At 41.2% G+C, this 144,179-nt stretch overlaps 3 protein-coding genes across 4 annotated transcripts; 2 read left to right on the top strand and 1 right to left on the bottom strand.

Annotated features, from left to right (window-relative positions):
• Nucleotides 1–35,443: 35,443 nt before the first annotated feature.
• Nucleotides 35,444–39,284, top strand: LOC146702571 (low-density lipoprotein receptor-related protein 1-like). Of its 2 annotated transcripts, XM_085465492.1 has the most exons (3): nucleotides 35,444–35,525; nucleotides 35,968–36,112; nucleotides 38,981–39,284. In XM_085465492.1, exons 2-3 carry the CDS (start codon nucleotides 35,993–35,995, stop codon nucleotides 39,116–39,118), a joined length of 258 nt encoding a protein of 85 aa, XP_085321618.1. In that variant the 5' UTR covers nucleotides 35,444–35,525; nucleotides 35,968–35,992; the 3' UTR covers nucleotides 39,119–39,284. The 2 variants fall into 2 exon arrangements, with proteins under 2 accessions (XP_085321618.1, XP_085321617.1); XM_085465491.1 differs by lacking the exon at nucleotides 35,444–35,525 and having other exon boundaries at nucleotides 35,537–36,112.
• A 7,728-nt stretch (nucleotides 39,285–47,012) lies between these two features.
• On the top strand, nucleotides 47,013–62,935 carry hs3st3l (heparan sulfate (glucosamine) 3-O-sulfotransferase 3-like). The gene is made up of 3 exons (XM_085465489.1): nucleotides 47,013–47,839; nucleotides 60,665–60,894; nucleotides 61,376–62,935. Exons 1-3 carry the CDS (start codon nucleotides 47,340–47,342, stop codon nucleotides 61,762–61,764), a joined length of 1,119 nt encoding a protein of 372 aa, XP_085321615.1. The 5' UTR covers nucleotides 47,013–47,339; the 3' UTR covers nucleotides 61,765–62,935.
• A 191-nt stretch (nucleotides 62,936–63,126) lies between these two features.
• On the bottom strand, nucleotides 63,127–91,017 carry gsg1l2b (gsg1-like 2b). Its single transcript, XM_085465490.1, has 5 exons — nucleotides 90,507–91,017; nucleotides 89,564–89,611; nucleotides 85,574–85,726; nucleotides 70,078–70,189; nucleotides 63,127–65,945 (listed from the first exon to the last, which is right to left on the bottom strand). Exons 1-5 carry the CDS (start codon nucleotides 90,805–90,807, stop codon nucleotides 65,645–65,647), a joined length of 915 nt encoding a protein of 304 aa, XP_085321616.1. The 5' UTR covers nucleotides 90,808–91,017; the 3' UTR covers nucleotides 63,127–65,644.
• Between the last annotated feature and the right edge of the window lie 53,162 nt (nucleotides 91,018–144,179).

The raw sequence follows: 144,179 nt of genomic DNA, 5'->3' as shown, positions 1-144,179 counted from the left end.
TTTGAAGTCTCAGCAATAACTAGCTAAGCTAATGTGCAGATGCTACATTTAGGTTTAGAAACAGTAGCTGGTGAAAATCTTTGTAAAATGGATTTTTACAGCCTACTTAAAACATGTTTTAACTAACTGCAAACAACTAATTATGTAATCTGTTTGTTCCAAACATTTTAGATAAAAAATAACAGCTGTATAGCCAGATGATTCAGAATATAACATAATGTGTTGATTTATAATTATTTAATTTTTTTTGTCACTTTGTTTTGTTTATACATGCAGTTGCCATTAGGCCTATTATAATTCAGGGGCATTTGCAGGACTTTTTTTTTTTTTTACATTGGCTGGTACCAAGAGAGAAACATTAACATATTAGGGGCCAACAAGAAATGAGAAATAATTACAGAGTGCAACACATTTTACTGCACAAGAGTTTAAACTTTAATCTGTATTCGTTTCAAGTGTGTTTACAATGCAGGTTTTGGTTTAAGTACTCCATAATGCATCGAAGCAAAAAAAACGACTATTTTTTCAAAAGACAGTGAAAAGCAGTAGGACAATTAAAACTACAACGCAGGGTGGCAATTTCAGAATATAAATACACTAAATAGCATCTGCTGAAAAATAAATAAAGCTACACCTATAACCTTCAAAGACTTCAAAGAAAAGATGAATTTACCAACCAACTAACAAACTCTATTTATTGTTTAAACCTGATTGAGCTCTAATAAACATCTGTTTGTGTAATATTTGGTTCCAAATGGAGAATTAAATTCACACAAAGGGGAAGACTTTGGACAGAAGCAACCAGTCATCCTAAGCAAACTACACAGGATTAAACTATTCTTTCAAGGCATTATCACAGCATCACGTCATGTTGATAAGGGATTTCTTTAGTCATAGAAGTCTTCCTAATCCCTCAGTCTTGTTTGGTTTAAAGATTACACATATTTAATCTTAAAGCGAAAGTTTGCCTTAATCTCCCATAAATCCCAGCAAGCGCTACTTCCCACATATCCGTGCACTTCAGAAACAAGTTTCTCACAGACGCATGGTTTTTTGCAAGAATACGGCCAAGCTGCTAGTTACAGATTAGGGATTTTTAATGTTTAATCCTTCGATTTTCTTGCTTTTGAGACAGAAAAGTATTATAATGTTTCTCATGACCCTCAAATCAAGAGGGAGCGCAGATATAATTATGTTACCAGAGAGATTTGAATCAGCATTACAGCTGGCCAGGCGAAAGCCTTCAGTCCTAATCCAGAGTCTTTGTTCTGAAAATAGATTTGGGTTAATTTGACAAGTGCAGTGTTTATGGTTTCTTTTTAAAGTTTAATTGTGACCATCGGTAACAGTTCTCTTAACGATCCCACTCAAAACTAACTGAAGATGTTAATAAAGTTCGAGTGTCTCTATTGATTGTCTGTCTATTATCAGTCAATGTATTGGGTAGTAACTCAATGTTCAATGTCAGACGCTGCCACTGCCTTGGCTTTATTGCTGTCCTTGTAAATAATCTACTCTTTTCGATTGCACGGACAAAAAAATGGACTGTGTTTGTAACCTAAGCCCGTTAGTCTTTATCAGTGTGCAGGGCTCATGAAAAAAGTATTTGAAAAGGTGCTACAGGGGTAAGATTAGAGTAGGAATGGCTGTCTCAAGACTGAAGAGTTCATGCAAGACTGTAAATTAAAAGTTTGAGGAATTTGAAATTAAATTACATATAACAAAGAATTCTTTCAGATTCTATTTCTACTTTTGAACAGATTACTGTTCATGGAAATGATGCAGGAATGATGCTCCTAATTCTAGGCAATCAGAATGTAATTTCTGTCATGATGAGAGGGTAGGGACTTTAAATGTAGGGAATTTGGCTGATAAAAGGTGAGAGCTGGTTGATATGATGAGAAGACGCTGAGATTTTTGTTGGAAGTGACCAGTAGGGACAAGTAACAGAGGTAAGACTGAGAGGGTTTGTGTGCAGAGGAGGGATTGTGGATGCAATGGACAAAGGATGTTGAATAGAGAGCTGCCAGGCAGGAGGAAAAGAAGAAGACCTCAGGGAGTAATCATGGATGTAGTGAGAGAGGACATGCAGAGGGTTGGTGTGGCAGAAGAGGATGTTAGGGATAGGCTGAGATGGAGACAGATGATCCTCTGTGGCGAACCCTCAAAGGACAAGCCAAAAGAAGCGTTGGCGTCTTAGGCCTGTGAATAGGGTCTGAGGTGATAACTGGTTTCTGCAAAAATATCCCTTGTACGGTGGTTCAATTCAATTTCACATCAACAGTCACATAAAGGTGCGTATATTATAAGGATGAGACAAAAGGCACAGTTTTAGAGATCCAGACATTAATAACAGCGTATGGTTAACTGCAGAGTACAAACACAGTGAAGAATCCTCCAGCAGCCTAGACCTATTGCTCCATAACTAAGGGAGGATTCAGGGTCACCTGATCCAGCCTAATGCTTCATCAAAAATAACAGTTTTAAGCCTAATCTTAAAAAGAGAGAGGGGCTGTCTGTTTTCTACAAGCAAACTGAAAACTGGTTTCACAGAAGAGGGTGTTTTATTATCCTAGGAACCACAAGTAGGCCCACAGAGAGTGAAGTGCTCTTTTAGGGTGATATGGTTATATGAGGTCTTTAAGAACAGATGGCGTCTGATTATTCAAGACCTTATATGAAGGATTTTACATTTGTTTCTGGATTCAATCAAGAGAAGCCAATATGGGAGAAATATGCTGTCTTATTCTAGTATTTTGCAGTATTTTGGACTATATGAAGGAGTTTTTAGGACAGCCTGTTAATGAATTACAATAGTCCAACCTAGAAATAATAAATGCAGGAAATAGTTTGTCAGCATCACTTTGAGATACTGAAGTTTAAAAACAGGGGTGCCTCTAGAAATAAATATAATTTAACGCACTGCACAAGTAAAGATTTCACCAAAGCTGCAGTCTGCAACATGATACCAGCATTTATGCACCTCGGCCAACTTGCTGAGCGGCAGCGTATTGGGTTCTGATGAGCCATCCATCTTTGTGCATATTGTATGAGAGCTATGGGAATCTAAATGCAACAATATTGACACTGTGCAATTAGAGTGGGGTCATTAGGGCTGCTTGCTGTTCACAGGGAGAAAAGCAAGAGCTGCATCACAGGAATCCTGTCAGGATGGGAGATGGAAAACACAAACACACACCAAAAAACTTGGACACACACACACACACACACACACACACACACAAACAAACAGTCCTAACTCTACCCGCCCCCACCATCACACACACACATGCACCCTCACCCGCTTGTCCGCTCGTCATCTAAATTAGAGTGGGGTGATGATGGGAGGAGGTGGTGGCTAATGAAACAGAAGGGGCATCGGGCAAGCAGGACTTCTAAAGTCTGTCATCTCTGGATGCTTTGACCCCGGCTCAGCGCTTCATCTTTCCAGCCTCACTGGGCCACCAAAATCTGACCCAGCAAGACATGGAGAGAGCCACAAGCTTTTCAAAGGACCTGATTGGAGAGAGCGGGAGAAAAACAAAAGCTTGTGTGCGTGCTGCAGCGTAGCGATCACCATCCAGAGGATTATATCTATGTTCCTCTTGAATCACTTACAATAACCCTACATAAGCTATGTTAGAGGAGAAGACACACTTGTGCACACACATCCTTACTTTAATTTCAACATGTGGTGTTCGGTCTCAAGCTCTACATGCACTTTAATCCCCCTTTAGTCTGTTGTCATGTGTGCTGTTTTCACATGGTAATCATTTACTATGAAAATCACTCCTTTTCATCAAACACTTAGAAGCCTAGCATACAGCTATCAGCTATAGCTTAATATATATATAAAATACATTTATTAAAAAGGGGAAATCCCTTACAGAGACCTAAACATTTTTATAACAGGCTGAAAGTAAAGCTGGCCATTTTAACTTGAGAATTCATAGAGATACACTCACTTTTGGTGTCGGCCTCAAGGGATCATCCAAGGACTGCAGTTTTTGGGATTTTGCAGTTTCAATTTTTACTATAAAATTAATCCTTCCGCCAGCCTAGTGCAATGCTAGAGCTTAATATTAGCAGTAAAGCAAAATAACATTGTATAACAAGTCGTTACCCCCGTGTTGTTTGAACAGATGAGGACAGGGCTTTATGGCATTAACATATTTGTATTGCCTTTAGCCACATTACATTCCCTCACTGGTCTTTGTTTAAACTTTTCTGGTCTCTTTTTCATTTCCCTTTGCTTTGGTGTTAGCAGAAACTGACAGCCTAAACAGGCCTAAAGGATGGTCAGTCTAGGGGTTGAAAAGAGAGACACTGACAGAAAGAGGGGGACCGGAGTGAAAATAGGGATAATGTGGGAGAAAGAGTGAAGGCATGCATGGATGCAGACAAAAACAGCAGGAAAAATCCTAATTGTCTGTTAAGAAGACTTTTGTTCCGTTATGTGGGGCTGACAGCATTTTCTTTATGTACCCAGTAAAAGGTCCAGTGTGAATGTGTGTGGAGAGAGCGAGAGAGGGTGTGTGTGTGGCTTTTACATGGCTGCTAACAAGTCTCGGATCACTGGTTATGAAAAGAGCTGCTGGTACCCGTTGTGTTTCTGCCGATGGAACTCTACCCCTTGATTGGCTGGCGGGAGCTATGCTGCTGCTGCAGGCAGGAAGGGTTATTTTGAATTAGTGAATGAAGGCCATGCGAGCTGTTGGGTAATCTTTGTGGTGAGCTACTGGGTGCCGGTGGAGCAAAGAACATGACTTTCTTCAGTGTATATGTGTTTCATTACTCTATTATAATTAATATATGTTATCTTAAAATAAATTAATCCAGGTTAAGATGGGGGACAGAGCTTCATTGTAAAATTAGAATACAAACTGCAGTAGATACATTATTGACATTAGGTTCACTAAGTTATATCAGGCATCTTTATGTGCTTCAAGCAAAACTCGTTGACCTGTTGGAGCTAATGTTTGTTGAATAAAGTTACAACAAAGTAAGATGGGTGAACTGACAGATTTGGGATTGAAAGAAAAACAGTGAAAACAAGTAAATGGCAGATGCTACATTAGTGGATTACTGGCTGCTGTGTTAGCATTAGGAGATAGAGTTACAACTTGTTAGAGTACATATTACATTTTCTTTTTAGAGGAAATATCTTTGTGCAAACCATTATGCTGCAATCATATCAGTTTGCATTTTTACTGGTCATGCTGCTGTCAAGCAGAACAATCAGTTGTTTTTCACAGTTAGATTTCTGCTATCAGATCACTATTTGGCTGATCACTGATCAAGACTGATTAACTGATTTCTGTCTCTGACGTACTGATTCGTTCATCTTTTATAAATGTTACTCAACCAAATACATCAAGTCCTGGAAATTTCTTGGTGATAAGGAATTGCCCCCCACAAAAACAACTAATTGCATCTATGCAAAATTAGCAATGATCTTCAAATCAGTTTGGTGTTTAACGTATAACACAACTCACAGATTTACTTCCCTACAAGTTCCTTCAGTTCCCCAAACTCCCACTGGTGGTCAGACACATTGTACATGAGTCAATGTGCATGGCAGAAGCATGAGCACAGGGGACAGAGAAGGACTTGTACTCAATGAAAATTGAACCAAATTTAAATCTCTCTTGTTTGTTTTTGAAGAGGACATTCCTTTTTGAACTTTTTTATTTGATTACACTTTTGTTATGAAACAGGAGAAATCAGAATTCCATTAGATTTTAAAATTCCATTCAAGTGACATCCCTTTAACACATGGATCAAATTACACTAAGCCAGTTTGAAACCTAAAAAGCCTTTGTGGACATTTCAACATAGCAGTGGAAGATGGAAGTGGAAGAACTCATTTCTTTAAATAAAATATATCCATAATTATGATTACAGTCCATAATTATTTTAATATTGTCACATGTGCCCCTATGTCATTTGGGGGCATTGTGGATCTCAGAGAGGAGCCGGTTGCAGAGAGGCAGCAGCACTGAAGATTTTGTCCCTGAAAGACTGTATTGTGGTGTGAGGGATGAAGAGCAAGCCTTTGTCTGCAAGTCTGGGATGGGGTGTAGGTTTAAGGAGAAGAACAGATAGCAAGCTGAAAGATTTTATAGATGTGGGACTTCATTATGCGTTATTGGAAGCAGAGAAGGTGGGGGTGATGGGTTGCCAGGACTTAGTGCGGCTATGAATTCTGACAGCTGAGTTCTGAACATAGTTCAGCACATCCAAGGCTTTGATACTGAGACCAAATAGGAATGCATTTATAGCGGTCAAGTAGGAGGTGATGAGGGCATGCAGGGTGTCCACTGCAGAGTCTGAGGGCACTGGCTAGAATATGTGATGAGAATGAGAGGATGAAAAAGTGTTGCAGATGGGAAATTTTCATGCAAATGATGAAAAGAAGAGGCCCCAGCAGAGATACTTGAGGGACTTCTTGTTTGACTGGAGCAGAGGAAGAACACGAGTCTCAGCAGGTGACAGTGTGTCCTGCCACTAAGGCAAGACTAAGACTGAAAGGACGCTACACCAGTGAGACCAACTTAGTTAGATAAACCCTCAAGAATGATGGAATGAGTGACAAAAGCTGCTGAAAGGTACAAGAGAACAAAAATGCTGACGTGGGAAGAGTCCGCAGCAATGAGGAGGTCATTTGTGCTCTTGATAAGAACATTCCAGGTTCTGTGATGTAGTCTGAAACAAGCTCCGAAAAGTTCATGGATAGACATATGGTGCTGGAGTTGGGCAGCGACTGCTCTTTCCTATTTACTGATGAATGAAAGGTTTTGGTTTTTTGTTTTAGATCTGAGGGTACGAGTCTGATTTCTAAGGCTTTGTTGATGATGTCAACTATGATGGTACACTGGTTAGGTAGGCAAGAACTGATGAAGGTTGCCAGCGTGCGATTCAGAGGACAGCTGGAGATCTTAGCTTTCACTGAGCTTTCACAAGGTGTCCAGTGGAGAGGGAATGAAGTGAAAGCATTCTGAGAATGGCAGAGAGTTTAATGCACTGGTGAACCAGGGCACAAGACAAAGGATGAAACCATAGAGTCAAATCATTGAGACAGCACACTACTGTAATACGCCACTTTGCCATCCGCTTTGTGGTTGGGAGTGTCAGAGGTCAAGTAAATCCCAGTGATGCTGGCTAGATCTGATGTATTAACAGACTTGATGTTCCTGTATGTGATGTATACCTGACACTGCCTGGGAAAGGAGGACAGAAGCAGAGAAAAGAATGATGTGGTAATCAGAGACAGCGATTTTAATACACTGTGGGCCAGTGGGGGTTGTACCAGTGGAAAACACTAAGTCTGGTGCATAACCTTTGACATGAGTGGGGTCTTTTACATGCTGTAGCAGTCTAAGAGTGACATAAATTCTGCAGGACAGGGGCTGTTATAAGGATGGACATTGACGTCCCCAAGGAGGTAACGAAGATAAGCAGCTCAGGCAGCCCAAAACTGAAGACAGTGTAAGCTTCTGGCAGGTGCTAAACCAGAATCACCTACACCTGCTTAAAACCAGCCAATGTAAAAAAAAAAAACTCTTTCAAAAGAGGTGACAGAAGGTACAGACAGCTCTTAAACCACAATGTCAGGATGATATGTAACAGCAAGCTCACCACCACACAGCAGTGTCCAAGCCACACTAGTGTAAGTCCTAAAATTTTGCCATATCTAAGTAAAGAACTTAAAATTAATATTCCTGCCAGTGATGATGTCATGTACAAGTAATGCTTTGTTAACGATAGAATGGTAGTGAAACACGTGGAATTAACAATACCACCAACACAGACCAGTCGCCTCAGGATGCCGGGCAACAATGTGGTTTGTTGTGATGACGCCAGTGCCTGTCACAGAGAAGAGCTGGGGTGGGATGCAGTGTAAACAAACCTCCGTTGGGAACCCCAGTGTACATAACAGTGCAGATGTAGAAGTTGGAGTGACACTGAGTTATTCAGGAGTAAGTTGACAGCAAAGACTCAGATGTTCAGATTTTGAATATTTTAATGGTTTTATGTTGGTAAAGCATGAAAACTGGCAGGTAGTGACTTGGACCACCTTAAACATGCTGTTGAAGGTAATGCAGAGTATCCAAAGGTGACCCACAGTCAAACTGTTATCAGAGAGCTGATACACTTTGAAGCAGTAATGCATCACAGTTAGTTCACAAGAGCACGGTATGACATGAGTATGCAGGAGCAAATGAGTAGTGTATCAGCAAAATGAATAATTTTTATAGTCAAATTTGCAGAAAAATATTTTAAGCATAAATCCAAAAATGAGATTTCCTCACTTTAAACTTTAAATGGGTATTTTCTCTGTTTTGCTTTTGCAGGGCAGTATACACAGTTCAACTGCATAAACACATTACCATTTGATGGATTGAGAATTGTTATCAGTTCTGATGGAGGCCCCACTTTAGTCATTACCACAGGGACATTGGTAGAAGCTTTGCTGGACTCATGGGACTCTGAGGATAGATGGATAGACTGGTAGTTGTGATCTCCTCTGCTCAGCTGAAATAGGCAAACAGCTCTGGTCTCTGTGGGAGTATTAGAGTATGTAGATGATAGCAAGGCTGCTTTGGAGAAGCTTAGATGAGCCTTGGCAGAAAAAAACAACAGCACTTAAAAAAATGGCAATACACAAAGCCATTACAGCATAGATATTTCTAAATATACAGTCTATTAAATGAAGCTTTTATGTCTAAGACAATGCTTCCATTAGAATTCAATGATGTTTACTCTTTCACTCAACAGAGAAGAAGACAGATATTGGCAGACTGGGATTTTAGCCCCTAGCAACATTTCTCTGGGGCTTTGCGGGCAGGAATAATATTGGTTGATGTAAATTATAAATCCAGTTTTATTTGTTAGTCCCAAATCACAACAGCACTCGGCGACCGTGGGAAGGAAAAACTCCCTTTTAACAGGACGAAACTTCCAGCAGGCTCCAGGCTCAGGGAGGGGCAGCAACTAACGGCAAATGCTCCGCAAAAGAAAGCAGAAAAAGTCTGTGAACAAAACAAACTTTTTTCTTATGGAGAAACTGGAGTGAAATATTTCTGAATACTTTTTAATGCAATTTCAGATTATCTCATATGTATTTCTGTATTATAATATTTATATTTCAATATTTATATTGAAGTTAAATGATAGTGTTGGCCAAATGGTGCCAAGTGGAAGGATTCATTTGTTTAGCTATGTCTGAGTGTCAAAAGAAGAAGCTGGTAATATTGTGTATATTAATTTATTTTAAAAAATGTTACACTGTTGTTAATTCTGTGGTTACATTTTTAAGGTCAGAATTTGTTTAGTTGTAACTAATAATTACTAAGAAACACTTGCAGTATGGGTCTTTGCTTTAATGTTAGGTCATGATCTGTACAGTGGTAAATTTATACAAAATGCTGATTGTAATAATATAACAAATTTGTTATATGTGATATTTTGTGAGCAGCCTGTTGAGATTTAATACCCAAGGGCTGCTTCATTCAGTGTCCCATACTGTTGCTCTGCTGTGCTATTTTCTAGACTTCAGCTTTTTTATTTATTATTGATCAAGTTATCTAAATAAGCCATATTTATCGATAATCAGTAGCTGCTTAGCTGCACTGGGAAGATTAAAAATTTGTGCTGCCTGTTAAATTTCCTTGCTTTTTAAATAGAGCACAAAATCACAACAACAGTTGCCTCAAGGCACTTAGTTTTGTAAGGTAAAGAGCCTACAATAACACAGTAAAACCTCATCAGACGACCAACTTTGAGCAAGCACTTGGGGACAGTGGGAAGGAAAAACTCTCTTTTAACATGAAGAAACCTCTGGCATACCGAGGCTAAGGGAGGGGCAGCATCTGCTGCGACTGCTTGGAGGGGAGGGACCAGTCCACTCACCTAGAAGATGATAGAGAACATACAAACAGACATACACTACGGTTATTATACTATGATTCTATAAACCTTACCCTGACAGCAATAATAAACAATCCCCCTCCCCCCGCCAATCATTTAAATACTTGGAATTTAAATTCAAATTTAAAAATTTGTAAACAAAGTGTGGTGTGGAGCGAATATTACATTGAGAGCAGCTGTGGTCCATATATATTTACGGTGTGGTGTCCTCAATAACCTTCTGCCACTGTAGATATTCCTTGATAAAGACAATAGTCTTGTCATCCCAAGAGTCATGCTGTGTGTGTTAGTCTGTTTATTGTGTAAACACAATACAAAGTGATTGTGTGGGCCCATTAGGTAAAAGCGACATATGTCAGAGCTCAGTCACATGGGCTTCTTTCTCTGTGGGAATACAGACAATACACAGCTGGCAATCACAGGACACACAATACCACTCAGATATGTGTGGACAGCACGAGGAAAAGATATGTAAAGCTGGCCTACATGCTTAATCTGGTTGCAAGATGTGATTGTTTTCACTGTATAATTAGGAGTAATAGGATGTTGGGTAGAACCGTTTTTTTTTTAGATACAACAGAAAATAATTTTGTGCTGTTTAGATTCACCATATCCAGCAGAAATACAAATATTCTTAACAACCTCTCTTTATAAAAAATGTGTTTTGATAGAATTTTTTGCATTTGTGTAGAAGATAGATGGAAGCAGCAGAAGATATAAAGACCATAAACCAGCATGTATGTTAAACTTTTCTGGTGAAGATGACTTTTTACCATTTATTTTTAAATGGAGTTTAAAGTTTATAGCTTTTCTCTTTTGCAACTTGCAGCTTTTTCTGAATTCAATCAAACTTTGGGAATGCAGACTCACAAATGGATCTAAAATTGATTGTGTTATTGTTTATGCCTCTATGTACTTTCAATCAACATTTTGGTATTGAAAAATAAATACATTTTGCCATGGTCCTGGGTCAGTGACCCAGTGTTTTGAATTTATTAATAGGCTTTTATTTCATAATTTAGTCTCTAGGTTGTGTTTCTGTGCTCCTCCTATGTTCCATGTTTCCTGTGTGTCCTCAGTCAGTGTCGAGTCTGTGTCCTTGTAGATGTCTTTGGTGTTTTCTTTTTTTACATTGATAGCCTCGTTTTGAGTTTTGCTGTCTGATTAGTCCCAGCTGTGTTTCCACCTGTTCTCCATCCTCTCCTTATCCTGCTTGTGTATTTTAGTCTTCAGTCTTCTCGTTTGTTGTTGTGTCATACTAACACTGCATGTACTGTGTGTTTCCTCTATGCTCTTCGTCACTCTTGCTTCTAGTTTATAGTTTATGGTTTCTCGGTGTCTTAGTTCCTCGTTCTTAGTTTCTAGTTCTCTGGTCTTCGATTTTCGTTTACTGTGTATTTTTTGCTACAGCACAATAAAGTTCAACCTTCTCTTTCCGTAAGTTCTGCTTTTGGGTCCTTCATCCTGCCTGCTATAGCACCAAATCGTGACACATTCCATGCAATAAATTGTTTGTAGATAATGTCACCTTTATAGAGTATCATGTGTAAAATTATACCCATCAACAAACACATTTTTAACAAGCTTAGAACTTGACAATTACTTGAAAGCTAGCTAACTTTACATTTACTTTACATTGAATGGCATATAAGAAGATTAAATCAACCTTATTGAGCATATGGCTGAGTGCAGGGAGAGCAGGCAGACTAGCACCGAAATGTTCTGGTAAAGTTAGCAGCTAGCAACAGTGTTTTACCAGGTAACCAATGTTTTTAAACTCACCTTTAACACTAGAACCAGTGTCATTTTTATCCCTTGGCATTTTAAAAACCACGTAACTCTGTTTAATTAAATGTAGTGCTGTCAGCATTAATCTCGTTAAAATGACGTTAAAGCCATAACCGCATTAATGCGGCAAATCTCTGTTAGCGAGTTAGCGCGTGTTGCCCCAATGTGTTAGCGCCGTTAGCTCCTTAACGTGTTGGCGCCGTGCAGCCCCATGCATGGGGTGATTCGCGCTAACACGCTAACGGAGATTTGCCACGTTAATGAGGTTATGGCGTTAACATCATTTTAACGAGATTAACGCTGACAGCACTAATTAAAACCCATGATCTCATATTTCATGATGTTTTCTAAAATTAGTTTATTTATCATAGAGTGAATTTTGGGGTGAGTTGGCAAAAAAAAAATTAATTACGACAAATATCTAAAACTGCTGAGGACGTCATTTTTTGTAAAACAACATTTGCCCATGCTTGGTTGCCTAGCAACAGTCATTGTTTATACATATTTAGATATTAAGAATACCGTAACATCAGCCAGATGTGACTGATAGATAAATATATACAGGGCTGTAATTAGATCAAAGATGAGCAATTATTGCAGGGCTGAATGGGTTGCAGATGGGAGCTGGAGCTGGGTCAGAGTGTGTGATTGAACTCATGGAGAACCTGGCTGTGTGGAGCAGTGGGAGAGTTGTAGCTGAACTGAGCAGAGGAAAGAGTTTTAATTTGAGCGGACACTCAGTAAAATCAGAAAACAGAGCAGCCAAATCAGAAAGGTTTTGCAGGCAGCGTGGATGATGTCATAAACGTTTGATTTTCTAACCCTACTTAATTTAGCAAAATGAGATTCTTATTTTGCCAGCTGTGTGGTCAGTTCAGCCTATTTCACAGTTAGCCCTTTGTTTTTAATACCTTCTTTATTTTAGCGTAACTATCTTCTTTCATCCATAATTGGTTCTTTTCTTATATTTATAATGTACGCATAATTTATAAATGCAAATTTAACTTCTCTGACACAGTCTTACTTCTACTAAAGACTAAAGTTACGTTGAAACCAAGCACACCATTGTTTTTCTTGTGACATTACTAATAAGTTTGATGTGTCACATGGCCCTCTTCCTATTGAAAAAACAAAAGTTGTATCCCAGATGGCCGACTTCTAAATGGCCACCGTGGTCACCACCCATCTTGAGGAGTTTGCCCCCTCACATATACTAATGTGCCACAAACAGGACTTTAGTATCACCAACCATTCCCATTTTATTACGGTGTATCCATATAAATGGCCCACCCTGTGTGTATATATGTGTGTGTGTATATATATATATATATATATATAAATAATATGGACGGTGCAATTCTATCTATCTATCTATCTATCTATCTATCTATCTATCTATCTATCTATCTATCTATCTATCTATCTATCTATCTATCTATCTATAATATGGACGGTGCAATTCTATCTATCTATCTATCTATCTATCTATCTATCTATCTATCTATCTATCTATCTATCTATCTATCTATCTATCTATCTATCTATCTATCTATCTATCTATCTATCATAATATTCTATAATCATTGCATTATTATTTGTGCTAGCTCTTGTGTCGCTTGTTGAATGTGAGATGTATTTCTACTATTAAATCTGTATCAGGTTTCTGGCCAGTTCTGTACAAACATTTTCTTTTTTTTCAGGCTCACATAATTTCACTGCCTGCATTTGCTATCCAAGCTAGATTTTTAGATATTCAGACCCGAATAAACAAACTTGACCAATCAGACCACTGCATTCATGATACAGCTTCAACTCCTTCAGTAAGAATTCGTGAGGATTGAATAAACCCAGGTCATCCATTCTTTCCTTTTCTTTGTTAGAAAGACGAGCTCATCATTGGTTGGTGCTGATTTCGTTTCGCTCACAGTGCATTTTTGAGGACAAATCTTCAGTGAATGAATGTATGTACGTTACACGGCATGTTTGGATCCAGGAAATTCAGTAATGGCCTTTATTCTTAATTAAATACATAGACACATACACACTCACACAAACACACTGGGGCCTTGATCTTATTGGAACTTGCCAATGAGATGGAGGCCCCCAAGGAACCAACTAAATGAACAAGGTAATCAGTCCACGGCTAGTTGCTGCCTTCAGGACCAGACTTGGGGGAAGGAAGCGGGGGAAGGGATGGACAGTATTTGTATGTAAGTATGGAAATGGGGATGACATTGAATGGGTACTATTGAGTATTGAATAATGCCTGAAGCTATAATGACATTTGAAAACCAGAACATTAAACTCAGGAAGCTGACGCTGGTGAAAAGTAACTTAGCTGTCAAACTGCGACAAATCTGAGACAAGCACCTGCTTTGTCCTACAAATTAATCATCTGATATCTGGTCATGATTGCAAAGTTTCTGTGAATCAACACTTAAACTGACGAAAGGCTGGTAACTACACTAAGCATCTAATCCCGATTGAAATCAGAGGTTAAAGGTAGCACTAATCTAGTGGTATGAAATGCAAGAGGGAAAAAGTTAATCCCTTTTTCAGCCGTGCATGATTACTTTTTCCTCAACATACCCTGCTTTGGTGATCCAGCACTTAAATAGGGATATATATATATATATATATATATATATATATATATATATATATATATATATATATATATACAGCACCTTCCATTTATTGTATGAGAAAAACACTGTCAGATGGATAGCTAATGGGTCAAATAAACAAATGATAATGAATATGAATAAAAAGCCCTATTGTTTAAATTGGACACAATCCTGAAACGGTGCAAAACTGCAAATCACTTTATAGCCATGAAAATGTTCTTTCTTATTGTAATCAAGCAAAAGCCTGAAGTTGGACAGAATGCATAATTATTCGGGCAAATCCATATGAGCAATGCTTTGGATTCATTTTCTTTCATTGTAAGCCGTGGAATGAAAAAACGAAACAGCTTTCACAACAATGATTCGTCCATTAGTTGCAGAGGCCGTCTCTGAGCCTCAAAATGAGCTTGTAAATCATATAAAAACACACTTGCGGAAACAATTTTGTGAAGAGAAGTCCTTTTGATGACAGCAGGTTTTATAAAAGGTGAAAGAGAAAACTGGATGGGATTACTCTCATATTGCTATGCTTTCTCTCTGTCTTTAATCCCCTTGCAGAGAGTATCCCTGCACAAACCCTGGATAACAGATTTATCTGGGATAACGTCCATGTCGTTACACTGTCTCCCCTCCTCTCAGAGGCAAAGGGGAGCAATAATCCGTCTCTCTTTACAATGGGATGTTAAACAATGCTAGCAGATGTGTCTGAAAGCCTGCGGAAATGAGGACAGGCTTTCCAGGTAGTCTTAATCTCTTTTTTCTCCCCGTATCTGTCTCTCTCTTACGCACTCGTACACTTTATCTCTGCACTCAGCCCCGCTGAGTGCCGGGACATTAACCTGTTGTCTCTAGCGGTTAGAGTCAGGTGGTTTGGCTGAGTGAGGTTGGATCCTGTCAATGTGTGTTATGAGTATTCATCCGTGGCCTATGTAATAATACATTTTAATGGCAGAAAACTGCGAGAAAAATACATCACACCACTGGTTCTCCTTGTAAAAGGCAAATCAATATGGAATGCAAGGTCTTCATGCTTCAGCGCAGACGGGTCAATACTAAAAATGCATCAAGACCCAGAGAGAGGCTCTTTGCAATTACAATTCATTATTATTCCATTAGGATCCATAAAGGAACACTTCTGTCGATACACACAGAGTCTTGCAGCACCTGTGGGCTCATTCCAGCTTCTGAACTAACTCTAAATGTTGTCCGTCCCTCCATGTGGAAAAACCTTCATCCCTTCAGCTGTGCTAATCTTTTAACTTAGGGCTTAAAGGGTGTGGCTCTGCTGATTAGCCTGACTGTGAGGACACGTGGCTATGCTGATAGCCATGTTGGCACCTGAATCAGGGCATTAGGGCAGATTAAGGCTGGCCTAGCAAGCCCATTATACCCCCCTCCCCCCCAGAGAAGTTCTTGAGATCTAGAGAAGTCACAACCTAACCCAACTGCTGAACAAGACTTTAGTCAGGTAAGACACTGAAAGCAAAATATATCAGTGTAAATACCCCATTTACATCTAATATGACCCAACAAGTCCTCACTTTTACCTCTTACAACTTTAAACACAAGTTCACGCTCCCAGTTCTGTCCTGTATAAAGGTTAGTAAATGTTGGTAAACTAACACATAGTTCACAAGCACTTTCTAGCACAGCTACTAAAGGGCCAATGAGTTTAAAATGTGAATAAAAGGTAATTGTAATCAGAATCATCAGAATCAGAATACTTTATTGATCCGTAGGGGAAATTATTTTGGTTACAGTGCTCCAGATTACAGTAAGGAAAAAAAAGAATAAGTAAGGAAAGTAAGGAAACAAGGACAAACAAGGTTGTTGTTCTGGGAAAAGGTAGTGTCTGTGTTGTGTCTACGTTATGATCTGTAGATTATTTGGATAATGACTGCAGTAATGCATGAACTAATCTTGTAACCACATATTTTAATCAAGTTAATGCCACAATTTGACTTTTACACATCTACCTCTTCCATAAAGCCTTAAAAGATGAACTGAGATTAATTTAGCTAAAGCTAATGTACTCTTCTTTTCTAAAGTGGTTTCTCCTGTAGTTTAAATGCTTCATTAACATGCAGAGCAGTGTTTATATTTTTTTAAAATCTTATTTTAACCAGGAAGTGAAATGCCTAAGATTAAGACTCTTTTGTGAGAATGAACTTGGCATCAACAGGCAGCAAGGTTTTTCAATGGCAGGAAAAACCAACGCTCCTGGAGAACACGCTCAAACACTGGGAGAACATTCAGTGCAGAAGAGCCCCAGGAAGCTTTGCAACTTTGAAATTTTCAAATTTCAACCACAGATGCTTTTCCTTATGAACTTGATCACCACAATTTATTTAGAAAGATGCACAATACGTCACCACTTAGGTTGTTTAGACTGCTGTAAAGCCTTAGAGCCTCATGTTTGACACCTCTGCTTTCTGCAAACCATGTCGTATAATGATGGTTGTATAATACATAATGCATATAACTGCATAATCGTATAATGACAACTTGAATAAGTATTGACGTGATAAATAATAATACAGCATGACTGTGTCACATATATAAAAGATAAAAACACTTAACCTTGGAGTGTTTTATTATTTAATGCTGAACACGAGAAAAAAGCTCCTAGTTGTCACTCAAAGGTGACCATAAATAACATTCAACCTTAACGGTTAGTAATGTGTAATAATTATTTTTGCTGTAAAATGATGTATTTTACATGGAAGTCTTTGGGACTGACTCATCTTTGGAAGCATTTGAGGAGGTGAATGTCATTATAATTATGGACAACGCTTTACATCATTGTGATCACTTCACAAATCAAACTGCAAACAGCAAGTGTGGCCTTGATGATCTAGTCAGTCCTGTGTTCTACACTTGTTACATGTAACAGTGTGTGTTATCATTTATCCAGACATGTTATTAAGAAACAAATCAGATCTTAATATAATAATAATTCTTTATTTAAAAGGGACAGTGCAGTTTAATATAGTCCAAATATAAAACATGATATTGATGTACTGCACATAGCTATTGCTAATTTAATATTTAAATGTTGGCTAAAACAAGGGCTTTGTCCTGTCCTCGCTTTTCAGTCTTTGTGATCTGCAGCCTCAGGGTTGAGATGCGCCACTGGGACAAAGGGAAGGGTTACAATAGGGAGGGGACTATAAGTGACGAATAAGTGGTTTAGGGTCTCTTCCAACCGCTCCGGATCAACGCGTCCGCTCGCAGGAAAGGCTGGTTTCGGAGATCTGTGAGTAGGCATGGAGAGGGGGGGTGAGAGACAGGGGGACACACATGTTAGACGACCAAGAGGTCAATCTGGACATTTGCTTCTGTTTACATCTCAATTTCTTAAGAGTGTTTTTAAGCAAGAAGAGCAGAGGATGTACACTCAGTTCTCACTTTATTAGGTACACCTAATTTATATCAGTTGATCCCTCATTTCTGTAAATGAGGTTAAGCTAAAAAAAGAAAAGCAAATAGGAACACCTTACTGTATAATGCAGTACATGAAAACAGCACCACAAACACTTCCTCTTTTTTACAATAAAGATGAAACTATGAAAAGTTGCCTTTATTGCAGGACTGTTGTTAGTCTGCATTAGTTTGAGCTCCCTAATAAACTGACAACTGAGTGTTTATTGTTATAATTTTCAAATCCAGAAAATCTGGAAACACTTGTGCAGTTAAAACTTTGGGTTAAAGCTGAAATTGTCCATAAGAGCTACAAAATTAGCAAATGTGGCAGGAATGCCACATTCCCATAGCCTTGTATTTCAACTGCTAGAAGTTGTGCTTCAAAACGGAGAAATTCAAGGCTTTGAGACGGTGATTTTGGCAAATCAGTAACACTAAACAATGAGGACGTTACAAAGTAACCACTCTGGTTACGATACAGTGGTCAACAAGCTCTTGAGTTTGCAGATTACCAAACAGGATGGCTGTCACAGAGGAAACAAAAGTGTGGATACAGACTGTGTTCACGTAAGTTTGATTCTGGTTTCTTGTAGAGCCTGTTGACCAAATAGCTGTTGAGCACACCGCAGGTGACATTTAGCACAGACAAACATGGCGGACGCTGCCGACTGGTGAGAGGTAAATAAACAATGGACAACATGCAACACGTAACAGGAAGGGGTGAGGATGCCATGGGTTACCGGTCCGTTGCCATGGTAACCGGTCCGTTGCCATGGGTTACCTGTCCGTTGCCATGCGTTTACATGCGTTGTTATGGGTTAACTGTCCGTTGCCATGCGTTTACATGCGTTGTTATGGGTTAACTGTCCGTTGCCATGCGTTTACATGTGTTGTTATGGGTTAACTGTCCGTTGCCATGGGTTACCGGTCCGTTGCCATGGTAACCGGTCCGTTTCCATGGTAACCGGTCCGTTGCCATGGGTTACCTGACCGTTGCCATGGGTTAACTGTCCGTTGCCATGCGTTAACTGTCCGTTGCCATGCGTTTACATGTGTTGTTATGGGTTAACTGTCCGTTGCCATGCGTTTACATGCGTTGTTATGGGTTAACTGTCCGTTGCCATGGGTTATATGACCGTTGCCATGGGTTAACTGTCCATTGCCATGCGTTAACTGTCCGTTGCCATGCGTTTACATGCGTTGTTATGGGTTAACTGTCCGTTGCCATGGGTTACCGGTCCGTTGCCATATAAACCGGTCCGTTGCCATGGGTTACCGGTCCGTTGCCATGGTAACCGGTCCGTTGCCATGGGTTACCTGACCGTTGCCATGGGTTAACTGTCCGTTGCCATGCGTTAACTGTCCGTTGCCATGCGTTTACATGTGTTGTTATGGGTTAACTGTCCGTTGCCATGCGTTTACATGCGTTGTTATGGGTTAACTGTCCGTTGCCATGCGTTAACTGTCCGTTGCCATGCGTTTACATGCGTTGTTATGTTTTAACTGTCCGTTGCCATGGTAACCGGTCCGTTGCCATGGTAACCGGTCCGTTGCCATGGGTTACCTGACCGTTGCCATGGGTTAACTGTCCGTTGCCATGGGTTAACTGTCCGTTGCCATGCGTTTACATGTGTTGTTATGGGTTAACTGTCCGTTGCCATGCGTTTACATGCGTTGTTATGGGTTAACTGTCCGCTGCCATGCGTTAACTGTCCGTTGCCATGCGTTTACATGCGTTGTTATGTTTTAACTGTCCGTTGCCATGGGTTACCGGTCCGTTGCCATGGTAACCGGTCCGTTGCCATGGTAACCGGTCCGTTGCCATGGGTTACCTGTCCGTTGCCATGGGTTAACTGTCCGTTGCCATGCGTTTACATGTGTTGCCATGGGTTAACTGTCCGTTGCCATGCGTTTACATGCGTTGTTATGGGTTAACTGTCCGTTGCCATGCGTTAACTGTCCGTTGCCATGCGTTTACATGCGTTGTTATGGGTTAACTGTCCGTTGCCATGGGTTATCTGTCCGTTGCCATGCGTTTACATGCGTTGTTATGGGTTAACTGTCCGTTGCCATGCGTTTACATGCGTTGTTATGGGTTAACTGTCCGTTGCCATGGGTTATATGACCGTTGCCATGGGTTAACTGTCCGTTGCCATGCGTTAACTGTCCGTTGCCATGCGTTTACATGCGTTGTTATGGGTTAACTGTCCGTTGCCATGGGTTAACTGTCCGTTGCCATGCGTTTACATGCGTTGTTATGTTTTAACTGTCCGTTGCCATGGGTTACCGGTCCGTTGCCATGGTAACCGGTCAGTTGCCATGGTAACCGGTCCGTTGCCATGGGTTACCTGACCGTTGCCATGGGTTAACTGTCCGTTGCCATGCGTTTACATGTGTTGTTATGGGTTAACTGTCCGTTGCCATGCGTTTACATGCGTTGTTATGGGTTAACTGTCCGTTGCCATGCGTTAACTGTCCGTTGCCATGCGTTTACATGCGTTGTTATGGGTTAACTGTCCGTTGCCATGGGTTATCTGTCCGTTGCCATGCGTTTACATGCGTTGTTATGGGTTAACTGTCCGTTGCCATGCGTTTACATGCGTTGTTATGGGTTAACTGTCCGTTGCCATGGGTTATATGACCGTTGCCATGGGTTAACTGTCCGTTGCCATGCGTTAACTGTCCGTTGCCATGCGTTTACATGCGTTGTTATGGGTTAACTGTCCGTTGCCATGGGTTACCGGTCCGTTGCCATGGTAACCGGTCCGTTGCCATGGGTTACCGGTCCGTTGCCATGGTAACCGGTCCGTTGCCATGGTAACCGGTCCGTTGCCATGGGTTACCTGTCCGTTGCCATGGGTTAACTGTCCGTTGCCATGCGTTTACATGTGTTGCCATGGGTTAACTGTCCGTTGCCATGCGTTTACATGCGTTGTTATGGGTTAACTGTCCGTTGCCATGGGTTAACTGTCCGTTGCCATGCGTTAACTGTCCGTTGCCATGCGTTTACATGCGTTGTTATGGGTTAACTGTCCGTTGCCATGGGTTATCTGTCCGTTGCCATGCGTTTACATGCGTTGTTATGGGTTAACTGTCCGTTGCCATGCGTTAACTGTCCGTTGCCATGCGTTTACATGCGTTGTTATGTTTTAACTGTCCGTTGCCATGGGTTACCGGTCCGTTGCCATGGTAACCGGTCCGTTGCCATGGTAACCGGTCCGTTGCCATGGGTTACCTGACCGTTGCCATGGGTTAACTGTCCGTTGCCATGCGTTTACATGTGTTGTTATGGGTTAACTGTCCGTTGCCATGCGTTTACATGCGTTGTTATGGGTTAACTGTCCGTTGCCATGGGTTAACTGTCCGTTGCCATGCGTTTACATGCGTTGTTATGGGTTAACTGTCCGTTGCCATGCGTTTACATGCGTTGTTATGGGTTAACTGTCCGTTGCCATGCGTTTACATGCGTTGTTATGTTTTAACTGTCCGTTGCCATGGGTTACCGGTCCGTTGCCATGGTAACCGGTCCATTGCCATGGTAACCGGTCCGTTGCCATGGGTTACCTGACCGTTGCCATGGGTTAACTGTCCGTTGCCATGGGTTAACTGTCCGTTGCCATGCGTTTACATGCGTTGTTATGGGTTAACTGTCCGCTGCCATGCGTTAACTGTCCGTTGCCATGCGTTTACATGCGTTGTTATGTTTTAACTGTCCGTTGCCATGGGTTACCGGTCCGTTGCCATGGTAACCGGTCCGTTGCCATGGTAACCGGTCCGTTGCCATGGGTTACCTGTCCGTTGCCATGGGTTAACTGTCCGTTGCCATGCGTTTACATGTGTTGCCATGGGTTAACTGTCCGTTGCCATGCGTTTACATGCGTTGTTATGGGTTAACTGTCCGTTGCCATGGGTTAACTGTCCGTTGCCATGCGTTAACTGTCCGTTGCCATGCGTTTACATGCGTTGTTATGGGTTAACTGTCCGTTGCCATGCGTTAACTGTCCGTTGCCATGCGTTTACATGCGTTGTTATGTTTTAACTGTCCGTTGCCATGGGTTACCGGTCCGTTGCCATGGTAACCGGTCAGTTGCCATGGTAACCGGTCCGTTGCCATGGGTTACCTGACCGTTGCCATGGGTTAACTGTCCGTTGCCATGCGTTTACATGTGTTGTTATGGGTTAACTGTCCGTTGCCATGCGTTTACATGCGTTGTTATGGGTTAACTGTCCGTTGCCATGCGTTAACTGTCCGTTGCCATGCGTTTACATGCGTTGTTATGGGTTAACTGTCCGTTGCCATGGGTTACCGGTCCGTTGCCATGGTAACCGGTCCGTTGCCATGGTAACCGGTCCGTTGCCATGGGTTACCTGTCCGTTGCCATGGGTTAACTGTCCGTTGCCATGCGTTTACATGTGTTGCCATGGGTTAACTGTCCGTTGCCATGCGTTTACATGCGTTGTTATGGGTTAACTGTCCGTTGCCATGGGTTAACTGTCCGTTGCCATGCGTTAACTGTCCGTTGCCATGCGTTTACATGCGTTGTTATGGGTTAACTGTCCGTTGCCATGGGTTATCTGTCCGTTGCCATGCGTTTACATGCGTTGTTATGGGTTAACTGTCCGTTGCCATGCGTTAACTGTCCGTTGCCATGCGTTTACATGCGTTGTTATGTTTTAACTGTCCGTTGCCATGGGTTACCGGTCCGTTGCCATGGTAACCGGTCCGTTGCCATGGTAACCGGTCCGTTGCCATGGGTTACCTGACCGTTGCCATGGGTTAACTGTCCGTTGCCATGCGTTTACATGTGTTGTTATGGGGTAACTGTCCGTTGCCATGCGTTTACATGCGTTGTTATGGGTTAACTGTCCGTTGCCATGGGTTAACTGTCCGTTGCCATGCGTTTACATGTGTTGTTATGGGTTAACTGTCCGTTGCCATGCGTTTACATGCGTTGTTATGTTTTAACTGTCCGTTGCCATGGGTTACCGGTCCGTTGCCATGGTAACCGGTCCATTGCCATGGTAACCGGTCCGTTGCCATGGGTTACCTGACCGTTGCCATGGGTTAACTGTCCGTTGCCATGGGTTAACTGTCCGTTGCCATGCGTTTACATGTGTTGTTATGGGTTAACTGTCCGTTGCCATGCGTTTACATGCATTGTTATGGGTTAACTGTCCGTTGCCATGGGTTAACTGTCCGTTGCCATGCGTTAACTGTCCGTTGCCATGCGTTTACATGCGTTGTTATGGGTTAACTGTCCGTTGCCATGGGTTAACTGTCCGTTGCCATGCGTTTACATGCGTTGTTATGTTTTAACTGTCCGTTGCCATGCGTTTACATGCGTTGTTATGGGTTAACTGTCCGTTGCCATGCGTTTACATGCGTTGTTATGGGTTAACTGTCCGTTGCCATGCGTTAACTGTCCGTTGCCATGCGTTTACATGCGTTGTTATGTTTTAACTGTCCGTTGCCATGGGTTACCGGTCCGTTGCCATGGTAACCGGTCCGTTGCCATGGTAACCGGTCCGTTGCCATGGTAACCGGTCCGTTGCCATGGTAACCGGTCCGTTGCCATGGGTTACCTGACCGTTGCCATGGGTTAACTGTCCGTTGCCATGCGTTTACATGTGTTGTTATGGGTTAACTGTCCGTTGCCATGCGTTTACATGCATTGTTATGGGTTAACTGTCCGTTGCCATGGGTTAACTGTCCGTTGCCATGCGTTAACTGTCCGTTGCCATGCGTTTACATGCGTTGTTATGGGTTAACTGTCCGTTGCCATGGGTTAACTGTCCGTTGCCATGCGTTTACATGCGTTGTTATGTTTTAACTGTCCGTTGCCATGCGTTTACATGCGTTGTTATGGGTTAACTGTCCGTTGCCATGCGTTTACATGCGTTGTTATGGGTTAACTGTCCGTTGCCATGCGTTAACTGTCCGTTGCCATGCGTTTACATGCGTTGTTATGTTTTAACTGTCCGTTGCCATGGGTTACCGGTCCGTTGCCATGGTAACCGGTCCGTTGCCATGGTAACCGGTCCGTTGCCATGGTAACCGGTCCGTTGCCATGGGTTACCTGACCGTTGCCATGGGTTAACTGTCCGTTGCCATGGGTTAACTGTCCGTTGCCATGCGTTTACATGTGTTGTTATGGGTTAACTGTCCGTTGCCATGGGTTACCGGTCCGTTGCCATGGTAACCGGTCCGTTGCCATGGTAACCGGTCCGTTGCCATGGGTTACCTGTCCGTTGCCATGGGTTAACTGTCCGTTGCCATGCGTTTACATGTGTTGCCATGGGTTAACTGTCCGTTGCCATGCGTTTACATGCGTTGTTATGGGTTAACTGTCCGTTGCCATGGGTTAACTGTCCGTTGCCATGCGTTAACTGTCCGTTGCCATGCGTTTACATGCGTTGTTATGGGTTAACTGTCCGTTGCCATGGGTTAACTGTCCGTTGCCATGCGTTAACTGTCCGTTGCCATGCGTTTACATGCGTTGTTATGTTTTAACTGTCCGTTGCCATGGGTTACCGGTCCGTTGCCATGGTAACCGGTCCGTTGCCATGGTAACCGGTCCGTTGCCATGGGTTACCTGACCGTTGCCATGGGTTAACTGTCCGTTGCCATGCGTTTACATGTGTTGTTATGGGGTAACTGTCCGTTGCCATGCGTTTACATGCGTTGTTATGGGTTAACTGTCCGTTGCCATGGGTTAACTGTCCGTTGCCATGCGTTTACATGTGTTGTTATGGGTTAACTGTCCGTTGCCATGCGTTTACATGTGTTGTTATGGGTTAACTGTCCGTTGCCATGCGTTTACATGCGTTGTTATGTTTTAACTGTCCGTTGCCATGGGTTACCGGTCCGTTGCCATGGTAACCGGTCCATTGCCATGGTAACCGGTCCGTTGCCATGGGTTACCTGACCGTTGCCATGGGTTAACTGTCCGTTGCCATGGGTTAACTGTCCGTTGCCATGCGTTTACATGTGTTGTTATGGGTTAACTGTCCGTTGCCATGCGTTTACATGCATTGTTATGGGTTAACTGTCCGTTGCCATGGGTTAACTGTCCGTTGCCATGCGTTAACTGTCCGTTGCCATGCGTTTACATGCGTTGTTATGGGTTAACTGTCCGTTGCCATGGGTTAACTGTCCGTTGCCATGCGTTTACATGCGTTGTTATGTTTTAACTGTCCGTTGCCATGCGTTTACATGCGTTGTTATGGGTTAACTGTCCGTTGCCATGCGTTTACATGCGTTGTTATGGGTTAACTGTCCGTTGCCATGCGTTAACTGTCCGTTGCCATGCGTTTACATGCGTTGTTATGTTTTAACTGTCCGTTGCCATGGGTTACCGGTCCGTTGCCATGGTAACCGGTCCGTTGCCATGGTAACCGGTCCGTTGCCATGGTAACCGGTCCGTTGCCATGGGTTACCTGACCGTTGCCATGGGTTAACTGTCCGTTGCCATGGGTTAACTGTCCGTTGCCATGCGTTTACATGTGTTGTTATGGGTTAACTGTCCGTTGCCATGCGTTTACATGCATTGTTATGGGTTAACTGTCCGTTGCCATGGGTTAACTGTCCGTTGCCATGCGTTAACTGTCCGTTGCCATGCGTTTACATGCGTTGTTATGGGTTAACTGTCCGTTGCCATGGGTTAACTGTCCGTTGCCATGCGTTTACATGCGTTGTTATGTTTTAACTGTCCGTTGCCATGCGTTTACATGCGTTGTTATGGGTTAACTGTCCGTTGCCATGCGTTTACATGCGTTGTTATGGGTTAACTGTCCGTTGCCATGCGTTAACTGTCCGTTGCCATGCGTTTACATGCGTTGTTATGTTTTAACTGTCCGTTGCCATGGGTTACCGGTCCGTTGCCATGGTAACCGGTCCGTTGCCATGGTAACCGGTCCGTTGCCATGGTAACCGGTCCGTTGCCATGGGTTACCTGACCGTTGCCATGGGTTAACTGTCCGTTGCCATGGGTTTACATGTGTTGTTATGGGTTAACTGTCCGTTGCCATGCGTTTACATGCGTTGTTATGGGTTAACTGTCCGTTGCCATGCGTTAACTGTCCGTTGCCATGCGTTTACATGCGTTGTTATGGGTTAACTGTCCGTTGCCATGGGTTATCTGTCCGTTGCCATGGGTTTACATGCGTTGCTATGGGTTAACTGTCCGTTGCCATGCGTTTACATGCGTTGTTATGGGTTAACTGTCCGTTGCCATGGGTTATATGACCGTTGCCATGGGTTAACTGTCCGTTGCCATGCGTTAACTGTCCGTTGCCATGCGTTTACATGCGTTGTTATGGGTTAACTGTCCGTTGCCATGGGTTACCGGTCCGTTGCCATGGTAACCGGTCCGTTGCCATGGGTTACCGGTCCGTTGCCATGGTAACCGGTCCGTTGCCATGGTAACCGGTCCGTTGCCATGGGTTACCTGTCCGTTGCCATGGGTTAACTGTCCGTTGCCATGCGTTAACTGTCCGTTGCCATGCGTTTACATGTGTTGTTATGGGTTAACTGTCCGTTGCCATGCGTTTACATGCGTTGTTATGGGTTAACTGTCCGTTGCCATGCGTTAACTGTCCGTTGCCATGCGTTTACATGCGTTGTTATGTTTTAACTGTCCGTTGCCATGGGTTACCGGTCCGTTGCCATGGTAACCGGTCCGTTGCCATGGTAACCGGTCCGTTGCCATGGGTTACCTGACCGTTGCCATGGGTTAACTGTCCGTTGCCATGGGTTTACATGTGTTGTTATGGGTTAACTGTCCGTTGCCATGCGTTTACATGCGTTGTTATGGGTTAACTGTCCGTTGCCATGGGTTACCGGTCCGTTGCCATGGTAACCGGTCCGTTGCCATGGGTTACCGGTCCGTTGCCATGGTAACCGGTCCGTTCCCATGGGTTACCTGTCCGTTGCCATGGGTTAACTGTCCGTTGCCATGCGTTTACATGCATTGTTATGGGTTAACTGTCCGTTGCCATGGGTTAACTGTCCGTTGCCATGCGTTAACTGTCCGTTGCCATGCGTTTACATGCGTTGTTATGGGTTAACTGTCCGTTGCCATGGGTTAACTGTCCGTTGCCATGCGTTTACATGCGTTGTTATGTTTTAACTGTCCGTTGCCATGCGTTTACATGCGTTGTTATGGGTTAACTGTCCGTTGCCATGCGTTTACATGCGTTGTTATGGGTTAACTGTCCGTTGCCATGCGTTAACTGTCCGTTGCCATGCGTTTACATGCGTTGTTATGTTTTAACTGTCCGTTGCCATGGGTTACCGGTCCGTTGCCATGGTAACCGGTCCGTTGCCATGGTAACCGGTCCGTTGCCATGGTAACCGGTCCGTTGCCATGGGTTACCTGACCGTTGCCATGGGTTAACTGTCCGTTGCCATGGGTTAACTGTCCGTTGCCATGCGTTTACATGTGTTGTTATGGGTTAACTGTCCGTTGCCATGCGTTTACATGCGTTGTTATGGGTTAACTGTCCGTTGCCATGCGTTAACTGTCCGTTGCCATGCGTTTACATGCGTTGTTATGGGTTAACTGTCCGTTGCCATGGGTTATCTGTCCGTTGCCATGGGTTTACATGCGTTGCTATGGGTTAACTGTCCGTTGCCATGCGTTTACATGCGTTGTTATGGGTTAACTGTCCGTTGCCATGGGTTATATGACCGTTGCCATGGGTTAACTGTCCGTTGCCATGCGTTAACTGTCCGTTGCCATGCGTTTACATGCGTTGTTATGGGTTAACTGTCCGTTGCCATGGGTTACCGGTCCGTTGCCATGGTAACCGGTCCGTTGCCATGGGTTACCGGTCCGTTGCCATGGTAACCGGTCCGTTGCCATGGTAACCGGTCCGTTGCCATGGGTTACCTGTCCGTTGCCATGGGTTAACTGTCCGTTGCCATGCGTTAACTGTCCGTTGCCATGCGTTTACATGTGTTGTTATGGGTTAACTGTCCGTTGCCATGCGTTTACATGCGTTGTTATGGGTTAACTGTCCGTTGCCATGCGTTAACTGTCCGTTGCCATGCGTTTACATGCGTTGTTATGTTTTAACTGTCCGTTGCCATGGGTTACCGGTCCGTTGCCATGGTAACCGGTCCGTTGCCATGGGTTACCTGACCGTTGCCATGGGTTAACTGTCCGTTGCCATGGGTTTACATGTGTTGTTATGGGTTAACTGTCCGTTGCCATGCGTTTACATGCGTTGTTATGGGTTAACTGTCCGTTGCCATGGGTTACCGGTCCGTTGCCATGGTAACCGGTCCGTTGCCATGGGTTACCGGTCCGTTGCCATGGTAACCGGTCCGTTCCCATGGGTTACCTGTCCGTTGCCATGGGTTAACTGTCCGTTGCCATGCGTTAACTGTCCGTTGCCATGCGTTTACATGCGTTGTTATGGGTTAACTGTCCGTTGCCATGGGTTATATGACCGTTGCCATGGGTTAACTGTCCGTTGCCATGCGTTTACATGCGTTGTTATGGGTTAACTGTCCGTTGCCATGGGTTACCGGTCCGTTGCCATGGTAACCGGTCCGTTGCCATGGGTTACCGGTCCGTTGCCATGGTAACCGGTCCGTTCCCATGGGTTACCTGTCCGTTGCCATGGGTTAACTGTCCGTTGCCATGCGTTAACTGTCCGTTGCCATGCGTTTACATGTGTTGTTATGGGTTAACTGTCCGTTGCCATGCGTTTACATGCGTTGTTATGGGTTAACTGTCCGTTGCCATGGGTTAACTGTCCGTTGCCATGCGTTAACTGTCCGTTGCAATGCGTTTACATGCGTTGTTATGGGTTAACTGTCCGTTGCCATGCGTTTACATGCGTTGTTATGGGTTAACTGTCCGTTGCCATGGGTTAACTGTCCGTTGCCATGCGTTAACTGTCCGTTGCCATGCGTTTACATGCGTTGTTATGGGTTAACTGTCCGTTGCCATGGGTTAACTGTCCGTTGCCATGCGTTTACATGCGTTGTTATGTTTTAACTGTCCGTTGCCATGGGTTACCGGTCCGTTGCCATGGTAACCGGTCCGTTGCCATGGTAACCGGTCCGTTGCCATGGGTTACCTGACCGTTGCCATGGGTTAACTGTCCGTTGCCATGGGTTAACTGTCCGTTGCCATGCGTTTACATGTGTTGTTATGGGTTAACTGTCCGTTGCCATGCGTTTACATGCGTTGTTATGGGTTAACTGTCCGTTGCCATGGGTTAACTGTCCGTTGCCATGCGTTAACTGTCCGTTGCCATGCGTTTACATGCGTTGTTATGGGTTAACTGTCCGTTGCCATGGGTTAACTGTCCGTTGCCATGCGTTTACATGCGTTGTTATGTTTTAACTGTCCGTTGCCATGGTAACCGGTCCGTTGCCATGGTAACCGGTCCGTTGCCATGGGTTACCTGACCGTTGCCATGGGTTAACTGACCGTTGCCATGCGTTTACATGCGTTGTTATGGGTTAACTGTCCGTTGCCATGGGTTAACTGTCCGTTGCCATGCGTTAACTGTCCGTTGCCATGTGTTTACATGCGTTGTTATGGGTTAACTGACCGTTGCCATGGGTTATCTGTCCGTTGCCATGCGTTTACATGCGTTGTTATGGGTTAACTGTCCGTTGCCATGCGTTTACATGCGTTGTTATGTTTTAACTGTCCGTTGCCATGGGTTACCGGTCCGTTACCATGGCAACGGACCGGTTACCATGGCAACGGACCGGTAACCCATGGCAACGGACAGTTAAAACATAACAACGCATGTAAACGCATGGCAACGGACAGTTAACCCATGGCAACGGACAGTTAACCCATAACAACGCATGTAAACGCATGGCAACGGACAGTTAACGCATGGCAACGGACAGTTAACCCATGGCAACGGACAGTTAACCCATAACAACGCATGTAAACGCATGGCAACGGACAGTTAACCCATAACAACACATGTAAACGCATGGCAACGGACAGTTAACCCATGGCAACGGACAGTTAACCCATGGCAACGGTCAGGTAACCCATGGCAACGGACCGGTTACCATGGCAACGGACCGGTTACCATGGCAACGGACCGGTAACCCATGGCAACGGACAGTTAAAACATAACAACGCATGTAAACGCATGGCAACGGACAGTTAACGCATGGCAACGGACAGTTAACCCATAACAACGCATGTAAACGCATGGCAACGGACAGTTAACCCATGGCAACGGACAGTTAACCCATGGCAACGGTCAGGTAACCCATGGCAACGGACCGGTTACCATGGCAACGGACCGGTTACCATGGCAACGGACCGGTAACCCATGGCAACGGACAGTTAAAACATAACAACGCATGTAAACGCATTGCAACGGACAGTTAACGCATGGCAACGGACAGTTAACCCATAACAACGCATGTAAACGCATGGCAACGGAGAGTTAACCCATAACAACACATGTAAACGCATGGCAACGGACAGTTAACCCATGGCAACGGACAGTTAACCCATGGCAACGGTCAGGTAACCCATGGCAACGGACCGGTTACCATGGCAACGGATCGGTTACCATGGCAACGGACCGGTAACCCATGGCAACGGACAGTTAAAACATAACAACGCATGTAAACGCATGGCAACGGACAGTTAACACATAACAACACATGTAAACGCATGGCAACGGACAGTTAACGCATGGCAACGGACAGTTAACCCATGGCAACGGTCAGGTAACCCATGGCAACGGACCGGTTACCATGGCAACGGACCGGTTACCATGGCAACGGACCGGTTACCATGGCAACGGACCGGTAACCCATGGCAAAGGACAGTTAAAACATAACAAACGCATGTAAACGCATGGCAACGGACAGTTAACCCATGGCAACGGACAGTTAACCCATAACAACGCATGTAAACGCATGGCAACGGACAGTTAACGCATGGCAACGGACAGTTAACCCATGGCAACGGACAGTTAACCCATAACAACGCATGTAAACGCATGGCAACGGACAGTTAACCCATAACAACACATGTAAACGCATGGCAACGGACAGTTAACCCATGGCAACGGACAGTTAACCCATGGCAACGGTCAGGTAACCCATGGCAACGGACCGGTTACCATGGCAATGGACCGGTTACCATGGCAACGGACCGGTAACCCATGGCAACGGACAGTTAAAACATAACAACGCATGTAAACGCATGGCAACGGACAGTTAACGCATGGCAACGGACAGTTAACCCATAACAATGCATGTAAACGCATGGCAACGGAGAGTTAACCCATAACAACACATGTAAACGCATGGCAACGGACAGTTAACCCATGGCAACGGTCAGGTAACCCATGGCAACGGACCGGTTACCATGGCAACGGACCGGTTACCATGGCAACGGACCGGTAACCCATGGCAACGGACAGTTAAAACATAACAACGCATGTAAACGCATGGCAACGGACAGTTAACCCATAACAACGCATGTAAACGCATGGCAACGGACAGTTAACCCATGGCAACGGACAGTTAACCCATGGCAACGGACAGTTAACCCATGGCAACGGTCAGGTAACCCATGGCAACGGACCGGTTACCATGGCAACGGACCGGTTACCATGGCAACGGACCGGTAACCCATGGCAACGGACAGTTAAAACATAACAACGCATGTAAACGCATGGCAACGGACAGTTAACCCATAACAACACATGTAAACGCATGGCAACGGACAGTTAACCCATAACAACGCATGTAAACGCATGGCAACGGACAGTTAACGCATGGCAACGGACAGTTAACCCATGGCAACGGACAGTTAATCCATAACAACGCATGTAAACGCATGGCAACGGACAGTTAACCCATGGCAACGGACAGTTAACCCATAACAACGCATGTAAACGCATGGCAACGGACAGTTAACCCATAACAACACATGTAAACGCATGGCAACGGACAGTTAACGCATGGCAACGGACAGTTAACCCATGGCAACGGACAGTTAATCCATAACAACGCATGTAAACGCATGGCAACGGACAGTTAACCCATGGCAACGGACAGTTAACCCATAACAACGCATGTAAACGCATGGCAACGGACAGTTAACCCATGGCAACGGACAGTTAACCCATGGCAACGGTCAGGTAACCCATGGCAACGGACCGGTTACCATGGCAACGGACAGTTAAAACATAACAACGCATGTAAACGCATGGCAACGGACAGTTAACCCATGGCAACGGACAGTTAACCCATAACAACGCATGTAAACGCATGGCAACGGACAGTTAACCCATGGCAACGGTCAGGTAACCCATGGCAACGGACCGGTTACCATGGCAACGGACCGGTTACCATGGCAACGGACCGGTTACCATGGCAACGGACCGGTAACCCATGGCAACGGACAGTTAAAACATAACAACGCATGTAAACGCATGGCAACGGACAGTTAACCCATGGCAACGGACAGTTAACCCATAACAACGCATGTAAACGCATGGCAACGGACAGTTAACGCATGGCAACGGACAGTTAACCCATGGCAACGGACAGTTAACCCATAACAACGCATGTAAACGCATGGCAACGGACAGTTAACCCATAACAACACATGTAAACGCATGGCAACGGACAGTTAACCCATGGCAACGGACAGTTAACCCATGGCAACGGACCGGTTACCATGGCAACGGACCGGTTACCATGGCAACGGACCGGTTACCATGGCAACGGACCGGTAACCCATGGCAACGGACAGTTAAAACATAACAACGCATGTAAACGCATGGCAACGGACAGTTAACCCATGGCAACGGACAGTTAACCCATAACAACGCATGTAAACGCATGGCAACGGACAGTTAACCCATGGCAACGGACAGTTAACCCATGGCAACGGTCAAGTAACCCATGGCAACGGACCGGTTACCATGGCAACGGACCGGTTACCATGGCAACGGACAGTTAAAACATAACAACGCATGTAAACGCATGGCAACGGACAGTTAACCCATGGCAACGGACAGTTAACCCATAACAACGCATGTAAACGCATGGCAACGGACAGTTAACCCATAACAACACATGTAAACGCATGGCAACGGACAGTTAACCCATGGCAACGGACAGTTAACTCATGGCAACGGTCAGGTAACCCATGGCAACGGACCGGTTACCATGGCAACGGACCGGTTACCATGGCAACGGACCGGTTACCATGGCAACGGACCGGTAACCCATGGCAACAGACAGTTAAAACATAACAACGCATGTAAACGCATGGCAACGGACAGTTAACCCATGGCAACGGACAGTTAACCCATAACAACGCATGTAAACGCATGGCAACGGACAGTTAACGCATGGCAACGGACCGGTAACCCATGGCAACGGACAGTTAACCCATAACAACGCATGTAAACGCATGGCAACGGACAGTTAACCCATAACAACACATGTAAACGCATGGCAACGGACAGTTAACCCATGGCAACGGACAGTTAACCCATGGCAACGGTCAGGTAACCCATGGCAACGGACCGGTTACCATGGCAACGGACCGGTTACCATGGCAACGGACCGGTAACCCATGGCAACGGACAGTTAAAACATAACAACGCATGTAAACGCATGGCAATGGACAGTTAACGCATGGCAACGGACAGTTAACCCATAACAACGCATGTAAACGCATGGCAACGGACAGTTAACCCATAACAACACATGTAAACGCATGGCAACGGACAGTTAACCCATGGCAACGGACAGTTAACCCATGGCAACGGTCAGGTAACCCATGGCAACGGACCGGTTACCATGGCAACGGAGCGGTTACCATGGCAACGGACCGGTTACCATGGCAACGGACCAGTAACCCATGGCAACGGACAGTTAAAACATAACAACGCATGTAAACGCATGGCAACGGACAGTTAACCCATAACAACGCATGTAAACGCATGGCAACGGACAGTTAACCCATAACAACACATGTAAACGCATGGCAACGGACAGTTAACGCATGGCAACGGACAGTTAACCCATGGCAACGGACAGTTAACCCATAACAACGCATGTAAACGCATGGCAACGGACAGTCAACCCATAACAACACATGTAAACGCATGGCAACGGACAGTTAACCCATGGCAACGGACCGGTTACCATGGCAACGGACCGGTAACCCATGGCAACGGACAGTTAAAACATAACAACGCATGTAAACGCATGGCAACGGACAGTTAACCCATGGCAACGGACAGTTAACCCATAACAACGCATGTAAACGCATGGCAACGGACAGTTAACCCATGGCAACGGACAGTTAACCCATGGCAACGGTCAGGTAACCCATGGCAACGGACCGGTTACCATGGCAATGGACCGGTTACCATGGCAACGGACAGTTAAAACATAACAACGCATGTAAACGCATGGCAACGGACAGTTAACCCATAACAACACATGTAAACGCATGGCAACGGACAGTTAACGCATGGCAACGGACAGTTAACCCATGGCAACGGACAGGTAACCCATGGCAACGGACTGGTTACCATGGCAACGGTCAGGTAACCCATGGCAACGGACCGGTACAGTACATTTCAACATTTTCAGCAATCACTCACAATCCTGGCACAGTGAACACATCGCACAGTGGCATGATTGTTCTTGCATTTGTGTTTGACCTGACACATGGCTCTTTTTCCAGGACTAGGTGTGGAGGGTTGTGTCCGAAGCAACTGTTCTTTTCTTGCCTTCTTCTCAGCTACATGAGAGTGAGCCAACTCTCTTGCAAGCTCCACCACATTTACATATGAATGACTAGGAATGGTTCCATCAGCCTCATTACTACATTTTCAGAAAGTCTCTCCCCAGTGGGACGATTGGGGTCCTTGCCAAGATATGGGAAGACATTGCAAATGTACTTGGATTTTAGGTCGCAAGCCACCCAAAACTTGATCCCAAACTTGTCAGGTTTACTTGCAATATACTGCAGGAAACAGCACCGAGTCTTTGATGGGAAAAGCTGTTCATCAACGGTGATATGTAGACCAGGGTTGTAGCACGTGATGCAGTTGGTGACCAATGATCCCCACACACTGGAAAGTGCAGCGAACTTATCAGTCTTTGCTCGATTTGCTCCATTGTGGCATCAATCAGACCACTGGTATAATGTTGAAATGTACTCACTCACTTTTTATTATTATTTGTAAATATGTGTACAAATGGTTGGTTTTTTGTACTGTTTTTATCAATAAATCTCAGCAACAAAGGACCTACACCCATGTGTGTTGATTTCTCCCTAAGACGGCAAACTGAAACACTCCAAGTTGGTGACTTTTGGAGATTTATTTCCCTGGATGATTGAGAATGCATCAAGATGAAACACAAAAGGAAGTTCACAGCTTTTAGCAGCTCCCCCACCCCCTCATCCACACACCCCCACTCCCCTCCCTCCAGAATTCCCAGCTAACAACCTAATATACATATGAATGACTAGCCAATTTAGCTTCCACTTGGCTGAAGCTAAAGCTTAGCTAAAACCCATTTGGCTGCTCTCTGGGTTTTAAAGGTAGAAAAAGCCAAATGGCAGTCCGTGGTGATGTAAGTGTTAAGGCTTCTGCGAGAATGGTGGAACCTGCTTACAGACCTCCAACGCATTGTCCTCGCTTGCCATCTTCTGTTTGGCTTCCATGGGGTTTCCCACCCAACAACACAGGGGGCCTACTCACTCTGGAATAGCTCTGGTGATGCACGAGTAGTTGAACTTTTGACGTCCTCCCATTGTCCTCCATGCCTTTCCCTGTTTACATTTGTAAATATTAGGCTCAGGCAATGTGCTTGCAGAGTAAAATGTATAACTGTGCATCTCTGAAAAATGTTTATATGCTTGCAAACAGCCGAATATTTGCAATCTAATCCAGCATTCTCCGCAATGGACATGCTGCAGTATATTCGATAGGTTTGATCAAATGGCCTTTTGACACAAAAGCTCATTTGAAAACCTTTGATATATGTTGTCTTGTTCTTGTCAATTGTACATAGCCAGTGCTGAGTGAATTTATGATATGGGTTTATGATAAGACACCTTTTAGTCACTCTAGCTTTCTTCTGAGGTTAGCACATCAATTCTTTTAAACAAGGGTCTGAATCTGCTTCTAAGATAATTGTTGATCTGTTTCTCTGCAGTGCCAAGGGCTTCCAGCACCACCGAATGACCAACGGGGCCATGAATGTTGAGATTGGAAACCCTGCCTATAAGATCTATGAAGGAGATCCTGATGATGATGCTGGGGAACTTCTGGACTCCGACTTTGCTTTAGACCCAGACAAGGTAACAAAGCTTAAAAAAGCCGTTTCATTACAAAATATCTGAAAATGCCTGGTAGTGGCTAACCATGCAGATATTTCCACATTTATGAGTCCTTTTGTGAGTTTTTTTTTTTTAATGAATTGGTTTTGGTTGTGGAGTCATTATAGACAGTAAATAGACCCTTCTTTGTGATCTAAAGAACACTGGATGAAAGTAGCTGGGTTTCTCAATATATTCCTGTCCTTTGGACGTCTAGTGAAAAACAGTTTTCTGTCTTGACTGATCTGTAATCACTTTTCTACATTTATATCCAGTTTTTTGCCATCGAGATCACCACAGTCCAAATGCAAAAGCTTTAAAGCAAGACTAACGGTGTGTTCACACCGAACGCGATGGACGCGAATAAAACGCCCCAAACGCCCCTAATTTGACGCGTGTACATTCGCGTCTCAACGCGTGTCCAAGAAAAATCCATCGCGCGTCAAAATATCATATTTTGACGCGCGTGAACCGGAAATGTGGGAGGAATGTGGGAGGGAGTTGTGCCAGACCGGTATCTTTGCAAGATGGCAGCTATCGAGCTAGCGCTTGAAGAGAGAGTCTCCCTTCTCTATGTACTGTGGAGAGCAGAGCAGCAGCGTAAAAGACGTCCTCGCCGTACCTGGGTCCATCAGGTCCTCCAGAGGCATGAGCAGTTTGGTGAGTTTCACCACTTGCTCCAGGAGCTGCGCCTGGATGACGGCCGATTCCAGCGCTATCACCGTCGGCCAGTTTGAGGACCTGCTTTCCCTCGTCGGTCCCAGCATCGCCCGCCTAGACACCAACTACAGACGCTCAATCCCACCTGCAGAGCGCCTGTCCGTCTTCCTGAGAAAACAAAACAATAACAGGATATAATCAGATTGGTTGTAGATATTTAGTAAAGGTGATCACAAGGGAATCCCACCGACTAAAAAGGTATCAGTGCTTGCTGTACATATCTGTGGGTGCAGCAGCAGGAGCTCAGGGACTGGGGATGCTCTGCTGCAGAATCAGTTGGTTCTATCAATACAGTATTAAATGTTAACAGGTTGGATATAATAATCGTAGAGTAGACAGTGGTCCCTCATTTATTGCAGCAGGGGTTCTCAGAATAACTAGCCCCTGGTCACAGTTCTCACAATTGATTCTCAAAGTGCAAACCTTTGTAGATTGCAAAACGTAAAAGTATTATTATGCCGCGGTTTGTCTTCATCTGCCCGCCACTTTCGTGCGCCTTTTTCCCTCACGGTGCAGGTGTCTATTTCCGAATGAGGCTCATAGTTATGGGTGTTTTTGTGCTGTTTTTTCTATTGGACGCGATGGTTATCAAAACCAAACGTGATAAATTTGGCAAGCGCAGGAGATTTGTCAATCAGGCTGCAGAATGCAATGCTGTACTGTGCAATAAAAAATCAGCGAAAAAGCAAAGCAGTGACGGATGAACAGCGGGACCACTGTGTGCTGTTTATTAATAAACAATAAAATATATTCCTAAATGACAACATGCATAAAAGCAGAACGGTATTTGTACGTCAGTGGGAAAATAGCGGTGGCTTGCTAGCTTTTGTGCGGCTTCCCCGGGTCAGTGAAAACTTTCAAAAGAGAAATGAATGAACTTACCAGGTTGCCCGATCTCTTCACATATCTTCCTCCAAGCTCGGTCCTTTTTATTCCTGTCTCGGTACTGAAAGCAGCTGGTGTTGTACAGCTCCGAGTTGTTTGCTACCGCATTGATTAGCCTTCCCCTCCATTGAAGTATGAAAGGCTTTGGCTGGATCTGCCCCTTTGACCTAGGTAACAGCCACGTCACCAGGCTCCTGATTGGTTGTCGCGGCGCGATTTGACGCTGGAGTTCAGATTTTTCCAACTCGAGCGGTAGACGCGAAACGCGCGTATGCACAAAATGCAACACAAAAACTCACGCGCGTGGTTTTATTCGCGAGTCAAACGCGCCAGACGCGCTACACTGACGCGCGTTTCACGCGTTTTGGCGTTTTCGCGACGCAAATCTGCTTCCGAATTTTCGCGGGACCCACAATCGCGCGTCATCGCGCCTTTCCATTGACTTTACATGTAAACCTGACGCTCTATTCGCGTCCATCGCGTTCGGTGTGAACACACCGTTAGGAAACCAGTGGGTGTCGTTATGGTATTTACTTCTGGCATCTGTAATGAATTTTGGAATGAATATTGTTAGAATTATGTGAATCATATACTTTAGTTCTGATGAGTGGCTCCATAGTCTCATGGTTTACACGTTGTGGCTCGAGTGGTTTGTATACAGATCAATGCTTGGGCAAGATACTGAACCCTGAGTTACCTCTGTGTGTGTGAATGCATTCAGCAGATAAAAGCACAAGGCACTATATAAACCATTTCTTTTACATTCACCTAAGAAGTGAAAAAATCTCCAGTTTAATCCCAGCTGGAGACAAAAATCCCTTGGGGGTGTCAGGAACGGAAATCCACTGTGAATAAGGGGAGCAGCTGAATAAAGCTTTTATGCTGGAGCCCTCATGGTCACTATATTCAAACACTTTTCACCACAATCATAAAACATCAAATGAGGAATTGTCCATAAAGTCCTGAGTGCTTAAAAAGAAGTTGCAAGTTCTTCACTGGAAATACACCTACTGGTTTGTTGGGGGCAGATGATTAGTGCCCAGACTTTCAGAAACAAATAACCAAACACAGAAAACATAACAAACCACAAATGTCTGCCAGGGTTTCAGCACTGAGCTGGGAAACATCTTGTTATTTATGCGAGCTGAGCCTATTTGAATAAGAAAAATACTGCTTCTTTCACAATATACCAAATCTTTTCATTTCTTTTGCCTGAGTCACTGAGAAATTTTCTTCACTCCGCAGCCCACCAACTTCACGAACCCAGTGTATGCCACCCTGTACATGGGTGCCCACAACAGCCGCAATTCTCTGGCGAGCACTGATGAAAAGAAGGAGCTCCTCTCCCAGGTTGACGAGGACATGAGCGACCCCCTGGCATAGACCTCGGCATGGACTGAACTCTGCCAACATTGCCCTGCCTCGCCCAACCTAGAGCCAGCGAGCTCTCTCATTTTATGCCTTTACCAACTGAAAAGAAAAGCAACAAAAAAACATAAAAACGAGAACACTGTATAAAATGTATAAAATGAAGAACTACTTTTTTTAAGTGATTGCAGTATTATATTTTGTTCTTTGACAAAAAGGAAAACAAATCCTCTGGTGACGGAAAAGAAACCATTTTATAGACATTTTATCCAGTTCTTTTTCATTTTGCTCACTTCCTCACAACTTCTCTCTCTCTCACACACACACACACACACACACACACACACACACACACACACACACACACACACACACACACACACACACACACACGACCCTTCTGAAAGCAGCATAAGTAGAGCTTATCCTACTTGGAAAGCCTTGATCTGATCTGATCTGATCTGGCACCTACCTCTGATCTCTGTTCACCCTATGGGTCAATCACACACTCACACACACACTTACTCGCTCTTCACCAGGGCACTGTGTGGTTTCTTGGCCAGCATGTGAATCAAATGACAGGTGGAAAAGGTGCTGGGAGAGCAGGAGGTGCAGCCCTCTGATCAGGGTGTGGCTCTGGCAGGACTCATTGGCCCAGCAGTCCTCTAATTTAGAGACACCAACAGGACACCAAGAGCTTCAAAAGAACTGTAGGTACTATATGTGCAGTGATCATAATACTTATTCATTCTGAACCAAGTAGCATTTTTACACTCACACACATTTACTAGAACAAAAGCAGGTCAGAACTGAATTACTTTGATGCAATAGTATTAGAAACATCTAGAAAAGCTAAACTATTATTTGATTTTACTCAATTCACGTTTCTAGGCAGCAAATAAGAGGTTGGCTAGCTCAGTTTATGGGGGTCTCTGTCAAACAAGTTCTTCACAGGCTCAACCGTACTGTATGCCTAATGTGGACTAATCTCATACAATCTTGTCAGTGCTCTTAATGCTCCTTTAGCATAACGCCTGCTGTTGAGACATCAGAAGTCATAATATACAGTCATCTTCTTTATAGTGAAGTAAAACTGAGTGATAAACAGTCAAAACTCTCCACTGTAGTCACACTATATGTATTTGTGCAACTTTTTTTCATTGCACTTAGTCTGCTAGGCAGCTAGTTTCTGTGTTGGATGGATTCTTATTTATCATAGACTGCATATAAAACATGGTCATACTCGCTACATTTAGAAGCCTGAATTTAGGAATATAACCGCTGCTGTAGTTTTTGGTACTTTTTTGGAGTCAGAAGTTAGCCCTACTGTATTTGGATACAAGGTGCAGAGTGTGCTAATGCTTGCAAGCTTGGTTAGCTTGCAACTGTTAGCTTGCAAGCTTAGCTAGCAAACTGTTTAGGTGGCACCAGTGTTGCCAATTCCTCAGTAAGGAAAATCGCTATTGGCTGTCCTAAAAGTCGCTAGAAGTCGCTAAATGATGTCATCGCCTAATTTGCATAATTGGTCATGCCTATGTAATTGTAACAGACGCTGTAGGAGAGAGAAATAACATCACGGAAGAGACATAAAGTGAGTAAAAAACACCATAAAAGCATTTAAATACATTTAGAACTACAAGTTATTTTGTGTGTGTGAATGTGTGTCTGTGTGTGTCTGTTTTATAGTTTTATACCTTGTGATCCATAAAAAGTAATGGCAAAAGAAGAACATTTTTAACCATTAAAATAAAAATGGACACAGCAAGCCTCACCAGACAGCTTCAGTCATATCGGATGTACAAGACGGACTTAAGGCTCATCAAGGGCATCTGATTTCTAAGTTTGCAATGATGGGAATGATATTTTTTAGTGCATTGATTTATTTTAGTCAAAAAAAAAAGTACATTTACTGCAGCTCCCACCCTGCATTACAGTGTGTGTGTGTGTGTGTGTGTGTGGGGGGGGGGGGGGGGGGGGGGGCTTTGCTCATGTGCTTTCATGTCAAAAAGTCATCATAAATAAGTCTCCAATAACACCAGAAAAAGTCGCCAGATTTGTCGCTAGTCGCTTTTTAGAAAAAAAGTTGCTAAGGGGGTCTGAAAACTCGCTAAATATAGCGACAAAGTCTTTAAGTTGGCAACACTGGGTGGCACCCATGTGGTGGAAAGGTCAGGTTCAGTGATTTTAAAGTATGGGGAGTGAGGGCTCCCCCTCCCCCTAAAGTAACCAGTCACACACATCTAAATGTATTTTCTTGTACCTATAAACATGATCATAATGTTTTTCTTGCTATTTTAACACTGGTGTGTATGTGACCGACTTACTTTTGGTGCCAGCCACTAGAGAAACTCCCGTTTTTGGCACTTGTGCTTCATTTTTCAGCCTCCGTAGTTTCTCCATGGATATGTCTCCAAGTCCCTGGTGGCTGGCTGCAGTATAGGTCAAACCCTTGCCCTGCCCCCCAAAATAAAAGTCTGTCTCAAAAAAACCCACATGAAATATGTCTTCAGTTGTACAAAGTACTTTTTTATTTTTACTTCTGAAAATCAGTGTTCCTTATTGTACTGTATGAAAACCTTCCCCTCACACCCCCCTGTTTGTCTTTGTAATTTATGCTTGTAGTTTCACAGAAAGATTACTACCCTTTGAAAATAGGACGTTTCAAACTGGATTGACACAATAAAAACATACAATGACTCGTGTCACGCACTAATGGCAGATGGGTTTTAAAGAGTATGGTCAACCAAATCCCCCCAAAACACATTTTGTCTCATTCTCGATGCCATTAAGTGAGAAAATATGCTCTTCTCTCTTTTTTGGTAATGTGGGTGCGGCGACCTTGTAAGCACTCCACAAAAACCACTTCAGCACGGCCTGTGGTGCTGAGAGATGTTAATACCAGGTCCTTATGTTTGAAATGGATGGTGAGGTCAGTTTGTTAGTTTGTGACTGTGACTGGCTTGCAGGTATGAGGCTCTCCACTGAGTGAGTTATGGCTGTAATTTAGCCCTGATTACATTTACCATTACTTTACCTCTAATTAGACTGTCAATCAGGGCAGGTGAAGATGAAAGATGCAGTCAGACTGACTGTATAGGAATTATACTAAATTCAGGGTTGGTGACAAATGCATTGATTCAAGACGAGCTCGTGTTGCACAAAACCACCTCTTAACCTTCTGAAATTAATTACACCGTCAAGTCAAAGAAACGTAAAACATCAACAAAAGTACAGAGTGGCTCGCGTTCATATATTTATGTTTTTTAAATAAACACTCCCCATTTTATACATTGGGATACAGAATGTATTAATCACCTTGCTCTGTTCCCATTTCGGATAATGAATCCCTGCCTAGGTTTCAGCCCTGACCTCAGGGTCACACTTTATAGACGACCACTTCATCACAGAACAATCTGCAGGGCGACTGCAGACAAAAGACACACAGCCTCACCTGATGACCTTGCATCTTGATCCATGGAGAAAGGCTGGAGAATAAAATAAACAGGAAATAATAGGATATACAAAGTATAGTTGATCATCTCTATGGAGCCTTAGTGTACGTGTTTTTTATGTGTAGTTAGAAAGAAAGGAACACTTAAGGGTGACTTTGGTATAAGTGTTATTGAGTAATTGGGGCATTTAATGACTCTCTTATTTCAGGGTCAATTGAGCAGTGGATGGAGTTTTTACTGAACTGACACTTAGGGGTTGGGTGGTTTTGGAAATTTATCAGAGTAGGGATATTTTTGATGGTCTCACCAAAAGGTTAAAGTAATTGATATTTTTCAATGTCCTGTTTCTTTTTATACATAAGAAAAGCGCATAAGAGGTGATAAGTAGTATCTCCAAAACCAATGTTGATGCGATTGTATTTGTTGGGCTCATTTGGGGCAGGTCTAGCTTTACTTGTGTCACCCTTGTTTCATTTTTTTTGCCATAGCTGCTGTGGCTGGAGAGGCCCATACAGGAGCCCAAGAATAAAATCAGTGTGAGTAATGTTGTCTGATTGCTGAAAGGGTCAGCCACACTTGATGTTTTCAAAATGAATCTAACATTTGTCCCAGTGATCTTTGGGAACACTCCCAAAAATAAGTGATAATAAGTAACAGTGGCTAGGATGTGCCTAAGGCTTTGACTTTATATATATCAGGTACTTTCACATTGACAAGTACGAGATATCTGAAAACAACACAATCTAGGGAATGGAAACTACTTCATGTAAGTACTTTGCCCCAATCAAAAGCTGTTCAAACAAGTGATTGCATTCTCACTTGAACAGTTTGCTGCAGATTGCCCATAATTTTTATGGGTAGAGTAAGTCAGAGTAAGCTCTGACTTCTGGCAAAACTGGATCAGATGGAGTAGGGGATGCATGTCCTTGCCTAGACCATTTTGCACCATCCCAAAACAGGTGTGGCGCAAAATACTTGCTATTACTTCTTTTCCCACCAACACAGTGCCAGTTCCTCATCTAGAATCACTTCTATGGATTTACACAAAGACTAATTGGGGTGATCGTGGCGCAAGAGTTGGGAGTTCGCCTTGTAATCGGAAGGTTGCCGGTTTGAGCCCCGGCTCGGACAGTCTCGGTCGTTGTGTCCTTGGGCAAGACACTTCACCCGTTGCCTACTGGTGGTGGTCAGAGGGCCTGGTGGCGCCAGTGTCCGGCAGCCTCGCCTCTGTCAGTGCGCCCCAGGGTGGCTGTGGCTACAATGTAGCTTGCCATCACCAGTGTGTGAATGGGTGGATGACTGGATATGTAAAGCGCTATATAAATACAGGCCATTTACCATTTTGATTTGCATCAGTAGCTCAAGGAAGGGAAATGTAGCAATGATTTGCAGATACAGACCACAGATTTTGTTTTCCATGGTTTTCTTTAAAACAAAATGATTCCAGAGTCAGTCATGTTTGATTCCCAAACTTCCACAGTGGCACCAAATCAGCGTAAAATTCAAATATGTGTCAAATGAAACAAAGACTGTGGCAATGGAGCCTAAAACACCACAGTTAGGAACGCAGACCTTTCTTCTCCAGTTGGACCTGATGGATGCTTATAAGCTCCACAAGATGATACAGGGCATGTTTGCGGAGACTCCATTGGCATCATGGAGTATTTGTAGTATGTTACAGCTGGTGGCTTTCATCATGACCCTGATTCAGGGCTCAAGACGTGGTTAAGCAATAAAGCTGCTCTGTACACCACAAACTGCAGCTATGACCCCTGCCCACCACCTCTCAGAGCTTTCCCAGATTTACCAGGGAACTGACAGGGACAAGAAGAGTCCATATGCCCTTCATGATGAAGAGAGTAAGGTTGGAAGAGTGGGGTAAGAGTGAGCATTTACAGAGCGAGATGTATAGGATGTATAGGATGTATAGGATAGGATACCATTCTCCACAGGTGTATTTAGGGAATAAATAGTGGTTGACAAAAGGAAGGAATGATTTTATTTTTTGGTTTTTGAACATCCACAGGTGCACTGTGTTTCCCACATTTGAACTCTTTTGACTCACTGGGGCATTGATTTAAGCAGTCTGATGGCAACTTGTCAATAAAGTGTTAGTGAGACAGGAAGGAGCAGAACAATAGAGTAGCTAAGAGTAGATTAAATTTTCTCTTTCATCATCACATGAAAAGCACATATAGTAAAGTATATATGCAGATCTATGAAAAAGCATCCCCCCCTTTCTGATTTAATTAAATATCAGACAAAAATCCAGTAAATACAAAATGCAGTTTTTAAATGACGATTAGACTCATTAAACGAAAAAAGCTATCTGGCCCTTTCTAAGTCTTTGGGACTCCAGTGAACCCCAGTAACAGTGATTATCCACACCTTAACAAAATTTGTAACTCTAGAAACCTTCCCACAAGTTTATTCAACTCAATTCAATTCAATTCAATTCAATTCAATCCAATTCAATTCAATTCAATTCAATTCAATTTTATGTATACAGCACGAAATCACAACAACAGTCGCCTTTATATTGAAAGGTAGACCCTACAATAATACACACAGAGAAAAACCCAACAATCATATGACTCCCTTTGAGCAAGCACTCTGGCGACAGTAGGAAGGAAAAACTCCCTTTTAACAGGAAGAAACCTCCAGCAGAACCAGGCTCAGGGAGGGGCGGGGCCATCTGCTGTGACCAGTTGGGGTGAGAGAAGGAAGACAGGACAAAAGACAAAAAAAAGGCATTGATGATCTCAGTGAAATGTGGTGGTGATAGTGTAAAGGTCTGGAGCTGCTCTGCTTCTTCAGATCACTTGTTGGAATTGGTGGAACCATGAATTCTGCTCGCTAACAGAAAATCCAGATGACCTTCGATCCCCCCCCCCCCCCCCCCCAAAAAAAAAAAAAAAGACTGGAGTGGTCTAGTCAAAATCCAGACTTAAATCAGATTGAAATACTTTGACTTGACCTTAAACTGGTCATTCGTGCTTTTAAAACCCTCCAGTGTGGGTAAATTAAAACAATTCAACAAAAGCATGGACCAAAGATTCCTCCCCAGTGATGTCAGACACTCACTGCCAGTCACTGTAAATACTTCATTGTTTTTCGTAGCACAGCCAGTTAGGTTGGCATTTACTTTCTCACATAGGGCCAGGTGGGTTTGGACATTTTTTCCCCTAAATAAATGAAATGATCACTTAAAAAAAACCCCAACATTTTATATTTGCTTGGGTTATCTTTGTCTAATATTAAAATTTGTTTTATGATCTGATACATTTAAATGAGGCAAATATGCAAAAACCACAAAAAAATCCTAAAAAATCACGAATGGGGCAATACTTTTTCACGGCACTTCAGCTTTTCACAATACTTTCTTATGAATAAATGTATCACTATAATAAATAGAAGTATGATTATGGCTAAATAACATAAAGTTTATCTTGCTGTAAATAGATGGTGGCTTTTATTAATCTATGCAGGACAATGCAGTGGTTTTATGGCATGGGTCACATCTGCTATGGGATAATGACAGGGGTAAGCCAAATGGAACATGAAGTATGTGCTTATTTGTGTGGGTAAGTGAACGTGTGCGTGTATGTGTGTGTGTGCATGTGTGCACACGCGCTGTGCAAGTGTGGTTGGGAGGGGGAATAATGAGTCTCCTATGAGCTATTACCCCTACCTTAGCTCCGCACTCTGCAATAATAAAAGCCAACATTGCAGAGCTCCCTAACAGGAGACTGCAACTCAACACACTCCTGATGCCAGTGATAAAGCGTTCACTTTTGACATGCAAACCTTTTTCCTGGATCAAAAATAAGTACGCTTTTCGATTCATGTATCAATACCATTTGTCAATAGTTTGGGAGTTTATCATGTAAGGGATCAGAACAGAATCACTGCATCCTACACAGAAAACAAGGTTTCAAGGCATTTCTGAATGATTCACTGTGGGCTAACAGTCTGTCATTTGAGGTCAGTCAGCTAACTATTGGCGGCTGTACTACATCTAAAACTGTCTGACCCTTAAGCCAATTATGCCATAGGTTTTACAGAGCAGAGTTTCAGCTCTAAGTACGATAAATCCAGATCCAAATGACACCAATACTTCTTTGGGGATCCATCAGAAGAGTTTTCCATCTATACAAATATGCAATGGAGAGAGATGATAATGCTTGATGCGCTGATTTGTAGCATAAAGTCCCAGAAATTAATCATTTCTTTTGATAATAATGATTACTGAACATGTGAGGTGATCTTTTTCTTTAATAACTTCTATAAGTCTTCACCAAATAAATAATACTGTAATTAAAAGAGCCCCAAGCCATAACCCCGCAATCAAAGATATCTGAGGGAAAAGAGAGAGAGAGAGAAAACTGTGGACGTGAATCCCCTTAGGATAAGCCGTGGTAGAGAGACGCAGAGTAATCCAGTGAAGTGGGGAGAGAGAGAGAGAGCGAGAGAGAGAGAGACCCGCTGCAGCGAGGCTCTGACATCAGAGCGTTATTAGTTCCCCTAGGTTGCCAGGGTGGGTGAGTAAGTGGGCGCATATCCTGGATGTCACGTAAACACTAGTTCCAGTGATTTACTGAGTTTGAGCGGCTTTATGGTTCGAAGAGTTCTCAATATGCTCCAAACACGCGACGTGAACGAGCAGGAGAGCAGCGGAGCGGACTGACAGAGACTCTCCAAGAGTTCACGGGATGTTCATGGCGTTAGGATGTGAGCTGAACTTGTGGTAGAATGGCCCATTATCACACATGGGCCTGTGAGGAATGGCAACTTTTTACCACCACCACCACTACAACCACCATCATCACCACCACCCTCCGAACACGGACCTGCGGCGGCTTTTCCACCGGCTCACCATCGCGTCCTTGCTGAGCATCCTCTGCTTTTCGTTGGTCTACTTTCTCACTGGATGCTGCGAGTCGGAACTGACAGAAAACTCTGAAATAAAGTCGCCCACGAGCGAATTCCTCGTGTCGGGGTCAGGATGGCCGTACGAGAGAAACGGAACCAGTTTTGCCAAAGAGAGTGTCACCGCAGCTGGAGAAGGCGCATTCGGCAGCGAGCATCCCGAGCTGGAGGCGAACAGCTCCGGGAAAGAGTGGACAGCCACTCGGAGGTTACCCCAGGCGCTGATTATAGGGGTTAAAAAAGGAGGCACCCGAGCACTGCTGGAGTTTCTGCGGCTCCATCCAGACATCCGCGCCCTGGGGTCTGAGCCGCACTTCTTCGACCGGCATTACGCACGGGGATTGGACTGGTACAGGTACGCGCACTTTACGCACAGAATCCAGCTCACCAGAAGTGCTGAAAGTACTTTAGTTTTTGCACGAGTTGCTCTTTGTTTTATTTTTCCTTTACAAAGTTTATCCTAAGAAGATGTGTCTTACAGAAATCTGTATTTTTTAAAAGAGAAAACCAAAATGCTACAGTGCCCTAATAATTCTTGTCATTTAAATGACACAAATGATTCCAGTATTAGGTTTCTGTATTACATTCGAGAGCCAATTAGTAACCGCCAGCTTCATCTTGTGTACCCAAACACATCTACTGCTATTCCGAAGAGGTTTAGGTGACAGTCAAAGAGAATTTGCCATCTGGCTATACCAATCTGTGCATGCGTACACGTGTGTACTTGCCATACTTGCTGTGTGCGTGCATACGTGCCTGTTTGTTTGTAGGGCTGCAGAGAAAGAGAGCAGAGGCCTCCCAGACTGACTTTTCACAGAGCAGCAAAGTAATCATCTCTGGAGCCAGAGCCAGATGTTACTGTTGTCATGTGGCTCAGTTCTTGGGCTGTTTCATGACAACTCGGAAACAAACACACACACACACACACACACACACACACACACACACACACACACACACACACACACACACACACACACACACTCTCTCTCTCTCTCTCTCTCTCTCTCTCTCTCTCTCTCTCTCTCTCTCTCTCTCTTCTAGGTCCAATTCAAGTTACTTAGACCTGGTAGAGGGGACTTTGAGGGAAAAAAAGTTCCCAACAGATGCTGGATTACACATTTTTGATTTTCATTCTGCTTTTCGAACTGTGCCTACTGTAAGCCTGTGCACCCACAGACCCGCAAACTGCTCCAAATATGACAGATTAAAACTGTATCCAAATCTGGATACAGTGTTGCATGCTGTTAACCAGCTTACAGTATATTATAGGGGCTCAATAATGGCTCTCATTGGCCTGGATCTGGGAGCCTGTTTGATACGTCAGCAGCAATTTAACCTATGACTCAGAGAGATAAAGTGAGAGAAGTAATATCTGCTTCCTGGGGAGTGTTTTTACATTGATGTGATCACATGCAAAGACAGGAAAACACACCACAGCCACCATCATGTCAAAAACTGTGGGATGTAAACATAATGAGAAAATTCCACAAATCTGGAAGTACTGAGAAAGCCACAGAGGCCTCATCTGTCTGCCTACATGTCTGCTCTGTGTGAGAGTGTGTATGTGTCTGTGTGTGCCACAAGATTATGTGTATGTGACACCAGATTGTCACATCTTACCCTCAGACCAGATGGGCCTCGTTGCATGTTGGGCCACTTGACATCACTGTCAGCTCTGTCAATTGACCTCTGACTCTAGGTCACTTTACGCTGAGAGTTAATGATGTGTTCACACCACTTCATAACAAGCAGTTCACAAAGGACAAAGGACATGGACCCCTTTGTTTGTGGTTATTGAAAAAATTCTTAAATTACTATTGTTTTTATTTGTATTTTCTAATGTTGATTTAAAAAAGACTGCAGTTCAAGAAGTTATACTATATATATATATATATATATATATATATATATATATATATATATTCCTCAGTTGTACCAGCTTTATATATATGTATAATCATGTGAACAAAAGCCTTTCTAGTCAGAGTCTGGGACCTCCTATTAGTCCTATCACTGCAAAGAGGACAGTTTAATCATACTGCTGAGCTATTTCTCACAAAACGAAAGCCAATCTATCATGAAGGTCAAAGCTGAGCTGTAGAGGAAACTTTTCGGCATCATAAGAGAAACACAGCGCTCAAAAACATTACATTTATTTGATATCTGCTGTAACACCGGGCAGCATGGTAGTGTGGAAGTTAGCCCTGTTGCCTCACAGCAAGAAGGTCCTGAGTTTGACTCCACTGTTCTGTGTGGAGTTTGCATGTTCTCTGTGTTTTATGTGTGTTCTCTCCAAGTATTCCAGCTTCCTCCCACGGTACAAAGACATGCAATTAGTCGGGTTAGGTTAACTGGTCATTCTAAATGGCCCATAAGCAAATGGTTGTCTGTCTCAATGTGTTAGCCCTGGCTGGGAGCCTAACACATAGAGTGTACCCTACTTCTTGCCCTATGGTAGCTGGGATAGGCTCCAGCCCCCCACAACCACAAGGATGGATAGATGAATTCTAACAAAGAAGTAAATATTGCCAAAAGCTTTAAAAACTTTATTTTGGGGCAAAGTGACCAAAGTTTTTTTTTCAGATTTGACTGGTCTTTCATACATTTTTTTATGTGTCAGTGAAGTTAAAGCTATTATAGACAATGCTCAAAAACAAACTGAGTAAATGGGTGCATAGAAGTATTAAAGATGGCTGCCAAGTTATGAGACTTACTTCTGGAGTGACCACAAATTGCTTGCTTAGCTACTGGTCACGCAATCGTTATTATTATTATGTATTTCTTGACAATTGAAAGTAAAGTTATTCTTGTTTCTGTGCAAGTTTGAAGGAACTTAATACATAAATTACAAAATATCTTTAAAAAGGCATCCTATTTTTTTTTTTTAAACAAAATGTAGTTGATTTCATTTTGCTTCTCTTCTATAATTTATGTGTGAGATGTAAATGCCAGAACATGACATGCAAAAACGAATTAGCATATTTTTGAGGGGGGTTAGCTTACAAGTAGTCTTATTATTGTTATTTTTTTTCCCAATTAAATACTTGAACCAAAGATGGAGTTTGTACAGGGAGTGCAGAATTATTAGGCAAGTTGTATTTTTGAGGAATAATGTTATTATTGAACAACAACCATGTTCTCAATGAACCCAAAAAACTCATTAATATCAAAGCTGAATGTTTTTGGAAGTAGTTTTTAGTTTTAGCTATTTTAGGGGGATATCTGTGTGTGCAGGTGACTATTACTGTGCATAATTATTAGGCAACTTAACAAAAAACAAATATATACCCATTTCAATGATTTATTTTTACCAGTGAAACCAATATAACATCTCCACATTCACAAATATACATTTCTGACATTCAAAAACAAAACAAAAACAAATCAGTGACCAATATAGCCACCTTTCTTTGCAAGGACACTCAAAAGCCTGCCATCCATGGATTCTGTCAGTGTTTTGATCTGTTCACCACCAACATTGCGTGCAGCAGCAACCACAGCCTCCCAGACACTGTTCAGAGAGGTGTACTGTTTTCCCTCCTTGTAAATCTCACATCAGATGATGGACCACAGGTTCTCAATGGGGTTCAGATCAGGTGAACAAGGAGGCCATGTCATTAGTTTTTCTTCTTTTATACCCTTTCTTGCCAGCCATGCTGTGGAGTACTTGGACGCGTGTGATGGAGCATTGTCCTGCATGAAAATCATGTTTTTCTTGAAGGATGCAGACTTCTTCCTGTACCACTGCTTGAAGAAGGTGTCTTCCAGAAACTGGCAGTAGGACTGGGAGTTGAGCTTGACTCCATCCTCAACCCGAAAAGGCCCCACAAGCTCATCTTTGATGATACCAGCCCAAACCAGTACTCCACCTCCACCTTGCTGGCATCTGAGTCGGACTGGAGCTCTCTGCCCTTTACCAATCCAGCCACGGGCCCATCCATCTGGCCCATCAAGACTCACTCTCATTTCATCAGTCCATAAAACCTTAGAAAAACCAGTCTTGAGATATTTCTTGGCCCAGTCTTGACGTTTCAGCTTGTGTGTCTTGTTCAGTGGTGGTCGTCTTTCAGCCTTTCTTACCTTGGCCATGTCTCTGAGTATTGCACACCTTGTGCTTTTGGGCACTCCAGTGATGTTGCAGCTCTGAAATATGGCCAAACTGGTGGCAAGTGGCATCTTGGCAGCTGCACGCTTGACTTTTCTCAGTTCATGGGCAGTTATTTGGCGCCTTGGTTTTTCCACACGCTCCCTTTTGACTATTTTGAATGAAACGCTTGATTGTTCGATGATCACGCTTCAGAAGCTTTGCAATTTTGAGACTGCTGCATCCCTCTGCAAGATATCTCACTATTTTTGACTTTTCTGAGCCCGTCAAGTCCTTCTTTTGACCCATTTTGCCAAAGGAAAGGAAGTTGCCTAATAATTATGCACACCTGATATAGGGTGTTGATGTCATTAGACCACACCCCTTCTCATTACAGAGATGCACATCACCTAATATGCTTAATTGGTAGTAGGCTTTCGAGCCTATACAGCTTGGAGTAAGACAACATGCATGAAGAGGATGATGTGGACAAAATACTCATTTGCCTAATAATTCTGCACTCCCTGTATAATGCAAACATACAAGCTAGCAACATGTATAAACATAAATAGCCTACTCAAAAATGCAGATTTTCAAGACAAAGCTTAGTTGTGATAACATTAAGGCTGGATAATAATTTTACTGTTTACTTTCCCTTTAAAAAAGTCTGGCTAACCTGTAGCTAGACACAGCTCTCTGTGAATGGTATTCATGGCCATTGATCAATGGTCTTTGATCAGTAGTTGTTGATCAATGATCATAGTAAAGATCAAGAAACTGACCTCACAGCCCATTGTTCCCTCAGTTGTACCAGCTTCAGTCATTAAGCAAATATGCTGTTTATAATGTTGGAGAAACCTGCAGTCAGCTGAGACTGAAGAAGTCACCTGGATGATGACAAACATTTCTCCCACTGAAAACGCCACGTGCAGACGAACAGAATCAGCCTTTTGGGAGCTAACCTGTAGGTTTGTCAGGCTGCTCATATTCTGTGCCATGTTCCAAAATATCAATAATTATAGCTTTACAATGTTTTGCAAATGAACTATAGCTTAGAGAATACAAATAAGACTCAGCATCAACTTTTGGAAATAAGACTCATGTTGTAATAAATGAGAATGAGGCATAAGGCAAAAATTCACTTTTTCTAACAGATGGTTAATGGAGGGTCAGCTTCAGTGCTTACTTTGTCAACATGACATTTTTGTGTAGATACTTTTGTTTTGTTTTTTTTCAGTTTAAATTAAAGAGGATGAGATATAGTGTATCTTCTTTAGAATCACCCCCTCTTCCATTTGGGAGTAAAATAACATTTAGCTTCCCCAGGACTATTGAGATCAGAGTCCTTGACAAAGATCCACTAATGGCGTTGAAGCAGAGATTGGATCTGGAAGAGCGCTGCGATGGGCCCTGAGATGGACTGGAAGTTTCCTCCTTACTGTGCTGCCTGGGATCGATAGCGCTATCTCCTCGCTCTGACCTTGGGTTGACTCCAGCGTTAGAGCAGTTAGCTTTGGTCAGCTCGGCTTCTGTTACAATTAGCAGGAAGCTTTCTCCTACATTGGCATAACCACCCCCCTCCCTCCCTTTCTCGCATAGGCACACAGGGGTCATGTTACTCACAGCTTTTTTCTCTCCAAGCAACTCCGGATGAATCCATTAAAATTGCTCAGCTAGCAATTCACATTCTCCCTCATGATGCTTTCTTATTGAAAGATGGCATGACTGGCGGATGGAGAGCAAAAAAAGGAGGGGTTGAGGGGTAAAGTGGATGAGGAAGAGATAAGGCTTGGGTGAGCTGGAGGTTAAAGGGTGAAGCCAGTGTTACCGCAGCCTCACACATCTCTGCTGACCTTTGCTTCAACCCAAGGGACTGTTATCAGAGCTGGGCTCGTGTGTGTCTGCGTGTTTGTGTGTGTGTGTGTATCTTTGGGTTTGGCTATAGACATTCTGTCCTCCAGACAGCTGAGCTGGTTGTATTTCGTTCCTGAGGTACAGTGAGATTTATCAATATATTATTGATTCTGATTTACTGGCAGTAAAAAATGTGACTCTTTTAATAAAAAGCAGCTTTATGCTTTGTGGTTGGAAGCCCATGGATAGCCATAGATAGTATAGACGATGAATGTAGCTTCCATATTTGTAAAGTAAAGCCAACATATATGCGTGAAAAAACTGCACCTGTGACACTTTTTGATTGCTAAAAAAACTCCAGTTTTGCTGCAACAGTCTGTTGTAAAATGGTCCTCAGATATCTGCTCTGTGAGCTTAGTAAACACATTTCTGAGCATATCCAGTTTCACAACACTACGATGGTGAGAAGCGTGCAGCTCAGGGCTTTACAACAACCAGTGGCAGGTGTCATGGAGGCTACTACCTGTCTAGCTAGCTAGCCTACTAGCTAGCCAGCTAACTGTATATAAAAGATAGATCATTAGTGTTTTGATTGCAGAAATGGTCGATTTCTGGAGTAAAACTGGCTGTATTTGGCTGAGAAAGTGTTATCTGTTAAGCATTCACAAGCAGTCAGGTGCAGTGCAAATAGACACGAAGGTCAAAGTCAATAATTCAAATTAGCAGAGCTGAGGCAGACAGCTGCAGTTTAAAAGTGTAAAGGAGAGATCACCCAGACTACAGCTATTATAACGTGGAGAGCTGTTTAATTATTTATTTATTTATTGGTACCATGGTTGAAAAAAGTTTTTTAATACTGTAAAGTTGGGCATTTTAACATGTGATTTCATGGGAGGGGTTTATCTAACTGCTATCTGAGACAGCCTCATGTGACCACTAGAGGAGCTGCAGATTCTGGCACGTCAGTGTTAGCATCTTTTTTCAGATGTGGAGGCAGCCTCTTTGTTCCGGACACACCAACTTACCTTGGCATAAATCTACAAGTTCCTGAAAATTGATTAAAAAACACCCAAAAAACTTTTATTAAGTTCTTGGAGCAGTGTGAAATCCTAAAGTTCTGCTTTATTTGTAGTTACTTTAAGTTTAGTCTTCAGCGGTGAATGTTAGATTCTTCCTGAGCCTCACAGATAATTTATTTTTCACTACCTCGACTTGAAATTTATGCTTAGGATCAAATAAGCCAATAACATTTTAAGATATTTAAAGGCATAAATCTTTATGTATTTTTTTGTATTTAAATAAGACCAATTTCACTGAAACCTTTTTAAAACATAAAACTATTTGTTGAAATTTATTCCATAAATAAATAAATAAAAAATAATGTTTTAATGCTCCATTATTTTACTTTCCCCCCCAAATTGGTATTTTTTTTTCACCAGCACTGATATCAGGGGTTTGATTTCATAGTAAGCTGTTAAAACTACACTGACTGAGAGGTTTTCTAATGCTGTGGGAGACCTACTGGGACTTTTAATTGCAATCCAGGATCAGCTGCTCTGATGGCACCGGTGCATTTGCAATTAATCCTGAACTCGTTAAGGGATGCTTTTAAATTCATACCAATACACTGCTGAGTTTTTCTTGCAATGACACAACACATGGTGTTACTTTTGTTTTTTGTGTATGTGTAATAGAAAATAATTATCATGTAAATAACACAAGAACAGTTGCCTAAACATTTGATGTCCAGCAGGAGTTAGAGAGAAACATGAAACCGAAATTTTTAGATGAATCTGATCTGATTTATTGATATTCTTTGGTGATATTCCACACACACACACACACACACACACACACACACACACACACACACACACACACACACACACACACACACACACACACATTTGTGCGCACATGTGTGTGTATAATTTTGATAAGTTGTTATGAAACAACACACTAAAGTATGAAGTAATTAAAGCTATACTTGATTTTGGTGGCTTTGTGTAACTGGGGTTCAGGTGTGATCTCTCTGTTCCTCGTACTGTACAGGAGGTAATCACCATAAGGCCTAGACGGGTGGGGCGATCTGGCTCTCATTAGGGCACTCCCCCGGGGTTTGGAAAGCAAAGGCTGGGGGTGGTCTGGGGCCCCTCTATGATGGATGTCTCCTGGAAGTGGACAGGGCACATCCACAATAGACCGACCACTTAATGGTCCCCCATACAGAGGAAATGGATGAATGGTCCCTCAAAAACACAGTCATGCATATGTACAAACACAAAAATACACACCCAAATCTCATATTTGACTCATAAGCAGGCAGCCAGGTGTGTATAATGAATTCCGCCAATATGTTGCTGCTCTTTAAATGGCTATTGTTTCCTCCTTGGATCAAACATCAAAGATTAACAGACCACTTTTTCATTCTTTGATCCAGCACACCCTCAAATCCTCAGATTCTTTGCTGCATATTTCCTGCTATACATGATGAAGAATGCAATTGCTTCACATTTATTAACACACACATCACATGAAACAGTATGCTACTGATGAGCCTCTAGAGGGTCCTGGCTCCTTTAGTCTCCACCTGCTTCTCTTGGTCCCAGCTGAGGCTCAACGCTGCATTACCAGTTGTACTCCATCCCTTTACATTCACACCAGCACCCCCTCACTTCCCACCCCATCATAACATTCACCCCAGGTCATGTCATCCCTACTGTCACTGGCTAAGCACCATTCGCACCCACCTATACGTGGTAACCCCTAAGCCCCTACAGGATCAGCAGCCATTGGCCTTGGCTTGCCTGCAGTAATTCACCAGGGAGGTGTGCAGAAATATTGGAAATCAGGAGACAAAAGAGTGATTCCTCAAAGGAAAAGGGGCTCATTGTAAGCGGACGGATAATCCACGTGTTCATCTTCCTGGATGTTTGATCTCGCGCTCAGGAGAAAATGAGCAATGAGCGGTAAAAGGATGCAGCTAAAACAGGAGCTTCAAAACTGCCAATTTATTAAGCTGCCAATTTATTAAGGTGAACACACCTCTTGTGTTCATCTGCCAGTGAACACAAGAGGTTAATACTACTAATGTGGGGACAGACCATAAAAAGATACCACTTTGTGTCACTGTACAAAAGTAATGCCATCATAACATGTTAATGTTGGCATTACTCTGGGAACGTTTGTGATGCAGTATTCCTATTTATTCACCAGTTGGTGACCCCCCGAGGCTGTTCATTTGGTCTACTTTGGGTTTTGGTCACGCACTTTAGTGAAGTTCAGGTTTCTTAAGTTATACTTAATTGGGAATAATATTTCTTCACATAATGTTCTTCACGAATAGTCATGCAGAACTACATGTAAAAAGCGGACTTTTTAAAAATACACTTGTAATATTTAATTTAGTTTGTTACTGTTGTTACTGTCTTGGAGGAACTGTGACCACATCATTTCCTTCTGATTACTCATTTATTTTTCATACCAATAACAAGTAAATATAAAACACCACACACTATTTTTTCCTAGCAAAATTACTCTTTTTTGATCCTGCCCCGTCAGCACCACTTCAACCAGTGACATTGTTTCTGATCTGGACGAAATGTTGCATACCTTTATTCTTATACCTCCAAGAGCACAAAGTTCCCTATGCCAAAAGTACGATGAAGCCATATTTAGTTATCAGAAAAAACTAATGGCTATTTTGTCAATCAATTAGTGTGTCTTTGCTAACCTCATAGCAGAAGCATATTTGGAATACATCTTATCTTTTGATGGTGCTCTTAGGAGCAGTAATTAGCTCTTTGTGCTTAGGTAATGGTATGGGGCTCTTGGCTCTCAGGCTATTCACAGACAGATTGCTAATGGAGGTGCGTTTGTATCCACTCCCATCATTCCTTCATCAGTCACCCACCCCTTTCATTTAAAACACTCTAGCAAATGCTCTGGCACACACACACACACACACACACACACACACACACACACACACACACACACGATCTTTTAAAGGGTCTGGTAAAAATCCACTACACCCACCATTTATGTCTTCAGAGCATTTGTGTGTGTGTGTGTGTGTGTGTGTGTGTGTGTGTGTGTGTGTGTGTGTGTGTGTGTGTGTGTGTAGGATGTTTCTTTTTTAAATGTGTCTTTTTCTGTGTGTGTGTGTTAGACTGTGAGAAATTGGTCCACAGGGAGACCAGAAGCACGACAGCAAATGCTTGACTAATGAGTGAATAATGAGTGTATGTTTGTGTTTTGCAGAATGTGTGTGTGTGTGTGTGTGTTTATGGGGCCATGTAACAGACTGTACGGCTCCTCCTGTCTAGGGTATTGGAGTTAAAAGGGAAGTCTTCAGGCTAAGTGGTGGTGAGCACTGCCTCACACTGATCAGATCAAATGAAATCGCTCTGAGTGTGTTTGTGAAACTCCTAGAAGTAGGGCCGTGTGGTGGGTAGTAGGTGGATGTATTGACAGGTTGCAGGTGCGACTGAAGCCTGACTGAGCTGACAGGTAGAACATCAATTGATCAGCAGTGTTTCTCTTTCTCTTTATCCTCTTTTTGTAAAAAAGTATCTTCTTCTTATTATTAAGGTGTCATTTATGAGAACATTTTTATTGATTCTGTTTTCTGATACAGCCTTTAAATAGGAGTTTGCATCTCACTCACTCACACACACACACACACACACACACACACACACACACACACACACACACACACACACACACACACACAGATTTGTTTCCATTTTGACAGAGAGGGATGAACCAGTGACAGAAACACATCAATTAGAATTTTACTTAAGGATTTGGCAACAGTGGGAACAAAGAACTCCTTTTTAATAGGTACAAACGTCAGAAGCAGAAAATTACGATGTATTTTTATTTTTTTGCACTAAGTAATCCCAAAATACAAGAATTTGTATACACACCATCCACTGATACACATACAATAGTAATGCTAATCTACTCGGTCTTCTCCATTTGGCCACAGGTTCTCATCCACATCACATCTCATGTCATCTTGGGCAATACACCTAGGAAAGAATCTTCTGGCTGCCAGAATTGAAGGAGTTGAAAAATTGAAGGAGTAACACTTGTGTAGATGTTCATCTACAATGAGAATCAGCTGTGGCTGGTTAAACTGCATTTTTAGATTTAAAATATGTTTCAATAAAATATTGCTGTTGGATTTTGCTGTCTTTTTAAGTTTTGCATTGTGTTATTGTTTTGGCCATAAGTTTAACAGTTTTGAAAACAGTATGTAAGCACATGCAAAATGTCCTGTACGTACAAAGATTTTTGGCAGTTGTTGTGTCTGAGTGAGAAGATAATTCATGAAATTTGAGAGATGTAGTCATTGAATGCATTTTGTGCCAAAACAATGATAACTGGTCCTCAGTTTAGCCCACATAGACTTCTGTTGTGCTCACTGTGTGAGGAGTTTTGCAAACGTGACCTAAGTATTGAGAAATGTGTCCTAGCGTCTGTAAAAAACTGTAACGAATTCTGCATGATGTCTGATTCATTCCAGTAACATATATTGAAATTATAAACAGAGATGTGTCCTTGTTTTACACAAGAAAACACTGTGTAATGCTACATGTTGTTAGTGTTTTTTAGGTCATTGTTTTGTGGGTGACAAAGTGTGTTTGTCGGCTGTCAACCTTTGCTAGTGTTCTGGAAGAATGAGTTTATTTGAGACCTGAATGAAGTGTTTTGGTAGTTGTAGTGCATTTTGAATGTGAAATGAACTGCTTTGCCAGGCTGACGGTCAGTTAGGAGGATTGTGTGAAGTGTTTTGCAAAAGTGACCTAAGTATTGTGAAATGTGTCCTAGCGTCTGTAAAAAACTGTAGTAGCAGTCAAATTATGAACATAATTCTTCATTCTGAATCTCAACCAAAGCTACAAGAAAAGTTTTGTTAAGAGAATACAGAATCCTAATTTAAGGTGATATACAGTAGGATTAGCCATAACAACTTCCCATCTTTATTTATTATTTATTTCTATTTATTTATTATTATTTATCTATTTTTTTTATTATTACTTCTAATAAATCTGTTTCTATTGTTTGCATTTTTATTCTCGGATTCTTCTTGAGTAGCTTTGCATCATCATTTCAGAAATTATCCAAATTTACTGAATACTGGCCCTTTGTGCAGTCTCTTAGTTCATCCCTTATCTGAAACAAGCCTTTTTAGCTTTAAAACAGATTTTGTCTGATTGGCTGTTCTATTTCTCAAAGGTGCCCAAAATAACTAACTGAATAATTGATAATGGAAATAAAAACACATAAAAAGGTTAAATCATTTTTATCTTTGCCAAATTTGTTGTGATGTTTTTATCATGGAAACTGGCTGTCAGTCATCTTACTGCTAAATGAGACCATTTAAGGTCTACTAATATTCAGTATCATCAAATATAGAGAGGCTGTCTTTACATTTCATGCGAAGATTAAATTATAACAGGACACCTTGTCCATTGGGGTCTTTTTGGAAACAAATGAGGTTTTCCTAAATACGCTGAAACCCTGTGTTTGCCTTAACTACCTATTTAGAATCAGCTCTTTAGCTTACAACGTAACACCAGCTGAAATGCTGATTCAGAGCTGCTTATGATCGTTCCACTGTGGCTGCTTGTGTTTGGTCAGCCAGTCAGGTGTGTGGCAGGTGTGTTAGCAGATGTCCCTGAATCCCCAGACAGTCCTTTGGGGCCTCTGGAGTCTTTTATCTCTAAATGAGTCCCATCTGCTGGGCTTCTGCTGCGGAGGTGGAGGTGAACAGAGTGAGGTGCATTCAAGGAAATCTGTTTTACGTACCTGCCTCTTTGTCTGGTTCACAGAAGAAATCTTGCTCGGACACTCTGATGCGATGTGTGTCAAAATGATTAATAGGGTCATATGAGGGAATGTGTAGAGACCTTTGTGATTACTGTACTGATTTTCAAGAAAATACCTATATGTACCCATATGTGCAGATACATGTTTTCAGGATATAATTTCAAATGCTGAACTAGTCATTTAAAACCTTTATTTTTACTCTTTAAATAGTCACATGTTAGACAAAATCTCACATGGTGGATAATGAAGAAAATGTACTAACATTAAAAACATCGATCCATCATTCTTCCAGTGGAGTAGTTCCTCCATATACACGCATTTCATACCAGCCTCAATCTTTTGCAAGGATTTATGTTTCTGACTTGTGTAAATTCATCTGCTTACTTTCATGTGCAGAAGTATAATGCCCAAAGCCCTGGATGGCCAGATTGTTATGGAGAAGACGCCTCGTTACTTTGTTACCGTGGAAACACCAGCGCGAGTCCATGCCATGTCTAAAGATGTGAAGCTGATCGTAGTCGTCCGTGACCCTGTGACCCGAGCCATATCTGACTACACACAGATCATCTCCAAGACCCCAAACATCCCCGCCTTTGAGAGTCTAGCCTTCAAGAACCAAACCACAGGTACAGATACAACTAAATGCGAGGATTTGATTGTACTTCTCATGAAGATGTTTTCATTTTTTTCTATTATGGGTTTTTTTTTTCAGTTTGCCCAGTCAGCTATGCATAGCATCTCTACCTTTATGAGTCAGAGATTAGTTTAATTTCCAGACAGCTCCACTATCTGTAGGCATTTGCAAATGCTGCCTCAAGCTGCATTTAATAGTTGTATCAATTAGCATTTATTTACACCTGCCAAAGTGTTTTACATCCAACATTTTGACAATGAGAAGTTTCCTGTTTCCTTACTAGGAGCTTGGGATGCTTGGTGTTTACAAGATATCAGCATTCATCTTGGTTCTAGTGATATAGATGATTGGTGTGGGGTCAAAAAGTGAACACAGTGGGCGAAATCCTCATCATCTGACCATCCTTATCTAGGAGTAAAGATGACATAAATCACATGCATTGCTCTCTCTGCCTCCCGTGCCTTTGTCTCTAGGTCAGATCGACTCTCTGTGGAGCCCGCTGTGGATCGGTCTGTATGCCCAACACATGGAGCGTTGGCTGGCCTGGTTCCCCAGAAATCAGATCCATCTGGTCAGCGGGGAAAGGCTCATCTCAGACCCAGCCGGGGAACTGGGCAAAGTCCAGGAATTTCTGGGCCTCCAGAGGATTGTCACAGACAAGCATTTCTACTTCAACAAAACTAAAGGCTTCCCGTGCCTCAAGAAGCCGGAGGGAAGTAGTAAACCGCACTGCCTGGGCAAGACAAAAGGGAGGACGCACGCCTCCATCAACCCAGAGGCAATTCAGAGACTGAGGGATTTCTACAAGCCTCACAACCAGCGCTTCTATCAGATGGCAGGACAGGATTTTGGATGGCAGTGACCCTTTGACGGGGTGGAATTTGGGGCTTTTTGTTGGCACTGTTTTGAATAGACGCCTGTGTTAACATGCCATCTGATTGAGACAAATGCAGCGACTCAGAGTGCAGAAGAGAGAGCCAGTTATCTGCTTATGACCAGCCAAGCAGCATTGCAGAGACTTTGTTAATAAAAACCCTGTGTCAATCCATTCAACTCTACCAATCAATCACCGTATGTTTGAAAGACAGCCGTGTCTTTTTCTATACGACAGATTGCTCAAAGTGGTTAACATTTATGTGTAAAGGTGGTCATGAGAATGTGGTTGCTGTAAGTTGTGGCTGTATAATTGTAGAACAGTGAAAACACCGTAGCTTTTAGTGTCTCTGCAGTTTAATCCCGGTGCTCAGTAGACTGTACAAGGAACTCAAGATCTGATGCATTTTCACCCTCCTCAATTTCCATAACTTTCTCTTTCGACCTGTTTGTTTTCTAATCTTGCTGGTTAAGAATTTAAGAGCAATCAGTGCCTACATGTTGAGCACCATCCTCCAAGCATTGTTTCTGAAATAAAGTGGGATGAATCTTTCATGCGGCGAGCAGCAGAAGGGTGAGCAAGAGAATCTTTGTATGAGCTCAGATTTGACTGAGTGGTTTTGTATTCTTGAATAATGAATGCGGATAAATGGATGTAGGGGAAGCGGTGTGGATCACTTGCCGCTTGGCACATTTATGTGAAGGATTTAAGTTGGTATCCCGCTGCAAAACCAGCATCCTGTGCTGCACCTTGAACAAGGTAAAGGGAACCACTGGAGGACAACAGAAACAAGACAAGTTAAATGAATGCAGAGGTTCGACCCGCCGATGAGCCATTTCAGTGGACTTTGATGTACGAAGCTTTTCCGCTTCTGCTTACAGGGTTGTCAGTTTTCAGTTTGCATGTATTTGCACTTGTATGAAAGCATAAAAAAGACACCTATTTTTCAGCAAAGATTTCTTTCCCACAGCTCTTCTTGCTCATTGTTTTCTGTTGCTATAAGCTCTTACTGAGCTCGGATGACAAATGATTGAATTTCTATTGAATGGCATTAGTGCAATTGCTTTGCAAATGTAAAGGCTGCAGATTGCCTCGGTGGTAAGATTCAAAAAGTCTGGTGGTATCTGTAATAAAGTGAAACAATACTTTAATGTCTGAACACTCACGAGTGTGGTTACTGAGATGGACTACAAGGGTGACTGAGTTCAATCTTTTGATTAAAAAACATATTTATGTATGCGTGTGTATGGGGGTGCGTTGGCTCACCAATTTCTGCTAATTTCAAAGTTAGGCAACACCGCCATCTTGTGGTGAAAGCAAGGAACTGTGGGGTTGAAGCCCAGCAGAAAATATGATAAAAACAACTTCTTTATTATCACATATGCTCCTTGATTGCCTCAAATTAAATCTTTTCATAAAAACGTATTATTCATATTAACATATTAAGCTTAAAACAATTATCCACAAAAAAGCAACTAATGAACACTGCACAAAAAATGCCACTGTAAATAAGTCATGACATACTCGTAAAAACACAACAATCCATGCTTCAGCGTATACTGCAACCCAGGAGAGTCAAAGATAATTTAAACTCAAGAAGAATAAGCTGTCAAGTCATCTACGTTTACATTTCACTTTAAACTGAACAAATAAATAAGGTACGCAAAGATATACTTTGAAATGCACTTAAATGACAGTAAGTAGCAACAATCCCAGTGTGTCAATACAAGAAAAACACCCCCATCATCAAGTAAATATTAACACAGAGAGCTTCAAAAGACGCGCGGTTCTCTCGCTGATGGGTTTTGGCAGTTTGCACAGACAGATACATGTTTCCTCTAAAGCAGTCACTTTTTCAGAGAAACACCACTGCCCTTATTCATATGTTGTGAGCACAGAGCATGCTGCGTGAGTGGAGGCATGCTACTGGAAGTAAAGGCACTCAGCGTGGCCTGCAGGCATCCTCCACCCCCAGAACCTTCTTGCTATACACCTTAAAATCATCTTTTGTTTCCATGTGTTAGACAGAGCAATGCTGCTACAGTTCCTCGATCGTGGTCGTACTTCTCGGTTCTAAAGACCTAATGCAGTGTGTTTGATGCCACTAAATCCCATTTGGTTTACATGATTGGTTAGGTGTGAGGCAGTGTATCAATATATGGATACTGTCGGTCCAGCAATGTCTATTTACAGCTGAGTGAGTCATGGACACACGCAGCTTTAGCAACTTTGTACACCTTCATCAATAGTTAAACTTTAAAATTCAGCAACCCAAGACTTTTTACGCCTCACTGAACTAATTGGAGATGTTGAAGAAGCGATCAGATCACTGTCCTTTCTATGGAGCTTTTCTCTTGGCTTTTGTTAGGTTCCTCAGCTTCACCTATTCTCATTTATGCTAACGGCCACCATGGGGTGACTCCTACATGGAAAATAAGAACGACTGAAGAGTGGCCTCTGTACAGCCAATGAGAAAAATGTATCCTATTTCTCAGATGATTTACAACTAGAGCAAACATTTCTGTAATGTTGCTAGTTTCAATAGATGATGATATTTATATGCTTTGGTGCACAGCTAACCTTCATCCAGTGTCTTCAGGTTCTCATCAGATCTGAACCATGCTTGTTACGCCCCCTGATGGAGACGGCCGGAACACTTAGGATTTCAAAACATTGTGATGGGTATGTCTATCTTTTATGAACGGGGAAGAACCACTGTGGTGGGCTCAGCGACTAGAAGTACTAGACATGGAAGAAGCTACATGTACCATTTGAGCATCGGTGTATGCAGAAGTATCCCAGTTATGTTTTGTATATGTTTTGGTTTCAGAAATCTGGATAAGGCTATAACCCAGTTTTAACGGGACAGCTATGTAGGTTATAGGAGGCTTGATTAGCTTTAAACAGTTGGCCTGAACCAACTGGGTCCCTGTAGAGTCTTTTATATATCATGTTCTGACTTTTATCAGAATCAGGATAAGTTTCCAAATCAAATTTCCATGTACATTTGATGAGTTCTGAGGTAATAAACAATCACTGTAATCACTGAGATCATTGCTGAGGAGACGGCAAACCTTCATTTTGAATTTTACAGTAGTGTAATTAGCTTCAATGGTACATTTACTGTATATTGACAGTATATTTGTTGATATGCTGTGCCACAGCAGATCAGGTTTGACCATCATTTAAATGGTGAAAAGCTTATTTTTCAGATCTTTTTGTTGTTTTGTCACTACACAAATATACAGAATAAGTTCCGAGTAAATACCTTCCCTGCTTTTTGTGAAGGGCTAAATTATTTTCTAACAAAAGATGATATGATGATCTGAAAATGCAAGTTAGTTTTTTTTAATTGACTTTTTATTCAAAGTAAGGTAAATAGTCTTCCTGCTAATAACAATAATTGTTGTAACCTTGCTAATGACGCATGAATATAAAACTAAAACTGGATTTTTTTAAGGATGTGTAAAAAACCCCCAAACCTTTAAATCTTCTGCCTTAAATATGAAGTTATTATGCTGAAAATATGTAATATCCTGCTGTGCTTTTATGGTTTTGGGTTCATGGCTGTCATCACCCGTCAGCAAGTATCTGTTGAACACAGTGAAAAACCTGAAATTAAACATCCTGTTGTAGTTCTCAGGAATGGTGAAGACCAAACAAGAGTTATGTTTCTCAGGTGACCAGAAATATGCTTCCAAATTAGTGCTGTGATTTACGATGCTAAATGTTGAACATTTTGGCTAATCACTTAAAATCCCCAGAGGTCTCAATCATGATCTCATTATCCTTAAAGTATTTACATCCTTGTAAGACACTGGACATGACAGTGACAGAATCATGTTTCAAAATGCTACACGCTGCTTGTCTAGCAGTATTCCTCTCCCTGTGGATCTGGCAGGTCATTGAGGTCTAAGAAGATGGAGGTGTTGGACAGCTTGCGTCCATCTGACGACAGGTCGAGCAGTTCCTCGGCAGTGCTCGGCACAGAGCTGATGTACATGTCCCACACCTGCTCCGGAGAGTCCAGCTCCAACAGCTTCTGCTTGATCTTCAGGTTCTTCTCAATGTTCCTGCGCTTGTGCTTGAACTCCAGGATGGTTTTGGTGTAGCGGTTGATGGTGGTGACTGAGGATGCCATGCAGGCCGTGAAGGAGCTCCATGCCAAACTAAGGAAAGAAACGAAAACACCATGAACTCCTTCATTTGCTCCTTTACAGAACCTGAGCTAATCCTTTGATATACTAACATTTAAATCGTGGCCACTCCCAATAAAAATGTCACATTCTTCAACTCTGGCACCTCCACCTCCTTACTTTAACCTCTTAAGCCCCAAGCCTACCTTTTGCCCCCGTATCAGGGGGCGTTGGGGCTTAAGAGGTTAAATACTGATAGCAGACTAGGTATGACAAATGCATCCTCAAGTGAAAGCATTCATAGAAACATGAAAATATGATTTTGAAAACTTTATCTTGATAGAAAGTCTCTTTTATTTAATGATCAAAACACAAAAAGCCTCTTTCCTCCAAAATTCAGACTACTGAAAACAGGTTGTCATATTATTTTGATATCTTGGGAAAACAGTTACTTTGTGACAACATAAAATACTGTCAAGGTAATTTTTTTTGTCACGATCAAGTAATAATAATTATTTGACAAGTAAACAAAGGGGTTGCTTTGATTAGGGATCAGAAGACAAACAATAGCTAAAAAAAATATACATGCCTGTTTAGATAAGTTATCAATTTTACAGCAGCATATTACACGTGTGCACCATTGTTTAAAAATTGCTATTCACACATTTATAGACTAAGACAATCTAAATCTGTTTTAATGACAGCACACTGTGAACTTTTTAGCATAACGAATGGGTTTTCTGGTACAGAGAGGTGAGTCAGTAAGAGAAAACATTGCATATACAACAATGGCTACCTCACAAAAACCATGTTTATAGATACGGACTAAATACAAGGAGGGAAGGGCAATCAGGAACAGGTGACTTTAAAGTAAGTAGTAAGTAAGTAAGTGTAGGGTGTCATTCTACTGTTTAGCTCAGCTGTCTGGCACACTAGCTGGCACAATATTAGCTTAAAACCAGCTGCTGTTTTTGTTCAGCTCATTGTCCAGAGACGGTGAGTAAGTAATTGCGACAATATTGAGACTAAATAAGCATATTTATGAACCTTTTCTTGTGTTAGAGCCCCGACTTCAGTTGAGGAGATGAAGCTTGAGGTAAAGAGGAAGAGGACGAGGTGAAAATGAGGAAGAGACAAAAGCAGAGGAGGAGGACAGAGGCATAATGAGAAGGAAATGATAAGAATATACATGTACTAATGCTAAATAGCTGGAGCTTGAAAGAGCTGTTTGTGATCTTCTAATGAGGCATGCAACGTATATCTCAAGCCATGAACATAAAACACTATTATGCTACTGTGTCTGCTGTATTCAAGACAGCGGTGCAAGATGGTGGCTTCCAAAAACTGGCTCTCTTTTCTTTGTAATTTAGTGATTTGATCCTAAATTTACAAGAATGCATAAATTATGATATTTATGAGTAAAAGATTCTTTTTTTCTATATTAAATAACCACCAGAAATGATGTACTATGCTGATAAAAAACTGTCTATGTGCTTTCATCGTGTTTTTGCAGAATAAAAGTCCAGCCAATGTGAAGGAGGAATTGTCCTCCGGGTGGCGCTGATTCATCACAAAAGCCCTGCAAACCTGTCTGCTTTATTCAGGCATAATTGTTAGTTTAACAAGGAATAAAGATCGAACTGATGAGGTTTAACTAGAGCCAAACCCATTTGTTGTCAGGCTGATGTTACTGGCCAGTATTACCTGTGTGCTGATTTATCAACATTAGTATTTATAGTGATTGATAAATACAAGCTTTCCCACTAGCAACACAGAAAAAGAAAAAGATATTGGCTAATCTGTTGAAATGTTTGCCTTTCAAATCACTGAATACTGATACCAGTACTCAGTGATTTAAAATTCAATATCAGCTGGGCTCCAAGTTTAGCACAAAGCAAACAAAAGTTGAGAAAAGAACTGCAATGCATGGTTAAACTAAGTATTACATATTTCTGCTGTTCTTGTGCAATTTAAATTGATCAAAAATGAAATAACCAATGTATAGAACATTTTACCAAATCATTTCAATGCTTTGGGAGAACAAACAAGTGAGGACTCAAAGGGCCAAGTGGTGAAACAGTGGGATAAGAAAGAAATTACTACAAAGACTGTAATGGGAGGGAGCGGGGTAAGGAGAAATACAGAAAAGTAGGCTGAGAGCAACAGCACAGGAGACACAAAGAGAAAAGACTAAGCTATCTTGTAGAGTGGGCTTTTTCCTTTATCCACTTACAGTTTTTTCTGATTGCTTAAGCACATTTTTTGTAACTATTGGCTAATTTTGCAAAACTCTTCACACAAATAAGAAAACCTGTCACCCAATAATCAAAACATTGTAGTTCTCTTGCAAAAGCAAACACAGCTAGATTAACTCTTCACACCTTCGTAAAAGTGGTGTTTCCGTATCAAACAGTACACACAAGCCATCATCTACTAAGCACACAATGCGCCAACTGCACACTGATGGTATGAATACAAAACACATCTGGCTTTTGCTTCCTCAGTGCACAAGGTAGGCTATGTCAGTTTGAGCTACTTCTGTCATAGATCCATAAGCATAGAGGGATCCAAACTTCAAGTACTGGTGTTTATTCACACACATCAAAACAAACACAAGTGTTTATTTCCAAGTATAGGATTATTTGCAATCGCCATAATGACTATATGGGTTACTTGGTCTGCAGTGAACATGCTTCCTCTGCCCCCAGCATCTGGTCATCTAGCAATTCTGTAAAGTAACAATTTCAGTATTTTTACATCAATGGTATTGGTGTGTTTCTCATTGGCATATGGCAGTGCTACAAATCTTTGTGCGAAGTGACTGTACTCACCGATTCTCATTTCAAGATGTCCTTATGGTACTTGCTACAGTGTAGCGGCTCGAGTTAGGCTGGACCCGTTGGCCAGCTACCCTCAGGGTCATTCCACGGTTGATTACATGGTCCACTATTGTAGCTCTGATGTCATCAGCAATTCTATTTCTTACTCTTCCTACCCTTCCTCTCCCCCCTCCTCATCTTCCTCTCCCCCTCCTCGTCTTCCTCTTGCTCCTCCTTGTCCTTGTTGTCCTCTTCATCCTACTTCTTCACCTCCACGTCCTCTTCCTCGGCCTCCTCTACTTCTCACTCTTTCTGCTCCCTCCATTGTACTCCGCACACACAGCTTACCTGTATTATAGTGCTTAGGCTGATTGCAAAGTGAACTAATTATCTAAGAAAGTTTTCACATGTGAAAGTGTGCCAGACAGTTGGCAGATTAGTGTTAATGATAGCCATACATGTGTATACTTTTGCTAGGAGTGTGTTGGAAATTTGGTAATTGAGTGTTGTGCAGTGAATTGTGCCTACAGTTTTGCAAAGTGTGTGTTACAAAATTGCAAACTGAGTGCAAAGCAGTTTTTGTGCTTTTAGTTTTGCAAACTCAGTGAGTGGTTTTGCTATAAGTCTGAATAGTTTTAGAGATTGTGCTACAGGAATCACAGTTAGGGTTTAAGCATTCAGAAAAAACTGTAACAAGCTCAGTTTTTGGACCTGTGATTGCAGCAGATGAAAAGACTGAAAAGTAGGCTACAACTGAGGTGCTGAAAGGTTCAGTCTGGCCCACAGATGGCTTTGCAAACTGTTAAAATTGCATTGAAGCAAGGCATAATTTGTGGACAATTTACTGTACCAGGAGGCACAGGAACACAAAAAAACGCCCCTGTAAAAGCTCATGTTTGAAGTTTAACAAGCTCACGTATTTGGCAGTGAGCAGAACATAAATGTTCAAATCCTAAATGGGACAGAAAAGGAGTTTCATGCAAAAAACATCTTGCAGTTATGTCCTTACACATGGTGTTGCACATGGCTGCATGACAATGTGTAATTTATAGATGTGCTATCTGTACAAAACTATGATCAGAAGGAATCATTGTTGAGTTACAGTCAGTTCACCGATTTTGCTACAAATAAATTTAAAAAAGACGTCAGAATTTAATGCTCAGAAAAATTCTCCAAACTCGGCTTGGAGTGACTCACAAACCTTGTTGATTTTTAGATTATATGTCCGAACAAAAACTTTGAAAGACTTCCAGAAAGCCTGGAGAATTATTGTTCAAGAGCACTTTAAAAATGACACGAATGTCTGGCTGCTTGGGAGCAAAATAAAAAGAACCAACATCACTCACATGTATGACCAGCTGTAGTCCCACGTCTGAGGTTTCCAGTCCTCTGGGCCCAGACTGACTGTCAGCTGGAAGGCTGTGGTGAACATCATGTGGGCTACCATCCCCAACAGACCTGGACACACACACGTACACAAACACTGATAAATCAATAAGATTTACCCACACTGGCAGCCAAAGAACCTGCTAAGTGTATTTCTTGATAGCCACCACTTGATGGCAGTATTGCACAATGTAACACATGACGACGCATACACGAGCAGCTGTTTGCAACCATATACATGTCAAACACTGCTATTACACAAAGTTTAAACCTCTAAGAACGCAATAAAATAGAGCAGAAGAATTTTCTCTAACTACCTCTCAGCTATTTAACATATCCTTTGACCAATCCCAGGATATGAAACCACAGAACTAACTAAAATATTATTAAAAATGAGTATTAATGGTCTAATAATTCAATAACACTGTCACATGGACTGATTAGTCATACTCTGTATTTGCTGAATCTGCATGCTTCCTTCACTATTCATTTTACTGCAAGGGGTACTGAGCTACAGTGAGTCACTGTTTAAGCGAGTCACACCGAGTAGTGCTGCTATCTACAGAATGTATTTCTTTTAGGGTTGGCAAATGATCACATACAGAGAGAAATATTACAGGAGCTGAAATTCTAACTATGTGGCCAGACTAGGCACTGATTCTCTGTTTCTTTACTTATTACACACATTCTTAAAACGAAATAAATACATAAAGAAAAATAGACAAGACTTCACTAACAGCTGAAAAATCAATCAGAAAAGTCCAAGTGGAGCACAAAATAAAACTAAAACTGTGAGAAATAAACAGTGAAATGCAACTTTCAGGTGTACCAACTTTTCTTTGTCTACTGCATTATTATTTTCTCATTTATTCCTTAATAACCAGAAGAAGTAGCAGCGCACCAAGGAACTGGGAACAACACGGAGAACTCTGATAAAAAAGTTTTTAAAAAATATTACATAAGCTGCGGCATTTAAATCACACGCGGTTGTTCAATCTTGGCTAGCCTATGACCCAGCAGGTGCCACTGTTTCTTGTTCTTAGCTGGTACATCGCGTGGTCTTCTGCTGCTGCACCCATCTGCTTCACCTGGTTCATTCAGAGATGCACTTCTGCGTACTGCAGATGTAACCAAGGGAGCTTTGTTGCTTTCTTATCAGCTCAAAGTATTCTGGCATTCTCTTCTGACCTCTGACATCAACAACACATTTTCTCCCAGTTTCTGACAATTCTCTGTACACCCTGGAGGTGATTATGTGGGAAGCACCCAGTAGATCATAAGTTTCTGAAAGGACCAGGTTGTTGCCAGGCAGACCAGCTTGCCTGGCAACAACAACCCTCCCACCGTCAAAGCCACTTAAGTCAACGTTCTTCTCCATTCTGATGCTCGGTTTGAATATCAGCAGGACATCTTCACCATGCCTACTTACCTGAAACCACTGGGTCCCTGTTACAGTGATGGATTAGTATTTTTACCTTAACAAAGTGGCCACTGAGTGCATCTCTTAAGCTCATAAGATTCGCTCTGTCACACCAAACACATCATATCCTCCTTCTCTACATCCATGAATCCCAAACTGTCTGTCTGATGTACTCATTTCTAATCTTGTCCATCATTTCCAATGAAAAATTTAACATCTTCAACTCCGCCACCAGCTCCCACTTTTGTCTTTTTGTTAGTGCCACCATCTCCAACCATATATTATAGCAGACCTAACTAGTATCTAGTAACTTTGCCTTTCACTTTTGCCATCCTTGTGTCTGCACTTTGTCGGTGTTTTAAACCATTCATTGAAGAGAGCTTTTTGTTATGTTAGTGAGTAATTAATGTACTATTTTTCATTAACTATTAGTTAATTATAAACTGGGTGTATTTTACCGTTTTATTTGAAAACATGGCACAGCTACTGCTCCCAAAACAGCCTCTGTGAGCAGCTCCTGCTAAAGTAGGTATATCCAGGCCCACAATTTCCCATGATGACAAGCTGACTCACGAGGTGAAAACAATACCATTCACAGTGCTGCTGCTGCTAATAAATCTTGCAGTAAATTTCAGAATACAGCAGTGTTGGTGGAGTTATTTACTTTTGCACGTAAGCAGGCTTCTGCTTGGGAATAGGATCAACTAATGCAATGAAAGAAATGAAGGCATAAATATGGTAATTACAGCCAATCTCAGCGTGCCACTGTTTGTGAGATGAAGACCACGAGAGTCAAGGGGAAAACAGAGAGACAATTCATTTTTCCCTAAACCCTGTTCCCTTTAAGCTTCTGTTGCTAGGCATGCTCAGCTCAAGGCCAATATGCAATTTACAAGGAAAACAACAAAGGTTTTTAACTAATTGTAATTTTTACACTATATTTGAATCAAACAGTTGAGTTACACCAGCAACACGCTGGTGAAAATCATATTTTGTAGAAACATTCATCCATCCAGTTTTGGCTGCTTATCTGTGGCTGGGTTGTGTTGGCAGCAGTGGAGCAGAGAAACCCAGACCTCAGACCTCAGGTAATGGTAGGAGGGTAGAGCTGAATTTCTCCCAGCACTGCCTTATTCTCACCTGCCTTTAATCCTAACTGCACACCAGTAAACATTCAGAAAAGCATCTAGCACAGATGCAATGCACCCCAATGATATAGATGTGGTGATTTAGCATTCCAATATTCTGATATATCAGGCGATATTTTTTCTTTTAGACACACGACAGGAAAATAGATTTCCCTATAATTTACTGTTAAAAACACCCAACATTCGACCCCTGGTGGATTGGAGTGTTTCTCCTACATCTTTTTTTGAGTTTAAAATTTTCATTTATTGGCCATTATAAATGCTGTCGCTAGCAGATTATCAAAAAAGCTAATATTAGCTTTTAATATCAGCCCTCCTATAATACTGATATTATTAATTTGATAAAATACATCCACAGACAGAACTATATATAGCAACCTATGAAAGGACTCAAAACTGCCTTGTCAAAGTGTCCTCAGGGTCACATTCGTCTCAAAGATACGTGTGAGTCATTGCAATACAATAACACACGCACACACACACACACACACACACACACACACACACACACACACACACACTAGACTAAACAAGGAAAAAAAAAATATTAGCAATGCTGTTGCTACTGCTAGCACATGAGCTGTAGTTAGCAAACAAGCGACAGTTAGCTTACTTTGTGAATTGGCTGAAGTTTTTATGTAGCTGTAGCTTTTTTTTCTAGCCAAATGATTTTAAAAACCCAAACAGTAACATTCTGTACTTTTACTTGCGATACTGAGCAAGTAAAAGTAAAACTATGTATCTTGGGCAGCAAGTTAGCTTTCCAACTAGCTTAAGATCCATGTAGAATACATGAAAATACGAAAGGAAAATGATGGATAAGAACATGCACAAGCTTTCCTAACTAACTTAACTTTTTTCAACTTTGTTAAAATTATGAAGTTTTTGAATGTACTACTAATTAGAGATAATAAAGCTTTATACTCAGAGGAACCATTAACTGGATGCAGCAGTGCCTGCCACAAACATACTTTTTTGTTCGTTCTAAACAAATTTACTCTTTAGTTTTTATTTTATTAAAAAACAAACGGTTCATTAATAGCGCAGTACAGTGTTTCACCTTTTATGATGGTAATAATGAAAACTCTAGCCACGAAAGAGTCTTTCTCTATTATGCATATATTATTTATTCATACTGCTTTTTTTTGCTCTGTTCTTTTTAAGCAGCTCTTTATTATCTGGGCATGTTTGCAGGATAAATGCCAAAAATTGAGATTAAAACTAGAAATTAGAAAAAACTAACAGATATAGACAACACCAACAAATGACATGCTTGCTGCCATTTGTACTTCTCCCACATTTGCAGTGTTAAATGTATTAGAATATAAGCTGTTTAGCATCTTGGTACCATTTCCTGTTACATCTACCAGTTCAGCTTCCTGTGTACTTCAGGCATAGTTTATTTACAGTAGTGCAAACATATCTGCAGGATAAAATTGTCTGCTGTGGCAAATGTGAGAAAGAACAACTGTGAAAAATATTCCAATCTGATTTTGTGTAAAAAATGGAAAACAGCAAAGGTGTTAAAATTTCCTATCTTTGTGTAAATCATATTTAATATTTTTTTCTCTTTATGAATGGAAAAGATGGAAACAAAAAGCACACTCTGACTTTCAGCAAGCTGGATAACACTGATGGGAGATTGTACTGAGCTGGAGAAGCTAGAATAAAAGATAGCCCAGACATTACAAGACATCTCCTATTTATTTACACCCTTTTCATTATGTGAAGAAATCTCATGCTCAACAGGCGTGCTTTCATCCTGTAATAGGACAACTATTGTTTGTTGGAGGTTTCAGCAGCCATCAACTGAGTCCAATCCATATATACCAAGAACTGGGTGCAAAACGTAAAGTAGAGATTAGCAGCATCTTCCACTTATCCGGTATACTCTTTGTCCTTTCATATTCTTCCCATCTCTTCCCCTCGTCTGCCTCTTGCTTGGTTTTCTGTGCTTCGCTTCATTTATTATTTTCATCTTTGCACCTGATTTTTTTGTGCTGGATTTTGCCTTGCCCACAAACCAGCACAGGAATAAAAAGCTACGGATTTGTAGCCTACCAATCCGATTACCACATAAGCCCCCCCCCCCTCCACAAATCCCTGGGCCGAACATGAGTGCACCAGATTCAGTACCAAACACCTAAATTCTCATCTCATCCCTATCAGAGCTCATGTTTATTCCTAAAGATATGACAGTGCTACATTATCATAATGTTATGCAGATCAGAGGCAGCTGTGCATCAGGATGAGTGGAACAAATCGCAGTCCCGAGTCTCAGCACGTTCTGTCATCTGGAAATTATGCTTGTTCTCCTAACACAAGGTCACTTTTTTTCCAAAAGAAGTCAATACATGCCATTGCAAGGTTATTTATTTTTAGTGTCAAAGCACTTAACATATACAAGCAGCCTCAGAGATGTGACGCTTTTGATCCAGTTCAGCCGTACAACATCGAGAAAGCAGTTTAGCCTAATCTGTGCTGCAAAGCTCTCTCACAGTCAACAGGGGGCACCTAGATTTTTTTAATCTGTTTTGTCATTGTGCACAAGCTACAACTGAAGTCTGACACTAAGGATTATTTGTCCTTTATCACACTGTTTGGAAAATGACTATTCATCCATTGTACAAAAGGTGGTTGAGCTTTTAATCCTGCGTTTAGAACTGCATGAGAAATCTGTCATACGACAAAGCGGATATGAAAAAAGAAAAAATACATGTGTTTTTTGTGGCTAATACAATACCGGTCACAGGATATGTCAAACTTTACACTTTTAATTTTTCGGCATGTCAGACCTATCAAATTGTAGCTATACATTATGCACAGCAACAACACCAAACTGCAAGTAGGGGCATGTCATTAATCTGCAATGCTCTCATGTGAAAGATTATACACAAACAATATGCTTTACTCAAAGTCACAAACACACGAAGAGCAATGAATTGTTTTTCTCTCTCTTGTGGGGCATTATGCCTCGTCTAATTCCAGTTGGCTGAAGAACAGTCTTTTTCTGAGTATCTGGTCAGAACATCAGAAACAGGATGTCACAGTGTGATTTCATACAAGAACACAGCAGAATTATTTTAGTACAGACCGAAAAACATTTATTGTTGAGAGATATTGTGCAACATATTCCCTCGTATTGGAATATTAGTAAATAATAGAACCACAATACCAAAAAGTTGGAATAGTGTATAAAGTGTAAGTAAGAAAAGAATAAACCCAATTGTTTAAACTGATAAATAATATTAGCTTATTGTAATTTAATGGCAGCAACACGTCTAACAGTGTGGTACAGGGACATGTTTACTACTGTGTAGTACCCCTTTTTTAACACCACTGCCCTAATACTGTCTGATATAGTATTCTACCTAGTCAACAGTGTTGGGTCTTCTTTGTTTTATTTTTCATTTTGCAATGCTTCAAATGTTTATAGGTTGAAGGTCTGAACAACTTCACTCTTCTACTACAAACCAACGCTGTTTTAATATCTGCAGTATGTGGTTCATGAGAAATATGGCTTGCTGAAATGTGCAAGGACTTCACCGAAAAAGTCAGGAGGATGTGTGCAAAAAAAAAAGAAAACACTAATTTCAAATTTCAATTCCTCTGACTACAAGAAGAGAGCATTCACAGGCTTCACAATTACACTGAAGATCATTATTATGAAATTTTCCCACAACTTATAGACACATGTTCTTGAACAGTGGGACTGGGGCAGCATGGTGACATGGTGGTCAGCTTTGCTGCCGCACAGCAAGAAGGTCCTGAGTTTAATTCTACCATCAGGATCAGGACGGGGTCTTCTTTTGTCGAGTTCGCATGTTCTCCCTGTGTTTGTGTGGGTTCTCTCTGCTTCCTCCCACAGTCCAAAGACATGCACTTAGGGGGGTTAGGTTCAATGGAAACTCTAAATTGCCCATAGGAGTGAATGTGAGTGCGAATGATTGTCTGTGCCTATCTGTTAGCGCTGCGACAGACTGGCGACCTGTCCAGGGTGTACCCTGCCTCTTGCCCTAAGACAGCTGGGATAGGCTCCAGCGACCCTGAAAAAGGATAAGCAGAAGCAAATGGATGGATGGTTCTCCTCATCTTTACTTCTGAGAAGCTGCCTTTCTAAGCTGCTCTTTTTATATTAAATTATGTTGGTTAAAACTGGGTTGTTGTCTTTGTTAGCTTCTTTACAATGTAAACAAATAATTTTGTTTCAAGGTGTTTTGTATCTTTTCATAGTGGGTTGTGTCTTTAGTCATAGTGCATGTTTTGCTGCGGTCCAAATACCTCTGAACTTGGCCTTCCAAAAAAGAAAAACAGGATTTGCTAGGTAGATAAGCTAGTTAGAGCCATTCATGTATCAATACAACATAAAACTTTTTTGCTTTTAAAACAGCTGGAGCACATTCATGTATAGAGCCTGGTCAGTGCTCTGCATATGGCTTGTTTAGTCAGTCACACATACACAACATTGGCAGGACAGGTTTTACAGTTTTACTTTTGCTCATGTTCAGTGCTGCCATCTTGGACCGTTACCTCGAGGGTTGGTAGGGCTACTCCAACCTTCCAAGTGGGAAATCCAAGTTGAGGGGGCATTCAAGATTCAAATTGTGACACTAAGAAATTCCAACTTATTAAGGAATGTGGCATTAGTGTATGCCTGTGAGTGTGCACACAACCATTTCCCTGCACCACTGTGGATTTTTCACAGGCATGAAACAGGACGACTCATAATATGTCATACATGAGGCTGACTGGTCAGTCAGGGCTGAGAATCCTGGAACTCGTTTGATTCTGATCTTTGGCTGGTTGATCTGTGCATTTCTACTTACCTACACTATCACAGCAGCTGCACTAGGTGCATCTTCTATGCATATTTTTTTTACTGTGCTAATATAGCTTCTCCTGAGCTTGTAGGCGTCCTGTTTTTCTTCAGCATCTAAGGATAGATTAGTACACTTGTAAGCATACAATATGCAGCCCAGCATACAGGACTGAAAAAACAAGTACTGCTGTGTTACTGTGCTACTAGCCAGCATTCACAGGCTTGTCACTAGGTTACACATACTTGGTGAGCAGATGATTTCTCTAACATAACGATTGCTTTACTCCACTGACACTGAAATATTTGTTCTGTACATATAAAACATCTGCAGTCCTCCAACATAAAATCAAATTGTTACTTCTTGTTATATTTTGGTAGTTTCTTAAATAACTACAGGTTCATTGTGCCTTAAGTAGTCAAGCAACACATCCATGCACACTTTAGTACACTAGGCACACACTAATTTAAGAAATAGAAACAGAAAGTGTGGTTATCTAGCAGATGTTTGTCTCCATGTCAGAGATAAGTAAACTTGTTGCTGCTGCTGTGCCACGTTTCTCTTGCTTTGGAGATCAGTTGCTTTAAGCTGCAGGTATTAAGACAAGGTGCTGGAAGGTGAAAAAAAAAAAAGTTGTTAAAATTGAGAACACGCGTATTACCGGTAAGTGTTGTTAATCTAATCCGCCAGAGCATGTGTTCTTTGAAGTAGAGTTTAATTTTTATGGATATTTTATTTCATATTTATAAACTTGAACATTTTCAAAGGTGTTTTTGTAGTTTTCAGAGAGGTCTTTTTATGTGCTCTTATCAACTGAAGGCAAGTCTATGTTTTGAACTCCTTTCATCTATATGGTCCAGTGGAAAAAGCCAGAGTTTCAGAGTTTGTCTTGTGTATAGCTTTCTCATTAGAATGAAACTTTGAGGCTCTTTTTGTTTGGGCAGCATGAAAAAGGCAGAAAATAGCTGACAGTTGGCAAGTTAGAGTGTAACACAAATGGAGAATAGAGAGTTTGGAGAAACTTGCTTTTTTGAAAAAGTCAGAAAAGATTAATTGTATTAATAAGCTGTATTTAAATGGTGCATAACCGTTTTGTTTTTTTTAATAAACTGCAATGTTTAAAAAGATTTTCTAAAAGTAATGCGAAATATAATTAAAGGAATACAAATGCTTTTTTGGTTTTGTTTATGAGAAACATGTCACATTTTTCTCAGATTGTTAAGTATCACCTAAAATAGCTCCAGATTGCTCAGTATTTCCTTCTGTCCCCTCAGGCTCTTTATACACTAACGAGCAGCAGTCTCTGTCACACACAGTACAGTTAGCATGACCACTCTTACTATTGGAACAAATTGGCAGTTCCGCAGGCACCCGCTATTAAAACCACAGTTTTTATTTTTTTTAACACACACTCAGCACAAAAACTGAAGTTTTTACTCACATTGCTCACATTAATTACCCAAATTCAGCTCAACTTAAGTTCATTCCTCACATCAAAGTAAGCCTCTCTTTCTTTTACTTCCCCAATACGTCTGTTTTTCATCATCACCTCACACGCCTCATCATACGTCACATAACTGACAGGTGTAATAAAATTTCAGCTCAGACCTCATTAACATAACATATTCAGCCCATTAAAAAGAGAAACAAACTGTTACAAGGACACTAAACCGTTGATGTTTGAGAGCCGACGAACTGCAACAAAAGCCGTAAAAAAATTCTTAATGATTTTGTGTTTTAGAGAAATAAAAACTACACTCACACTTGAGTACCAGCCTCACAGATTTCACCCCCTCTATTTATGCAAACAGCTCACTTCTTCAGACAGCGAGCCATATATAAATAAAACATGACACATACGGCCTGGGTTGAGAGTTCACTCGCTATCTTACTGAACGTTACAGCTGGCAAAACACTGGGTAAGTGTGTGAAAACACGACTCCTGAGTTTAGTTGCAGGAGAGCATGCTAGGTTCAGCACCTATCAGGTGAAAATGAAAATATCACAAGACCACAACAGGATGACTGAGTGATGGTCAGTAGTTTTTCTGCTGTGATAGACAGACCCTGGAAAAGGTGTCAACCTTCAGCCTGCCCCTGCCAGTAAAATGCACCAGAAATAAATAGAAGATAAAATAAAATCATCCAGCATCGTCTACATCCATTTACTGTAAAGTAATGGCTTTTTAAATGCCAATTACTTGGGCATTTCAACACTGGAGTCTGGGGGACTGACTCACATATGGATCTAGCTTCAGTTGGCCATTAAAGGAACTGCAGATTTTGGCACTTCTGATTAGCTTCATTTGTCAGTCTCAGAGATTCCCATTTGGAAAGGAGATAATAAAGTCTCACGATTCACAGTGATGCACAATCCACAACGACACAAAAGCAAACTGTCAATATGATTAACAAGTGACAAATAAAAAAATCAGGTAAATCTTAGTTATCTTTTCCATCTTATAACATCCTTGCTACAGCGTTTTAAACCTTCACCAGTTTTTTAAACTGACAATAGGTTTGGAGGTGCATTTTCTCACTTGAGTCTATGCCAGGCAAAAGATGGTCACCTGAACTCAAACTTTAAAGGCTTGAGCAGAGTGTTAGTACTGTTGCCATCTTGGTGATTTTAAAATGAGGAGTGATAAAACTGATAACCAGAGGAATATGTAAGGTACTGATCTGAACTGATCAGGAAAAGTCTTACTAAGGTCAAAGGAGCTGAAGGCTGTTTTTCCATAGACTTCCATGTAGCTTGATGCCTTTTTGAACATCCCTCCCTGCTGGCCATTAGAAATAATGCATGTTTAAGACACTTGCATCCATCTTTTATATACAGTTTGTGGTGATTTGAATGTAATGGCAATGTAGGTTTGAAGTAATTGTGATTACAAGCAGGGTGGGGTGGTGCTGATGTCATGACGATAAATATGATGCATTACCCATATCACTTTTATACAAATCTATTTGAATGAGAACTTTCAATTTGCTTTTTACTTCTTTTTTTTGTAAATATTCCAGTTTAAGGAAAAAGTAGGTCATTCCCAGTGTATTCATCTGCAAAAAAAGTCATATAGGATTAAGAAGGCACCTGATACACGATATGAAGTTTTGAGGACACTTAACTAGTAAGACTATAGCTCCGTCATTGCCTCATATGCCAACAGGATCAAAAGAGAACTTGGGTTACTCTGTACTAAAATCAAAGCAACAGTCAGACTAGGGGGAATCCAACTCTAACGTCAAACTAATCAATATGCAGCCTCAGGCTCACCACATATCCATATATGTCTCTTGAATGAATTTCTCTAATCTTCTTGGTCTCTTAAAGTTTTTAAAAACTTTGCCTTCTGATCAGGGGCTTTCCTTCACAGACATAAAGCCGGATTCTTTGAAAAAGACAAATATGACAGAAAATTTGATCCAAGCAGAGACAAAAACCTCATTCTTGCACCAATTTCCAACAAAATACATTTCACTAAAACAGACTATTTGAAGAAAAGCATCAATCAAAGCAATGTCTTGTCTTAGAGTTAGATCAAAGAAGTAAAGTTTCGTTGGGTTTGAGCAAACGTAATATTTCCATTTTTTTGTAATGCTTTCGGACACTGCTCTGTATCCACATTGTTCTTGATAGAGACTCTCCTTGTCGTGACCTTTTACCAAAATGAACAGTTTTTCTTTCCTACAGTAGGAAAGTCAGTATTGGGCATTAAAAGCATTTTAAAACACCTTTTATTCTGGTTTTACTGGTGATTCTATACATGCAGTATTTATGTTCCAGTGACCACTGAAATTACAGTTAATTTAGCTAATTAATTAAATTAGGTTTCAAGATGTCTGCAAAGTTACAAGCTTGATGCAAGCAGAAAATGTTATTGTGGATCTGACCAGCTTATATGTTTAAGTGAGTCATAGTGATGTTAAGTGGCTTAAAAAACAGAAAGTAGACTATAATGACAATGAGTGAAAAAGCAGCCAATGTCCACAGGAAAACTTTGAAAGACCTTCAGAAAGCCTGGAAAACTATAGCTCAGGATCACTTTAAAAAATTACAAGAATCTAAATCGCTGTCAGTGTGGTTCTGGGAAGGTCAGGAGAGAAGTACAACCATCTATGAAACACAGGGCAGGCTTTGTCATGGTTCTGTGTTGGGGATCTTGATAAAACTGATAAAATTATGAACACAGAAAAGTGCCATCGGAGTTTAATCCACCATGCAAAACGATTTGGAAAGTATCTGATTGGTTTTTTGTCATGCTTTTTTCAGCATGACAATGAAACACAGAACAGAAAAGCACAAAATGAACACTATCAGTCATGGATTTGCCTTCCCAGTGCCTGAATCTCAACATTGATATTGAAGCAGTGTGGGATCATTTTGACAGAGAACTGAAAAAGAGGCAACCAGCATCCAAAGAAGTGCTTTGAATGTCCATCAAGGAGCCTGGAGAACTATCCTGAAGTCTACTTCAAGTCTGTTTCATTTAGAAGAAAGCTTGAAAAACAGTTCAGACTGTTTATATATTGTTATCATACAGTACACACATATATATATATATATATACACATCAGGAAGATGGCCCCAAGCGACCACGTGCTCAGTGAATACCTCAGGCAGTAGAAACCCAAGAAAGAGGAAGGCGAGGAACCATCATGGAAGGACAGGCCCCTGCACAGTATGTACCACCGGCAGATAGAGTAAGTGGCTGATATCCAGTACAGATGGACGAAATGGTGGTGGCTAACCAACCGGACATAGTGGTGGTAGACAAACAGAAGAAGACGGCCGTAGTGATCGATGTAGCAGTTCTCAATGACAGCAACATCAGAAAGAAGGAACACAAGAAGCTCGAGAAATACCAAGGGCTCAGAGAAGAGCTCGAGAAAATATGGAGGGTGAAGGTAACAGTGGTCCCAGTGGTAATCGGAGCACCAGGTGCGGTGACTCCCAAGCTAGGCGAGTGGCTCCAGCAGATCCCGGGAACAACATTGGAGATCTCTTTCCAGAAGAGAGCAGTCCTAGGAATAGCTAAGATACTGCGCAGGACCCTCAAGCTCCCAGGCCTCTGGTAGAGGACCCGAGCTTGAAGGATTGACCGCCCACAGGGGCAAGCGGGGGATTTTTCTTTTTTTTTTTTTACATATATGCTGTAGGACTGCATGTTTCAGTCTCTGCATGTATTTCCCGTTCTCCTCATAATATATCAAGAAATGAGAAGGCTCAAGACTTTTGCACATTACTGCATTTCGGTTTATGAATGGATTAAACAAATCCAACACATCATGCTAATTTATGACGTTATCATGTTTTAGACATATTTCAATAAAGCCAGACTAGCTGTTCTCTGCTGCCTCAGGTCTTTAAATTAAGCAATGCTAAACAATATGTGTCTCTAGCCAGAGATGAGAAGAGTACTGATTCTCTCATGTCACTGACATAACAAAAGCTGGTAAGTGTGTTTCACAAAATGCTAACATATTTTGGGTGAGCCGTGGATCAAGTATAGCATCAGTTTTACTCCAGGCCTACAAGCGTCTTTTCTATAGTCTAACTAGAACTGCCTGTAGTTAAAGAATAGATACAGTACACACATATGTTACAACCTTTAAGCATTAAATAAATTGGTCAAAGTGTGGACCTCGGTTTTACAGGTTGTACGATTCTTCAGCCTGTAGCCTTTTCTGTTTTTTTAAAAACACATTTTCTGAATTTCACCTGTCAAAGCAGCAAAAAGCTGTGAGTCACTGTCGTGGAGTCGAGTATCTTTCATTGCTGAATCACTGCCCAGAGTGTGGTGGTCGGGATCATTTTCACAGAGTGGATTAGAGAGAAGGTCATTGTTAATTCCTCCACCGAGAGAGGGAGGCAGACTGGAAATCTTTTCAGGGCTGAGAGGCTACAACTGGCCTGAATATATGACTGGATAAATGCCAACAAGGAAGCAGAACTAAGGACTCAGTGGTTTTAAAGTTAAACAGAAACGGAATAAAATCAGTATATATCTCAAGCGTTTGCTATAGTTTTCTTACAGTACTTAGCAAAAGTGTATTTAAAGCTTGGATAAACGTTCCTGCAGTAAATGTTAATTTTTATTTTGGGGTCCTCTACAGGGCATGACTTTTCAGTTTTATATTAGCAAAGAATGCGGTGACTTCATGGACAAGGAGCCTAACATCAATGCAATACTGTCACTATTCATTTGGTGCATCGGTATGTTACCAAAATCAGGTGAAGTTACAGGATGCTGTCTTTTTGTGCGTTACATAATGCTGAAAAATACATTCTTGAGTGCACAGGAGCTGCCAATGCCTCAACAGGACCTAATAAAATTTAATAGTAACCTTGCCATTAAGGGAGGTTAAGAAAGTTTCACTTTGGAGTTTCAGATTCTCATGCTATCCAATGTAATCGCGTGCAAAAATAAGGGAAAGGCCCTTGTCCACAAAAAACAAAATGTGGTTCTTGATAGTTTTCCACATTTCAGCACTATAGCAATCCATAAATATTCTGTTTTTGCAAAAACTTGCAAGGTAGGCTAACTTCCTCCTCCTTAAATAAATATAAACTTAATAGTTTAGTGAGTTGTAAAAAGGAGAGCATGGCTTAAACCACGACAAAAACTACAACTGACTGAAAAATGGCTCGAATTCAAATTCATATGCTCTTCTTCATAGTGCAAGTTATCAGCGCATTTGATAACAAACCTGGCTGTCAAGTCTCTTAGCAATAATCAAACCAGAACACCAAAGAGACCACGATCCACCACAATTCACAGGTTTTTGGAAAGTCTGAAGTAGAGAAAAACAGGACAGCCATCAGTTCTAACGCCTCCCATTTGAGCCCCAGCCTACCCAAGCATGCAGTTGCCTCCAGGAACTAATCATGCCCTGTCCTTGTCCCTTACATTGAGTGCATGGCTGACAGCTCCTCCATCATCTCAGATTCTTTCATCATCCCGTGTACAAAGATGACATCACAACCCCTTAATGCAGAGCTAAGTATAAAAAATCTGAATTGTCTGCTTTGGTTTTCATCTAAAGCTCCAGATTTCCTCCAATGTCCTTGATCTGTCTTACTACTTTTTACCTGGAGGGGGGTAAATTCTAAAACACCTCTTTCCCCCCCCTCAGGGCATATTGTTACACTCTTTCGGGAGCTTGTGAACTAGATGGGAAGAACTGCCAATGTATATCCTCATCAATATGCATGGAAGAGATCAGGTGAGAGGTACAACAGTGACTGTCTAAAGTCAATTGTAAAACATGGTAGAGGCTGTGGCTGCATTTCAGCCAGTGTTGCTGGAGAACTGGTCAAAATGACTCAATTAAACATTGAATGAGTTGAATGAATGCAGAAAAGTACTGTAAGACTTTGGCCCATCCTGCAAAAAAATCATCTGGAAAGCACTGGATTAGCAATAGCTTCTTCTTCTTTTTTTTAAGTACGACACATATCTAAAATAGTTGCAATAAAAGCATAACTGGATATGAAAATCAAACAATGGAACACTATCGGTTATGAACTGGAGTAATAGTAATGGAAGCAACATATCAGTTTATATGTGACAAATGGAAGACAAAGACTCCTGGAAGCAGCATCTTTCTGATTTAAATTTCAATACTTTATTTTACTGACCAACGCTGTCTGAGCAGGTTTTGGTTACAAACACGTAGAAAGCAGAAGAAGATACTCAGTATCTGCTACCCACATATGATTGGCTTTACTGAAAATCCTCCCTTTAACGCAAGAGAACAACAATGAGTTCTAACTTTGGACGCAAGTTAACCTAGTGTCAAGGTTTTCCAGTTGACTTTTGGGAGGCTATAAGACTCACTAATGGCAGCAACATATAGTTATATATAGTATAGTTAGTAATATGTCCAAATAAAAGCTCTTCTCATCTAAAGTGGAAAAAGATACTGACAACAATCACAGTATCTGTAATCTTTTCATTGGAGAGCACAAAACAAACATGAACAAAAATAGCGCTCATTGAATCACAACTATTTGATTTGATGCTTTTCACTAACTTGATGGCAAAGATGGTAATTATATTAATGCTTCTCACCTGACAGCACAGTGAATATGGCAGCAAAGGCGTTGAGCTTGAGCCCGTCGATGACGTTGCCGATGTGACACACTTCTATGGACATAAGGATGCCTCCGGTGGCCAGCAGGAGAATGTAGAGGCACTCTGCAACTATGCACAGCCACAGCACACCTGTGAAAACAGTTTGTTATAGCAAAGTAATGGCCAAGAGGAAGAAGACAAAAAATCAAGTTGTGTGGATGGTGGTGTTGAAGTGTGACGTCGTGGGGAGAGAGAAGGGAAATTGGGGCGTGAGGGAGAATATGGGTGAGCAAGGGTGAAGGAAGGGAGCAGAGACGTGAAAAGGCAGAGGAAGCGGGGAAGAGTGAGTGGAGAAAGGTGCACCGGCAACCCCATCCCCCGTATCATTAACCTTCACAGTCAGGGAGAGGATACAGAGCATGATCTACCCAGAGACGCAGAGCATTCTGAGCTGGAGTCTATATACGTGTTAGGACAAAATATCAGCAGATTTAAAAACCTGTCAGTGTACGCTGTAGTGTAATTGCATATATCACCCAAGGGCAGGCAGTTAGTGTGTGGTTAATTAATCATAAGGTGTGTAATAAACGTAACATGCCTGTTACCCAAAATATCCCTGAATGAATTGTGGACAGAAATACGTCCTTCAGCTAAAAATTCTTTTTCTTGCTTGCTTTAAATTGACTTCAGTAAAAGATTTCTTCAGTTTAATTTAGGCAGGTGGAAAAGATAGAGGCTTTAAAACACTGCAATTAAGCCCCTTCCATAGAAATGTTTCTTTGTTTTGCTAAATCCTAGTATTTTAATCATGATGCTGGCAAATGGTTTGCAAAGAGATGGATGCTCTAAACCTGTTGTACAGGGACAACGGTACAGGCTTCTGTTTAAAGAGTCTGGCATCCAAGTTATTGTTTCAGTCGCTGAAGATCTCTTTATACGAGGATCTATTTTGTCTTTGCGGCGAGGCTCATATGGAGTTGCCTGGTTACAGATTACTAATTTGCTGCCCACATCTTGTTATGCAGCATTTTACATGTCTGCACACAGTTAATTGTTTGCATAGTTAAAGAAAAGAAAGAAGCACATGTGTGTAGGAGGGATTAAAGGATAAAGATGGCATTTTTATTGAATTTTCTTCTTTTTGTATAAAACAACTGAATGAAACAAAGTGTTAGCCTGCCATTGTCTGAGGGAGTTAACCTCAGTCTTTCAAAACAGGTGTCAGTTAATTGTTTTTTCTTATTTTAAGACAGCAATATTTTTCTAAAACAGATGTACGCTGTAGTTTTTAGGCACTACAGTTCTTTGTGTTACTGAAATATACTGAAATAAGGCATTTTTGGGGATCTGGTTTTAGTGGAGGAGTGAGCTATAAACTGCAGTGGGTACTGGTAGTAACTAATTACATTTACTCAGTTAAATTTACTTGAGTACGTTTTTGGGAAAAAAATACTTTTAGGAGTAGTTTTACTACACTGTACTTTTTACTGTTACTTGAGTAACATTGTTATGAAGTATTGCTACTCTTGAGAAAAAAGTCTGGTTACTCAGTGTGAGTAACTTCACTGAATGAATAATAAACCAAAAATTTAACCAAAAATGCACGAGACACAGACACAAATCTACAGTTTATGTCGAAGTGAGACTTCTTATTTGTTGTTTTAATGTTGTTCTATCTGCTGAGTCTGTTGTGCCATTTGGAGAAATAAAGTAACACCATATACTGTCACTGGAAGTATTTTACCTGTAGTATTATACTATTCTAACATATATTTATATCACCTTCTCTAAATATTAGTTCAATAATGAATTAGAAAAGTGTTTCTTCTGCTTAGATTTATTATTTTGTAATCATGTTATGTTCATGTTTTTTTGCTTTTCAGTCTTTAAAATTTGCACTAAACTTTATATTTTTGTCTGTCTGATTATCTAACTTGCCATCACCAGTGTGTGAATGGGTGGATGACTGGATGTGTAAAGCGTTTTGGGGTCCTTAGAGACTAGTAAAGCGCTATATAAATACAGGCCATTTACCATTTATCTCATTTTTAAAAATTAAATCAGATGTTACGATCAGTTACTCAGTATTCAAATAGCCTTTTTCACTAAATACTCTTTTACTCTTACTTGAGTAATTTCTTGGATGGCTACTTTTTATTTTTAGTAAAACTATGTTGAGGTAGTGCTACTTTTACTTGAGTACAATTTTTTGGCTACTCTACCCACCTCTGTCTATAAATGACACAAAAAGGAAGATTTCTGACAGCAACTACAACTGAGTGAAACCCTCCCAAAAAACCTTGTTGTCAGTTTTTTCTGGAAATAAAGAAGCAGGTTGGGCTCAGTGGAAGAATCAGGCTTTGGATTTACATTTTCCCCTCTCTTCCCCGCTGATGGTCTAGAAAATATTCCCATTTTTTTATGATAAAAAAATAATTTTTTTGTTTTGCTAAGTCTGGTACAATACGTATCTTCTCTGTCATGTCGTACTGCCTCCTGACAAAATAAACTGAACTTTTACTATAAAATTCTGACTGAGAAAAAATGAATAAGAAAAACTGAGTATCAAACATAATATACATAATATATTCACTACGTGCTAGCTCTAATTAAAATTTAGGAGTTGAGATTTTGGGAAACATTTTTGACCCTGTGAATGTGACCCACGGGAGGATCTGCTTAATTAATGGCACTGTTGGTGCCAGGAAATATAGCACAGATATTTTTCTCTTCTGCTTGGTTTACTTTAGGACATTAATAAATAGGACATAAATAATAGCTCATAGCAACTTGCTTTCTTTCCAACAGCCTGCAGAGGGTTACAGCAAGAAGTACAATTGTATCTAAGTCCATGAGAGCATATCCCTGCTTCCTACTTAAAAATGACATCAGTTATTAGTTTCCTAATGACTTCATGATCTTAATCATGAAGTTTAATGTGCTATATAGGTTTTGTTCATTTTTCTATGTCAGTCTCATTTGGGATCAAAACATTATTATGATTTAGGGTGTGGCTATTTTCTGATTGACAAGTTGCTGTTTCAAGGGGGATTAGTGTCTGTGGGCTCTCATCCACACTCACCCCTTGTTTTTCATATTGGGTTGGAAAAACAAAAGCAGGGAGTTAACAGAAAGATTATTTTGTGGCTATGGTAGTTCATCAACCAGTGCGTGACATCATGATGACTGTTTCCAACCTCCACCCAAGACCCAGATGTGGCTTAATCCCCATTTTGAAATAGTACGAGAATATGAGATTGACCATCAGAAAAATGCATGTTTAACGCACTTCCCCACTGACTTTGTCAGACCCAGAGACCAAGATCCTCTTTCATTTGTACTCTGTGTGCTAAACACCGAGAATGCAACGAGAGGCAGATTTTAGCACAACAGCAGCGTTCGGGGCACTAATTAACTGGGAGAAAACCACGTGGATCTGATTGATTTACTGTTTTGGTTTCTTATTGCCTAGCAGCAGCACAAGTGATTAGGTCATCCACAACTCCATGGTGTCACCAATAGCTGTTGATTTTTTTTTTCCAATATAGGATAATTATGTGAGAAAAAAATCTGGGTGGAACCTGACTCACTTTCAAATGACAGGAAGTCAGTGCTGATGAAGAAGAAGATGAAGATGAAGAAAAAACTTAATACATCACTTGGAGGCCTAAAGACGCTTAAACAAATGTCTAGAAAAAAATATCTGAAAGAGGGTCAGTGGAGAACCAAATGACTTTGGCCAGCATTTCATCACACTGACAAAATTACTGAAACGTCCACTTCAGATTCATCTGCTTATTTAGAGTCACAAGAAAGCAGCCATACAGATGACAGAGATCTTTGGGTTATTTTAAGCCTTGAGATGACAAAACTGATAAAGGCTCTGATTGACTGAGAATTTTGCCATGTCCCTGAAAAAGTCTTTATTTGCAGTAACATTTTATATGTAAAAAAACCCAAAAACAAACAAAAACCAAAAAAACTTACCTCTTTCGTTTGATGGTGCAACATAAAGGAAATTTCTGCAATTCTCACCTGTAAAAGAACGTAAATTAAACATTTATTTCATGTACCAAGCTGATAGCATGTCAGACTTCATATGTTTTTCCTCCATATTCCACAAAGATAAAGTTACGATGTAAAATTTTAAAGAAAAAGTTCCAGTCTGTGATTATGTAGTAACAAGAACACCCAACCCCCCTCACCCCCTCTTAGGGTGTCACAGTCTTCTGCCTGAAATGCAGCGTATAGCTGTGTGCTGGCCAGAAATTCTACTGTCAGTGCAACAAATGCATTTATGGTGGTCTGCACACGGACACGTAGTGCTTCACACTCAGTGATAGAAGAAGCGGGTGAAATATACCTTTAACCTTGCTTTGTTCATGTTTTTGCCCATAACAACTATTCCAAGAATAATTCAATTAATCAACATTACATATATTTAGTTTGCTCTTTTCAGGCTCCCAGACATGATTATTCCATTGTCTGCTTGTTTAATCATAAATATTACTAAATTGTGATTAATTAGCGTTTTATTCATGTATTTGTGTTTGCAATTTAAATGTCTTTGCGTGTACTGACATTACATCCTGAACCTGAGTTTATATAAATCTGTCTATGAACTTCTCTATCTGATATCCTTTGAACAATGGGCACAAAAACCTGTTAGTTAAATATAATACTCATTGTCAGATTATGACTTCCTGGTGACATTTCCATGTAATTTTCTCAGTAGTTTCCGTGATTAATCCCCAAATCCAGTCCTTGTTGATGTGGAACTGAACGTAAAAGTCAATGCATTAAAATCCGGACTTTTAATTTTATTTCATCGCAGCTGGAGCAGCACGTCTCCCTCCGTGACGCACCTCCTCAGCGCGCACAGCGGTCCCGCCGTCAGTCCGCCGTTACTTCTGTAGAAAACCAAACTTACCGGTCATGTTGATGTTCTGCTCGCAGGAGAACCAAATGCCGGTGTGAAACTTCCTCAACACGTACTTGTCCTCCCCGGTCTCCCAGATGTACTGCACCAGCCGCGTGTCGTTGATGTTGGTGCTGTTGAACCTGATGCAGAAGGACTGCTTGGTGGTGACCGGTCCTGTGCAGAACGGCTTCACCACTTTCCGTGTCCCTTCGCACCAGTAGCTGGTGGTGAGAGCCGACACAGCCAGGAACAAGGCGAGAAAGTTCAAGGTGAGAGCCAGCGATGCTCTCCGCCGCCGGTCTATCCCCATAACGGCAGAGGGAAGAAGTAAAGACGCCTAACTTAATCCCTCGCCCTGCGAGACACCGGATTCTGGTGACTTCTCCTCAAATCCTCATAATCCCGTTATTCCCATTAATATCCTCGGCTAATTATCACGGTACATCTGGCTTCTTCAGCGCGCTCTCGCTTCTGTTCCTCCACAGCGGCGGACTCTCATTTTGTAGGTTTTCTCCCCCCACTTCCATCCTCCACTCCCACACACACCCGGCGCACTCCCCCCTCTAGCTCTCACTCACGAACTCTTCGGCGTCGGAGCTCGGGGCTCATTTGTTCCTTCTTGGTCCCTTTTAAGAATTATCACCACACGCCACAAAATGTCATAAAAATCCCCCCCAGCATTTTTGTTTCTTTAACGGCTACTTTTCCCTCTTGATCATTTCTGATGTTTCCAATGAACAACACAACAGGATCCGACTGTGTACCATGCACTCAGAAAAAATGGATGTCACAGTCATTTAGCCAGTGTTTTTACACTCATTGTCTGATCAGAGGATGCTTTTATGTTATTACTTTATTTCGATAACTCACTTTTGTGTCGGTTTATAGCCCATTTCTCGAAGCGTTGGGGGAGGTGGTATTTGTCAGAGTTTAGAGTGGAAACTATTTGGCTATTATGGATAAAACAGAAGAATAGGAATGGAAACAAAATGGAGCAAAAAAACCCCAAACAAAACAGCACAATCGGCCTTGGACAGTAGCGCATACTGCCCCCCAGGCTGACCCTCCCAGTCAATAAATACTTTATTTTCTTTGTTTCACTCAATTCTCCTTTATTTTTGACACGCAGAAAAATACACATCATATATTCAGCTTCTTTAAGTACTTTATGGTTTTATCTTTAAGATGATTCACATTAACCAATGAGAAACAACTTCCATATATTGGGATCCCTGTATGTGTTTGAAAATTGACCTCTGCTTTTGGCAGAGGTGGGTATTTAAAAAAACTGCTATAAAACCAACTAAATTGTCACATTTGACACTTTTTATGTCATGACAACCACGTATTGACAACATCCATAATATTGAAATGTCACTATAATGTCATTAATGCACATATGATAATATAAAATAAATTTGTAATTAGACTTTTTGTCAGCTTTTTTGCAGGCATAGTCTCATCCATGCACCTCTAGTTAATTTTGAATTGAATGAGTTTACCAAAAGAAGTACAACACAATGACTTGAAGAGACGGATTTGACATGTTATGTTATTGTGAATTTCATGATATTAGTCAAGTAGATATTGATTGGCATCAATACAGAAACTAGAAACATAATATAAACCCCATATGTTACAGCAGAATAGACTGAGAATCATTTTTTTTACTCTTTCTTGTTACTATGTCAGATTTCTATTCTGTTGAGGTATTCTTGGTATAAAGAATTATTTTCTTACCTGTTAACAAATACAAGATACCGAAGTACATAAAAACGTTTTTTTCCCCCTTGACTCAAGAATGTTTTTTTTTCTGTGAGATTTAAAGCTATCTTTAAAGCAGATATAAAATAAAAGTGATCAGGCAAAGGGCTTGTTGCAGTTCGGAGAGAAAATTATTTTAAAAATGCAAGGAGAATCACCATGTGACCCATAGGGAATACACGAAGGACAGATGGAGGAAGAAGGTTAGCAAAAGAGTGTAAAAGGTTTGGTGATTCAGCAGGAAAGAACACTGGGTAAAAGTGTCTGTTCTGAAATGGCCAGTGAATTCATTCAGAGAAAATGTAAAGATGGCCTGGCAGGAAAAAATAAAATATATCAAAATGTGACAAGAAAACAACAAAATAGAAATGAGCAGCAAATACAGGAAACACGAGCAAATCCTGATGCAGGGACTACAGAGTCAGACTGATAGGGTGGGGACATATGTTGACCCTAAACACAGAGTTTTCAGTGTCACAGTAGTGGCGCTCTGCTAATCTGGCTAGATCACCATGGCAACATTTGGTTTAAAATCGCTACATTTTCTCAGATTCCTTTATCTCTGAGCAATACTAGCTCACATATCCTGTATAAAAACCTATTTAGCCATAAGTTTGCAATGCTAATGAATAAGGAAAATGCTTGAATCGGGATTGATTTGTTGCCAAACCCATTTTATACTAAAAGCATTGCAGGTGAGAATGTAGCTAATAAGATACAGAGTAGAAAATGCATTAGACACAGAATAGTCAACCAATAAAATTCACCTCACTTTTTTGTGATATATAACCTGTGTAAGGTGTAGAAGAGAAGATTGTGATTTACTATTCCTAAATCATCCGATCTCCACACAGCTGACCCCTGACTATTCAGTATTCGCAGATCATTGTCTCTGATTAATTGGAGGAAAGAAAAGAAAAATCAAAATTTTCCATATTCATGGAAAAATCACCTATTCGTTGATTTTTTTGTAAAGCATATCTCAAAATTTGCTAATGATGTCATTTTTTTGTGAGTAAATACATTTTTTATGATAACTAATTTTCAAATATTAACATGAATGTAAACACAGCAAAATATCAATAACATGTTTTTTTTTCTTAAAAAACTTCCACTAAACAATGCAGAAATTCCCCAACACAAAGCTGTTTTTGGATGACGGTTTAATGTATATTTGGTATTTGACCAGTTAAAATAGATAGTTATAAGTGTTTTTGGATCGTGTCTCAAGCATTTGTGAATTTCAACTATTTGCACGTGGTTGTGGTCCCTAACCTGGGGGTCGATTGTACAGGAAACAAACAGTAGAGATTCTAGAGTCTTTTGGGGCCCTAGGCACCCGGGCCCCCACAACCAGCATTCATCACCATTTACATTATTCAAGTGTCTCTCCCTCATAGTTAAGACTAGATTAGCAGTATTTGCATTATATTTAATGCTATTTTTTTTCACCAAAGGTCCAAGTGACTTCTTCAGTCTCAGCTGACTGCAGCTTTCCCCAATCTCATAAACAGTACATTTGCATATTGACTGAAACTAGCCCACTGAAGGAACAATGGGCTGGGAGGACAGCTTCCAGGTCAGCTTCCTGCAGTCAGCCGAAACTTGGATGAGTGACAAAACGTTTCTCCCACTGAAAATGTTACGTCCTGATGAACAGAATCAATTTTTGGAGATTTACTTACCTGGATGACTGAGCATGCAACAAGATATTTTTTTGACTCCCAAAGAGGAAACTCATTCATTTTCAGTAAGTAGCTTGTGTTCTTGTAATTAGGTTTGTTCAACAGAATCAGAATCAAGGAACGATACAAAGATATGCCCCGGATTGTGGATAGAATCCAATTGAATGATGCTCCCGATGGTAACACGCTTTCCAGCCGTGTATTCCAGCCCTAACCCTTACATTAAGCCTAACCCGAACCATAACCTTATCCCTATCCTTAACCACAACCTTAATCATATTAGATAGTGTTTTCCAAAGTGATTCATGATGAGAAAGTAAAATAAATGTACATGTGTAGATTCATTCCAAACAGTTCTCATGTTTCTGAACACGTAACATACAGAGGATTTGTCACATAGCATCGGTATGGTACGTTTTAGGATGAAAATGTGTTGACTCCACTTGCAAAAGGAATGAGTGGAGTCAGGTGAAGAACCCTTAGGGGGTCGGACCTGTCCTACTGTCTCTGCAAACTTATATAGCTAATTATGGTGGGAATAATTAGTATAGTATAGTGTGCTGACTCTTCTCAGAAAAGCAAGAAGACACAGTCATATAAACACAATATTTGCACAGAGATAAGACCCTGCCCCATATATTAAGTGACTTTGGATAGTCTTGGTATTTTCACACCTACCTACAGCAGCCATTTAACCACTCTCATCTTGGTACAGAAGCTGCTCTGTCAGCAGCCGTAAATCACTACAGAGGGTGGTGAAAGCAGCAGAGCACATCACTGGCATGAGGCTTCCTGCCATTCAGGACATTTATCTTCAGCGATGCCTCCGTAAAGCACACAGCATCATCAAGGACCAGAACCACCCAGCACATCAGCTCTTCTCCTTGTTACCATCTGGCAGACATTACAGGAGTCTGTCTGCTCGGACTACAAGACTTAAACACAGTTTCTACCATCAAGCCATGCGACACCTCAACCACAACACTTAAACACACACAACACAGCCCTCAGAAGCTGCCCTGCAGCTTCACAAGTACTCTGTACAATCTGCACTGGTCACTCAACTTTATTGATATTTATATATAAAAAAAGTGCAATACTGTAACAACTGCCACAAAACCCCCCCCCAACTTTTGTACTGTTCGATACTGTTGCTCATTCTTTATTTTCTTTATTTAATCACTAGTGTGTACATAGATTTATATATACATATATATATTTAGTCAGTTAACTGGAAATCTCTCTTTTTTTCTTTTACTACATCTTATTAATATTCTGCTCTTTACTATTTTTCTATTTATTTTTTATTATTATTTTTTCTTCTGCTGTACCATTTTGCTGAGTGACTGTCTTCTGCTTGTCAAATACATTTCATTGCGATGTTGACCCTGTGCTAACTTGCATATGACAAATAAAACTGAAAACTGAAACTCATCAACTCGCTGTGTGTCTCTGTCACTGATTGAAAGCTGTCTTGCCCATCCTGACCTGACACAAGCAGAGCAATTCCCCTAGTAGCAATTACATGGAGGTGCTATCTGCCAGTTTGTGGGGTGATAAAAATTTGCTGTCAGCAGTTAGTTTTTTCTTCCTTTCATGGAGGGACCTGCTGTAAAACGTTCAGATGTTATGGCCCCAGAAAAATAAACCACATATTCAAGCAGGAATTTTAACGATTTTGAAGCTTTCTCCACCGTCTGGGGTTATAGCTTCACATTTTTGTGAAGGGAAAAAAACCCAGGTATATTGAAATAATGAAGTTACAGCTATCGTTCTCACTTTGGGGATGTATGTATACATCCTGTAGGTAATTCTGTGATTCCTTGACTATTTAAAAACTCAGATGAAAGACTCCTACAAACAGCTGGAAACAAAAAACACAACTAGTCCACCACTAGTCCGCTCTTCAGAGGAGAAAGCCAAACACTGAAAGATTTATGTTCTAAACAACACAACACGCAAAACAACACAACACATCTCCTTCTGTAATGCAACAGATTTTAGGAAACAGAAGAAACGGAACACGTTGTAATGAAAAGAGGCTATACCATGTATCTAAAAACATGAATGAACTTGTTTTTTCCCCTTCACAAAAATGTGAAGCTATAACCCCAGACGGTGGAGAAAGCTTCAAAATCTTAATTCCTGCTTGAATATGTGGTTTATTTTTCTGGGGCCATAACATCTGAACGTTTTACAGCAGGTCCCTCCATGAAAGGAAGAAAAAACTAACTGCTGACAGCAAATTTTTATCACCCCGCAAACTGGCAGATAGCACCTCCATGTAATTGCTATTAGGGGAATTGCTCTGCTTGTGTCAGGTCAGGATGGGCAAGACAGCTTTCAATCAGTGACAGAGACACACAGCGAGTTGATGAGAGTGGTTAAATGGCTCCTGTAGGTAGGTGTGAAAATACCAAGACTATCCAAAGTCACTTAATATATGGGGCAGGGTCTTATCTCTGTGCAAATATTATGTTTATATGACTGTGTCTTCTTGCTTTTCTGAGAAGAGTCAGCACACCGGGATGTCCATCTGTAATTTCCTCTGCCTATGTTATAGATACGAAAAGAGTGAGCAAAATAGTTTGTGTGTGTGTGTGTGAGTCTTGGGAGGCTGTCAAAGAACTGCACGTGTTTGTCCTGTGAGATTACACGTCACCATCTTTTCTTACATTCCCTCCCCCATTTTCTGACCTATAACATACACACTAAACTGGTGCAAAACTGCTGTAGCCCCAGAAGAGACACAGTGTAGACCTCCAATACTGTAGTTTCAGGCCCCATTATGATTTTTCTTCTAAAGGTTGACCTAGAATCATCACAATTAATATCAGTAATGTATGCACTCACTCTGCTTTCTGTCACACCCAACATAACCTCAATCTGTGTCTCTGTGTGTGTCCTTTACAAGGGGAATTACTGATAATCAACAGTGGGTTGCAGTGTCTACACTGCATAGATGTGCCACACCCAGTGTTTAATCCTGTAACCCCAGACCTGTTATCTTGATTCAAGACACTCTGTCACCTTCAGGTTGATGTATACTGCTAACATATGACAAGGAAAGAGGAATCACTCCAGCTGGAATTTCTCACTGAGAGGACATAGACTACTGCTTGACTCGTTTCCTCTCTAGAGCCAGAGAAGAAAAGCTCCAAGGTCGAGCAATGCGGCACATTCTCATCATATGGAGTGACCTTGTTGGGGCCAGATAAAAAATGTCAGGTGTTTCATGATCCCGCAGCGCCATACATTGAATCTGTGATGGCGAGCAGCACAGGCAGAGCGATAAATATTGGAAATGTTTCATCTGCCTTGGTTTACATAGTCACCTTGGGTGAGAAGAAGGGTGAGTGAGGTCAAATTTAGAGAAAGGCAATATATAGTGTATATATATATATATACCGATACACTGAAGAATACCAACGAGGATATTTGGGAGATTTGACGCATGACAGATTTGGTCTGGAAGCAGACTGACACAAGGCCTGTTGGCTTATTAATATTACCGCACACTTACAGTTAATCGATCTAACACCACCAAATTGACTACAGCAGAAATCAGCAAAAGAGTGCGTGCTTCCATGCTTGACAGCCTTTTAAAAATAATGTCAATAAGTAATGATTTTAGCAACTAATTTTGCCTGGTCCAGGGCAGAAAGGGCAAAATCTGGAACATTTTTGTATATAGTTTAACCTTCATTAGATACTTATATTCTGACAAATTCTCAAGATGACTAGAAATCAGACCAAGCAGCAGCTTCACAGGTTAAGAAGTGAAGCCAAAAGAACCTACAGTTCATCAAATGGCCACTTGAGGCTCACTCCAAAACGGAGTCAGTCTCAAAGACAGTGTAAAACTGGTTTAAAAAAAGAAAACCAATGTGGAAGCTCCATTAACCTGGATTCTATCTAAAGGTCACCAGAAGGCAATAGTTGTGTTTGCAAAAAGACTTCTGGTCCTATGAAAGTGCGATGAAATGGTTTGGTGACTTGACCACTCAGGGAGGGGCGGCCTTCTGCTGCGACCAGTTTGGGTGAGGGGAAGAAGACAGGGCAAAAGACATGGTGTGGAAGAAAGCCAGAGAATAATAACAAGTAAGGATTCAATGTAGAGTGATGTATAAACACATAGAGAGTGAAAAAAGGTGAGTGAAGAAAAAACACCCAGTGCATCATGGGAATCCCCCAGCAACCTAGACCTATTGGAGCGTAGCTAAGTGAGGATTCAGGGTCACCTCATCCAGCCTAACTATATGCTTTATCAAGAAGGAACATTTTAAACCTAATCTTAAAGGAGGGAGAGATGTAGTGTGTCTCCCGAATGCAATCTGGGAGCTGGTTCCACAGAAGAGGGGATTGAAAGTTGAAGGCTCTGCCTCCCATTTCACCACAAGCAAACCAGCTGTATGACAGCAAAGTGCTCTATTGGGCTGATACGGTACTATGAGGTCTTCAGGATAAGATGGGACCTGTTCTTTCTAGTCAATGTCAGTATTCTTGCTGCAACATTTTGGACCAACTGAAGGCTTTTCAGGGCATTTTTAGGACATCCTGATGATAATGAATTGCACTAATCCAACCTACAAGTAAGTAATACATTAAATTTTTTCAATGTTTTTCAGTTTCACTCTGAGACATGATGTTTCTAATTTTACAGATATTGCACATGGAAGAACGCAGTCCTACATATTTGTTTAATATGTGCATCGAAGGTGATATCCTGAAAAACAACTCCAAGATTCCTCCCAGTCTTGGGGCTTCAAAATGGGACTTCAGAAACCAGTGGACTCTATCATGGTAAATTTGTCTGTTGTCATTCAAACTTTGGAGAGTCCTGAGACAAACATTGTTTTTCAAAGCAAATTTCACTGTTTATAACATACAGTAAATACATTTTTATATAAAGTAACACATATTTAAATTGTATTAAGATGTGGATCCATAGTGTAGTCATTTACATTTTTCCTTAGGAAGCGAAAGGACAGAGACATAAATGTCCTCGGAGTTGTGATAGGAAGTGCATCCAGTGTAAAACTGCGAAATCAAAGTTGTGATGACCCTTTGTGACAAACAAGCAGTCAGATGTAGAATGTAAATTGTATTAGAATAGAATAAAATAGAATAGAATAGAAGTATCCTTTATTGTCCCTCACTGAGGAAATTCATGCGTTCCAGCCGCAAAGCGACAGCCAGATCCAGATTCACACAAAGTTAGGAATATAAAATAAAAGAACAAGAAATAAGAGATACAGTGACAGGGCAAATTTACAACATAAGGAAAAAAAAGATACTTACAGTAATTTATGGATATTTACAGGGATGGCTGATTGGAGTGACAGGTGAGTGCCATTTTATCTTGTTCAGCTGCACTACAAGACACTAACACACATCTATGCAAGTCTTTTTTTTAGCTAGGAAAATATTTAATGCTACCATGAATTACTGCTGCACCTTGGCAACCAAGCTAGCTATTTCACTGCCTGTGGAGACCTAGCCACTGCTAGCGAATGCTCTCCATTTCCCCTTGTCCAAATAAGGTCTTAAGAAAATAGTCCATGAGCCAGTGGGTGATGTCATGGTGGCTTCATTCATCTTTTTATATCCGACCTATGGCCCAGGCCCACGTAATTTAAATAAAGTGGACAACTGTTACGCTAAACATAAAAGCCTTTTGAGACTTTCAGGCAATCCTATAATTTTTGAACATCCTGGAACCATTTTCAAATTTATACAAGACTGTTTAAGCGTTAGCATTCTGTATGCACACAGGGTCTTATTGATTGCTGCATGAGGGCTGAGTATACGCGAAGGGTGTGTGCCTGTATGTGCTTTACATGTGTGGCCTCTATTGGTGGTGAGAGAGTAATTATGTAGAGGGATGAATCGGCTGCCAGCATCTGTCACAGTCTGTCTGTTAGTTACAGCTCAGAATCATTCATCACAGACATGAATCAAGAAAGACAGAGAGAGATTGAGAGACTGTGTTGGGGGGAGTGAGAAGTAGGAAACATGGAAAGGAAGTGACTCACCTGCCTCCATCGTTAAATTCCTCTACTTGCATGGAAGCATATTTCACTGCCTGCGGAGGCCTGTCGGGGTTTTTAATCAAAAAATCAAATGGAACAGACATCTTTATATTTATGGTGGAAATCTGTTCTGCACATCATCCCCAGCATGCAGATAAACGAGTAAGTGTAAAACCCAATCTACTAAATGAATGTAAAGGTTGTTTTTTTTACGGCCATATAAACTATGCAGCGTTATAGGAGTCCGTTAGCTAATTGATGAACAATGTGTCCGGAAGTCTGCTATACCCTGACTATAAAGCACTAATACTTGCTCTGTTATATTCATTATGTAAATGTATTATTATAGCAATGGTCAGAACTGGCCCCTGCAGGTCTTTAACATTGTAATTTACCATCAATAATAAGTAGCACTTCTCATATAATCAGTTCCACTTTTTCTTTATTGCTTTGTATTGCCACTTAATGCACTCTACCCGCAGACTGCATTTCATGAGCCCTATCAAATGTATTTTAGTAATTTTAGATGTTGATTGGTGGAGACAGCCAAAGTACCCATGCCTGGTTGACAGAAGAGTACACAAGGACTCTAAGACCAGGCTGCCAAACTGAGACAACACGGGAGACACAATTGGTACCAGTGGTAATAGGAGTATCAGGAGATTCCAGGCACAGCATCAAAGGTCTTTGCCCTGAAGAGTGCATTCCTAGGAACAGCTAAGATGCTGTACAGAAGTCTCACCTCACAGACCTCCAATTCCCAGAGTGTAAGAGTTTTGTTTTCTCTTCTTGTGGGAAAGGCAGGTCTGCATGAGTCTGCTGGACTGTTGCCCTGCCTCTGGTCCCAGATCAGATAAGAGGCAGAAAATGGATGCCTGCATATATTTGTCATTGAGCTAAGTTTCTCTCCACGTTTTGGCTCTGGTAACGGTAACCCCGTCTCTTCCTCACGGCACGCTCATTTAACAAAGGAATTGGATCAGTACTCAGTGTCAGCAGAATTGAAAAAACAAACAACACAACCCCCAAAAACGGACTGATACAAACAATTTTTCAGGAAAACACTGGGCTGTGCACGTGAATGAAGCCACAAAAGTACAGTCCTCCGACTATGAAACTAACTTGTACAATGTTACAGCAAATGGTTAACACAGACCTCCCCATTCAATCAAGAAAATGTGAATGGTGGGGGGATTTATGGCACTACCTGACCATGCAACATTGAGTTCTGACAAAGCATAAATCCTGCTTAACTATGGCTGCATCCTTAAACATCTACATTTATACCAGAGCATTTAATAAGAGGAAGCACTGGAGGCTCAGTTCAGAGCTATAAAGCCCCATCCTTATCATTTGCAACTGATTTATTCTTACGCTTACATCATGTGTCCCTTTCTAGGATTATAAGATTTCATAAATGTGGGAACATTTAAACTAAAAAGAGTATATATCCACACCAAACTCCAAGAATTTATTGGTTTACTAATAACAGACACATAATCTATCAGAGCTATTTAAAATTGATCACTTCTTAATCAGATTTATCTCAGAGAGTATTATTTATCAGAGGGTATTCATTTATCTTGAAATGCTATGTGGGATAGAAAGCACAGATAAAAATAAATATATAAATAAAAACTTGGACTGAAAGCAGCAGTCTGTGCCATTTCTGTACTATATTTAGATCAGGTATTGGACAAATGAATCAGTGAGGGAAAATAGTGCAACACACACTGTATTATAGCTCCCCAAAGAGTCAGCACATGAACTGTACATTACTGGGTTCATTAGGTGTAATCTCAAAAAGAGACAAAAATAATAAAAATGCTAGAAAATTGAAACAGTCCCTGTTCCCATAAAACGTCGCCTCGTGTATTTTGTTGGTTGTGTACATTTTTACATTGAACATATTTCTCTAAGCTGAGAAAGGTCACCTTGCTGTGTTTACCACTATGGCCTGAATCTTCCATCAACCCGCTGCCCTCATTTGGTTTGTGGACGTACCACACATCCCCACACAGTCCTGTCCCCCTCCTCCATCCAACTCACTGAAGAGGACGTGGTTCAGCACGTTCAGTCCACCTTCATCACCTCATCACCAATCACTCTGGCTGACCACAGCCCTCGTTATCTCATATATTCCATGATTTTTCTTCCCCCTTGCTGCTGATGATGTCTGCTCAGTGTGGCTGATTACGAATGCTTAAAATGACTCGCAGCTCTAATGTCTCTCATTTGGTGCAACGGACAATCATTTTCAAGGTTGAGAAGGTACATTTCCACTAAAGGCTTGTTTGTGGGTGACTTGGGATGTGACAGTGCGTGTATGCCGGAGCGTATGTGTGTCTGCATGTTTGTTCTCCATAAATGTCAACGTGAGTCTGCACGTTGCAACCGGGTCTTTCACTTTGTCATTGCTGAATGTCAGACTTTCACTTCCTAATAAACTAATCCCAGCTGAGGTTGAAACTCATCCTCCTTAAAATGTGATTTACTGACAATAACGTCTAAAGCGCATCACTGAATCGTTACCTCCACAGCTAATGGAGATGCTTGGTTTGTGAGAGTCATTATTCCTTTTGCCTCAGCTTACACTCCTCGACTTCAACACATATCATTAATCAATCCTAAACATGCTGTATTCACTGTTCCTTCAGGCTGTCAGGGGGAGTGGGGAATGAGTGCAGAAATCAGCTCCCATTTGATGGGTTTATTGGCTTTGGAAAACTTATAATGTTCCTTTGAGGCAAACTAACTCTCAGGGGGCACAATTTGTAACTTTGTCCCAGAAAATATGTCTACGATGGCAAGATAATGAGACTAAATCCCCAGAGTGTAATGACTCAAGTATCTTATTTAATTGAAAACAGTACAAAGACAACTTATCAAATGTCAAAACAGAAAACTTTTATTGTCAAATGCTCATTTTGAATGGGGCAAGAAAAGACTGTTTGAGACTTTGAAGTGAATTATCTTGGAAAAAGTAAAAACTATTAAAAGTGAAAACCTCACTGAAAATCATGGATACTGTATCCACACTGAAGGGGCATGCATCCATAACCCAGAATGTGGAAAAACAGTACACTCCATGAGCCCAGAGCTTGGTGGACCACTTTTAGCTACTTCAAATAAAGTAATCGTCTTTAGCATGATTTCATCAGTCTTTCATACTGTTGTGGAGGAACTTTAACTTTCTATGCAATGTTCCTTCAGTTTATTGGGGTTTGTGAGCAGTCATGGACAGCTTTCTGAAGGTGTCACAGCAGCATTTCACTCACATTGAGGTCTGGAATTTTACTGGACCCCTGAAACCTTCAACCCAGTTGAAAATTTGCTGATGTAGTATTCAAAGGAGCTTGCAAAGAAAAGCATCTGGACTTCTTTAAGTTGCTTGAAGACGTTTCACCTCTCATCCGAGAAGCTTCTTCAGTTCTAAGGTCAAATGGCGGGGAGTCCCAGATTTAAACCCAGTGGGAGTTTCCCCCCAAAGAGGGACAAAAGGACCCCCTGATGATCCTCTAATCACATGAGCCAAGGTGCGAAAAAGGGTGTGGGTCCCAATCAGCCAGGGTTTCGGGTGAGCTCATTGTGAAACCTGGCCCCACCTTATCATGCGATTTCCTGAGGTCAGATGGCCCAGGATGTGAGTGGGCGTTAAGGCGTTTGGGGAGGGAACTCAAAACTGGATTCGCCATTTGACTTTAGAACTGAAGAAGCTTCTCGGATGAGAGGTGAAACGTCTTCAAGCAACTTAAAGAAGTCCAGACGTTTTCTTTGCAAGCTCCTTTCACTACAATGACCTGGATGACTGAGAACCTTCACAGACATACTGGTGTAGTATTATGGTGATCATTGGGATCATTGTTGGATGACCCAGTTTTAGTCAAGCTTTAGTTTTCAGACTAACTCTAGAATATTTTGCACACAGAGGAATTCATGGTTGTAATGACTGCAAAGTGCTTGGGTTCTTTGGCTGCAAAACAAGCCCAAATCATCAGCCCTCTTCCACCATGCTTAACCGTTGGTTGTGCTGATTTGCCAATTGTGGTTTTCACCATACATTATGCATTATGCCTAAAGACCTTTACTTTGGTCTCTTCTGTCCAAAGGACATTGTTCCAGATGTCTTGCAGTTTGTTTAGATGCAACTTTGCAAACATAAATGATGCTTGTTCAGTCTTTTTCTAAGCGTACTGTCATGAACTTGAACTTTTAACATCGTTACAGAGCCCCGTGGAGTCTGAGATGTGGCTCTTTTGTTATTTTGCGAATTCACCCCAGATTCAGATTATTTGGAATTGGCCTTATAACCTTTCGAGGGATGGGCAGCGTTGCTTCTCTAAGACATCCTTGGCATCAATTTTCTGACCTGCAAACTGCAACATTTCTGTTTTCATAGAGGTGGTCACACTTACTCATGATCAGCTAATCAAGTATATGTTAAATTGATTATCAGCACCTTGCTGTTACTTTCCTATGCAAGTAGTAGTGTTTCCTAACTTTGTTTGTCACAAGCCGCTTTGGAACTTTTGTTAATAAAAAACCAACGCCCATCATTTGCCATGTTTTGTATTTCATCTGGAAATGTTTTTAGCTACATTTAAAACTTTGGACCACATTTTTATGTCCCAATACACCAAATCTTGGATTTTAATGAGGGCGTACTTTCTTCTCACCTTGACTATATATACACCATCGACTGGCTTCCAGATGACGTCTTTTTCAGGGCAGGTCTTGCTTAATACAGCAAGTCAATGTCAAAACACATTCAATAAATATTAAGACCTCATGATTCATTGTAGACTCACAGTACTAATCTGGCCTCCTTGACCTTTGCACAAACACAAAAAAGGGGGGAAAAATCAGACAAAATAGACCCCAGACTACACTGTAATCCTCTAATTTTCTTTGATAACCAGCCTTCTCAGTTTGCATGCTAACAGAGTGTAGCTGAAAAAAGATGTGATGCAACATGCCAACTTTTTTTTATGGCATTAAAATGGAAATTAGAATTAATTTTTTTTTCCTTTATCAAAAGGCAATTTCTCAGTTTCAAAAGATAGTTTGTAATTCAGGTTACCATCATGAATAGGGCACACTGATTGCATTGTTCTTGCACATATTAAATATAATATCTAAAATGTAGAATTATGGCTCCAAATGCTATGGCTGCACAAATCCCTAAGAACACAGTCAGGAGTTACTAAATCTGAGTCAACTGAATTTATTAGGATTTAAAATATACTCTAAGTTATGTGTTAAACTGTTGCACTGAATTCCATCCACTTACACAGGTGCCAGCCGGCTCTGTGGCCTACTTTTCAACAAGCTGATTTTCTGGAGAAAGAATCTCATCCCCTTCCTTTCACTCTTCTCTTGTTTTTTGGAAGGTTAAAGGGAGTCTCAGGTGGTGGGGCACAAGCACCAATTACACAGCAGATAGAAGTGTAACAGGAAAACAAGGATGGTCATAGGACTGAGAGGAGAAATCAAAGGCGGGCTGCTACAGACGAGTAATGCCATAGCCAGAAGGAAAAGATAGGGATTATGCCTCTGAGACCCCAATCTTATCTGTAATATACATCTGCACCACCAAAGAGTGGACATATGACAGGGGAGAATATAAATGTTTTGGCAGGCGGATCTCTTACAAGATCAGAACAGCTGCTTGATTAAAATAACAGTGAAGTTGTTCTGAGTCAAAATGACAGACAGTGTAATAAATGATTGTGTTACAGATAATTAGAGCTCCACAGCTTTAGTTGTTCACTTGGCATGCACAAATTTTTGGCATGACAGCTAATAGCTGATGGATGATGTAAGTAATGAAAGTCAGCAAGAATATTTTTAGTTGAGGCAGTCCGCTCACCCAAATCACCCTAAAAAACCCCACTTCTCTAAAAAACACTAAGAGGGAATCCCTGAAGTCTGAAAACACCAAACTGTCAGCATGGCTCACAGTCTGATAGCCTGTTCCACTTTTAGATCTCATTCCAGATTGGAAAAAACCCCCAGATTCACTAAGCTCTGACACACGAGTGCATCTTTCTATTTATCCACTGTCTTTGTTATAGTTATTAGGTTTGGTTACTTTTGGAGTAATCTGTGTTAGTTTTTCCTGTTTTCTTCTATGGTTTTTATCACCAACCTTTTCCCAGCATGCCTTGTGTTTCCTTGGTCATGTGTGCTACTCATCTCTTTTCTGTTTAGTCATTTCTTATTTTATTTTCTTAGTTAATTTCTGCGTATTTTAATTGATTTTAATTCCAGTCTTGATTTGATTGGTTTGTTGCCATCGCTTGCCCCGCCTGTATCATTAGCGTCGTGGGAAATTTCAAATAAACTGCAACAACTTGCTGAGCGTCTTCTGAAATGGATTTTATTATAAACACTGCAGTGGAGAGAACACTCTGGTCCGACACCAAAATGGTCTCTAACGATGTCCACTGCTCGCTCATGTCTTATACACGAACTGATGAAACACAGAGACAAAGAATATTCCACATGAAGGTCTATACCTTCATCCTTGAACCCTCCCACAAAGACAACTACGACTGTTTTTCACCGTTTCCTCCCTCCTCCCAGAGACGAGCAGAAGGGCCCCCACTATCTATCTTTTCTAGACTTGCCTGTTTTGTTCAGTGTCTTTTCCCATTTTTGTAAGTAAATGATGTGTAATGAAGTCCCTTTGCTTCTTCCTAACCAGGTGTCAGTGTCCTATCTGATCAGATCTGACTATCACTTTTATAGCTTGAAATTACAAACATCCCCAAAGGTGGATTAGAGTTTATCACTTGTAGCTAATTAATATGTTGATTGCCTACAGCCTTATCTATTTTGTTATTAAAGGGTCATACAGAACAAAACAGTCAAATTGAATTGAGTCTAAATGATAACAACATTGAAAACCACTGTCAAAAGTTGAAATCTAACTTTTTAATATTTTTGGGAAAACATTTTTAAAAGGTTTTATTTGGATTTTGTGTCTTTACTAGACAAAGAGATGACAGGAAGTAAGGGTAGATCTTCAGTCACTGTAGATTCTGATCGTAAATTTGAACAGTTTTTACAGAGGCTATGATACAAAGGTGTTTTTCAAGCTATAGGACCTTATGTAACCACAGCTATCAGGTGGCCTTCACATAGAAGGATTTTCAGGCACTTCTGCATTTGGTTCCAACACGGAAGTTAGATGCATTTTTTATACTGTCTAACACTGAGCTGAGTCTCATAAAACCTCTCATATATGGGCCTGTAAAATACCAAATCGCTATTCCATTTAAATGCATTGTTTTTGTCCAGGTTTAATGCTGAGAAAGTTACCTAATCAGCCAATGAAAGCAAAAATAAAAAGTCAAAAAGCAAAAAAAAAAGTCAGCTAATCAGTAAGTGAAAACAAAGCAAAGGCAAATAAGGACAACTTGTGCAAATCTCTGCAACTCCACTGGCGTCCACCGGCCTCACCATGCAGTCCTTTCTGCAAAAGCAATCTTTCTGTGTTGTACTGAGTAATATTTCTGTATTGATTTTAATACAATGGCTGTCTAGATGCATGGTATTTTGTTTACGTGCAGGCTTGCACAAGAATAAAAATTGCATGTATCTCTTGCATTTTGAGTTTTCAGTGTACTAAACATTAGTCCAGAGAATGTTAAATCCCTTGGAAAACAATAAAGCATCTGTAACATGAGATATCTGCTATTTCTGACCAGATCTCATGCATTATATTATATGAAACTTGAGCTACTGAAATCCTGCATGCAGCTCATAATATCACAGCTACTTTAGGCCACTCCTGCTATGTCTGAATGAAGCCTTGAGCATTATTAATGTAAAACTGGCCAATGTCTGACTCACAGAATGCTGACATTTGAATTAACTGATGAAGCCAGCAGGATGCTTTCATTTCTCTGTTTATTATTTATTACATTATTATTATTTATTATAGTACACTTGCAAGTCTTGAAAATGTAGGTGCTTTGAAAAATGCATTTTGTCCATTTACTTGTGAATTTTCAGAGCAAAAACTTCAAAAGATTCAAGATGTTTGAATTTAACAAGCACAAGCATTACTGATTTCAGAGTCAATAAAAATGTCAGCCCTATTGTAACTATCACTTGTTATTATTTAAAATGGGTAAACTGACTCTGTAACTCATTACGAGCTGTTTGTGTTGCTATTGTGAGATATTGTACTAGAAGGAATACCAATGTTTTTCTAAGTATTGCATTGTTCCAGATTCTCCTTTATTTGTTCCCCACTGCTGTTGTCCACAAGCTCCATTTAGTCACTATTATGCAGCACATGAGATATTAGCCAATATGGCAACTGCAGAGGGTCAATAAGCTTTTAGGTATGGTTCACTTAGACCCTGGCACCTGCTTCAGATCTATGACCGAGTAACATGGGGACTCCTGTATCAATCTTACTGCTGGGCAGAACACGGCTAATTCAGTTAAACCCTGCCTGCTGCATATCCCCTTTGGGGAGGACGAAGTTGATGAAAATAATGAATGCCTCTGCGCCACTGGAATTGCAAATAGTGGTATTTCTGTTTGAAAGCGGAGCACTTGGTTTCATTGTGTGATTGTTTTGGGTGGAAATTCAACGAGATTCAATCAGCCCCGCAGGACATTAAAGTGTGGCTGATGAATATCTACGTCTTAGCAGTTGGTGTTAATCAACTAATGTGTTACTGAGTGCTTGATAGTGATAATGCAAACAATCAGAGAGAAAGTAACAGAAAGAAAAGATTGTTTTGAATGCTTCCATGAAGCTTTTGTGTTATTGTCATAGCATGTGTTGTGTACTTCAATCTGCAGCAACTGAAGCATGGAAGCAGCTGTTAGCGACGGCTCGTTCCTGAATGAGCTGAGCTGAAAGCAGGTGAAAGAAGAAAAATACATCTGTCTTTAAAAGTGAATTACATGTATGCCATACATGTTAAAAAATTGTACCTAAATTAGCTAATGGTACGGAGCCCCGCAGGGGACATGGGAGAAAAAAAAATTAAGACGGACTTTTGCGAGATCTCGCAAAACTATCTCGGGATCTCGCAAAACTTTTGCGAGATCTCGCAAAACAAACTCGGGATCTCGCAAAACTTTTGCGAGATCTCGCAAAAGTATAATGGCACTTTATATTTAGAACAAAACTGTTGTTGGTGGTGGTGAGTCGGTCCCCCAGTGTTTTGAGTTTTTTCTTAATGTATATAAAGTGATTATGGCTGCACCTGTAATAAAAAGGTTAATATGGTGGCAGTAGCTTTAATAAACATCTTTAATGCAATATCAATGCTGTAGGATATACGTAATATGGCGTTAATGGCTGTGAGGTCATGTGCCATTCTGTACTTTCCTGTCCCATGTTTCTCCACCGGCAAAATTGGTGTATTCCAAAAGGATCAAGCACTCCTACTTTCAGCAATCCCTTCCTCTGCTTACACATTATTGTTTGTTTGATTTCTTCATGGTTATCTCTATTGGTGTTTAGGTTTTGTTGTCAGGGTTTCTAGTTCCTAGGTTTTCCTCCTGTGCCTCCTTTGATTAGTGTCTAAATATCCCTGTCCGTGTGCTCTGTTTCGTGTCCCTGAGTCTGTGCTGGTAAGTTCAGTCTGTGGGTTTCTGGTTTTACTTTGAAGGTCTGTGTCTCTTGTCTCATCTTGCGTATTAGGTTCAGCTGTGTTCTCGCTCCTGTTTCCTCATTTCCCTCTCTGTATATTAGTGTGTCCGTCTGCATTTCTTGGTGTTTCTCTGCGTCTCTCTTTGTAACGTTCTCCGTGTCACCCATGCATGTCACAGCCTTTCTTCCCATGCCTTTTGTTTCCTCATACTTCCAGGTATCCTGGTGTTTAGCATTTTGTTTTTCGGTTCCTGTTTGCATGAGGTTAGTTTTCCCAGTCTAGGTTTTGGTAGCTCCCCGTTCATTATTTCCTCTTTTTGTCACGTTGGTACTACTGAAAACAAAACGCTCACTCGCATCACAGCCTTTGCCTGCATTTTGGGTTCTTCCGTCACAAACACCACACAACTGCCGTAGCAGCCATGACAGTACTCCTGGAGTTATAATAGATTTATTCAAGGTAGGGTAAATGAAACATTTACGTCACACTAGCTTTAAGACCATTTTCATCATGTGTGTGTCTGAGTTATGAGTCAGATGTGGCTCAGTATTTCTGTTCTTCTCCACAAACTTTTAAAGCTGTTCAATGCCATTCAGTTTGCAGACATGGCTGAAAAATATGTGTATCTAACACACAAATTTTTTTTAAAGAATACAGACAGAAGTACTGCAGTTAGCTTTTTCAACAAAATATCAGTAGATATGTGCATGAAAGATGTTTACTGTGGTTCTCAGAAGAAATTCAACAGACTTCTCTCAATTCTGAGAATTTTCAGCTTGTTAAAAACATTCATTTTGAATTTGATGCAAATCAGGTTGATTGGCCACAGCTCAGTAACATAACTGGGTAAGTAAGGAGTATCCCAGAGACGTTGAGGATTTCAGCAGATATGGAGGTCAGCACTTAATGAACAATTTAAGACATTTAAGATAAAGATTTGAGGGGGGGAAAGGATTTTAACACCCATGTTAGAAAATTGCAGGGATCAAAATCTAATCCAAAAATCTTCCGACTAATCTGGTGGAGCACTGAGGTGTTCCCAGGTCAGCTGGGTGATGTAATCTCTGTGTCCTGGGTTTGCCCTCGACCCTGTTCCTAGGACAGGAACACCAGGAGGTGTTATCATAATATATAACAATTAGAAAGATCAATCAGAGGTGGGCAGTAATGTGTTAATCTGATTACTTTTATCGAGTAATGAGTAAAGTAAGGGATTACTATTACAAAAAAAGTAGTTAGATTACTGTTACTTTCCCGTAACACTGCGTTATTGCTGTCCATGGCAGCAACAGATGTGTGCAGATCAACAATGGATGATATGGAGCGCGGGAGAGTACGACCATGCAGCATTTAAAGCTGGGAAGTACTTACATTACTTTGAGTTCTGTAAAAAGTGACAAAAACATTAGCGTGGGCCCCACACAGCATTTTACATGCTGGGATATGCAGAAAATAGATTTAAATGTTAAACACATTTCTTCCAGTCAAAGACAGTTGCATATAATTTTTGCTTGATCCAATGTGCATAAAATTAAAGGATTAAAATTAATAAAACAAATTTTAAATAGAGGCTTTTCATTTGATTCAATTTTATATGATGGATTATGCAGGAAAAAATAGAAAGGTTGAAAGGTCCATTGCTTTATTATGTTTTCAGGTTGTGTATCATGTTTTTTAAAAGTAACTAAGTAATAGAGTAATAAAGTAACTAATTACTCAAGAAAATAAGTAATCAGTAAAGTACCAGGATTACTTTCGTGGAGAAGTAATCAGTAATTAGTAACTAATTACTATTTTCAAGTAACTTGACCAACAGTGATCATCCATGCCATTCTTTCTTCAGTAAAGATGCCGTAATGTGAAAAACTGCAAATACTGACTGTGAATTTTAGAAAAAGAAAAATATTTAAAAATTCAAAAAATATGTTTGCATTTTTAAGACAGACAGATTTATTCCATGAAGGAAATGTGTAATGGTGTAATGTAAAGGCAATGATGAGACATGATGTCATTGTAAAAGCTGAACATGACAGCACAGCTTTCCGAGGAAGTGTGTGTATTTAATATTGTTGCCATCAAGCATAAATGTGAGCATCTCTCGCTTTAAAGATGCTCACAGATCTTGGAGGTAACCGCATGAAGGTGAATGAATTCTCCAAAATTAAAACCATGTAAGTAAAAGTCTCAGAGAAAGATCAGGGGATAAAAATCAATCGGGACAACGATTCATTGTTTGAGTTTACCATCTCCTTCCCTGGCATATACTGTAAAACCAATAAAACCTTCACTCCCACACAGATTCTACTTCTGCAGCATTCTGTCTTTTTTTTAATTCCCCACAGGATGGAATTGGAGGATTCTCAAGAGTGCTTTCATGTTTTAGACAGACACAAAACTGCCATTGATGCTAAAGCAGCAGGAGGCATGTGGCAGTCAACACGCTGCCTTTCTCCATAGCAGTAAAAACACATTGTCAGCACATTAAATCACAAAGGCCCCTGAAGTACTGTATAAGGAGATCTGCAATTAGGCATAGAGGCTATTGAGGTGATTGTTTCAGTATGTTTACTGCTAATAAAATGGTTGTGCTTGTGTTGTCAGCTGATGCTATATTTTCCTGTGCCACCAAAGAAAGATAAAACACGATAGATCACTTATTGTACGCACTGTAAATAAAAAAAGTCTTTGAAATATGCTTTAATCTGCATTTATGATGTGTGAAATGGATTAATTGCTGCAACTAGACCTTTTTTCATTTTCTCTCATCTACCGTGGTAAAAACTGAAGGGAATTTTACTTCACAGTCCCTACAGCATTTAAGAATTATGTTGAAAAAAAAAATCATCCAAAAGCATTTCCTTGCAAATCCTGTTAGTCTGGATAATCCACTGATCATTCTCTGAACTGTTTATTTTTTATTGAAAGCATTATATAAAAACCAAATCTTCCCACAGAGGGAGTGAGTAAATATGCTGCCTTGTTGAACTTGTGGGAACGCCATAGACATGTTGTTTAATTTATCTTATAACCTGAAATAACACTGGGGAGATTTATTTAGCTTTCTGCTAAATCACAGATCTGTGTCTTAAGCTCTTGTTTGAGATATGCTTTTAAAGCTGGATTTGGAGAGAATTCCCAAATTACCTTTACTAGGTTTTACAGACTGTTGGTCTTGACCAGGGGTGCCCAATCCCGGTCCTCGAGAGCTACCGTCCTGCAGCTTTTAGATGCATCCTTGTTCCCACACACCCGAATCAAATGAATGGCTTGTTATCAGGCCTTTGCCAAACACGATGGCATGCTGAAGAGGTAATCAAACCATTTGATTCAGCTGTGTTGGGATGCATCTAAAAGCTGCAGGATAGTAGCTCTTGAGGACTGGGATTGGGCAGCCCTGGTCTTGACCATTCCCCAATGCTGTGTGGGCACTGGATTCTGGGTTAAAACTAGCTGGTCATTTATGGCCTTTGAAAGTATATACTATTCTCTCTAAATGTGCTCGAGAAGTGAAATATGAGTCATTGTTTCAGGCTGTTATCAATCTAACTTCAACTGTTTATCGATACATTTTCTGTTTAGATTAGAAGTTTTAAAAAGTGTCTAAATGGTCCACAGCTTCCAGGGCTGAAATCGGGTTATATTTGGCTCACAGGTGTGTAATCAGACCACTGCACAATAACCGCTTCAACTACAGTGAGATTTACACGGGTAAGGATAAAAAAACAAACAAACAACACACTCTTGGCTTCAATTACTGCGCTTTCCTCATAAATGTTTATTTGGATGTTTTAGTAATAGAAATAAAACCCTTGTTTTATAAACTCTGATGACAGCATCCACTTTTGTCTGGTGGATTATTTACTACATTAATTTAAAGGAGGCTGAGTAATCCCTTTCACAACCTTAGACATAAAGCAAGTACACTTTTTTAATGGCATAACATTATTTTGGTCAAGACCTTTAACGGGTTCTTTGAAAAATTATTTTAAAAATCGTTTCAGCAGTAAGTGAGTGAGATATCTGTTGCATCTGGAAGCTGTGGAGTAGTCTACTAGGACTGAATGGCATTTTTAGGGGATTTATTTTGTTATTTTCGTTAAAATCTTATCACACGTTGCGACTTTGGGGTGTTGGACACATCTGCTGATGAAAATCTTTGATTCTGGATCACACTATGAAACCTGACTGACAGACTGGAGCTTTATAGACCAAACATCAGATCAGACTCTCAAATACAAACCCACCCAGAACTAATCTGCAGGGTGATTAGGTCAGAAGGCAAGTATGCACAGATGGACATGTCTAATGCGATCAGCAATTAGACATGTCTTCCACCAGGGACTAAAACCCTTTTAAGATTCTTCTGTATTTCTAGGAAATAAAGCCACAGTATAAATGTGTGAAAGACATGGAAGCACTATGAAAAAGGTTGCTGTAGAATGAGGACAGAGGACATAAATGTTGAGGGAAATGTTTGCAGCACTGAATTTTGTTGACTAATCAGGTAAAATATACTTTAAAAATAACTTTTGTTGCTTTTGTCCATTTGGAACTAAATGGTAGATAACCTACAGTATATGTGACAGATGTTACACAATATCCAAAGGAAGACATCAAAGAGAAATATGACAAAATAAGAGGAAAATGTCACAAAACAGAAATTTATTTGCAAGGATAGTGTCCATAAAATGTTACTAAGAATATGATTGGTTTGTGTGGTTCCACACAAGATAATATTCCTGGAAATTTCCCCAAAGGTTCCTGAAATTCGTCCCTAAAGATTTGTCAGTAATTTCACTCCAGTTATAAGGTTCTGGTAAAATAGTTCACAGAATTTAAGATACGGTCATAAAAGGCAGATTAAGTTGCCTTCCATCATTTTAAACCACCAAACAATTTATAAATAAAATTACTTTGATGCAGTAATCCACTGATTTACTGTTACACAAGTTAATAAAACAGAGTGGAATCCATCACTTTGTATCTGTAATTTGCATAGATAGTCTAGGTAACATCAAGATGGGTATTTATTTAGAGCAATAAAGACGTGTTTTCACCCTCTGAGAAGTGTTGGCAACGTGCATGAAGGTATAAGTTCATCCTGTTCTTCGACTGCTTTGACATGATTGCAGCCATTAAACAGATACTTTGTGAAGGTGGGACTGTCTGTCCCCACCTCCAGACTAACGCTCCATAACTCTCCTGTTTGCATGTGTCAGAATGCCTGTTGTCGTCTCTTCCTAATTTTGTCCAGGTTTCTCGACATTGTCCTGCATGTTCTCAAACAAGGACAGGCAGGAAGTGTGTCTTAGTGTTTGCTCCGTTACATCCCTCACAAAGACACGGCGTCTCAACTGGAAATAAACAAAGTGGCTGCAGATGGCTTTTACGTCAGTAATATGCCGGGTTGAAAGTCACCCTGAATTAAAAAGGTGGGTGAGATATTGTGCTGAAGGGATTGAAGTGAGAGGAGAGTCTGATATTGAAAGGCAGGGTGAGAGGAGAGAACGAGGCAGCAATGTGTTAACTGCAGCGAAGAGGTCGATTTTCAGGAAAACAGTTGTTGGCATTGTGGATGTCAAAGAGATGGAGACTCAAGGAGACACTTGAGTGATGAAGATGTGGATCTCAAGATCACTGGATAAGACAGATGGGCAAACAGCTACTTATGTGATCTACTTAGTTAAAACTGTGTCCACAACCGGCCACAACATTAAAACCATCGAAGGTATGGCTGCCATTAATCAATGTTTCAATCTTAAATTTATTCAGTCTGTCTCTTATAATGGTCTACGCACCTAGGGTGATTAAACTCATCCCAGTGGAGCTGGTTCCATCCCAATGGTTGTGAGACACAGAGCTTTCTACTTTTATGTCCAGTTTGGATTTGCGAGGCAGACACAGTCTCTACTTTTAAGATTAGACTTAAAAAGACTTATAAAGCTGATAATTAGGCTTAGATCAGGTGACCTTGAACTCTCCCTTAGTTACCCTGCAATAGGCCTAGACTGCTGGGGTTTCCCATAATGTGTTTCTTCTTTACTTACCTGTTTTCACTGTCTGTGTTTTATACAGTGCATCATTGTTATAAAGGGAGTTTTTCCTTCACACTGTTGCCAAGTTCTTGGTCATAGGGAGCAATCACCGTACAACGTGCTCTGGAGTGACTGTTGTATTGATTTGATGCTATATAAATAACATTTTGTTGAATCGGCAGCACTTTATGATAACGTCACACTATTAAGCATTAATAAGGATTTAGCAAGTGCTCAATTCATCTTACATATATCATTACTCCTCCTTAGTTTGTCATTTATAAATACAGATATGTTTGTTACTGTTACATCATGTACATATAATATATCTGTATTTATAAATGGCATACTAATGCAGGAGACAGGTGACCAGTGGTATTTACAGACTGTAGTTAAAGGAGCATAGAAGCATGAAGTTTGAGGCAGACTGGTGAATTTCAGGTAAGGCTTTACAGAGACTGGGTCAGGGATTCTCCACGGATGCTGTCTAGAGAAGAGAAAAGGTCCCAGTTTGACAAGAGGAATGTTTAAATGTGTTGCAGGGTTTATTCCTTACTTTGACCTTTCTCTCAGGTTGCAGCTGAAGAAGTGCAGACAGGACAGTTCAGGAGAGACGGTGGAGAGTGGGCAGGGAGGTGAGTGCAGGTGAGTATGATTAAATCAGCTTACTGGGAGCAGTGGAAAATGATTGCAGGTAAGTACAGGTTAGCATAGCAGCAGGTAAAACAAAGCACGAGCAGAGTAATAAACCAGGAGAAAGCTAGGATGGTTTGTTAGAACACAGGTAAAGTTTCAAAAATTGGTAATATTTTTCAAAGCCAAATTATCAGGGCAACAACAATCTGGCACGGGGTAGAAACTAAGTTGGTCCTTAAATCTTGAACAGTGATAAATAGATAAATTGCGTGCCGTGGCGCACATGAACAAGTTTGCCTGAATGCGGGACCTGCTCCTCCTCAGGGCACCTGCTCCAAACTCCTCCTGAGAGAGAGCCAAAGCAAGAGGTGGAGAGAGAGCGTGAGCGAGAGAAAGGGAGAGAAACAGCGGAGCCTGCCAGCTGGGTTACTTTGAATTCCGGCATAAACATCTTAACACCCACCATCTGATCAGCAGCCAATCTAGGGTTAGGAGTAGGATTAAGGCTGGAATTTGTAGTAGATACATGCCAAATAGGTAAACTTGTAAATGTTACCTTTCAAATGAAATCTCATATTCATTTGTGGATTACCATTTTTCTTAAATAGTCCAAAAAAACTGGACAAAAACAGGAAAAAAAGTCTAACTAACCCAGACCAAAATCTAACCCTTGTTGGCTCTTCAGGGATTTAAAGACTGTTAAGAAGTTGACCCTGCCCAACACTAACTGTGTGTTTCGGGGGAAAGCAAACTTCTCGGTAGCTTCTAGTTTTTGATGCCGTATGAATGGCTCTTTACATATTCTGAAAGCAAAGAACACCCTTTCTTTACAGTGTCATTCCCACAGTGGCTTTTCCAGGAATTTTCCCTCTCCAGGGTGAAAGATCTGGCCAGGCTTTGTTTTAAGCGCTAATGCCCGCTCCCACACAGCAACAACTATCCAGAAAAGGTTCAGCGAACACAACAAATAGCTCAGGGCATTGATTGTATCTCCAAACTCCCCATCCAAATTCAGGAGAGGACCATGCGAATGCAACTCATAGAATGCCTGCTAATGTTGCTGTATGAAGCCTGATGGTGATCAGCTTCTTCATACTGAAATCTCGAGAAAAACCTCAAGAGGATTTACTCAGATGTCAATAAGTGGAGAAGTTGTATGCTGAAATGATTTTCAGGCTCATGTGCACTCCTATGAGTCAGAAGAGCCCCAATATTTTGTATTATTTTGTATTAAACAACTGTTTTGCAGTGTGATGATTATGTTTTTACTCGTTTTACCCAATTTAAAAATCATAATTCTACTTATACAACACTACAAAAGTGTTAGCATTAAATTAGACCCATCACCCATGCAAAAAGCAGGGGGAAACATCTGGCCAGGCTTTGTTTCAAGTGCAAATTATTTTGTCTTATCTCACATGTTTAGTCTGCTCAAACAACAATGGAGGGGGAGTTTGGTGTCACGAATAAGAAGCCAAGGAACAAGAAAGGGTACACTGCATAATCAAGAAATTCGATTTTCTTTCTTCATTGTCTGGTCCCCCTAAACTGGAACATCCTGAAGTGTGCATTAGAGCCCAAACATGCCATTTATAATGATGCGGTTTTGAGACGCAGACAAATGTATCTTGTCTGAAAATACAACAGATGAAGTGTTGCTCTTGTGTATCTACGAAACATGGTTAACTAGATAACACAGAAAGAAATGTTGTTGTGTTCACTTTGAGAATTTAATAATGCTGAGTGAAATGTTTCTCCCAGTGTGATCATCTTACAAAGTCATCTGGTTTGTGAAGATATTTTCGCTGCTAACAAGAATGAAATCGCCTGGGGAGACTCAGCTGATAGCTGGAAAATGATGAAATGTGAAGACTCTTATCTGACCTGAAAAACCCACATCAGTCCATCTTAATTTTCATAGTACACAACAAAGCTGACACTGTGTCCAGCTTTGCCCTGCGTCTCATCTGTCAGACAGGCTGGGAGTTCATATCAGGTTGGAAATCTTCTGGGTTAATGAAGCGCTGCTTCATATCAGGCATGTCGCAGTGCAGAAATGGCCTGAGATCCATCCCTGCAGGACAGGTCTCTGATAAGACTGTTTGAGTGAAAAGAGAAAAACAGATCAAATTAGAGGGATTAGGCGTTAGTGTGTCAGTCAAGGACGCGCAGCTCTGAATGACAATAGTTACGTAATGAACCGAGGGTCCGTGTCAGATGACACCGTCTGCACAGATGTGGGAAGGGTGCTGGTATCACTGTGGGTAATGACAGAGGTTGGAGCCTCACCTCGCCCTCCACCTCGGACTGCTGACTGCAGGAAAGAGAGAAAGTTGATTTGTGTAAAAGTCCCAGGAGACGTTAAGGTAGCTGAAAGACTTGGTTTTATTATTTTTGACAGACACACACTCATAGAAAACAATTATATGTATCTACAATTATTTACAAATTTTTTTGCAACTACCATGTCCCCAGTCATCTTAGTTAAAGTTCAGTTGCTAATATAAGTTATTAAAAAATGGCCTTTCGTTACTGTTATTGTTGGATAGACTTATTCATAATATTCAACACTATAAGTACTATTTTTTTTCTCTATATGTTTTTCTTTGCAGGGAAATCATGAGTATGTTAAAGCATAACATATCCACCCTGTTGCCATTATTTACAGTATAAACTGTTACTGTTACTACTATTACTGCATGTTACTGTTACTGTTTTCTACAGTAACAGAGTCGACACACAGTAACGGGCTTGTTGGCCAATGATGTGATATGCACATTTTTGTGTGTATTTTTAATTCATTATAAAATATGAGACTTTTTCTTAGAATCGTCTTTCAGCCTCGGTGGCTGGGGATTGAACTGCAGAGGCCTTCACCCTTGACCGCCACCTGGTGCTACTCGCCTCAGTGTCCCCCTGGATAAGCTGGAGGAGGTGGCAGGGGAGAGGGAAGTCTGGGCGTCCTTGTTTAGCCTGCTGCATCAACGATGGTCGAGGATAGTCGGAAAAAAATGGACGGATGGGTAATTTTTCAGGGCATTCATCTAATATACATGATTTCATATTTTGTATAAACCCCAAACATGTTAGACAGCGAGACTACCCATGTAAATGAAGTCTATTAAAAACAGTGCTGAAATGATTATAATGCACAGTCATGATTTGATATTACTCAGGTTTGAAAAATTTGTAATTTATCCCAACACACTCGTTAAATGTCAAAATGTAGATTTGTCCTTGTAAGCCCCTATTGTCACATCCAGTGCAACATGGGGCTTACCTTTGCACGGGGAGTTTATGAGATGTTTAAACATTTGGACTTTGCCAAAGTAATACATTTCACATTTATTTTTTGAGTTACACTGATGCTTCAGTCCCTTGTGCATTCACAGTGAACTCACAGTGACTTTCCACTTTCATTGACAACATACAGATCCACAGACATAACTATGGAACCTCAAGCCATATTTAAAGACACAATAAGTAATTTTTGAGCTTATTTAATAATAATAAAAAAAAACATTGCACTCACATATATGCATTTATTAGTGTATAAGTACATTCTCCATCAAGTTGATGCATTCTCACAGACTTAGAATCAATTAATTAAAAATACACTGGACTGGGTGCCAGATACAGTGGCCAAGACAAACATTGCCGCTTAATGCAGATTACAGATAAAACTCTCCCAGCTGTGGACACTTGACAACAAGCAGGCCACACCATAACAAAAGCTGGTTATAAGCTAACATTGACAACAGGCCAGCTAATGTTAGAGTTAAGGATCTTAAAGTTACACCTTTCCTCTGATAACAGTTTGATTACAGTCTCAGATAGTTTGAGAGTTTATTCAAGTATCCGAGTTTAGTTTATCTGTTGGGTAACAGCAGCAAAAACAGTTGCACTTACTCACAGAAACATTCAGGATGTCCTCAACAATCACCCCAAGTTTGCTGTCATTAGACACAGGTGAGCTTCACGGACTCATTGACTTGTTCTGGAAGTTTTACATCCTCCTCCAGTTAAACTAGAGGCCAGAATTATTTATCCTACAACGGCCACCGTTGTAGGATTATCTATTTTTCTCAATAAAACAAGGAAAACTCTTTGCTGTAGATCAAGTTTTCACAATGACAATAATAGTAAAACGAAATAAAAAGCAAAATTTCAAAAGCGAATGACATCAAGTGTTTGATGTCATTCACAATTTTTACTCAGTAATAAATAGTTGTACATAAAAGGTGCTGTTTTGTAACTGCTTTAGACTACAACATAAATATAGATGAGGTGAAGTTCATTTTCATGCAACAAAAAGAAAAAGGATCAGCCTGATGAATAATGAAAACATTTAGAGAACCCGATGAACAGATTTTTCCATCAGTCTGGTGGGAGTGGCGAGGGCTGGCTGAGATTATCTGGTCTACACAACAGCAAGAAAGCAATCAGGCTCTGCTGACTATGAGGTGAAAGCTCAGTGAGTCGAGAAAGGCGTTTCGATACAGCGAGTGCACTGATCCTTTAGCTGTTTACCTACAGCTTCGTAATAAATTAAACTGGGAATTGACCTTGCCTAAACAGTGTTTGTCCAATCACAGTATAGCAAACATAACTGGGTAAAGTCAGCCTGCCATGCAGTGGATTTGTCAGAGTCTTGAAGCAGCATATATGTGGCTCTAAAATGCTCTTCATTAAGGTTTTGTAAATACATCTTATTGACTAGAGCGTCTATTATTTTTCCACTGTACGGAAGCCTATCAGGATTTATTGTGGCACCAGCAGCTCTCTCCATTCGTCTCTTTGTTGCGTTTGTGGAAGTTTGCACTTCAGCAACCTCAGCCGCACAGTTCAGACTGATGAATGAACCAAAGTTTAACATTTAAGACTATTAGATTTATTTAACAATCTTATTTACCGTATTTATTTATTTGGTGGAGTTAAAGCCTGGCAGCTATTAGCTAGAACTGCCTGCGTCGGGTCACATGTCAGTCAAAACACTCTCTTTCAACTGCAGTGGAAAGCTGGAAGAGTTATAAACACAGATGCACAAACACCCACACATACACATGCACGAGAACACCCCCTAACCTCCCAACCAGTATTCTCCTCAATCATATCTGTCACCACTAAAAAACCTCTGCATTAGCACTCGTATGGGGCTAAAAGAAGTCAAAGAGAGAGCAAAGAAAAATGTGAATTTTTTCTCCAATGTTTTCTCCAGTAAGCTCCCCGACACTAATCTATCACTGAAATGATGAGTAAGACTGACACGGTGGTATGCTCTTTACATCCAACATGTCACTTTTGATCCATCTAGAGTCAAGGTTTTGGTTCACTTAACATCCCACTCTTTTCAATTGAATGTTTTGAAAATGATTTTAACACAAAGTCTGTAATGTCAAAATCTGACTAGAAATATGTCTGAAATATTCTGAAGGTTTGCCTAATTAGCATGTGGCCAACCCCAAAACCCAAGCTGGTTTGCTGGTGACCTGGTTGATGCTATAAAGTTAAGAACTTGGCTTTCTCTCAAATTCATGCAAAGAACTTGGCAGAGACAAATGGCCAGTCAAACTGCTTTTGACGGACACCTGCAACACAGGGCGGGCAGCAGCTCGGCGGTTGCTGTGGAAGGCATAGCCAATCCCATTTTGTTACAGTACAGGCTTGGCAGGCTGAGTTATATTAGTAAGGCTGGCTGCTTCTTCATCCTGCCCCACAGTGAATTCCCCAGCTGACTGAGCTGACTGGGGCTCCTGCTTGATTGCCTGGGACCTTTCAATTTACCACTCTTCACACCTGGTCCCAAGGGTGGAGGTAGCTGGTGGAGGAGGGAGACTACAAGAAACTCATAATGCTTAAATAAAATAGTGTGATGGTGTAGTTAGTTTAACGGTTTTCAACTGAGTTCATTACAGGTCTTAACATATGAGCAAACACACATTACTGGGAGCCTGTAGCTTGTTTCCAAGGCGCTGAGTGAGCCACATTGCTTCGTTTAACACATCGCTCACACACTGCTGCTTTGTAGATAATTGCCCTGTGTGGCAAGAGCACATTACAGCGTACGTCTTTCGACCGTGGTGTGAAGAGGCTGAGATAAAGAGGCGGAAAGATACGGCGGATCACAGTATGATCAGAAAGATGCTCACACTCCCTGAAACTATACAGTGCACTGTACCCCAGGGTTCAGTGCTGTTCTGACCTAGATATGGCGCTTAAGCTCAGGAGCACTGGGGCACTTACTGAAAAGAAGATTCCATGGGCACAATGCCTTAATTAGACATGCGGTTTACTGCGTGATACTGGCAAAATTGATCAGAATAGAGAATGGGCTTCAGGATGGAAAAAAAGAACCAGATGAGTAGGGAAAAGGGATTAATAAAAACTAAGAGGATGGCACAGCTGTCACGGCAAGAAGTATCTCTGCCATATATATTTTACTGTAGTTCAGCTGGTCTAATCAATATGTTTATGTGCTTTGATGCAGGCTTTTTTATTCCCCCCCAATAACACTGGTACTTCATCACTTCACTGTTTCGTGCATTCCCTCATTCATAATGTTTCTTTTGTATATTTCATCAATCAAAAAGCATCAAAACAAGACAAGTGTTCATGTGGGTTAGAAGTAGGTCAAGAGGGTTGCTTCTGCTATCTAGAGCCATTTGTTATTACTTCCTTAGTAATAGCTTCCTATACGCTGTTATCGTGTGAAGACAATCAATTCAATTCAACAGAGAATTATAGAGAATGATAAAGAAAATGGCTTTCATTTTACTGTACACTGTGCACTGTGGGGAGATGGAAGGAAATCAAGCTATCCAGGTGAAGCAGACAGAGCATGGTCATTTCTTTAATATTTAAATATACTTATGTTCTGTTTTTCTGAAAAGCTCGAATTGAATTCTTTGTGGGATCTGAGTGAGTGTTTTCATTTTAAGAAAACAAAACACATTAGATTCAATTTCAGCTTTTTAATAATCACCATTTCTAATCAGCTGTTTCTGGAAGTCTTTGACAGACTTTGATTTGTTTTCAGTTTTCAAAAATAATTTTGCACCTTCACACAGCTTAAGGCTGGAACACATGCAGTACTAGTTTACCTGTTTGTGTGCAGAAATAGTGCAATGAATGAATGGAAACATTTAGACCAAGTGTGTTCCAGTCTGGCTTGGTGGGTATGGAATTGTCACAGCGGGGTACCACAGTGTATTAATGGAATGGACACAAATGCAGAACATGGGAGGAGACTGCACTGAGCTTTAAACCAAGGGCGAGCCTTTATCAGGGCTGATAACAAGAATGCAAAAACAAAAGCAAAGTGAACATGAGAGTGTAAACTAGAACCTAGACTGGAAAAAAAGTAACTGTGATAAATGGTCTTTGATCAGTAGTTGTTGTAGTTGTTGATCAACGGTCATGAGAATGTGCATATAAATGATCAAGGAACTGACCTCACAGCCAACTGTTCATTCAGTGGTGCTAGTTTCAGTCATTGTGCAAATGCACTATTTATAAGGTTGGGGACACCTGCAGACTGAAGAAGTCACTTGGATGAGTGACGAAACGCTTTTCCCACTGAAAACACTACGTCCAGATGAACAGAATCAACCTTTTGGGATAATCCTGAACAGGTACGTGCAGGGAACTATGAAGTGAAAACATGAGCATGAACATGATCTGAACAGTATTATGAAAATCCATTAACCTGACGTGACATGGAGGGAAAATGCACAGAAGACTGAAAGAAAACACGATCAGGGGAAGTGGAAACACAAGCTGACACAAATGACAATATGATACCAAAGTGAAAAGTAATACTAAGCACAATGAACATAGAAACAAGACTTTTAAAATAAAACCGGAAACACTGAAAAACGTAGACATGACATCGCAGGCTTGACAACATGAAACACATGACAGACTTAGGCTACGTTCACACTGCAGGCAAAAGCGCATCGAATCCGCATTTTTTGACCCTATGCGACGCACATCCGATCATGGTAGGACAGTTTGGACGGCACAAATCGGATATTTTCAAATCCGACCCGGGTCACCTTTGTATGTGGTACTGAATCCGATACATATCTGATGTTTTAGAAAGCGACTGCTGTTTGAATGGTCATGTCGCATTAAATCCGTCTTTTACGTCACTGACACAAGACAGACGCCAAAGACAAATGAGAAAGCATGGCGGCAGAAACTGGAGACGGAGTCAATGGACAGAAACTGAGGTTTTGGACTTGATTAGCATATGGGGAGACAATTCTATTCAAGCTAAACTTGAAGGGTCGTATTGTAACCGGGCTGTGTTCGAGTCTATTGCCAAAGAAATGGTTGAACGAGGGCACAGGCGAACGTGGCTACAGTGTCAGAGGAAAGTGAAGAGCCTCAGAGCCAAGTTTAAAGAAGCTAAAGATATAAACAAACGAAGTGGACATGGTCGATTCACCTGCCCGTTTTATGATGAGCTTGACCGTGTTTTGGGCGACAAACCCAGCTGTCAGCCAGCTGTGACATCTTCTTTTGCGCGTGCGGGCCGCTTTGACGGCTGTGAACTGTTCACACTAGAGCGCGTTTACTGTCACATTTTATTTGTAGCGTGAACAACCAGACAAAAAAAAAAATCAGATTTGATCAAAAAATCTGAATTGAGCATTAAGACCTGCAGTGTGAACGTAGCCTAAGATGTGGAGTTAACACGGTGGACGGACGAGAAGCACGAACATTGAAGAACATACAGAGAGAAAAAGGAACAGGAAATGAAACATACAGCACAAAGAGAGACTTATAAATTAGAAGTTATAGGAGAAACGAAACTAGAATGAAACTCAACTGAATCCTAACTAATAATACCAACGCATAAAAGCATGACAAGATGACACAAACTTGATAACATAAACCACGCAGACATGAAACATGACAGGTTAGACACACGAACCAACAAAGAAGACTAAACCACTTGGGGTGAAGACACAAAAGGATCTAATAGCAAGGAACTATAACTGAGCAACCTAGGAGCTAACGATGACTAAATGAACCAAAACGTGAACAATGAAAAACTAAATACAATGAAACTCAAAACACCGGGTCACAGGACCCAGGACTGTGACAGGAATAGAACTAGAGACTTGCAAGAGGCCACACCAAAGCGTTCTCAAACTGCAATAATTCCTGAACTTTGCCATTGTGGTTGGTATGATGACAAACCATGGACATGCTATGAAAATGTTTTTTTCACACGACTATATATATATCAATAATTACAAGTTAAGAATTTTAGGTAAGGTTGCAGGGGTAACTTACAAAAATGACCTAAACAAGTTCATCTAACAACAAAACTGTAAGAATGAGATGACTAAGGATCTCTGAGGAGACATCAAGGATATACACCTTTTCCTGTGTGTAAGAATAAGACCTTATATAGTCAGGCTTGTACATAGTCTTATGTACAGAATGAATTATGGGGAGAACAAAGTCATAGGAGATTTCTGGAACAACTTCACCTACTTACTTGCACCTTGAGGCAACTGCTGTTGTGCTTTGGCACCATATAAATAAAACTGAATTAAGCTGAACTGAACTTCCGAGGTGCATGGAGAAGAACAAGGGTCTAAAGAGGTCAAAGCTCCAGCAACACTGGTATTATACAAAGCAACTTTTTTACATGACCTATGGGTTTCTGTCTTTGACTGTCATCAGGGTCATATTTGTTTTAGTTCAAGAACACACAAGAACATGCATTTTGTGGTAATTCTGGAATGTCTACTGCCATTGCTAATCAGTCATATACTGTAGTGTATTGTCGTGCTTCTTTATGTGTGGTGTGCCAAGTCATGAGGTTGTCGCAAGTTAGACCAGTCACTGTGTGAGACTGGTATCATTGTCACATTTTAATTCTCAGAAATTTAAAGAAATTGTGGTTTGTAGTAAAGGTGTGATGAGCGTAGGTTTCTGACAATGTTGTGTCAGTGCAGGGTTTTGACCATAAGTCATAACTGTTATAGATTAGCAACATTTTTGGAGCCTTAACCAAAAGTTTCTACTTTCAAAGCAGTCATTTGATTATGGGTCATGTGTGTTTTTCAAGGTTAAAGATATTTAGGAGTGAAAACTTGGCAGACGTTCAGGGTGCATGTATTGCTCCTCTTGGCAGTGATTCAGAGTAGCTAACTACATTTTGTTTTTCTCCCACGCTGTCTCCTACTGTCTCAATGTAGTTCTGCTAACTTGAAGTGGCTGGAGAATATTATTTGCCAATCATCTGCATGGCTGATGATGATGTATGGAGAGTCTGATTTGCTTCTAAAAGATCTAAGAAATCTTCTAAGAGAGAACTGTGACAGCAAAATGAGCGGAAAAGTAGTTGCTGGTCGGAACCTTACAAATGGGAGAGACGTCATTATTTATTTGTAAACCAAATTTTAATCAGGGATTTTAAAAATCACATTAGGTGTAATATAAACAATATTAACTTAAATAAATCCCTTGATTATTGTTTTTAACCCCAACTGGCATCCACTTCGCTCACTTGCCTCAAAACTGACAAATATCAACTTGTGCCCACCTTCTTTGTGTTGTCTGTCACTAACACTGCTGAATTTCAGTTTTCAGTGACATTCCTGTGTTAATAGTCGATGTGTTAATAGACCTCTCTGCACTGAATTATACTTTTTATTAATCTCTGTCTCTCTTCCACTGCATGTCTTTATCCTGTCTTACTTCTCTCACCCCAACCACTCGAGGCAGATGGCCCCGCCCCTCCCTGAGCCTGGTTCTGCCAGCGGTTTCTTCCTGTTAAAAGGGAGTTTTTCCTTCCCACTGTCGCCACAGTGCTTGCTCATAGGGGGTCATATGATTGTTAGGTTTTTCTCTCTTTATATTATTGTAGGGTCTACCATACAATATAAAGTGTCTTGAGGTGACTGACCACTATGGCAGCTACTAGGAGAGTATGGACTTCTGTGTCATGCATGACACATTGAACAGCCAGTTATAAAATACATAACATGCAACTGGTCATAGTGCTTCAAGGAAACTGTGGCTCTTTCTAATTTTTTCCGCTTTGTTTCATCAGTGTGTCAGTATAACAAAACAATCCCCGTATGTTACCTTTACTTCTCCTCCTGTCCGTGTCTTTGTGCTCTGTCCTTCTGGAGGAGGATCAGTGAAAGTGCTGAACAGGTGCGAGCAGGTGTGCTGAAGGGGTTTGATCTCTCCCTCTCTGGCCTCATTCATCTCTCTCTGTCACATCCAGCTGTGGCTCCTTGTCACTACCTCATTGTCATTCTGCAGGGATGGCCGCCCTCCAAACTGATCTGTGGATGAGCCAGACTCTTACACTGATTATACAGATCCTCCAGGAAGATGAACGCACAGCCAGATCCATCTTAGACAGTTTCTTTTTGTTGTAAGTTTAAAAAAAGATGCATAAACACACACTAATTAAATAGCTCCTGTGATGATGAAGCTTTTAATATAGTAATAGTTTTAAAATGTGTAATTTAAAATTTTTATGAAGGCTTGAAATCTTAAAATGCAAGTCATGGTGTAAAAGCCATTCAGGCCATGAAATATGTACGCTGCTTCCTTTTTAAATTTAGCCCGATGATTTAAGGTATCTTTTAGTTTTTCTTTGCGAACACGGAGCTTAGTATAAGCAGACATTTTAATCATCTTACTGCTTTTGTTTTGTCTTAGTTGGAATTCATGGACTCTGTGCCCCTTAGCTTTCAACTTCTGAGGGCTGATGGAAAGAAGAGAATAATGTTTGTTTAAGGACACTTTACAAAAAGGATATGCAGCAGAACAGAAAACGTAGTGAGGCTGGCTTTTTAATTCTAACTGTGTTTTTGGTTTTTTAACAATGTTCTTTGGGTCTTAAGAAAATAAAATTTGGGATTTGTAGTTTCAGTTAGTTTTTCTATCTGGGAGTGTTTTCATGGTTAATCTGGTTCTTTCACAAATGCAGGTTTACTCTCCCCAAACATGTTTAGCTGTTAAATGCTCTACTACACTTACCATTACTAGCTACATTGTGCTGGGCAGATATTGTGCATTGGGTTTATCCACCAAAACTTTGAGTATTTAAGAGTATTTATGTTAATATCCTTTGAAGGCTTTCCATCACACGTGTATTAATGCTTAACACATGACAGAACTATTTCAGCAGCTCAGTCATACACACTATAATTAAAGCATGTACATAATTATAAATGTATGCTTGCATTCTGTTGACACAAACACAAATGTACACACATAGTATAAGACAGCAACAGTCCACTCTAGGACAAGATGAATGTAAGGCACCGAAGTGCCCTTCAGATCCTCATATTTCACTGAGCACAGTTCACATGAAAGCTTTCACTAATGCTGCTGGATGTGAAGCACAGCCCCAATCAAGAATATTAAAAACTTGAGAAGGAAATAAGGGATGATGAAATGCATTCATTTTTTTGAAGCTGGTGAATAAGGAGGACAAAGATAGTCACTTGCAAAAAAGTCCATCTTTAAATCTTTATGCAGTTTAAACTGTGTGAATGTAAATACACATTTTTCTTTCATATTGACTTGCCTTAAACCCATCTGTGTACATGTTCCTATTCATCAGCATGAAATTCTACACATAAACACAAATCTTATTTCAACTCCCATTTTATCAGATGTAGTGTCGATGCTCCCTGCATCATTTACACAGGCTATAAAATCTTGAATTCTTGAAGTTTTCATTTCTGGAATCACAAACAGATGAAAAACTACTCAAGGGAAAAAGAAACTCAGGATCAACCGTGAAGTTCAGATTGTAAAACACTCCCCCCCCCCCCTAAACAAAACCACATGAGTAGATGTACATATCTTTTAACTGTTCTTGTGTGTCATTGTATAGTAAGATGAAACTAGTCTGACTAGAGTGCAAAGTTGCAGATGTTTCAGTTTCAAAATTGTTCATTTGGGTGGCTGTCGCTCCCCCCAAATATCCTTGGGCAAGATATTAACCCCAAGTTGCTCTCTGATGCATCCATCAGAGTATGAATGAATGTGAATGGGAGTTAGTAAGCAGTGTTTGTGTGAATGGGTGAATGTGGCATATTGTATAGAGTGCTTTTCTACTCCGTGAGAGTAGAAAAGCACTAAGAATCAGTCCATTCAAAGCCTTCAGGATGCACTCCTTGTGGACAGACAACTGCTGCTTTGCTTCCAAACGTTTCTGAATATTTACTAAGGGGGGACTTGGATACTGTCCATCCATTTGCTTCGGTTTATCCTTTTCAGGGTTGCGGGGGGTAGGGGTCTGGAGCCTATCCCAGCTGTTATAGGGCGAGAGGTGGGGTACACCCCAGACAGGTCGCCAGTCTGTCGCAGGGCTAACACATAGAGACACAGACAACCATTCACACCTATGGGCAATTTAGATAAATCAGTTAACCTACCCCCACTAGCTGCATGTCTTTGGACTGTCGAGGAAGCCGGAGTACCTGGGGAGAACCCACGCAAACACGGGGAGAACATGCAATCTCCACACAGAAAGACGGCCTGATGATGGTGTTCTTGAACTGAGGACCATCTTGCTATGCAGCAACAGTGCTAACCACCGTGCCACCGTGCTGCCTGAGCTTAAACCAGACAATTCAATAAAATTTTATTAATACAGCGCCAAATCACAACAACAGTGGCCTCAAGGTGCTTTATGTTGTAAGGTAGACCCTACAATAATACATACAGAGAAAAAACCAACAACCATGTGACCCTCTATGAGCAAGTGCTTTGGTGACAGCGGGAAGGAAAAACTCCCTTTTAACAGGAATGTAAAAATTCATTTAATTAATTTAAATACCTTAAATACAACCAGAGCAACAGGAATAAACTCGATTCTTCCAGAACTTTATGTGTTCTCATAGCAGTTTTCAGTTTTGTTTTGTTTTTTGTAACATTGTATTAATTACAAGAACCCTGATAAAACAACAAAGGAAAAACTGTACACAGGCAGCTGGATAATTATGTGTACACAGATAGAAAGTTATAAAAATATTAAGTAGTTTGGTTAAATTTATTACAGAATAGATTTTGTGTCTTATTTGTGAGTTTGTGAATGGTAAATTGTGCAAATTTATATAGACTGAGAAACCATAACATACATTTTTGTGATGTTGCGTTAAATTGTTAGTACCCACTGTGTTATAATCGTCTTACTATTCCGACTCTTATCCTGTCTGTATTCCCTTTGTCCACCTTATGTGTTTGTGCTCTTGTTTTTCCATGTTCGTTATTTCCTTCCTGAGCCACAAGCTACTTTTGGCTCCTAACGTAGCTCAAGCCAGAGATAATTTCAATAACAAGGTGAGTGCTGGATGTGACTCAAAAGTCAGGTGTAATGTAAACAGTCTTAAATAAATAGTGATATATGTGAAGCACAACTGAAATGTGTGGAGTTTTGTTGTTTTGTTTGACATTTGTACACTGTATGGTTCTTACTACTGTGCCTTTTTACTGATGCCTGACTGGAAAATTAACACAACAAGCCATTTGTCTCAACAAACCAAATCCTATTAAATGTATCTGCATAACAGCAGAACATCAAAGTTTGTGCTGCAGTTGGAAACAAAGTTACTAACAGTGTTTTTAACTTTAGTTTTCTAACTCACCTCAGTGTCCCTGATTTGTACTACTGCAGTAGAAGCAACTACTAGCACCATTAATTATTTAAAGTGACTTCTATGGATTTGTACCAGGTTTGTCAAATTAAAAATGACACCTGTCTACAGGGAAAGTACGGCATTCAGATTGGCCAGTGTACCTTGACTGAATTACATGCTGTCCTTACCTTTTTATTCTTGCCATAAGACAGAACCAGACAGCTGTGTGACGTAATCAGGGAAATGGTGTCGGTGTTCACTCAGCACATTTTCCCCTCGGCAAAACTGAGCTGGGAGATTAACCCTGTATATGTGGTTAGAACCTTGTATTTAATATTAATGAGCCAATGTTCATTTCCCACAAGACATTAAAGATAAGACTTTTACGAAAAGGGGGAAAAGCAGACAGTTCCAGTGAAGACTATTTCTCATGTTATGAATTATTAAGGGCTCATACACTGTGGATTAATTAGGTTGTGAGTACTGGCTAGTTTGCTCTTTAGCGCAGCTCTTTCATTATCCTCAGGGACAGAGGTGGATTAGCGTGAGGCAATTTTTATTTTAGCTCTAATGAATTATGCTTAGCAGTGCAACAAACATCATTAGTTATTGCTGCGCTGATTACATCACTTGGGATAACCTTTTGTATCATTTGTGGGCAAACCTGTAGCAATATTGCATTTTGGTGCTGTATAAAGACACACCGTATATTTTGACAGCGCTCCCGATGCCTGCCAACGCTGCTGTAATAGAAAACCTCTGTTTCATACTCTGTAACTATATCTTCTGTCTGCATAATGGCTTGTGGTGTAACTCTTGTGTCATTATTACAGCAGTTAAATGTAGTGTTATCACAAAGATAAAAAATAAACTGCTACATCCCCCACCTGCTCGCTTCTGTGCTGTTGTGTAACTGAAAGGAAAAGATTAAACCGGTCTGAAAACATTCTCAGGGGAAACACAAAAATCGCCCCCTCAGACCAGAACAACCAGGTGCTTGTTACTCCTGGGCTTGTGTATAACTCTGCGATTAGCTAAAGGTGAAGCTGAAGGAGGTTAATTTGAGGTTCAGTGGTAATATCTGTTATCAGTAAGAGTCTGGCAAAGCTCCATTCCCCCAGTAACTCCTCAAGTTCAAATCTGCAAATGCAGCTGCCCTGCTACATTTTAATGACCCGCACTTTGGCACAGAAACATTTATCCTCCTTGGGAAGGAGGACAAATATGCAGCTTTTCTTTGAGGTTAATCAAGATTAGTTTAAAAACTCCCGTGTGCCTCCAGTTTGCTGATGTTTCTATCCAGTGACGTGAGAAATGCTGAAATGTAAAAGTTCCTTTCTCTCATGCTCAAGCAGGCTGAGATCATCAGCACTGCATTATGCTGCAAGGGTGCTGTGAGGGTTGTCAGCAGAACATAAGCACTGTGTTAAACAGGCTGTCAACTTTGACAGGGAGTATTTCTCTTAACGTTTCATTAAATTAATACAGTAGGAGGCATATATTCATACTGTCACATATGAGCTTTCATCTAAACATACCATGTCCACAAACAGTAAAGCAAGAGAAATCTGAGATAATAATAATAATATTTAAAAACCCTATATATTTGCAGGCTACACAACAATTCACAACAAATACACCAACATATTGTCTCAAGGTGCACAAAAGGATGAATGAGCTAACTTTAAACTTGGACTTTTGGAGTTTAGTTTCCATTTACTTTGACATTCTTGAGTAAGATCAAGCTTTAAGGCTAGCTGCACGAGCTCAGAAATGCCTTCTTTTTATTTCCAAGGAGATATGAGGGGGTCGTCTGACTCGCTAAGGTCCATCTGCTCCAGAATCATCAGAGCAGGTGTCAGTCTCCATCAGCTTTGCGCCAGTGGGATCAGTATCCACCTCAGTCATATTCGTTTCCTTTATCACTTCACATGCACAAATTTTAATTCATTTCACTTGGTGCTGTAAAAGTACACCAGTAGACTTCAACTTAGGGGCCACAGTCAGGCTTTTTAAATGTTGGGTGATTATCAGTTTTATAGTTCTAATATTATTAGTTTAAAAGTGTATAGGCTAAAAATGAACACAGTTGTAGCTTCCAAAATAAGTCATTGGATTATTCAAAGGAATAGTTGTAGGAATGGTGACAATATGGTAAATGGACTGTGTGGTGAGGCGTGGTTGGCGGATGCCGCGCGGATGCACGTGCATGGCATCTGCAATCACGCCCGCTCATAATTTCAACCTGTGGTGCCTTATTAACACCACAGTGGTGCCGAAACCCTGGACGCGGCACTGCGGGACTACAACCGAGACAGAGGGAGGAGCTGGCCCAGAGGATGGCCGAGATGGCAGCCACCTAGTGGGAGCAGGCCGCCACCCCCGCCGGTATATCCTGATGGTGGGGAAGCGGTGGAGGAGCCACGTGGGGTACCTCGGCAGCTGGAGATGGTGGACGAGGCGTGTGAGGATCCGTGCCTGCCGGAGGAGGAGGAGGAACAGCCGTGTGGGGAGATGGAGGTCGATCTGGGTCCGAGGTCAGCGCGCAAACTGCTCCGGAACGACAGATGGCGGCCCAGCCGCCCGCAGGGGCTCACGACCGTGCCTGCAGGGTCAGAACACCGACTTGCCAGGTGGCCGGCCTCTGGACCAGCATCGCCGCTGCTGGAAGTGTGGCTGACCTCCGGAAGAGGCACGGCCCTGTCGTCGGGTTGAAAGCCGGTTGGGGTGTAGTAGGTTCAGCCGGATGGCTCCCGATGGGGGTGTGTGGTGAGGTGTGGTTGGCGCCCGCCTGTTAAAACATGGGGACTCAGGGGTTGGTGATTGTGTTGTGGTGTGATGTGATGTGCGGCTGGCATCTTTGGAGCTGCAGTCAATGTAAATAAATGGCTCATAATTACAACCTGTTGTCCCGCTGTGCCTTATTCACAACACAACCTGATTCTTATAAAGCGCTTTTCTATTCTCCTGGAGTGCTCAAAGCGCTTAACACAACATGCCACATTCACTCTAATATCCTATGACTAAGGAACCACGGAGACCATGTTTAACTCACAGTTACTTCTTTATTAAGAGAACCGGGGCATGCGCCACACACCCTGAAAACTCTCCAACAACTGTTGCCCCCTGGTGGACAAATCCCTGCCACAACATAACATTCACCCATTCACAAGCAGCACTTTCTTCTATGATTTTAAGTGCTTACTAACTAGCATTCACACTCTGATGGATGCATCAGAGAGCAACTTGGGGTTAATAGTTTGCCCAAGGATATTTGGCATGCAGACTAGGGGGAGCCAGGGATTGAACCAACAATCCTCCGATAAGTAGATTAAATTCCGTTAAATTTTATTTATATAGCCCCAAATCACGAAAACAGTCGCCTCAAGGCACTTTATATTGTAAGGTAGGTCGTCCTACAATAATACATACAGAGAAAAACCCAAAAATCATATGACCCCCTATGAGCAAGTGCTTTGGTGACAGTGGGAAGGAAAAACTCCCTTTTAACAGGCCTGTGTTACGGCTACTCTTCCCGTCCCATGCAAGGACACCTGGATTGGCTGGAGGACTGTTTACTTAGCCTGATAGGCCGAAGGACACTGTCTCAGCTAAACTATGGACACGCACACACATACACTTACACTGATATGCACACACTGATCCCCCCTCCCTTTCCAAACGCCTTCGATGCTTGTGCCCTACCGGGGAAGATGGCAGTTAACTGGACCAGCGCAGACATGCTGCAGGACCGGATGCGCTGTCTACACCGGCTCTCTCTTACCCTTTACCCGCCCCTGTTGCTTGTCTTGTGTTTCTATGGTGTATTGATAGTCATGTGCTTTTTGTGCTGAGGTGTTTTTTCTGTTATCAAACTGTTCTCCCACTAGGAGCTCAGTCTGAGTGGAGTTTTTTTTTCTCCTCCTCTTACCTCATGTAGTGTATTTTCGTTGTTTTTTCCTATCAGCCTACCTTTCTGACATGTCTCCCCAATGTGATGTTTGTGTAAAGTTGGTCAGAAGGTTCCTTTGTAAGTGCGCATGCGCCATTAGCGTGCTGCCTGCTGTAACCCTAATTTTCCTCGGGATTAATAAAGTATTCTGATTCTGATTCTGATTCTGAAACCTCCTACAGAACCAGGCTCAGGGAGGGGCGGGGCCATCTGCCATGACTTGTTGGGGAGAGAAATGGGAAACAGGATAAAAAACATACAACATAGATGACCTACTCTGCCTCCTGCGCTACAGCCACAAACTGCTAACCTTAACCCAGCATGATAGTCGAAGGAATACAGTTTTGTAATTGTTGTAAAATGCTCGCTGTCCAGATAAATCCAAATTTTGAGTGCTAAACTATGATAACGTTTAAAAAAATATCCATTAATATTTTATGTTGCATGAAAATACTTGCGTCTGTTGGTATTTCAAATTCCACATAGAATTTCACATTTAAAACAGCTCACTTGGTCATATGCAAAGACCATACTGTAAGCTAGTAAAGAAGCTTACAGCCATTTTGAAAACTTTGATTACTGCAAGCAGATCATGTTTGTTCTATGAAAACCCCACAAACGTCCTCCAGCTGAAACAAAACTCGAAAAATTTAAAAAACAAAACACATGCACATGTCTGCTAATACTGTAGTGGACCCCCTTTGCTTTTAGAACTACCTTAATTATTTGTTGCATAGGTTCAACAAGGTGCTGGAAACATTCAGAGATTCTGGTAACACAGATGCTGCAGATCTGTCCACTACACACCAATGATGTGAATCTATGGTCCCACCACATCCCAAAAGTGCACTATTGTGACTGTGGAGGTTGTTTGAACACACTGAACCCACTGTAATGTTCAAGAAAACAGTTTGAGATGATCTGAGTTTGGGACATTATCCTGTTGGAAGCAGCCATAGAAGACTGCTGCATTGTGGCTATGAAGGGATGGAAATGGACAGCAACAATACACAAGTAGGCTGTAAACAATTCTCAGCTGCCACTAAGGAATCCAGCGTGTACTAAGGCAGCGGTCCCCAACCCCCGGGCCATGGACCGGAGCGGTTTGGTACTGGGCCACGAGAGTTGAGGTTCGGGTGTGAAATTCATGGTTTTCAGGGTTTTTATCGTTAACTTGGTTTCCCTGGGTCTTTTCCCATGTGTTATGAATAAATCTCCTTTTTTCTTGGTACAAGCACTGGTTTTAATTTATTGTATTTATCCGCGACAAGGCCGGTCTGTGAAAATATTGTCAGAAATAAACCAGTCCATGGCGCAAAAAAGGTTGGGGGCTGCTGCACTAAGGAGTCCTCCACAGCTGTCTTAAAGAATGGTGTCAAGGAGAGAATGGTGAGCTGAATGCTAACCTGTAGGTTGGAGGTGTAGGTGTAGGCAAAGGCAAGGATTAAAGAGTGGAAGCTGAAGAAGGAAGAATGTTGCACAGAGTTGGAGGTGAGACAGGTTCTGGGTTGATAGGGAAGTGTTACCAGATCACTGGGAAAGTACAGCTGCTGAGGGGAACTGTCAGTGTTTGGTATATCCTCCTGACAGAGGAAAGAACACAAACAGGTTAGCTAGGAAAACATGGGATAGTAATGGTGAACTACTATTAGGAGGCTAGGTGTACAGCAAAGAGGGAGGTGGCAAAGACAAAGGAAATTGCTTATAGTGAGTATGATGTGAAGCTGGACACGAAGAAAGACTTGATTTAAATGAGTGGACTTCCTTTTGGCTTTTTTAAAGAATTCTTTGTGGACATCAATTTCAGACTATGAAACACAGTTTATGGTGAGAGGTTAGAAGAGGTTGTAAAGGAACTAATGAAGGGGAAAATATTTCAGGAGAGTATATCAGGAGAAATTACAAGCTACTATTTCCTCCTTTTTAGCTGTTGGCACCCTACATATTGGCTCTTACTAGAAGCCTCTCAAGCATTATATCACTTGCCCACTGTGTCTGCTCATTAACTGATGATGACAGTGCATTATGCTGCTTTCTGTTTTGGGTTCAGTGTGTTGGTATTTTAAAATGGGTCAGGTCTGGCTGTGCTATGATCCGCCTCCAACAGGGTTTCTCTTTCTTGTAATTCCAAGGTCTCTTTCCAACCGAGTCCAAATAAAGAGCCGCTTTATTTTGCTGTAAAATTGTATCACTCTTTGAGAAAATTAATACTCGAGTAAAAAGAAATAAACTCAAAGATATTTAAGCAAAATGGGATGTTTTGCTTCTTTAAACAAACGTAATAATATGGGTTTGAGTGTCATTCCATTTGCTGTAATAACTGAAATTCTCCTGATTGCTAGCCATGGCTGCTCTTCAGAGCACAGATCTGTTAGAATGATAAATATCAAAGGACAGAAAAGAGTGGGAAGGGCTACAGAAGCATTTCTTAAGAATGAGACCTCAATCAGTCAGCAGTCAGTCAGATAAATGGGACAGAGGGATGAAATTTGGCACTCCTGCTTCACTTCAAAGAGAGGTCGCACTGCTAAGATCACTGCAAGAGTGATGTGAGAGCTCAGGCTGGTATTTTGCAGGCACTGCTTGTAAATGTGTTTTTCACGAGACAAAGATAAGGACGATGACAAGAACACCTCCAAACCAATGAGGTTTCACGACCTTACTGATCAAATGCAATATAGCTGTAATAAACCTGCACTAGAAATCACTCACTGCAATGACAAGATGCAGTATACTGGGAACAGAGACAGATTGAACACTGGTTTTCCCTTTCTTGTTCTACATAATCAAATTGAAATTATGGTTTCAAATAACGTGGATCTTTTAGAAATTTATGATTATTATATTTTACTTACAAAAGTCATTGTTATTCAATAGGAGAAAAAAAACACTACCAAGCATACAGTTGTAAATAAGAATTTAACTAATTGAATGACATCATCAGTTTCAAGAAAAGTTAGGCTGCTGTATAAAATGTGATTAAAAACAAATAATAGAAAACATATGAAATGTTTAAACTGAGAGTGCAAAGTACTTAGTAAACTACAAAGTAAGGAAACAGGAACTGATTAGGTTAACTGGCTACAGATCAGCACTGTGACTGGGTTTAAAAAGAGCATCTTACTGAGGCAGAGCTTCTCAGAAGTAATGAGCAGAGGTTCATCAATCTGCAAAAAAAATTCTACAAATTGTGGAAAAATTTCAAATGTTCAAAGACGCCATATGACCCAGCAGTGTCTCATTCTTCATTTAAATGATCTATATCTATCTATATTTCACTGTTTTTATGTGAAGTCAAGTCAAGTGGCTTGTATTGTCATTTCAACCATGTACTGTGGTACAGCACAGAGTGACACGAGTGCAAAAGTTGCAAAAAAACAAGACAAGACCGTGCAACACGAGACAGAACAGGATGATACAGACACGAGACAGTGCAATGGAAATGTGCAAAATACTGAGTATTGTGCAAAAAGGAACTTGCTTTCTGAAGGTGTGTGTGTGTGTGTGTGTGTGTGTGTGTGTGTGTGTGTGTGTGTGTGTGTGTGTGTGTGTGTGTGTGTGATTCTGCAGATAAGTGCTTGGTAGTAACATGTATGAAGGTATGCGTGTGTGGTCTCATTCTAGTCGCTGAGTGTTCAGGAGTCTGACGGCTTGGGGGAAGAAACTGTTCCGCAGTCTGGCAGTGAGGGCCCGGATGCTTGGACATGAACAAAACTGTTCCTCTTTGCAGAAGGTACCGGGTGCGTGGGGTCCTCCACAATGCTGGTAGCTTTGCAGATGGAGCAGGTGCTATGAGTGTCTGTGATGGAGGGAAGAGAAGCTCCAATGATCTTCTCAGCTGCTCTCACTATCTGTTGTAGGGCATTGCGATCCGATACGGTGCAGTTACCAAACCAGACAGTGATGCAGCTGCTCAGGACGCTCTCGATAGTCCCTCTGTAGAACGTGGTGGTGCTTTGGCAGCCAGGATCAGGGGCATCACCAAGGGGTGGTGCACTGGCCACCCCCCATTGGTCCCCTCTGATAATTTTAATAAATGTGAGCACAAGAGAGAGGGAGATACCCTACAATGAGTTAAAACGTTAGCTCCTGGCTAGGCTCCAACACCCAACCGTGAGAAGGATAAGCAGAAGTGTATGGATGGATGCGATTTGGGTAGTTACTGCAGGTAACAACTTCAACGCTTTCCCCAATTGTGTCTGAGTGAAGATTCTTCTGTCATCTTCACTGCAGAGATTCACATTTCATGTCCATTATAGCAGAAATAGGATTACTCCGCGTAGCGAGTGTGAATTGGGCCACAGTAACATCACCTGTCACACCACTGTACTATCAAACACCCCTCCTCTGTGGGCCTCTTTATCCCACTCCCTTCTAGGGATTCTCAGAAACTCCAGAGTAATACCCTGCTGTCTGAGAAACATCTACAGCAGCAGCATCTGTCCTTAACTTTGTTCTTTTAAATCTAGCAGTGGTGATCTGATATTGATTCAAACATAAAGTGGTTTTCTTATTTAGTGCACTCCTGATAGTGGGTTTCAGTGATAGCAAAATCAGCTCTCTGTGCCACAGCTTGAACAGACTGAAGATTGTGTGTTTATGCAGAGCGTTCTCACTCCCGAGGCGTAACATGTCGACGTTTTGTCACGTCCCGCGGCGTTCCTGAGGAACGCGAAAGGAGACCTTCGGCGTTCTTATGGTACGCGGCGGGTTATTGCTGGAATCCAGTGCAATGACGCTCCCGCGGTAGTAGACGTTCCAGCCCTGTATTTCAGCCCTAAACCTAACCTTATCCCTAGCCCTGACCATAACCTTATTCCTGACCTTAACCAGGACTTTAATGATGTTAAATAGCGTGTTTCTAAGCGATTTGAAGAAAAAGAGCGAACATGTGTAGGTTCAGTCCAGACGGTTCTCATATTTCCTATTTTTCCGAGGTCGTCATTTAGGAACGTGGTGGGTAGCCAAAAACGTAATATGGTGACGATTTGTCACCTAGCGTAAAATGTTACGCTTTGGGAGTGAGAACGGGTTGGTTTATGTGACCCATACCCACATTAGCATACCTACATGACCTTTGACCTTGGGACTTTGCGGAGCCGTAAAACAGACTAGCTGCAGTGGGATTTGCTGGGTGTCAAGGAGACAGAGGTTTAGCAACAATTGAAGATGACAGCTCATTCATCATGGCTGAAGTATCCGTTCCACTGAATAGAGCACATTTTCCATCCTAGGCAGCTCTGGCTCGCTTAATTAAAAATATGAGCATAGTAAACAACTTCACTGACTTCTTGTTTTCGTAGTGCTACCTCAATAAAAAAAACAACAACACACTATTGATGTTTGGCATCTTTTTTTTGAATGAAGAATTGAACTGAGTTGTTAATTTTGAGGATATGCTTTAGATATTCTCTTTGTTCTTCTGTCTTGTTTTCAGGGCTGCATGGAAAATAAATGTGTTTGTGTGTGAATGAGATAGTGCCTTATTGTTCACCACAGACAGATGAAAGCTGGGTCTGATGTCAGGAAAGTGTGCACAAACACACACACAGACTCACACCTGGGGATTGTTTCACAAAGACAAAGTATCTGTGACTTCCGTCAAATATTCTAGCAAAGATGCTTAAGTTGGACAAAGATTTTTTGTGATGTCTTTGAAAGTAATATTTTGCTAAGAAATTTGTAAAGCTTGGTTTACAGGTAGTTATTGTCAATTTCTGTGTTTTAAAATAAATTCACATGGCGGCATTGTGCTACCACCGGTGGCGAGGGGCAGCAGTTCATGGAGCCCTTTCTACTCTGCTGTCTCTCCCCGGGTCCCTGCAGCTACTGGCACTGTAACCAGCTTGCAGGGGCCAGCACAAACGTCGGGGCAGGAGTGTTGGTGGTGCCTGCGGTCGCTACACTTCTGCCGGGAGTGCCAACTCAACCAAGTCAACCAAGTCTTCCGTGTCATTAGAGGCCCAACACCCAGGAAAGACGTACAGCATTCTGATAGGGTGCCAAGGGGGTACACATCAGGCTGTGGTGGCCAAAGACTGCATGCAAAGCCGGGTTCGGCCAGGGGGGTTGTTGGAGGCAGAGTGGGTGGAGGTTAGGGGTGTGCTTGCTGCAAATTAAATACAAAGTCAAAGCACAGAGTTAAGGCTGCGGTGAATGAATGAATGCGGATGAGTTCACAAGCTTTAGTGACTCTGAGGAGGAGGAGACAGGAGGGCCTTCTCGTGAGGCCTCGCCAGCTCCATTATTTCACTCTGTGGGAGATTTCCCACTAGAGCAGTCTCGTGATGACACCCTACGCTGAGTCTTTGAGCAGGTAATAAAAATTCATGATCACACGGTGCACCCTGATACAGTGCTGACATACCCCATTTTGTATTGATTAAAGATAGGCTGTTTTGATTGAGTTGTGACACTTGCACGGAAGAGGAATACACCCAGTTGTTGGTACCTAATAGCCGCCAGGAAATGATTTTCCCAGCAGCTCATTATAATGCATGACAGGGTTTATGGGATGTAGGATATGAAAAAATTCTGGAGTAAATAATGGCCCGACTTTATTGGCCAGACATTTGGGTGGATGTGTGCTGATGGTGTGCATCCTGCCCAGAGTGCGCCTTTGAACCCATTGCCATTAATGGAGGTCCTGTTTGAATTCATAGGCATCGACCTCATTGGACCATTTCACCCAAGTGCATGTGGCTATCCCTTCCTATTAGTTCTTGTGGATTATGCAACATGATATACCTGTGCCGCTGTGCACCATTTCTGCAATGAGTTTGGTGGAGTTTTAAGTCATCCTCCAAATTGGCATCCCAAAAGAGATGCTGACTGACCAGGACACATCGTTCATGTCTTGCACAATAAAAGTACGGATTATTGAGTATTAAATGTGTTTGGATCAGCACCTACCACCCTTAGACTGAGACAAATCCATGATTCGTTTATTCACAAGGATGAACACAATTGCGATCAAATCACTCTCCAAGTTGCATCGATCCTTTGTGGTCACACGGCAAGTGGGGGACATTGACTGTGAGAAAGTATGGTCGGACAGGGGAGGAGCCACACTCAACCTCCTAAAAGAATGGAGAGAGACTGAAACTCTGGTTGCCCTGATGAAGGAAAGAGATGAGTCTGGGCCAGAGGTGCCAAACTCCACCATTCCCTCCTCGCTCCAGTACTACTCATTTTTTCATAACGCTGGGTTTAACCAAGGGCTACTGGCAGACTCCATTGTTTGCAGAATCCAAGGAAAAAATGGCCTTTCCCAGTCTGTGGGGGTTGTACACCTTTGTCATACTTCATTTTGGCTTGTTTGGAGCCCTAGCGCCTCATGGACCGGGTGCTGCCCCCGCACGCTGCATATGCTGCATATGCTGCATTGTGGGCGATCGTGGTTCAAGAGTTGGGAGTTCACCTTGTAATCTGGAAGGTTGCCGGTTCGAGCCCCGGCTTAGACAGTCTCGGTCTTGGACAGTCTTGGGCAAGACACTTCACCCGTTGCCTACTGGTGGTGGTCAGAGGGCCCGGTGGCGCCAGTGTCTGGCAGGTAAGGGGGGTGGACGGGTGATTTTGGTGATTGTCATCATGCTAACCACAGCTTCCAAGTTTCTATTAGCTGTTGGGGCCTGGCGCAGCAGTGTGGGACCAGAGCCGAACGTGAGCTGGTCTGGAACAGAGCTGCAGTAAAAACTGGAGCTGAACCACAGCTACAGATCCTAAAACTGTAAATAAAGCGCATCAAGAGGTGTGTGTGTGATTGTGCCAGGCTTTGTGTAACGATGTGTTACAAACACATTCTATTTATAATGGCAGTGTTGAAAAAGGGTAAGCCTCACAAATAAAAAGGGTTTAAAAAACAGAAACATCAAAAGTTAAGCAGCTGCACACATACAGAAGAATCTTAGTTTCCCCTTCCACAGGTAAAGGAACTGTTTCAAGCTTTGGCACTGGCACCAAGTAGAAAAGGGGAAAAAAACAGAAGAAGGTGTGGATGCCTTGATACCCACACTAAAAGATATTGCATGCAGAGAGCAATCGCTCATGTTTCAAAGAATGACAAAGTGCGCAAAAGTAGGTTGAAGTATGCAGTAGATCAAAAACCTGTCAACCAGGAGGCTCCTGGGAAAAGTTGGAAATTAGGTTCAGCAGTTTCCAGGCAGAGATTGAGATGTTTTGGACATATGCAGACAAGGGATAATGGATATATTAGGATATGGGCTAAAGGATACTGAATATGGAAGTGCCAAGGAGGAGGAAAAGATATAGAACACAAAAAGATTCATTGATGTAGTGAAGGAGGACATGCAGAGAGTTGGTGTGACAGAAGAGGATGCTCTTGACAGGGTGAGATGGAGGCAGATGATCCGGAGTGGAGATCCCTAAAGACAGCAGCCAAAAGAAGAGCAAAAAGAATATTTCCTAGCATTAGTTATTGTTAGCACTGATGATTTTTCTGGGTGTATCCTTTCATCCTATGACAGCTTAAATAAGTGCCAACCTGCCAAAGACTCTAGCTGGATGAGTGTTAGAGTCAATGAACAGCTGGATGGAGTTTGTGTACAAGATTATTGTCCTACAAGACCAACTCAGTTTGGAACAGAAATACTAGATTTAGTTTTTTATTTTAAGTACAGGTGCCTCTCATAGTCTAATTAATTAAAATCATTATCATTATTCATTCAAATATTTTGTGATAACTAAAGGAGTACCTGAAATTTTTTTTATTTTCTTGAGTTGGAGAAAAATATTGAAGTTCTCCAACCACTAATTAAGTAGTGTATACTCTGTGGTAAGAATACGGTTGCTAGAATGGGAAGACAGCAATTATTCTCCTCAAGGACCACAGTATTATGCAAGAGCTTTTAATGGTGTGTGAATCTACACAACTTTCAGTGACTATATAAAGTAAATAGCTTTTAGTACAAATCACTTGGGAGTTTTTTATTGGTAAGGCAAATGGTCCAACAATTAACACCTAACTCGAGCCAGTTACTGTATTGCAACCTTTCTAACATAAACAAAACTAGTCTGAAAGCAACACTGATACCAGAAACTAAAGGACTTTTGGACCAATTTCTCCCCAATTCATGCCTCCCAACATTTAACATAAAAATTATGCTTCAGGAGATCGCTACATGAGGTGTCTATGCTGTGAGAGGTTTTCAAACCACATGTTTACCTATCAAACTAACTCACTTGTGGTTTTATAATAATGTCAACAAATAGTTGATATTTAGTTGAAATAAAATGATTATTTGGCAGATTGGCTACCACCGTTGGCAAACCATGGGTAAACCACCATTTTTGGAGCCTGGATTTA

The sequence above is a fragment of the Copadichromis virginalis genome, linkage group LG8 (genome assembly GCF_057382275.1).
Source record: "Copadichromis virginalis isolate Kocher_CV1m ecotype Utaka linkage group LG8, C_Virginalis_male_GT1.1, whole genome shotgun sequence".
Classification (NCBI taxonomy): domain Eukaryota; kingdom Metazoa; phylum Chordata; class Actinopteri; order Cichliformes; family Cichlidae; genus Copadichromis; species Copadichromis virginalis.
This window is presented reverse-complemented; position numbering and strand designations above follow the sequence as displayed.

What these genes read in the sequence shown, in the direction of transcription:
- LOC146702571 (XM_085465492.1), top strand. Translation starts at nt 35,993, where the DNA reads ATGACCAACGGGGCCATGAATGTTGAGATTGGAAACCCTGCCTATAAG. An exon ending in TTGCTTTAGACCCAGACAAG is followed by an intron (nt 36,113 to 38,980) that starts GTAACAAAGCTT and finishes TTCACTCCGCAG; the next exon opens with CCCACCAACTTCACGAACCC.
- hs3st3l (XM_085465489.1), top strand. Translation starts at nt 47,340, where the DNA reads ATGGCAACTTTTTACCACCACCACCACTACAACCACCATCATCACCAC. An exon ending in CGGGGATTGGACTGGTACAG is followed by an intron (nt 47,840 to 60,664) that starts GTACGCGCACTT and finishes TTTCATGTGCAG; the next exon opens with AAGTATAATGCCCAAAGCCC. An exon ending in CTTCAAGAACCAAACCACAG is followed by an intron (nt 60,895 to 61,375) that starts GTACAGATACAA and finishes CTTTGTCTCTAG; the next exon opens with GTCAGATCGACTCTCTGTGG.
- gsg1l2b (XM_085465490.1), bottom strand. Translation starts at nt 90,807, where the DNA reads ATGGGGATAGACCGGCGGCGGAGAGCATCGCTGGCTCTCACCTTGAAC. An exon ending in TGCACCATCAAACGAAAGAG is followed by an intron (nt 85,727 to 89,563) that starts GTAAGTTTTTTT and finishes CTGTTTTCACAG; the next exon opens with GTGTGCTGTGGCTGTGCATA. An exon ending in CATATTCACTGTGCTGTCAG is followed by an intron (nt 70,190 to 85,573) that starts GTGAGAAGCATT and finishes GTGTGTGTCCAG; the next exon opens with GTCTGTTGGGGATGGTAGCC.